Here is a 144,179-nt window from a genome sequence, read left to right on the forward strand (position 1 = left end):
TTTTCGGTTTTCCCAACTTATAAACAGCCAAAAAATCATACAAAAAGATGCACCAAACAGGCCCTAAGAAAGGAGATTGATTTCATCGCTATTCTCTTTTCTAGTTCAAGTTTCAACACAACTATGAAAAGAAGCAGCCATTGCCCATCCGTTGCTGCTTGTTAATAAAATATTAGAATGAGACCAGCTTTAGATTTTCTTGAAAATGAATTTTTAATCCCCCACCCATGCTTATAAACAGCCGAAAAACCATACAAAAAGATGCACCGGCCCTAAGAAAGGAGATTGATTTCGTTGCCATTCTCTTTTCTAGTTCAAGTTTCAACACAACTATGAAAAGAAGTAGCCATTACCCATCCGTTGCTGCTTGATAATAAAATATTAGAATGAGACCAGCTTTATGCGGCACGATCCAAGCACTCCTAATTGGTTGCTGACTGGTTCATTGTTGGCAACGAACGATACCTGAGAAGATGAAGAAGAAGGATTCCCGAGGATTTGTCCAGCGGGAATACTCCGAAGCTTAAGTTAGAATGCTGGGGAGGAAGAAGAGAGAATACAAAAGGCTAAGAGTGTAGATCGCACTGGATCGCTATGCCTCGAGATTAGCTCGTGAGCAAGCAAGTAAGAGTACAAATTCAGATCTAATTCTGAGAGAGAGCGAGAGAGTGTCTCTCTGCTTTAAGGTCTTTTATAGGGGCGTTCTTATCAAATCAGGCGTAACCGCCATTGGGCTCCTATCGCAGGCGTTACCTGTCAGGGCTGCGCAGGTGATCGTTACAACGTACCTCTTGCTCGGATGAGTGACACACCTTAAAGGGGCAGGCACGCCTCCGCCTGCTGAGAGACGTGGGTGCAGACTGTCAAAAGGATAGGGACTGCGTCATCAGTTAAGAGACGTGGTGCAGTCTGATCGATACGGTTTGTCAAGTAGAAGCTTCATGAGGAACGTCCGCGCTGCTCATTCGCGAACTACTTTGTAGCGAGCATAGGAATACTTTGGGGTTACCCTTACTAAGGTTGTTCTCTGGGGTGACTTATTCGCTTAGGGGCTGGAGCGAGCTAGTTTCCCTAGCTCGCGAGCTGAAACAGTTTTGGAGTATCCCCTTTTGGGTAGCTCAGGGGACCCGGAGCTCGTGTTGTAGCGAGCTCCTCCTACAGCAAACTATGATATAGCGAGCTGCTCTATGGGCTCGTTACTTAGTCGTGATCAGGCTATGATGCTGAACTGTTGCCCGTGCTGAGTCAGGTCCACATGTCATCATTTCATAGGTCGGGTCAAATCATCCTCCATCAATTGCCCCCCACTCCTCGAGCTAAGAATGTTGCCTTAGTGCAAGGAGTTCATGAAGTATGATGGACTGATTTGACCGAAATTCAAACTTGATTGACTGCTCACATTAAATGCGTTTGCGGGAATCGGGAGATTTTCTGACCTTTCGTATTCTGAAAACGTGCTGAGGTGGCTCTTAACTCTGGATGTCGTGCAACCGTCATTACCTTAATCATGGGAGACGTGCAGCTAATCATTTTTCAGTTTCAGAAGGCGTGCGGTCAACACACCTGCGAACCATCAGATCTGCCTTAATCTGGGTCGTTGGTTCGGAGGCGCGGAGACTATAAATAGGAGGGCCCTTTGGGTCTCACTTTCTCTCACGCCATCTTGCTGTCTTCGGATTCTGAGGTCGCGCATCTGTCAAGTCTACTCGAGTTCCTCAGTTTACTTCATCCCGTCTTTTCCAGTGAGTCTCGACCACTATCAATCATGTCTAGATACCCGTACCACACTCACCACCGGGGCGGTGACCAGGATGATGCTCCCCCGAGCTCGGGGAGAGCTTGGGAACATGTCTCAGGGGCTCGGGAGACCTCCGGTGACGGAGCCTCCACTTCCCGAGGAAGGGAGCCTGATACTTTCGGCCCTTCCTCTATGACAGCGGGGAGACTTAGGTCTCTAATCAGCTATTTCCACCTTCCTGGGGACCTTGTCTATTGCCTTCCCATCGGTAACTTCCCGTGGGAGCACGGCCCCAACGAGATAGTCATCTACCAGGAGCCACCCCCAGGGCCATTCGGAACATCGGTAACTTCCTGCGTCTCCCCCTACACCCGTTGATAGTGGAGGTGCTAAACCATTTTAACATCACTATCGATCAGCTTCATCCCAACGCCATTCGGAACATGGTTGGGACTATATCCTTGTGCTGTGAATATTGTCTTCCTTTGGACGTTGACATCTTTTCTGTTATTCTCTGTATAAAGAATGCCACCCCCGGGGCTCCACCGGAGAGGCGTCTCTACTACCTCACCTCCCACCGTGGCTACAAGCTCTTACACGAGCTACCGAATAAAATTTCTGCCTGAAAGCGGGATTATTTTTTGGTCCGCAATCCCGAGGGGTGGCCCTTCCCTACTTCTTGGAGGGGCGCCGTCCAGGACTCCAAGGTCGAGCTGGACTCTGAAACTCACAAAATGATGTTGTCTTGGGCATCAGTAGGCTTCCTCTGTTCGGACTACTTGACCGAGGAGAAGCTCGTCCAAGCCGGCCTGAGCCCGAGTAGGTTGCCTCTTTAGGTTGCATAGTACCTTGTCACAACATTGTGTATATACATATACTTTGTTCTTACCGAACTAATGCCTTATGGTTTCTTCTTGGTAGCCATCATATTTGGTGTTGACTCACAAAGTGAAGAGGTCGCGCCCCGACCAGACGCCCCCCTATGGGGGTACCGAGTTCGGGTCTGCTGAGCCAAGCTTCACCTCTTCGCCGCCCAAAGTTCCGCCACCCCCATCCGAATGAGGTGCTGGCAGGGCCAGCCTCGAGGAGGGCGAGCTCCCGCAACAAGGAGTGGTCCCCCCAGGTCCTTCTCAGCCGTTTCCTTACCTGCGGCTCCCAGTGGGGAACTGGGAGGGCGTAAATGACTTCATTGTGGCTCGTCGGAGGAGCCGGAGAGCAATCCACAACGAAGAGGTTGCTAAGTGGGGGGCGATGGAGCCTAGGGATCTTGTCGCGCTTGCCGCCTCTCACTGTATGGTGGTAAGTGGTCCTTCTCTTCTCCTTCGTCTTTCCTTCCCTTTTGTTGTCCTTTGACTCCAGTCTCTTGTTGGAAGGTAAACACCACCATGCACACCATGGCTCTCCAGACGCATGCCCACTCCTATGACGCTCGTAATCAGAAGGTCAACATTCAGAAGCTCCAAGGCGAGCTCGATCGGACTCAAGGTGAGCTCCTTCACACTCGCAAGGGGAGCGAGTCCCAGGAGCTGCTCGTCCGAGACCAGGAGGTGCAGATTGCCAGGATTTCTGAAGAGAGAGCGCGCTACAGGGAGGAGTCATCGAGGGTGGAAGCGGAGAGGGAGCTCCTTCGCCAATAGGTTCGGGACTTGGAGTCCACTCTTCTGGACCGAACTCGGAACTTCGACAACATGGTGGAGGCCGAGCGAGAGAAGGCGGTCTGGGACTTCAAAGACTCCCAGGAATATCATGACCTCCAGGTAGAGTATGGCTCAAGTTCGTACTGCTCTGGGTTCAAGCTCTGCCGGTGGTTGGTCTGGAAGAATTTCTCTGGGCTCAACCTCGACAGCATCACTATGAAGGGCCTGTCTCCCGAGACGGCGGACCAGGCGGAGGAAGGGGAGCCTAACTCTCCGGAGGATGAGGACGAGGAGGCGGATCCCTGAGGCTTCGACGGCGTTTGATCATTTGCTTTGACTTCTGGTGGCTCCCGGGTGCCATAAACCCGGTCTTGAAAGGATCTTTTGCTGGGCGTTTGTGGCTTTTTATTTTCTATCAGACTTTTTTGAGCTTTTTTAGCTCAGTTGTTGTATTGTTATTTGCTTTGTTTTTTTTTGAGACAGTAATGAAATTTCCTTTTTTCTTCCAAGTAAGGTGTGCTCTTTTTATTTTTGCTAAAGCGATCTCATCACTTCGAGCTGTTAGGGCTACATGCCTAAAATGAGACATTTCGGCAGTTATGTTTAAGGCATCTCTATAGTATATCGCGGAGTGGTCACCATGTATGCCCGAACTACACGTTTGTTGCCTATACTTTGGTTTAACCAATGTGCCGAGACGAGCCATGCCCCGTGGGGTTTAAACCCGAGCTGCCTACGCCTATGATATTCCATACTTTGCCTTCGCTACTGAAGTGGCTAAGTCTTTCCTGATTCCGAGGTCTTTGTTAGCTCGGTGTTTTAGCCCTTAGGCCGAGGGGGTGACATAGTCTGCCCTTGAAGTTTGCCCATGCCGCGGAAGCGACTGGGTCTTATTGCGTCGGGATCATGTTATCTCAACCCTTAGGCTTTGGGAGTGACTCGTGGTCTACTCAGTAGTTTGCCCGTGCCATAGAGGCGACTGGGTCTTATCGCGCCGAGATCATGTTAGCTCAGCATTTTGGCCCTTAGGCTCTCGGAGTGACTCGTGGTCTACAAAGTTGTTATAGGTAATATTGTCTTAAGTTGACAATATTCCATGCCCGCGGTACTTGTTTCCCTTCGAGGGTCTCGAGCTCGTATGTTCCTTCCCCGAGAACTCATTTCACTCGGTAAGGTCCTTCCCAATTCAGTCCGAGCTTGCCAATGCCGGGCTCAGGTACCATAACTTTCCGAAGGACCAGGTCGCCAACGCGGAGGTTCCGCTTCTTGGCCCTGGCGTTATAGTACCGGGCTACTCTTTGTTGGTAAGCTGCAGTCCTGATATATGCAAGGTCCCTTACTTTGTCGAGCATGTCGAGGTTGGTACGTAGCTCGTCTTCATTTGCCTTAACGTCGTATGCTTCTAGTCGTAACGAGGGAATCTCGATTTCAACTGGGATGACTGCTTCGGTGCCATAGGTGAGGTTGAAGGGAGTTTCTCCTGTGGCGGTCTTCTCTGTGGTTCGGTAGGCCCATAAAACGCAGGTTAGCTCGTCTGCCCACAATCCTTTAGCTCGATCTAGGCGCGCTTTCAGTCCGCGAAGAATAGCTCTGTTCGTAACCTTTGCTTGACCATTCGCTTGAGGGAGTGCGACCGAAGGGAAGTTTTATCGTATCCCCATGTCTTGGCACCAGTTCTGGAATTTTATGTCCTCGAACTGCTTGCCATTGTCAGAGATTAGCACCCGAGGTAAACCAAAGCGGCACACTATGTTCTTTCTAAAGAAGTTCTGGACGTTTCAGGCTGTAATTGTTACAAGAGGTTCAGCTTCTACCCACTTGGTGAAATAATCTATTGCTACTACTAGAAACTTCCTCTGGCCTGTCGCTAGTGGGAACGACCCAAGTATGTTGATACCCCATTGTGCAAAAGGCTACGGGCTGGTGAAGTATTTGAGGTCGGCAGCAGGCTGATGATGGATGTTGGCGTGCTTCTGGCACTTGTCGCATTTTCTGATGAGTTTGGTTGCGTCTGCTTTCATTGTTGGCTAGTAGTACCCTTGCCGTAGTGCTTTTTGGGCGAGGGCCCTGCCCCCCAAGTGTCCGCCGCACAGGCCTTCATGAGTGTCGCGGAGTACAAGCTCGGCTTCAAAAGGTCACAGGCAGCGCAGGTAGGGGGGTGTGTAGAATCTTCGGTACAACCGTTCGTTTATTATGATGTATTTGGCCGCCTAATGCTCTACCCTTCTGGCGGTGTTGCAATCTGCAGGGAGGGTTCCATGTAGCAAGAAGCTCGCGAGCGGGTCGATTCAGCTCGGCTCTGCTTGCACGACGGGAGCGACCTCCTCTGCCCCCCCGAGAATGCTAGGCTGAGGCAGGTCCTCTATGTACACGGTCCTCATGGTGTTATCACTAGTGCTGGCCAACCGGGACAGGGCGTCGGCCTCAGTGTTCTCCGACCTTGGGATTTGCCTGATGAAGTATGACTGGAAGTTGAGCAGGGCCTCCTATACTTTGGCTAAGTAAGCAATCATAGTCAGTTTGCGAGCTTCGTATTCTCCTGTGACCTTATTGACCATGAGCTGGGAGTCGTTGCAGATAATAATGTGCTTGGCTTTCATTTCTTTGGCTAGAGCTAGCCTGGCTATCAACGCTTCGTACTCTGCTTCATTGTTGGATGCCGCGAACTCGAAGCACAGTGCGTACTCCAAATTTGTGCCACTTGGGCCGTGCAGGACTATTCCAGCCCCTCTGCCCTACTGGTTCGAGGAGCCATCTACGTGAAGGATCCAGGGCTCCTCATCCCAGTTCGCATTTGGTCTAACTAGGAGAGATGCTGCACTGGCTGCAACCTCACGGTGCTCAGACTCGATCGGCCTGGGAGCTTCGGGCTCGCCCAAGCTGGGGGCCTCGTGCTCAACCGGCCCGGGGACTTCGGAGCCGAAAGTGCATTCTGCAACGAAATCTGCTAAGGCTTGGGCTTTGATAGTAGTCTGCGGCTTATATTGAAGATCGTGCTCGCTGAGCTCAACGGACCACTTCGTCAGTCGGCCGGAGACCTCGTGCTTGAGTAAGACTTGCCTCAGAGGTTTGTCGGTGAGGACGATAACAGTGTGAGCTTGAAAGTACGGGTGGAGCTTTCGGGCTGCGGTAACCAGTCCGTAGGCCAATTTTTCTATCTCTGGGTACCTAGTCTCTGCTCCTTGCAGCACTTTACTAACATAGTAGATAGGTTGTTGGACCCGATCTACTTCTTTTATTAGTACTGAGCTGACCACTTCGTCGTTGGCCGAGAGGTACAGCTCTAAAACATCGCCCTCTTCGGGTCGGGTTAAAATCGGAATACTGGAGAGGTACCTTTAGAGCTCGTCAAACGCGAGCTGACAATCTTGGGTCCATTCGAACCCTTTGTTTTTCATTGCCTTAAAGAAAGGCAGGCAACGGTCTTCCGATTTGGACATGAAGTGGCTCAGAGCGGCTTTCCTGTCGTTCAACCTCTGAACCTCCTTCACTTTTCGAGGTGGTCTCATATCTAAGATGACCTTTATCTTGTCTGGGTTGGCCTCGATGCCGCGCCAGTTCACAATATATCCTAAGAATTTACCCGAAGCGACTCCAAAGACACACTTATTCGGGTTCAACTTCATATTGAATTTATGCAGAATTTCAAAAACTAAGTTCAAGTCTTGTATTAAATCACAAGAAAGTTGGGTTTTGACGACCATGTCGTCTACATAACATTCCACTTTTTGGCCAATTAATGGCTCGAACAGTTTATTTACAAGTCTTTGGAAGGTCACCCCGGCATTTTTTAACCCGAAGGGCATGACCTTGTAACAGTATAGGCCGAGCTCAGTTACAAAGGTAGTTTTCTCCTCGTCTGTTGGGTCAATCCTGATCTGATTATAGCCTGAGTAGGCGTCTAGAAAGCTCAACAACTCATGCCCCAAGGTCGCGTCCACTAGGCGGTCAATCCTGGGAAGTGGGAAGCAGTCCTTTGGGCAAACTCGGTTCAGGTCGGTGTAGTCGACGCACATGCGCCATTTACCGTTAGCCTTTTTTACCAGAACGGGGTTGTTCACCCAGCTCGGGTAATGGACTTCCCTGATAAAATCGGCTATAAGGATAGGGATTGCGCCGTCAGTTAAGAGACGTGGTGCAGTCTGATCGGTACGGTTAGAAGCTTCCTGAGGAACGTCCGCACTGCTCATTCGCGAGCTACTTTGTAGCGAGCCTAGGAATACTTCGGGGTTACCCTTACTAAGGTTGTTCTCTGAGGTGACTTATCTGCTTAGGGGCTGGAGCGAGCTGGTTTCCCTAGCTCGCGAGCTGAAACAGGCTTGGAGTTCCCCTTTTGGGTAGCTCGGGGGACCCGAAGCTCGTGTTGTAGCGAGCTCCTCCTACAGCGAACTATGATATAGCGAGCTTCTCTATGGGGTTGTTACTTAGTCGTGATCGGGCTATGATGCTGAGCTGTTACCGGTGCTGAATCAGGTCCACGTGTCATCATTTCATACGTCGGGTCAAATCATCCTCCTTCAGGTTTTCTTGAAAATGAATTCTTAATCCCCCACCCATGTTTTTGGCATTATTGCCCTTTTCTACGGTAAAAATTTTTAAGATAATGGTTTATTCTGGTGGAGGGTGGTCCCGAATTTCTTCTGCTGAAGCAAGCAAGCACTTAGGTCCAAGATAATGGTCTAATAAATAAATCGTTTGATTGGGGAAGGAAATTTCTACACGCATCAATCCAAAGCCCTGGTCTGTGACTTCACTTCAGATGCAGCAGAAGTTTGCTCCGCTTGGCTTCTTAGCAGTATCTCTGAGACTCGTAAAGCAAACACGAAGACTCGTAATTGTTACACAAAGAAAACAGTCATTCATTTTTTTTTTTTTTGCAAGTCTGAATAACATCACAAAAAGAAGATGATTGAGTTCAAGAATTCTTGAACAATTCTTGAACATTAAGGGTCGCCCACTAGTCTCAATCCTCTCGTGTTCGTAGCAGCACGTTGCTGCTGCAACACTAACCAGTCGCCTTCTGGTTCAGGAATTCTTGAACATTGCAAGGGGTCGTCCACCATTCTCAATCATCTCATGTTCGTGGCAGCACTAGAAGTTGCGGCAGCAACACCAACCAGTCGCCTTCTGTCTTTTCTCTGGGCTACTCGCAGTTTAGGGGATTTTGCCTTTGTTGTTTCTTTGCATGCTCTGTTCCACCACACACAGCAGTTACCATCACAATTAAGAAAATCTATAAATAAAACACGGGGTTTAAGTGAGATTAGTTTTGCTTACTTCTGTGGATGAAAAGGATTTGCAAAACTAGGCATTGATCTTGCATGAGGTATCATTGTCCTCCTCAATTGTTTGAGTGCTTTTTCTTCTTCCATCTGCAAGTCACAAACATAAATCAATGCTCAAAGTAGCAATTAAACAAGGGCTTATTATAACATAAAAGATATATTGTTATTATTACCAATTTAGCAGATTCATATTCCTCCCTGTACCTCTTGTACATCATTTCTTTTTCTTTGATCTGCAAATATAAACAAGTATTCCATGCATCAGTGCAAAGTGTGTAGAGATTGATACTGCTGCTAAAAGGAAAATAGGAAGAAGTTTTTGTTCACCTTCTTATCAAATTCTGCTCTATCCACAGCCCTGTGATCAACATGAAGTGCAAATTCTTGCACTTGGGTGAGCGGTTTCCGTGTCTTCTCAGGAACTGGAATTGGGTCACTGCATTCATCCATAAAATTGGTATACAAGTTTCATCAACTTCTGTGTGGAAAAAAGTTTAATTGGAAAATCATATGTCTTCAGTTAATTTGAAAAGTATATCTGGGTGAAATCTTACTCTTTCATGATAGGTTGTGCCTTGAAGATCCTCATCTGAACCTCTTCTTTCTCTTTCCTCTGTCTTTCCTCCATTTCTCTTTGTACTTCCTCTTCATGCCTCACGAGACTTTCCAACTGGAAAGGTTCAGGTTTTGTGCATGGCTTTGGCTCAGGTTTTGATGGTATCTGCATGAGGGAATTATGCTTATCAAGCTTAGTCTCAGAAATGCGAGGGAAGGAAGAAAATAGGGCATAAGAGCATGTTGTTACCACTGGATAGTCTGTAGTGTAAGGGTATGGTGTAGCCTTCGGGATCCTAGCCTTCTCCTCTTGCCATTGCTTTTGTTGAAGTTCCATTGCCAACCTTCTCTCTTTCTCAGCTCCACGCTCCTATCAGAGGAAGCATAAAAAAAACAGATGAAGAAAACATAGTTGTCTATGATACCCAGATAACCCTTGAAGTATCGGGTTACTGATATTTTAAGGAGGTTGGGTTGATAATACCTCTGTATGGAGATGGAATGGATTTGGTGTAGTCAGTTTCAGAACTTGATGGTCCTGGCGAGGTTCCGAACTCAAAGAAAGCTGGAAAGGTAAAATACAAATAAGAGAAAACCACAGGAAACACCACAAAAGCAGTCGAGGTAGAAAGAAGGGATCCCCTTCTGATATTTACCTTGTCAAAGAGGTCAATAACAGTAGCTGGTGGTGGGATACGTTCATCAGTTGCAAAATGGAACTCTTGAGGCTTGGTCACATTGGGTTTTGAACTATGGAAAATTCCCAAGTCTCCTTTGCTCTCAAATATCTAAAAAATGTTATATTTAAGTGTTAATGAAATAAGATTTAATCTGAATAAAGTTTATTTGATGTTTTATGCCCATATAATAACTTTTAGAGGAGAAGAATAATGACCTTTCTGTTCAGTGGCCTAGCTTTAAATTTCGGCATCTTTTCCAGTTCTTCCTGCTCTAATTCCTGAGAACTCTTAACCCTATTCAAAGTATATGTAGATAAAAATCAATCAGTAATCCATAAATTCTTTTTCTGATTAAAAAAACCAAAATATCACAACTTACAAAAATGACTTACTTGGGTGGCCTAGCTCGTAATGATGTTTCAAGACGAGGAGTCCTAGGTTCAGTAAGCTTATGGGGTTTGTCTACATTCTGTCAATAGTACCATTTATCTCCCATTAACAAACTGTAGAGCCACACATTAGAAAAAGGAAAAGAAACAGTAAAAACAACTCATTCTAAACCTGACAAGAGGATTCAGTTGACGATACAACTGTTGATGTTTCAGCGTGTTGGTTTGCCCTTTCCATTGTCTTCAAATGAAATTCCTGAAATTCTGGTAGTTGAGGGGTGCTTCTTGGCAATGCAGGCAGTGTTGGCGCTTCCAGTATCTGCAGACAAGAATATATGCAACCATAAATAAGCAGTCAACTGGGGAGGAAACTAAGAAGAATTTAGTGATAAAATAAAAATTCATCTAAGAATTATGAGCAAGCAGCTGACCTTTTTGTTTAAAGGCCTGGCCTTAAACTTTGGGATATTGGCCATCATTTCTTCCTCAAGTTCTGCAGTACTCTTCACCCTTGTAGCACGAATCCTATTGGTTGTTTCCAGTTCTGGCTCCTTGGGCCTTGTCAAAGTCAGTTTTGGCTTTCTTTGAATAATAGAAGCAGCAGCATCCTGAGGATACCAACCCATCCCCCCCAACTTTAATTTCTCTTTACAGATGATTAACCTCATATATGATTTTAATGGGAAGGAACAGAAAGAAAAATAGATACAACAAAGGGGGAGAAAAAAGAAATCGTAAGGTACTTCATTATTTACATGTGAAAGGGAGAGGCAGCTATTAGGAATTCCCATCTCTCGAGTGCTTGTCTGGAATTTCTTCACCATTTCTGCCGCAGAAACAAAAGGGGTAGCAGCTGCCACTTCCCGAACATAGACCTGGTAATTAAAGAAAGTATTAATTGAATCAGTAAAATAATTGCATTTTACGTTGATTAGCATTCATAGTCTTTATAAGAACTTAATTGATTAACCTTTCTGTCCTCTTTTCGAGTTTTTGTAGTTAAGGGGCACAACTTAGCATCTCCAGTAATTAAACCTGATTTTGATTTGTGGGGAAGATTCAGGGTTTTGACATTCAGTATCTGGAATTTCAAAAAAAAAAAAAATCCACGAATATTACAATTCAGTCATAGTCATTGATAGTAATGGAAGAGTAAGAAATATCGTATCCAAAAAATAAAAACGAGAAAAGTTGCAAGAATAACCTGTCTAGATCTTCCCCCCTCTAGCTTCTGTCTCTTAATTGCCTGATTTTCTTGAGCAAAATCTGGTGCCACAACTGTGCTTTTGGCAGTAGTTACACTATAAATCGGGAACAAAATATTTAGAATTATAACAATTTCAGCTTCAGAAATCAGAAATAACCACCATGAATCAATCTAATACCGACCTTCTAGCATTGGTTGGTTTTCCATTTTTAGCTTGCGATAGCTGGGACTGATTTTTTGGCTTCAGAGCAGATGGGTTTCTAATTGCACTAGCTATCTTCTTTGCTGTCAGATTATTCTTCGAAGTTGTCGCCAGTGGCTTTGCTTTCCTAGATACAGTCTGTGGTTTGGGCGTACAAACTTCTGTACCTGCCGCTAAAACATAGAATATTGAAAAACTGTGAACTGCAATGCGACTTAACATTCTAGGAGAAGGATAAACCATGTAAACATTCTAGGAGAAAAAAAATCTGAATATGATGACCACCTTGGATGACACAGACCACAGAGGAAGTAGTCTCATTGGCACCCTCTCTCTTAGTCTCCACAATTGTAAGGTTATTTCGTGCCAAAACACTGAAACCGGCAGAAAAATGGTACTATAGTTAAGATGTGGGAACTAAACTAACAATTTAGATCCAAGTGTTTCAGGATAAGTAAGGTTAACAATAAAAACAAACCTTCCACTGTCTCGAGTATGAACACCATTCTTGTCATCACAAGTTTGCTCAGCAGCAAGAGTCTGTTAGAGGGGAATTCGTTAGAAGAGTTTCCAAGACTGAAAGGTAGTATCAGGTGGAAAAAAGTTCCCTTTGATGAATCAACATACTTGTTGTTCAATGCGACATGTTTTACTTTCTTCTTCAATCTGATTTCCCTTTGCAGTTTCCACGGGGATGTGCTCAGACTGGGGCCTGGACTAATGAACTAAAAAAATTAGAATTTCGTGTGGACGATAAGAACTAGAAAAAGAAAATGTGTTTTATGCATCCCTGATGAACGTACCTCGAGGCTTTTACCTCTTCGGCCGGCGCCAATGCTGCTTCTTGAGCGAGAACGGATGCAACCGTGGTGTCCGATGATCCAGATGCCTAAAACGTCATTAAGGTAGCGACCGGGTGTTGATTAGGTCATATCTCTTGTTAGCAATTGGTTCAGAAACCAAGTCTAAATGAAGGTTTTAAAAATTACCTTCTGGATATTTTCCGCATCACTGAAATCGCAGAGGGTTTCTATTTGAAAAGACCTACCTGTTTTAATCCTTGGCATGAAAGCTGCATTAATTGATAGAAAAGATTTAATCTTGATCCTATTCTTTGAACATAGAAACAGGAAAAAATAGATCAAGTAAAGTGAAACGACACCTCATATTTGCACAAAACTTTTAAAAATCTTCTAGGAGTTCAAGAACAATTTTCCGAAATCATGAATTTCTAAGACATTTAAGTGCACAATAGATCGCAGAACCCAAAGATTTTAGAAAACAGAGTCTGATTCTGTCTCGCCAGAAACTAAGAAAAACTTTACAAGAAATAATGAGAAGACAACATACGCGAGGGGGCGTAGCTGAGAGCGGTCTCGAACCAGAGCTCTGCTCTTTGCATCTCCTCTTCAGTCTCGCCATTAATGAAGTCGAAGTAACGAGGCGCAGAGAACTCGTACGTCTCGTCGATCATGGCAGCTTCCATTGCCATTGATGGATCGAATACCTTTTGATCGATGAAGCCCTTCGGATGTTCCGCAGTGAGGGAACGAAAAGGAGATGGGAGGAAATAAACGGTCAGACTTGGGAAGTTGGAGAGAGGCAATGTGTTAACGTTACAATGCCAACGGTCGAATATTTGAAAAAGAGAGTAGCAGCCCAAAGAGACCGAGACGGCGTTAACAATAATTCATGGAAGCGACCCTCCGATTCGGAAAGGCGCTTATATTCTAACGGCTATAGCTGACGGTCCGAACGCGCCCTGATTTTCTCACCATTAAAAGAGAATAATGCTCCTTGACACGTGCATAGCCAAAGACTGGAACCCACATCAAATAAACTGTGCCAATTACCAACACGCTCCAACAACATCATCTTTGTCCGCAAACCGCAGATGAATTGGGAGACCGGATCTGCTCCTCACCAGCTGGCGCCTCACACGCACATCCTACCTTGCATTGGGAACATCTCCCGTGAGTATTAGTTATTATTCACGGGAGATGTTCCCAATGCACGGTGGATGTGCATGTGAGGCGCCTATTTGTGAGGAGCAGATCCCGTCACATGAATTGGGATCTGCTCGTCACAGAGCGCTCCTCACACCGACATTCCACCGTGTATGATATAGTGAATCCCATTCTTATAGTGGGTCCTGATTATGTGTGATCTGGCAGTTCCTTGTTGGAGAAGCAACTCGAATCTTAGTTTGTCGGGTTGACCTACAAAAAAAACAGTACTAGAGTGCCCGGACTACTTTATTTGAGGTGGGCACTCCGATGATTGAGTCAATGAATTAGAAATTTTGGAGAGAGCTAAAGAGCAAAAAGAGATAGAGAGATGTGAGAGTTAAATTGCGCATACTTCTTGAAATTGGAAATGAGACCTTTATATAGGTATTGTTTGGGGTGAGCTCCACGCACTGCGTCCGAGATCTTCAAGAAGATGTGGTTGACTAGTCTAAAGTCCTTAGAGGTTGTTTTGCATGCATACTAGGCTTTTGTGCCTTCCTTCGATACATTTGGTATGGGAATTGACTTCCGAAGCACCTAGGAATGGTGGGATGCCCACGGAGGAAGTCAGTGAGCATGTCTCACAGGTTGCCACCTGGACCTCAGGAAGGTCGGCAAGTCCTCGAAGGAGACTGCTCCTCACATCGAGGTTCCTTGACCAGTACTGACTAGGGGTGTAAATGGTATTCGAAAATCCGATTTCGAATTCAATATTTGACATAATCGAATCAAATTCAGATAATTTAAATATCTAATTGGTCGAAATTGGATATCCTATTCATACCAAATAGTTAATCAGATTTGAATTCAAATATGACCTGATTCGATTCGATAAATATCTGAATTCAATCGATTATTTAATTCTTCTATATAATATATAAAATATTTTATATAATTTATATATAATTAAGTTATATAAATAATTTATATATTTATATACTTTATATCAATAAAATATTTATTAATTATCTAAAACAATTAAATAATTGAATTCGGATCGAATCAAATATTTGAATATTTAATCGGATTTGAATTCGGATAATAATTTTCAATATCTGTCGGATATTGAATCGAATTCAGATATTGGATTTTCTAATCGGATTCGAATTCGGATATTGCCGGAACTGATTTGAATTCAATCCGTTACACCCCTAGTATTGACAAGTACCATAGCTCAACAAGTCATCGAGGGAGGTCGCTCCTCATGCCAAGGTCCCTTGGATTGATAACGGCGAGGTACCACAGGTCGACCTTAAACAAAATGCTACTAGTCGCCTTGCTGAGGTGCCCTAGACTAATTCCGGAGTGTATCTCCTTGATTTGGTGAGATACGCATCTATCCACGTGGCGCTGATGTGTCAAGCAATAAAAAGGATGCCATCTATTGCTAGATTAGCGGAAGGCCAAATCACCCTCACCAGATCCCAATCTCATGGTGATATGCATGAAGTATTGGGACAGTTTTTTCTGTGAATAGATCCCAGTCCCAAGACTAAGGCTCACCAACTATGAGATATGTGGTGTCAAATCTTGTTTGGAACATATTCTCTTGAGAGTAGATTGGGGCTCTAAATCTCTAATGTCTAATAGCCATTTTGCCCTAACACTAGTGCAATGTGTTAGTGTTAGGGCTATCAATGGGTTTTGATTCTATGATTTTGGGATTAATAATTCGGTTAATTCCGGTTCTTGTTTGTGTTGAATGAATTCAGACCCAAACCAATTATTTTATTAAATATGTATAAGATTTTCTTGTTTTTTTTTATAATTTTCTTATATTTTATATTTGAAATGATAAATTTGATAGAAAATATGCGATATATATTAGTTTAAATGTTTAATATATTAACATATAAATAATTTGGCATTTTACTATCATTTTTATTAAGGTTCTATGATCATTATTTAAATTTTAAGTTATTATTCAAATAAATAAATATACTTTTCACATAATTAGGTACCCAATAAATCTGACTATTAATTGGGACAGTTTTGGGTCTTTGATTTTGTCCTCATTAATAATCGATTAGTGACTAAAACCACCTGCCCCAGACCTGACCCGTTGGCAGCCTTGTTCTTACACCTAAACCGCCAAACGAGTGAACTGTGCAAACATTTTTATTGGGCTCAGGTTGGAAAGAGTACAAATGCAAATACATATAGAAATTTGGATAGATTGGGGAAAAAACAATGGACTGAAATTTGAAAATAAAAAACTGACCCAAAAATCAAGAACTTTATATGGAAATGCTCTCAAAGTTCCTTGGCTGTGAAGGAAAATCTTTATAATAGAAAACTATCAAATGACAGCCTTTGCCCTATTTGCAACCAACATCCTGAAACTGTAATGCATTACCTCTTTGAATGTGATCACGCAAAAGCTACATGGTTTAGATCTCACCTCAGTTTCATGGGGGGGAGAGTTGGAACAAACTCAACGTTTAATACTTGGTTTCAAATCTAGGTGGAGTTTTGTTTAACCGACAGAGAGAGAAAAGAGGACCTAATGTCTTCTTCCTTTCTGCTTTTATGGAATATTTGGAAATGTAGAAACAGGAAAATTTTTGAGAACATTGATCCATCCCCTAGAGTCACTCTTGCATCTTCTTACAGGATGTGGAGGGAGAGAGTGATGATTTCCCAAACAGGATCGCAAGATTCTTCATTTCAACATCCAAACTCGAATGATGGAAGACCATCTTTTTGGAAAGCACCAGATGCAGGGAAGCTCAAATTGAACGTGGATGGGAATGTTGAGGGTCATGGAAGGTCAGATTTTGGAGCAGTTCTAAGGAATGAAAATGGTGCTGTCATAGCTGCAGTTTTTGGCAAGTCAATAGCAACTTCCCCCATATAGGCAGAAGCAATAGCGATTCTAAATAGCTTGGAGATTTTGAGCATGTACAAAGAATAAGTAATCGAAGTGGAGTCTGATTGTCATTTTTTGGTGCAGGCGCTTCAAACAGGAAACTTGGATTTAGTTTCGGATGCAAACTTTCTCTGTTTAGTTATTAAATCAATGACTGATGATTTTTTGGTGCAGGCGCTTCTCTGTTTGGTTACGTAAATAGGTCTTGTAATGCTGTGGCACACTTGCTAGCAAAAAAGGGTCTACAAGAGTCTGGGTTGTTTATCCTTGATATGCCAGAATGGATTCAAAATCTGGCCAACCAAGACTTAAATAGACCTTAACCTCTGTTTGGTTTGTGTATTTTGAGACTTTATTAATGAATTATTTTGCTATCTGTTTATCAAAAAAAAAAAAAAACATGCAAAAATAATTCAAAATACAAGATTTTGCACTGTACGTATTTGTATTTGTATTCCTTCCAAACTGAGCTTAACCAAAAAGGAAAGAGAAGGATAGCATAGTGGTGTTATGCCGCTATGAAATGATAAAAGGATGGGCTTAGCACATATGATCAAGGTTCAAAGTACCTATAAGATATGCTCATACGCCCCCATATCAGACATGTTGAGAATCCTTTTTTTAATGAATATATAATTGAAATTAAGGCCATGTTTGTGAGTTTTTTAAGTGTTTATTTAGGCCATTAAGCACTTACTGGTATTTGGGAAATAATCCCAAAATAAGTGCTTATTTTAAAAATAAGAGCTTATTTTTTAATTCCAAATTTCCAGCTTTTTTTAAGTGCTTATACACATTCAATTTTTTCTTTCAAAATTATCCTTAATTAAATTTTAAAATACCATTTATAAAGTTATCCCTACTTGAATTTTATAAAAGTACTTTTATGAAAATACTTTTACGAAAACACTTTTACAAAACTATTTTTATGAAAGTACTTTTACAAAAGCACTTTTAAGAAAGTACTTTTACGAAAACACTTTTAGAAAAGCACTTTTAAGAATAAAAAAACTTTTATAGAAATGTTTTTATAAAAGTACTTTCACTAAAGTGTTTTTTAAAAGTAATTTAATAAAAGTGTTTTCCAAGAGAATATTTTAAAATTTTGAAAGAAAATAAAGGATAAAATAGTCACAAATGCTTATTAGAGAAAAAGACTACCAGATGCACTATATAAAATAAATGATTATTTTAAAAAAGACACTTGAAAAAATTAAGTGCCAAATGCAAATAAATGTTTATTTGAATAAACGCTTATTTTTAACTTAAACATTCCCAAACATAGCCTAAAAAGACTAAAAAATATTACACACAGGTGTATCGATATTTTGAACTTACCGTATATTGAACCTTCCATATAATGTGAGCCCTAGGCTTGATCGATCTCAAACCCCGAGCCAGTAATGAGGCTAGACTTTTCAGGTTTAAAAATTTAGTGGTCAAAAAATATTGGGCCCAGGCCCAGCATTCAAATTTTTAGCTTGATGCGAGTCCAGGCTGATCTAGAGATGATCAAATGTGAGTTCGTCCCTTTGGGCTCAGCACTCATAAGGGTACAAACACAAATGTTCAACAATGCAAAATTTTTTATTCTGTATTATTTTATATGTACTCTTTCTTAGGCTAAGGCTCAATTTGAGAAGGGTACAAAAATAAAATGTATAACGCAAAACAAAATCTTGCCCTGAGCTCTGAAGGAGTATAAACACAAATATGTAAAATGTAAAACTTTGTATTTTGTATTATTTTGTATGTATTTATATTTAATATATTTGTATATTGTATTGAAAAGAATACAAATACAATAATATAAAATCTTGTATATTGTATTATAAATTTCATATTTATATTTTAAAAAAGCAAAATGTTTTTTCTCATTTTACATCAAATATTTTAACTACTATTTCTGGGACCATCAATTGTATGATTGCATCCAATTTGGAGCTCAGTTTTTTATTAAATTGGATTTAAATATATATAAAAAAAAAAGAAATCAGATCTATTACTTAGTCGAAAATTGAGGTTAAATATTAAAGAGGAAAATACAAAAATCTCCTTGACAATCATAAAAAACCTCCCAATAGTTTTATTTTAATAAATATCTCCCCACTGAACTTTTGAGAAATTCAACAAAAATCTCTCTTCTATCAATGTCCCGACGGAAACGTTAGATTGATGCACCAGTTTTTTTCAAATATCCATTTTACCTTTTATAAATTATTTTACATACAAAATTACTGAAATAATCTTATTTTAACTCAATAAAAAAACATATTTCAATAATTTTGTATGTAAAATTACTGAAATTATCGTTTTTTATTGAGTTAAAATGTGATTATTTCAGTAATTTTGTATGTAAAATAATTTATAAAAGAGTATAATGGGTATTTAGAAAAAAAACTGCTGCATCAATCTAACATTTTACGTTATAGGGAAGGTTTTTAAGATTGTCGAAAGCTTTAGGAGAAGTTTTTGTATTTTACCCAATATTAAATATCAAAATTATATTACTAGTAAAAAATACCGTTAAGCAAGGTCAAAGAATAGCGTGGATTGGAGAAGTGCAAATGTGGCCAATCCAGAATTTCCCAATTGGTAGTAGTAGACAATACCGATATACCACAGTGAGAAAATATGGCTGATTTTCAGATCCAACCCTAAACCCCTAAATCCCAACTCTAAACCCTAAAATCAAATATTCTTAAACTAAAAGGAAAAAACTTCTTTTAGGCACCAAAAGTGGGCCACAAAGGTTCCTCTCACTATTCTCTATTAATAGGTCAATTTTGAGGAAAAAACCCTTGTCTTGTTATCAGAGATAAAGCCCTCCTTTTATCAAGTTTAATAAAGATTAAATTAAACTTGATGAGACATTGTTTGTGTAAAACACTAATAAAGGACAGGCTACAAAACTGCTATAGATGTAGATTGGATGATTGCATCAGGTGGCCAAACCAGAGTTCATTGCTTTGTGGGCATCTCATATTTTCCACAATGCCGCATCTTGTTCATTCCTCTTTTGTGGGCCATACATCCCATATGATGGAATAAATCAAATATTGCTCTTAGATTCATAATTTACATAATTACATCTGCATTCTCCAATAGACTGCCTGTTCACTCATGAAAAAAAAGGAAACAAGAAAGAAACCTTGACCTTAAGTATCATTGTATCAACTTTGAATTTGATCAAAAGAAAGAAGTAAACAGGGACCGGAATGCTGACACAGTATGTTCATTCAATCAGTTGTATTTTCAATGGGTGTACATCTACAACAACTATTACAAACAATAGAAACAATAATAGAAAGAAGCCTTTACAAATTTATAGGGACAAAGAACAGGAGTAATGTGGTTCCTTATTTCTAAAATACAGACACATCAGCTAAGTACAGTGTTGTGACTTCTGTCGAACAAAATCGAAGAACTTCTAGCCAAAAGGAGGGTCAATGGAACCTCACAACTATGCAGGAAATGTCATCCTTGCTTTTCCTAGAAAGAGCCTCCTCTGTGAGGTGCTTGGCAGCTGATTGAGCATCCTTTATCTGTCTGATAGCGTCCACAGATTCTTGGTTTGACATCACCTGGGGAAGGATTCAGAGATAACCAGAAAACGTGAATATGTTAGGCCAAAAATGGAATGTAGTAATCAAGAAAAAGGACTGTGACAAACTGATAATGACCACCCTCTTGTTCCAACATAACATTCAGCAATAAGAATGAATAGACAGTGATTTTAGACAAGACCCACCTTCCATAACCCATCGCTTGCCAAGATGGCAAACTCTGCTTCATCATCTATCATTTCTGTCACTACATCTGGTTCTGAACTGAGGTGTCCTTTCAAGCTTTTATCCCCAAATGCCCTAGCCACCGCTAACTGCCCATCAACTCGTGGGACGTCCCCTGAATCCATCATGAAATAGAAATTTAGCCCTCACTCACCATAGACTTGAAACTTGAAAGATCTGTATGTATGGGAGACTTCTGGTTCAAAACAGCATGCAGATTTCCCTTGTAATAATTCATAGGTTTGACTACACATCTAATGAAGCAGAATGATTTTTTGAAATGAAATACTAATTAGAAGAAAATGGCATTCAGTAACAAAGATTGGTCCTCGTGGATCATATCTTGCAAAACTTGTAATGCTTTCCAAGTTGAGAAAAATTAGAAATATGATAGCTTTTCTATTCAATATCGTTTTCTGAGAAAACCCAATTAAGAAATATGATTTGTATTTCCCATGTAATGACATCGGACTAATCAACAATTCAACATTATTCTGGTTACCTGGAAGATTTGATACAAAACCCCCTCTGCTCTCTATGCTTTCCCGCTCTTTACTTGGTTCATGATCAACTGAAAGCTGTTTGGCCACACCATTCTTGCAAATAACAGCTCGAGAATCTCCAATATTTGCTACTACCAGTTTCTCACCATTAATCAAGATTGCAGTAACTGCAGTTGAACCTCCTCTCCCCAAATCAACTGATTTCTCCAAAATAATAGAATCAGTAATGGAATATGCTTTCTTGATTGCAGCCTCTGTTTCAGTCCAGAAGCCAGGCTGATTGGACAAAGAGAAGGAACAGGTCAGAATGATATAAAACAAATGATGACAGAATTATCCATACTCAATCCCAACTATTTGGATAGAATTATCTATCAAGAAATAAGAACAGAAAAGGGAATCTACTATGTAACATATGTCACCTCATCTAGAATATTGTTAAAAAGGTGAGAACGCAAGTAGTCTGGAACATCATGCCCCATATGGCCATCAAATATAGCGAATAACCCCAATTCATTGTCATTAACTTTCTTAAACTCTGCAACAACATAGTCTTCCATGGGATGATGGGATTTTCCCTTAACCAAGTGGAAACCATGTGTGATGTGCTTGCCAGACATCTTGCTTTTGCCTTTCCCTGTATCTGTTGCAGATGAACTAAAACCTGCTTTTTCCTACATTAAAAAAAAATCACTTACTAGTAAAATACATTGATCAATTATTGCTACAAAAAGAGTTATATAATCAGCACTCTAATTTATTAGTATTTTCAGCTAAAACTGTCCGTGCAGGCTATCATTATTCTCCTATTGTAGAAGGGAGCGGGGATATAGCTCAAATCTTTCATCCTGCAAAAATTTGTCCATTTTACTTTTAAGCAAATCATAAGTAATAAACATCAAACAACATCGATTTATATAAGTTCCAAGAACCCCAGTTTAAAATGAAATGACCCAACAAATGTCAAAAGAATGATAAACGTAAAACACTCAAACTGGAATTATTTGTTGGTTCAATGTGATCTGTTAGGCCAAAAATAAAACAAAAAAGTTAAAAATAAATGAAATAGAAGCAGGCTTTCCAAGTTGGAATTGGGTACGTAATTCATACAGGCTTATCACATTGCCCCCAATTATAAACCCGAGAGGAGATGGTCATTCAACAGGCTTATCTCATGTCCTGATCTTGGAAGAACCTCTCATATACTTTGATGCCTTAACAATTCAAATCATCAAACGTTAGCTGGGAAGCCACAACCTTCATCAATGGTTAAGCAACAAAAACTTCATTTGTAGTTTGTAAATGTCAACTTGAAATGGATGGTTCGAAGGATGAACGATGAATCATGAAGAAAAAAAAAGACAGCAAATACTGTTTCAATAATTACCGCTCTTTCTAATTTATTTCATCAGCCAGTGCAGAAGAATCCAAAAACACTGAAAGCCAAATTCTAGATCCCAAAAAAAATAAAAAATAAAAAATATAGTGCAAAACCCAGAATAGCAATTGAACCAAAGAGCATAAACATCCATAATCTGGTTCAATTTATAAATTTCAAGGCGCAAAAAAAAATCAGCGAAATAACAATTACCAATAGAAGAGCAAAAGGAAAGGAAAGAAAAGAAAGCCAGAGAAATGGAAGAAGGGTCTAGAGGGTTACCTTCATCTTATGTAGAATTTCTCTTCCGGTCATGGTTCCTTTGATGGAGACTTATCCCTGATAAGCAACGAGAGTTTCAAAGCAAGATCCAGAGTGGAGAATGGAATGAGGGACAAGTGTTTATATACGTGGAGAGATTCTGAAGCGCCTGCTGTCGTAGAGACGACACTCATCATCACCATCGTTGCCGTGAAGGCAGAAGGACGCGAAGACCGCGTCCCGTCGACGACTTTTATCTTTTCTTTCCTTTACTTTTCTTCTTTATCTCTCTCTTTTACTTAATTTATTCTCTCTACTCATAAATACCAAATAAATTAAATATTAAATAAAAAAATAAACGAGAAAAATTACCAGACATTCGGAGTATGCTTCACGAACTTGGACTCACTGCAGACAAGATGGGGCCCATGACGGAGACACTAGAGACAGAAGATGACTGGGTCCCGCTGTCGACATGTCCTGGATTAGTTGGTGATATTGTATTATCTAGTGTTAATTAAAATATTAAATATTATGATGATTAAGGTCGGTAGTAATATTATTTAGCGAAGTAAACCCACCACCTGCTGCGTGACGCGTTTGATTGCTATTTGGCTTCTTGAACAGTTGAACGCGTCGTGCTGAGTAAGTTGATTCAAAGCTCCACCAGCGCACCAATAAAAAAGGTGTGTAAACGTGAGGTGTCTCAGAATGCACCAATAAAAGCATAAATGTTACGGTAAAATACAAAAACTTCCCTTAAAGTTTCTTACAATTATAAAAATCTCTCCTATAATTTTATTTTAGTAAATTTTTTTTTTCTATTTTTGATAAAATTAACAAATACCTCCCTTTAGCAAATGGCCAAGACAAAAAACGTTAAAAAGATGATATTTTTTCAAAATGTCTATTTTGCCCTTTCTCGAATACTATTCATCTTCTTCCAATTCGAACCCAGAAGTAGAGGCAGCGGCGACACCCCTCTAATTAGTTATTACTTGAGTTGAGAGTTGCTTGATTCTCTCTCCTCTTCTCAAACGATAAAAGATAAAAGGTACATCAAGAAAAAGCGGACACTAAATATCGGCAATGATATATCGATTTTGGGGATTGTAACGCCCGAAATTCTCTTTCTCTTGGTTATCTTCCATGGGTAACAGTTGCAGGAAGCTTGGCACCTCTTGCTTCCTTGGCGCCGGTGGAGTTTGTCGTCGTCATGACATAGCTATCGTTATATTCGAGCTTCTCAATGAAGGTCTTGGCCACTCCTGCTATGTTTGCCCCGATCCCTCTCATCTCTCCTCTTCCAAGGTTTACTCGAAGGAGACCACCACCTTTCGATCCATCTTTGGTCCTTTTGTAAGTGCTAACATGTCTACCCCTCTCTCTACAACTTTTGTTGATCTCTATTCCTATAACAGTCTTGATCGAGCTGCTGCTTTTGAAAGCTCTACCTCCTTTGCTTCCATTCCCCTGCAACCTGCTCCTTGCTATCTCATGAATTCTGGTCCATTGTGTGGAAATTTCGGGGGAGTTATGGTCCGATCGAGAGAGGCTTCATGTTTGGACCTCTTGAGTGTGGATTGTTTTCAGGTCCTTTGGATAAAGGGTCTGATCGGTTTCAGAGGAGCTTCTCTCATGGGGGTTATGCGTTTAGACCAAGATCCAAAAAGGGGTCTCTAATTCAGGTTCTACGGTAGGCCATCACAAAGACCATCAGTCGCGGCTAGAACTCTATAGTTGCCCCGGTCAAAGGGGTCGTCTCCGTCAAAGAATCCGATTGAGTTGTTGGGTCGGAGAAGAACGGGGAGAACCTCACCGTCAGCAACACTAATTTGAGCAACGAAGGGAGCTTGAATGACGATTATTCTTTCGAAAGCCATAATCTTCAATGGGCTCAAGGGAAAGCTGGGGAAGATCGAGTCCATGTTGAGAGTTGCTTGCTTCTCTCTTCTCTTCTCAACCCAAGGAAAATATAACAAAGCGAAGAAAAGATTTTTGGAAAAGGTCATTGGCTTCAGATGAGGACCGTGGAATGAATCGCGTAACTAGAAGGTTGAACTAACATATCTATATGTTGGTACAAAATTATTTAGAGGGGTGCCAACGCTGCCTCTACTTTTGGGTTCGAACGAGGAAGAAGATGAATAGTGCTCGAGAAAAGGTAAAATAGGTATTTTGAAAAAGATGATCATCTCTTTAACGTTTTTCGTCTTGGTCATTGATGGAAGGGAGGTACTTGTTAATTTTGTCAAAAATAGAAGGGAGGTTTTTGCTAAAATGAAACTATAGGGGAGGTGTTTATGATTATCAGAAACTTCAGGGGAGGTTTTTGTATTTTACCCTAAATGTTATAGCAATGCCATGGGAATTTTCGGATAACCTGATTCATTCTGAGTCTCTGACCATAATAATAGGCAAAGTTGGAGATTAGCATTATGTAATTTGGACTCATTTTTTGCCTTTGAATGGCCACGAGCCGAGTTCTTGACGAGCTACTCGAGCTCGGCTCGTAAAAACCTCGATTTGGCTCGGTTTCAATCGAGCTTTGAGTTGAGTTTTAGCCTAATTTACAGGCTCGATTAATAAATGAATCGAGCTCAAACCTAATAAAACTCGCTCATGAGGCTCGCGAGTCAAGCTCGAATATATATATATATAATATTATAATTTTTAATTATTATAATTCTTAATTTTTAAAATATTAAATAAAAATATTTTTTATATATAATTTTTTATTTTTATAAAACATTTTTTTCTCAAATCGAGCTCGAGCCAAGCCGAGCTCAAGCTTACGAATTTTTGACTTGAACCAAGCTCAGGCTCAAGGTTCTAGCTCGAATCGAGCTCGAGCCTTGTAGTACTTTGGTGAGCTGAGCTCAAGCCTCGTACTATTCGACTCGGCTTAGCTGGAATCCACACCTATTTGAACTTTAAAATGTGTTAATTCAGTATTTAAACTTTCAATACGTGTTAATTTAAGTCTTTACCGCCAACCAACTGTAAATGGCATATAGAAGGACATAAATGCCCTTTGTATGTCTTCTCAATTTCTTTATCTACTACACTCATATAAACCTCATCACTAATTTTTCAAAATGCTTCTGTTCATTGGGGCACTCTACAAAATGCCCTTACTCCCCACAAATATAACAATTACTATCACCACCACAACCACCAAAATATCCACCAGATCTCTAACCGCTACTATCACCACCACTTTACCTTCTTCGGGAGTGATAAACCCAAAACCCTCCTGCCCATAAACACTTTACAATTCCCTTCACTCTCATTCTCCTTCAAGTCATGTCTCCTTATGTCCTTAATAACAGTTTTGTTGGCGATATTGAGTAAGAGAGAATTCAAACTTCAATTAAAAACTTAAACACATATTATGCAGAAATTATAACACCATTAGAATTCATTGCAATAACTGACTCAATGAGATGAGATGTTAGGCCAAAAAAGTATAATGAGGCCACATGATATGACTGATTAAGAGATTAAGATCCGCTTAAACCAATCCATACATATTGTCTTCTCGACCTGACTATAGCTATGTGTTCGTTCAGCACAGAAATGGCGGGGTCTTATCCAAGCCATATAAATTTGAACTGAAAGATATGGTAAAGAAGAGTGTTTGGATTTTGAAATAGAGAAAAAAAAAGTTTGGAAAGCATACCTTTAGACTTGTGACCTTGGAGTCTCTATTCCAAACACCTTTATTTATGTAAAATGTAGGGAGAATTTCTATTTTGCAATCAAATGAATAGTAACGTTATTGTTCCACCATTTTGTTCAGCATTGTTGCTACCAAAGATGGGGCCGAGGGCAACAATGAAATTTCACTGATGTTCAAGGCCAATGGTCCGACCTGTGAGCAAGAGAAGAGAACATGTCAGAGGCCCTAGGTGTTAGCCCAGGGGTGGAGATTCTGATGGTCAAGTTAGTCAGGTGCTATAGGGGTCGGACTAGGCTTGAGACAAGGGCTCAGAACTTAGTCCTTAAGAGCTCAAAGGAGGTCTCTTGGGATTCTGAATGCCAGAGAGCAAGTGTGAACAAGATGGATTTACCTTGAGATGGGCACCCCCTTTTATAGTTGACCTTGACATGGAGTGATTGGTGGCAGTTAGAGATGTGCGGTCAGAATTCCATCTGGTCGATGCCACATGGCGCAATCCGAGGACTACAAAGTGCACCTACATCACTTGCCCTCACTCTCGAGGCCGTAGTGGCCTAGGTCAGGCGGTGCGCTGAGCGAAGACCTTGGCCTTAGCCGAAGAGAGTACTACATAGCTACGTGGAGGCGTCGGATGGTGCATTGGGTAGAGACCTTGGCCTCTGTCGAAGAGAATACCATGCAGATGTGTGGAGGCATCGACCATAGTTGTCGAGGACTCTTCTTGGCGACTGTGTGGAAACCACTTCCTTGTTTGCTTCTCGCCTCATTGGAGAATCACGATGGGCTGAGAGCACGGCACCATGGATGGCACGGGTGTGAGGCATTCACGTTCGTCGGTCGTGTCCCGTACTGGTGTCGTCGTCATCCAGTGTGGATCCGTATGCGGGATGAGCGTTGGTGTTGACCAGTCGTGACCGTGCATGAGATGGCGCAGAGGGTCGCTCTTGACTCGGAGTCAATGGGCGGACCGACTTTTTCCTTTGGTGTTGTTTCTTCTCCCCGAGGTCGATGCCACATGTAATGCGTCGGTTTGGGCTGTCAGGTTGGCAATTCTGCGGCCATTGGATCAAAGCGGTCTGAGCCGTACATTTTCCTTTAAATAAGGTCACTAGTTGAGAAAGTTTTCACCATTCGCTCGATCCTTGAGTTCTCGCTTGTGATCCTAGAGACCTCAGCCACCAAGTAGTTAATTCTTTAAGCTTCTCTTCTCTTATTCAGGCATTAGGTAAAGGACTCCTGTCTTCAAACCATGTCGTACTCGAACTCTAGACCTGAGTGTTACGAACTCCCTGACTTGAGTGACACCAGTAGTCCCTCTTCCACCTCGTCTAGTAGTGGGAGTGACAATAGTGAATCCGAGAGCTCCCCTCGGGCGTCTGGTGTCTAAGTACTGAGGAAGAGGACCGCCCCTGGAGGAGCCGAGCATGACTAGCGGGGCAGGGATTCTCCCGATGAAAGTACTAGCTCCACGAGGCTGAGGGTCGACACTACGAGGAATGCCCCAATCCATCCTAAAGTGGTGGAGTCGAAGGAAGTTGAAGAACCTACTCTCGAGGAGCTTACCGAGGCCGAAGGCCGAGGCATAATGTTGATGCATTTCCCTTGCTTCGATCTTGATAGTGAGCTCGACAAGGAGCAAGTGAGGGCTCTTTCCGAGATGTACCATATACCCGAGGGCTATAGGGTTGGAGTCCTTAGTGTCGATGACCAGCCGTGGCGGCTAGCCGAGGGGGAGGTGTGTGTGCACGAGCACTACCTCCACTTTGGCCTCTATTTCCCTTTGCCTCCTCTCATCCCTGAAATCCTCAACTACTACAATATCTCCCTCAGTTGACTTGCTCCAAACGTGGTTAGGACCACATTGGTTGTGCTAGTGATGGCTCGCCTCCAAGGTGTGTCTATGACATTGAATGTCTTCCGGGGTTTGTTCGCCTTGAGGAAGCATCCCACTAGGGAAGGTTTCTGGTACTTCTAGGGCTGACGGGGTAGGGTAGTGGACAACCCGTCGTTCGTCCACAACTGGAAGAAGAAGTACTTCTTTGTCTCTTGTCTAGAGGGGTGGTTCTTCCAATCTAACTGGGGGATGCCAGATTCACTAGTCGAGAGGATTAGGCCATACAATAATGAGAAGTCTGCCGTGACGACTCGAATATGGCTGACGGGGGTGATTCACGCCGAGCCCAGTAATGGAGGAATCCTTGGTGTGGGCTTGTCTCAGCCTTGCCCCCTCGGTACGGGCACTCTAGTTGTTGACTAGTTATGTAGCTTTTTCGTCTTATTAGTCCTTCTAACATGGTCTTTATTTGTTGCAAAAATGGATGCTGGCTTGAAAGACAAGCTCATGCAGCTGGCCAGGCGAACGCTAAGAAGGGCCCGGTTGAGGGGCCTTCGAAGAGGCTTGTCGGGAAGGAATCACCTTGGGCGAAGGCACCACCAAGGCCGAGAGGAGGAGGGCGGCCACGCCCAAATGGCCGGCAAAAGCCCCTCAAGGTCAGAGGGCGAAGAGGTTGGCGGTGAGGGACCACCTAACAAAGGGTACTACTGGAGGCTCTCGGTAGTCGGGGCCTCACTCGTTTGACCCCTGTGAAGACATACTGCTGGTCGCATACAAGCTCTTCCGCCCTAATTGGAACGTTAGGGAGGGCGAATCCCTCAGCAACCCCGACGTCGGCTAAGCCTTGGTGATGGGGATGCTTCCGGCGAGGGATCGACAATCTTGGACTCAAGTCTCTATCCATGGTGTTTGGGACACCCTGTTGGATAGGCTGGCCAAGGTAAGACTTGATCTTCCTATACTTGGTGCTTTGCTCCTTTTTACTTTGTTTTTTCAATTGATGAAGATTTTTTCTTTGTGTCTCTGCAAACGTCTTCTTGCGTCGTCAACCTTTGTGACAAAGTGGAGGTCCTACTGTAGTAGCTCCGGTCTTTGCAAGAGGAGAACGACTAGCTGAAGTGTTAGCTGGCCGAGGAGCGGGCCAGCTGAGTGGCCTCTACTGAGGCGGCTCATGGGGAGCATGACTGCCGAAAGTGCACCTACATCAAGCACCATTCTATTCTCTGTGAAAAAGATGATGAACAATAATCTTATTGTTTCACCCTTTTGTTTAGCACCATTCCGTTCTATGTGAAGAAGACGATGAGTAGTAACGTTACTATTTCACTGTTTTGTTCATCATTGTTTCGTTCTTGTGAAAAAGACAATGAACAGTAACATTATTGTTTCACCGTTTTGTCCATTATTGTTTCATTCTAGGTGAAAAAGACGATGAACAGTAATGTTACTGTTTTACGTTTTTTCTCTAGAGAATATGTGAATGGCAATATTTGAAATTCCATTATTGTTCTGTACTATGGTGAGAATCAAGCAAGTTGCACATACCTCTTTGTGTCTAGTCTCAATGTAGAAAACAATGAATAGTATCTTCTTTCAAAGGGTAGTTTTGACTTTTTTAATGGTTTTAAGTCACACATATCATCACGTGATATAAATGACTGACAGGCTGCTAAAGGAGGGATTAATTGGCATACTTTGAAAGTTTAAGCACGGGATTAGCAAGTTTTAAAGTTAAGGGATCAAAGTGACACTGATCCCAAAGTACAATGTACTAACTAGGAATTTTCCCTTATAAAAACTCTATAATGCTTGGGGTTTTGAGTCTTTAACCTTATGCTTATGGTATTTGATACGTGAACCCAATTATATTTAACATGGGTAAATATGTCTTATATTTTTAATAATAAATTTATCTATCTATTTTCAGTCCACATGTCGTCTTACTTCTCTTCAATTTTTGTTCTAAAATCTCCTTTGCTACGGGAAAAAAACTCAAAATTTTGAGGAAGAAAATTATAATTTTGCTTAGCAGAAAGGTAAGATATTGGAATTATAGGTCACTGCAGAAATCGTTAATTATGTAATTAAGAACCAAAGTTCACATGAAAATAATCCATCGACATCAAATTGGAACTTGGAACCCAACTTTCTGGTTCTTAAACTTTATCAATCTCAATTAGGGGTGTCAATTGGATTAGATTTGGTATAATCCGATCCAATCCAATGTAAGTCCATTACAAATGGACCTAATCCAATCCAGTTTAATAAATATTTTGGACCATTTTGGACCGATTCAAAGACTATTCAAACTATTCAAATTCCTGTTAATTTAGATTGGTTCCAACTCAAATCTGGTCCATTGAGACCTGTGTTCTTATCTTCTATCAATGGACCAGATATTGGCTCAATCCAATATAAATTCATTATGGACGGAGCAGGTCCAATCCAATATGTCATATTGGTCCGTTCAGTCCATCTAAGTTCAATATGTCTTATTAGTTCATCCAATTCGTCCAAATTGATTTTCATTTGGACGGAGTCCAACCCAAAACTGGTCCATTGACACCCTAATCTCAATCAACTTGAAAAGAAATGCAAAAACAATAAAGTAAATAGGCCACTTATAATAAGTAAGAAGCACAAAAAAAAAAAACAAGTATATAGAACCAATGCAAATGAAAAAATACACATATTTACAAACATCTCTATTTAGAAACTTTAGAAGAATAAATAGGTGAGATCTTGAGCTATAGCAACGGACGTTACCCTCCTTTTTTCCTCTCTATTGCAATTTGCAGATTTAGAAATTTCTCGATTTAGAAACTTCAGAAGAATAAATAGGTGAGATCTGTAGTGACGGACATTAACCGCCATTTTTCCTCTCAGCTGCAATTCACAGATTAAGGTGGTGTTTGATAATGATTTTAAGGGGTCTTAAATATGAAAATATTATTTTTGACTCCAGAAGTGTTTGGGTATGCGTTTGAAAGTTGATCTGAAATGCAATTTCAGATCTGAAACGTTTAGACCAAGGGCCATCGCTGAACGTGCTCAAACGGGTTTCAAATGTGTCCAAAAGTCTAAAATGCCCTTGATAATATTCGAATAGACAATGCATGTCCCTTTTTAAACCCAAAATTCTTCTCATTTGAGTTCTCAAAGAGAGGCGACGATGGAGAACTCGAAGAAACCCTATATTGCTAGCGATGAAGAATTCATTTCTGTTTAGTTGTTCGATCTCTCTCTCTCTCTCTCTCCTTGTCTTTCCGCCACCGCCACTGCAACTCTCAGCAACGGTGTTCGATTTCCCTCTCTCTCCCTCTCTCCCTCTCTCCCCCTGTCTTCCCGCCATCGTGCAACAGACCTATCTCAATAGTGGCATTCGATTTCCCTCTCCCTCTCCCCTCCTCTCTCTCTCCCTCTCTCCATCTCTTCCATCTATTCTCCACTCTCGACTACTATCGTGGTCTCCACCCCATTCTCTGTCTCTACAACTAATGTAAAATACAACACCAAATTAATTATTAATTATTTTAATTTTTATTAAATATTAAATATTTTAATAGTTTTTAAGATATTAATTTGCTAATTACTAAATATTTTTTAATTACTTCATAGACTTTATTAATATTTTAATTCTTAATAATTTATAAATTTATATGTATATCCAATTTTATTCTTATTTTAATAAATTATTTTTTATCTTGGAGATACTGTCACGTGCAAATGCATGTACATGTTTACTAGTACATATAAAATAATACAAAACATAAGGCTTTGCACTCTACACATTTGCATTTGTACTCCTTCCAAACTGAGCCTAAGGCTGTGTTTGGTTGCAATGCAAATGCAATTATGTACACAAAATATTTGCCCTCTTTTTAGTTCATGAATGCAAACACGATTCAGATTTTAAACCGTTTTTGCACTCATCTTGTTTGTTTGAAATCGATGCTAAGTGTGGGCCCATCATTAAATGCTCCAATGCCTTAACTTTGGTTAAAAAGTTTATTATCAAAAGAATACAAAATTGTATCCAAAACATAAGTATAGTAATGCTCTCTTTTCAAAGTACGGAAATGTCAAAAAATACATTTTTGATCTGATAATCATTACTTTTTTACATGTCAAACAAACGCTCGCAAACACAAACTACAGTACATAAACACCTCAGTTTGGCGTTTATATTGCAAACAAACGGAGCCTAACTGATCAACACTTATACCTACAAATTGAATCTAAAGCTGAAATCAATATTATTTTTGTGTAAATTGGAACCAAACATCTTTGCATATCAACATTATATTTTAATTTCTATTAGTAGAAGAAATATCAATGGTGACCTTTAACCAAAACATCACTCTACGGCAGGTACCATTCGCTTTTTGGGAAATTACTTATCTGAGTAAGTGCAATTATTTGGGTTATTCGAATAAGGTCAAATTTGGGTTGGGACCACACCATTAAGCACTTATTGATGTTTGGAAAATAAACCTGAAATAAGTGCTTATTTTAAAAATAAGTATTTAACCAATAAGCTCAAATTTCCAACTTCTTTTAAGTAATTAAACTATAAGCACTTACTCGGATTTTTCTATACTAAAACTGTCCCCATTTATTTATTTTTTTAAATTTTGCAACTAGCGGCAAAATTGGAATAGCTAGCCACTGTGCTTGGACAATTGTTGGAGAGATTAACTCCAATGATGAAGGCATTAATCGGCCACTAGGTGGTTATCATACGTTACATGACAAGTTATCATTGTTTGATGTCCTCCTACCGCTTCGACTGTCCTTGTAACTAGAAATGTATTTAGCACTACTAAGCAAGGGAGCAACATCATACTCACCTATGCCCACCTTCTCTTCTCTGGTCTTGTAGAGGTCCTACTACAAATGAGGCTGAGCTTGAGCACGATGCGCATTTCATCCTGGTAACAAGCTTCTTTGATTTGCTTGTCCAAAGCATCCACGATGGGTTTGTCCTCTTGCAGGTGTCGCCACGCGCATTGTGCCAGACATGTATCCTCATCTCCGTTGCTTGCTTCCCTTTTAATTGTTAATTCCAACAACACCACCCCATCAGCCACCACCCAAATTTCCAATTTATGTGTTTATCACTCACACAAGTTTTGAAAAACTCATGGTATATTTTAAAAATTTAAAAGAAAATGAAAGACAAAAGAGTCACAAGTGTTTATTGAAGAAAAGACCACCAAATGCCCAATATGAAATAAGTGTATATTTTTTAAAATAAGCATTTGAGAAAGTTGGGTGCTAAATACAAATAAGTGTTTATTCGAATAAGTTCTTGTCTTTGAACACTTATTTTTAACATAAGCATTCCCGGTAAATAAGAAAATAACCATTTTATCTATAAAAAAACCATTAATAAAAGGGATAATTTTATTTCGTCCAATCGTTGGTAACTATTTGCCAAGTGGAAAAGTTACTTACTCGCATAGAAGATGGGTATCACTTACCCGGGTAAGTAGAGAGAACTTTAACTCTTATTAAATTGTGTGTACAATCACCTTTCTAAGGTGGATTTAATGCCACTTTCAGTGAGCATTCATAGATTCTCACAAAAACAAGGGAGGCATGGATTCTACAGTTAAAAGCAGTTGTACCTACAATTTAAAAGGACTGAATGTTTGTGTAGGAAAGTAATACATAGGAAAAATAAATTTTTCATGAACCCCACATAAATCTGAAAAAAGAATATGGGTATCTTGGTCAATGGGAACTAAAATCCTATTGACCAACTTTCCCATCACAATAAAAAAAAAGAATGGGCCATAAATTTAAAAATAAAAAAGAAAATAAGAAATAAGCTGTGTTTAGTTGCAGTGCAGTTTTATTTGCACTAGTACAAATGCATAGGAGTGCAAATGAAAGAATGCAAATTCTGGTTTAATTTCGTTTTGGGTTTTATTTTATTTTGCTTCAAATCTTGCTTTACTTCATTTGTACTCCAATCAAACAAAATAAGATAAAATTTGAAATAAAAATAAATTATAATTTGCACAGAAATCATTCACACTGCTATGGTTTTGCATCAGTACAAATAAATTCGCATTGCAACCAACACAGCCTAAGGGTTACAAATGGAAAGCAGATTTTGCTGCATTTTTTTACTGCAATTCCATTCGATCTGCGCCTCAATCCTAAACCCGACCAAAGGCCCAACCCAATAAGCCCAGACTTAACCCAATCTAAGAAGCACGAATTTCATAAGTGGGTTAAGTTGGATCAGATTGACTCGACAAGTTAATTAATATATTTTTTTTTCTTTTTTTCCTGATAATAACTTAAAAGGAATTATGTAAACATTTGATAATACTTACAAGAACAGTAGGACTGGTACCTGATTAAAATGGGCCCGGCCAGGTTCAGATTGAGACTTTGGGTTGGGCCAATCGGGTTTGTGTTGATCCAATTCCAATTTACACCCTGATATTCACGGGAATTTACATGGCAATAGCCAATAAGGTGAGGGGGGGGGGGTTTGGAAACAAATTAATCCATATTTTAACCAATAAAATACTCGGTTTGGCCGGATCGCTAATTGATTAACTCGGTTTGGTAACTCGTTATCGAGTCCATGTAAAAAGGGTATTTGCGTCATTTTGAAGGGTCAATCGAGGCCTGGAGGGTTACGACATTCGGGACGCCGCACGCATCTATGATCTAACCCCAATCCCAACACCACATTCCCTTCCTGCAAGTATGGACCATAGAATTATAAAATGAGAAATTCTACCGCCACGCGTGTAGCAATTGAAACGGAAATAACGACAAGGAAAATTATATTACCATGAATCCATGATACCCATCTTCCCATACTCGCGTCCGGGCTAGCTTTTCCAACCCTTAAAAGTTAAAACACCTAACAGAGGATTCGCGAACCACCGACCTTTCTATCGACGATCGGCGTTTCAGAAAGTTCTACAGATTACGGTGAGTTTCAATACTCTCACAGTTGCTCTTCTTTTTCTTCCTGCTTATAGACTTCTATCAAGTATTTAAGCTTCTTTGATTTTGATGCGTTTATGGTGTTTGTTCCCTGTTACTAAATTTTTTCCCTAATAAAATCCAGTGCCGTTCAGATCTCTCTCACCTGACAATGATGAGAGGTTTTAGTTCTTTTCTTTTGCGGATTTTTGCATTCAAAAGTCGACGAGTTACTCAATCTTATTGTTTTTGGGGATTGTTGGGATTGGTAGTGCGTAGTTAGATGGAACTTAGTACCTGTAATGGATTGTCATATTGTTCACAAATAAAAATACTTTGAAATTCACGGATTACAAACTCAGGTTGCACATATGGAGTTGGGTATTGATATTGTAAGTGTTTATTATAAGAGGAGATTGTTGTGATTTCTTAGCATGGATTTATGGTTAGTTCCAAGATACAATGTAAGTTCATGATATTACTGGAATCAGAATTGGCTGTATAAATTTGGTCCTCATTCATTGTGCAAAGATATCGAAAGAAATAAATTTTCTAGGTGGATGCGATGGCCATATATTTGGAGACTGAAAGTTGAATTTTTACTTGTCCCCAAGCTCTTTTTCTTCTTTTGTATATGTAATGGTTGTAATGAATAATAATCAAAAAGAGAAACAGAAGATCAAATAAGACTTACCACAGTCAGGAAGGTTCCTCACTGTTTTAGATACTTTCCTCATTCTTTGGCCAAAATGTTGGTGATTTTTAACAGTTTTTGTACTCTAAATGAGGATATTGTGTGAAATGTGAGACAAATGTAACATCAGCTTTTAACTCAATACCTAAAGAAAGTATAACAACGGGAAGAAAAACAAAAAGCAAAAAAAGGAGAATATCAATACCTAAAAATTAAGACTCTTAAAGCATGCAACTTACCTTGGTTAGTAGATCTGAAAAGAAGTAAATTAAGAAATTAAAAGATGAAAATTAAATTACATGTGATAAATTGTTTTGATTGAAATTTAAAAATGACACTACCATGATTAGCAAATTTGCAGGTTTCAGGGAATGGAGGGAGAGAGAAGAATGTAAACTTTAATTTTTATCCCCGAAGTCATATTCTAAAAGCTTCAGAACAGAAAACAACTCAAAGGTCTTAGATCTATGATGACTGAAATATCTACAGATCTGTTATCAAGGTCTCGATTAGTCAACTGATTAGTCAATTGAAGGCTATACTGACTGCATCACTAATTTGCTTGTTTTTACCTCTAGTTATATATAATAATATTAATTATCATATAATATTCATTGAGCATTTGAGATGGCATGGGGTAGGATGGTGATATATTAAATAGAAAAGAACATGAGATAAAAGAATAGTGTAGGAGTTCCAATCAGTGTTGTGCTGTTCTGGAATTGCCAAAACAAGGGAGCTTTGTTTTGAAAAACAAATATCACTCCCTATCTCATATTATTCGACCTTGTTTTGTTTTGAGTGGTTAAAATTGCAGCCTTTCTTTGAAAAACAAATATCACTCCCTATCTAATATTATCCGACCTTCCTTTCTATGTTTACCAAAGAAAAGATGCATATTATGTTTTCTATTTCATTTATTTGTTTGCATATTTGCACTTTGTATCATTGTTTTAAAATGTATATGTGGTTTAGCCTCAATGGAATTGTCTTGAATGCCTAAAAGTATACAGGGCATTTCTCACACCTTGAGATGTCCCTTGTGTGTGTTTGTACATGTTAGGGCTGCAATCAAATAGTTTGGGCTCAAGTTCGGTTAGTCTTGATTCAAGTTCGAATCCCAAGGTAAGCCCAATTAGTTATTTGGGCTCGAACTCGACCAATAAAAGGTTCAGCTCGAAAGCTCGCAAGCCTATCTCAATTAACACATACACATGTATGTATCACACACATATATTATAGAACATAAAAATATATTTTGTAATACATATTATGATAATATATTTTTATATTAATATAAGAATATACTATATATCATAAAAATATAGGGTAAATTACAAAGACCCCCCCTGTACTATGGGGTCTGTGAAAAAGTCACCCCCTGTACTATGACCGTGAGACAAAGACCCCCTTCTATTAGTTTTCCGTTGAAATCCGCCATTTTAATCCCCATACTACCCTTGTAGTAAATATTCGAAGAATTGGGAGAAAAGCACTGTTCATCTTCCCTGACCTCACGATGCACGAACAACACCCTAATTCTTGCTTCTCAAGCCTTTCTTCACTAACCACCCAAAAAACCACAGATCCAGAAGAGCTCTTCAAGCTCTCCTTCCAAGTTGCCCTTACCAAGCCCTCAAAGCTCGCTTCTTTACCCACGAAGCTTATCCCCAAGGTCAACGGCGATCCTCTTCTTGTGGCCACGCTGTGTGATTGCCAAACCCAGTTTGAAGACACCATAGATCAACTCAACATGTCTATCTTGTCCATGCACCCTGGTGACTGGAGACTGCTGCAGGAGACGGTTCTGTGGATCCGGTTGGTCATACATACCTTGTTGTTGAAGAATCAAAACCAACAAATAGAGAGCACCAACTCTTTCAACCGTTCAAATGTTATTGCGGTTCTATGGCTCTTGCTGTGGCCGCCGCTCTGCTCGGCACACGTTGAGGGAAGAAACGAAATTGAAAGGTGGGGTGATATTGATTTCAATTCAAGGGCTGGATGTCGGTAGGCAGTTGGTGGAGTGCTTCGCAGAAAGAGGCAAAAGGCAGTTTTAGCTGAGGACTGATTCTTAATTGGTTTCTCTCTGCAAGTACTCCTTCGTGGAAGTACAATTATTGGACAAACCGGCCTGAACTTGACTTGAGCGTTAACCCGAATGACCTAATCTATCATCACTAGGTCCACCACCACACACATCGTCCAATCTGTTGAAGAGCTATGAATGGCTTGGGTCTCCTTGCAGCGAAGCGACAACCATTGCAAGAACCACAGAACCGTGATAACATTTGAACGATTGAAAGAGTTGGTGCTCTCTATTTGTTGGTTTTGATTCTTCAACAACAAGGTATGTATGACCAATTGGATCCACAGAACCGTCTCCTGCAGCAATCTCCGGTCACCAGGGTGCATCCATGCCGGAAACTCATCAGAGTCGGACCCCACATCCAATAGCTTCCGATGGATTGGAATATCGAGGTTCTCGAGAAGGGTCAGGATCTTGGACACGATGGCTAAGTTATTACTTGTAAACTCGGTTGAGTTCTTCATTGCTACCCTCAACTCTTCAAGCACTGTTGCAACGGTGGTGCAGTTCAACTCTTGTAGCCCGTCTAAGAAGGACTGCTCGTTCGTGATTCCCGTGCTAAGCCATGTCCTGAGGTCACTGATCTTGGAAGCCGATAGCAACTTCTCACAGAGCTCGGTAAGGGCAACTTGGAGGGAGATCTTGAAGAGCTCTTATGGATCTGTGGTTTTCTAGGCGGTCAGTGAAGAAAGGCTTGAGAAGTAGGAATTGGGGTGATGTTCATGTATCCTGAGGTCGGGGAAGATGAATAATGTTTTTCTCCCAGTTGTTCGAATATTTATTACAAGGGTAGTACAAGGGGGGTCTTTGTCGCAAAACAAAGTACAGGGGGGTCTTTTGTAATTTACCCAAAAATATATCATATATTTATAAAATATAAAAATATATTCATTTTTGAGCTTTCAACGAACTCGAGTTCATCGAATATTTAATCAAACTAAGCCTGAAATAGGAAATAGACTTTGATTCGAAGGCGAACCCGAACTCAAAGTCTTGAACCTAATAGTACTTTAGTCGAACCAAGCCAAGACATGCAGAAGTTCAGCTCAGGTTGGCTTGATTACACCCCTAGTGCATGTACATATTTATGTATATATTTTTGGCATTATGTATATATGCATGTATTTATGTGCTTGGGATTGAGGAAGATGTTGCCCATTGAGTTAGAGAAGGATGGGTAAAATGGAGATAGGTAAATATCATTTATATTAAAAGGAAAATACTATAAAACAACTATAAAGCCAGTTATGCCGTATGGGGTAGAGTGCTGGGCAGTCAAGAAACAACATGTTCAGAAAATGAGTGTGGCAGAAATGTGTATGCTGAGATGGATGAGTGGAGAAAACTAGGAAGGGAAGGGTGAAAAATGAAATCACTGGAAGGAACTTCAGAGTAGCTTCAATAGGTGATAAAATGAGAGAAAGTATACTAAGATGGTTCGGTCACTTGTATAGAAGACCATTGACAGCATCCTTAAGAAAATTGATATGTGTCAAGTTGAAGGGGCTAGGACTGGGGGTGGACAAAAAAGACATGGGTCGAAGTAGCACAAAATGATTTAAGTGTTCATAATTTAACAATGGATATAGCATTGAACAGAATGGAATGACAAAACAGGATTCATGTAGCCAACCCCATATAGTTGGGGTAAGGCTTGGGTGATGATGATTTATGCCAAAAAATGTTCAACGCCATTTTAAAGTGTTATTTAATATGTAGAGCTTCTTAATAGTTATTAAATGATATGCAAATAAATTGCTTTTTTATGTGATCATTTATTCATTCTTATGCTTTTCCTACATAAAAATATACTCCTATTATGCATATTTCTATATTTTCCAATATTAGCATGATATTTTTTCTTAAAAACCAGCCATCGCATGAGTCTTAAGCCTCACACTTTGTGGCTTATGCCTAATAAAAATTTTGAACTTTTTTTTTTGTGGTCAACTAATCAGCACCAAGGCATCATTGAGTCACACATTGCATATTGAGGCAAAAAAAAAGTTAATGGTTCACTGCATTGACCATGTACAGATCAAGGGGTATTGGTAAGAAGGTGCCTCCTTCAATGACAACCGATTTTGCTTTGAAATGTGTAAAACTAATGAAAAATGATATAAAGTAGGGCAAAGAAGGCTTTATCAAGAGCAACCAAAGTGCTTTTGTGGAGGGAAGACAGATCACCGATCAGATCCTCATTGCAAATGAGAGCTTGGAGAGCTTTAGAAAGTCAAAGAAGAAGGGAGTGGTCTGCAAATTGGATCTAGAGAAGGCTTTCGACTTGGTTGATTGGTCATTCTTGATGGAGGTGTTGAGGAGTTTTGGTTTTGGTGACAGGTGGTGCAAGTGGATCTGGGGCTGTGTTAGGACTTGCCATTATTCTATCCTGGTGAACGGGATTGTGGTGGACTTTTTTCTGGCGTTGAGAGGTCTAAGACAAGGAGATCCTCTTTCCCCTTTTCTTTTCACCCTTATTGTTGATGTGTTTGGGCGATTGATCCATAGAGCAGACTCGAGGAATCTGATAAGAGGGTGGAGAGCAGGAAGAGAGGAGGTTCCCTTAATCCATTTCTTCTTTCTTAGTCCCTTCAGCTTCCACTTCGGGCTTTGGTTGGAACCTTGGCCTGCGTAGGGCAATTAGGGATACGGACTTGGATAGCCTGGTAGCTCTGCTAGCCTCCCTTGAGGGTGTCTTCCTAAACCCTGCTAAGGAAGACACCAGATTTTGGACCCTTTCTAGCTCTGGTACCTTTTCTTGTGCTTCTTTCTTTGAAACTTTAACTCAGCCTCCTACCCCCCTGGGGTTGTCCTTTCCAGTTAAGGAAATTTGGAGCAGACCTATTCCTCCTCGGGTGGGGTTTTTTTGTTGGGAAATTTTCCTGGAAAGAATCAACACTTTAGACTTACTCCAAAGAAAGAGACCCAACTATTGTTTACTTCCTAATAGATGTGCTCTTTGTAAAGCTGATGGGGAATCTGACTACCACCTCATGATCTCTTGTAAGGTTGCTAAATCTGTTTGTGAGTGGGTTTTCTCCCGTTTTGGGTGTTCTTGGTATCCTCTGGAGACTGTCCAAGGTTTGTTTTCCCCATCTCTTTTCAGTTGGCCTAAGAAGCAAGGGAAGACTATGTGGAGGTGTATTAGGGCAGCGGTTTGCTGGTCTTTGTGGGAAGAAAGAAACTCACGCATATTTTCTGACAAGGAAAAAAACTTTGGAAGACTTGTTAGACCGAATCCTTATAAGAGCGGTCCACTGGCTAAAATCTTTGGAGTCGTTTTCAGATTGTCCTATGGATGACTTGCTAAGAAACTGGAAAGATATTGCTTCCACTGCAAGATGCAAGAGGACTCTTTGTCCATTCTGGTCCCCTCCCCCCTCGGGCTTTATAAAGCTGAATTTTGATGGCAGCAGTGTAAGGAATCCAGGGCCCTCTGGGATTGGAGGAGTCTTCAGGAATGAGGAAGGGATTGTTACTGCTTTATTCTCTGGCCCTATTGGAGAAGGTGGCTCTCTTAGGGCTGAGATCCTTGCAGCGCTTGAAGGAATTCGAAGAGCAAAAGATCTAAATATTAGCCGTTTGATTCTGGAAGGTGACTCGAAGGTGGTGGTTAATTGGTTGAAGACAGAGGACAGTGGTTTGTGGAACTTTAACAATGAGAAAAAATAGTTCTTATGGCTGGGTAGGGACATAGAGATTCAGTACAGCTGGGTGAAGAGAAGTGCCAACTCATTTGCGGATGGGTTGGCCAAGCAAGGAGTGACTAGGGAGGCTGTTTTCTGGGCTAGTTTTTAATTTTCTTTGCTTTTCCTGAGTTTTCTATTTTTTGGGGAGCTAAGTTATTTTATCTCCCTCTGTATTCCTTTCCCTCTATTCTCTTAATTTAATGAAATTGATGTTATTGATCAAAAAAAAAAGGCTTTATCAAGAGAAGGAAAGGAAAGAATATGAGAGGTTCTGAGATGGATTTCATAACATTCTTTCAAAAGAATCATTGTAACTGTTGGTGTTTAATGTTTTTTATGAAATATGAAATAAACCTCAGATGTGGTTCCATGGGTATTTAGTTGATGATCTTCTAAGGAGACAAGGTGATGTATGGAAACAAAAATGGAGAAATAGAATTGTAAGTTCTTTTGATCATTGACAATTATTGTAACAAAATGTAAAATCCGACCTTTCTTTTTTGGTAGAATCTTGCAATTCATATGATTGGAGTCTCAGTTTGGTTCATCTAGATTTCAGATAATTTTGAGTTTCTATGGTTTGCATGAGTGGAATACCTTTTAATGGTGTTATAGAAAACAACTTTGAACTTATGGAAGGAAAAAAATGAGAGAATTTTTAAGCAAGCACGATGCTTTGGAGCTGGTATTTAGCAAAATAAGATGGCCTTAATTAAATAAGTAAACCATTTTGAATTGAAAGGTGTAAACCCTTACAGGTTGCTTTGGATTGTGCTTAAACTATTTTTGGAATTGAAGGTTAAGTGTTAGTTGAATCTGTGTTTTTGCCCTTCTGTCTCCCTTTCCTTATTTTTTTTTTCTTTCTTCCCCTGGTCTTGCCTTTGGAGGCTAGTTGCATGGCAGGCTTTGTTCTTGTGGTGGAAATGGGAGGTAGGTGGTGTTTGTTGCTGTTTCATTTTAGTGGGTCTTTTCTTGTTGTTACTGACTTTTCCTTGTGACCATCTTGTGTACCTTTTATTTGTTTTCCTTCTTTCTATATGTACTGTTAAATCCTATCCATAAAATTGAAGATTCTTATTTAAACTTTTGACAAGGTTGAGTTTTGTATATCATTGAATGAAAGTGATTGGAATATCATTAGGTATGATTCTTTTCAGAAATTATCCTCAAGAAATTTATTTATTAGTTTTGAGGGGAGGGGTGTGGAGGTTGTGATGGTATCTCCTTAGGTGTATTAAACAAGATTGTCCTCCTGAGGCTGAAACTGTTGGATTGATTTTTCCATCCTTTGTTCCCATGTTTCATGGTAAATGTATTCTCTCGTTCATCATTTTCTGCATTTCCCCTTTTAATTTGCTATGCCTCATATTTCATAATTTGATATTTTCACTCATTTTAGGAATTGGTTTATTACAATGTGTCAACCTTCTTTGTCTTCATTTTTAAAGCACAATTTGTTTCTCTGCTAATTATGTAATAATGTATTGGGATTTGGTAAATGGTTTAACTTTTCTGGATTTGATACATGTTGAAAATTTCCTTCACTGGGTCATTTAAAAATGCTTGCAGTTTGACCATGGCGGCCAAGTATATTGTCGGTGCTACTGTGGGATCTTTTGCAGTAGCATATGTATTTGATACTTTGATTGCAGAAAATAAGATATTTGGAGGTATTTTTTTTTAATCTTTGGTGAAATTTGTTTCACAAGTATTGGTTTTAGCAATTTGTAAGTACTAAGCTTCTGAATTCAGGAACTACCCCAAACACTGTTGCAAGTAAGGACTGGTGGGAAGAAACTGATAAGAAATTCCAGGCATGGCCACGTACTGCAGGACCTCCAGTGGTGATGAACCCCATCAGCCGCCAAAACTTTATTGTCAAGTCTCGTTCTGATTCTTGAAGAAGGTGCTTTTTGCCCATGAATTATGAACTTGTTTTACATATCATCTGTGTCACAGTTCTGCTTGAACCTCAAAGGATTATTGTTAGCATGGATTTAAACCTATGATCCTAGTATGAATTCATTCTCCTTATATCCCTTCTTTATGTTGACATGGAATTGATGGATAATAATAGGAAATGTTTTCCGAGTATGAATGTCTATCACGGAAGCAACATCTCAAGGTTATGGATGTCCTGTCACTTGTTTGCTCCAGAAATTGTCTGTATGCTGAAACTTTTAAAAATTCATTATCTGTGCTACATGTTTGTATTGTACATTAATTTGCTTGTATCCCAAAACCATAAGCAGGAGTTACAAGTAGCTGATAATTTGAGGTGCCTTGATGATATGTAAATGGAATAATGTGAACCATAGAGCATCTTAGGAGTTGGGTCTACAGGCCACGGGATGCAGTGTGGTCTGTGGCCCCATATTTTTTTTTTATCAGTAAAAAGAAGTTGAATTTATGTAAAGAAATTACAGGGGTTATAGTTTATGAGTACCCCACTACGTTGCATCCACTAGTAAATTTATTTTTCACTTTTACAGTTGAGCCCAGAAACATTGATCCCTGTTCACCCCTTGTTTGGCTAGCTGGTCTACAAGTCCATTTGCTGCTCTATGGGTCCACTGAATTGAAAGTTGCATGTCCCTGGATAGACTTTTAATCTTCTTGATGCCATTTCTGAATATCCAGGGCGTACTGTCATGTTGTTTTAGCCAACTGATGATAACTTTTGAATCCCCTTCCACAACCAACCATTGCCTTCAGTTCAGTTGTAATGGAATTTCCAATTCCAATGGGACCCGAGTACAGCCCCAGAACATTTCCTCCTTCATTTCTTATGACCCCTCCGATTCCAGATCTTCCTGGGTTTCCGCAACTGCTGCCATCAAAGTTCAATTTGACAAAGCCTGGTTCAGGGGGCACCCACTCCTTCATGATCTTCTTTTTTGCCGAGTAAGAGCAAGCAACTAGCCTCCAATTCCTAATCATATCATCCACTGTAAAATTTGAAAATAAGTTCAGTGTTTTCACCCATGAGATCACCTTCATCATAATACTTTCAATCATTTCTGCCTTGCAACTTTCCTTGTCTCCAAATAGGTAGAAGAACCAAATATAACAATCTTTCCATGTGTCATATGTGTAATTTGTCAGGACCTCCGACAGAGCCATTCCTACCGAAGAAACTACAACATTGATGATCAGTTGAACTTGAACCATTTCTTTCCCACAGTTTAATCCTGAGAATGAATAACATTTTTGGACTCTGCATTTAGATTTCTGTAGAACGAATTTCAAATGGCTAATCAATGTGTTGTTTCTGTCTGGTCATGGGGCTTAAATGCTTAATGGCTTGTTTCGACTCAAGTCTTCTCTCCGTACACATTTGAAGCATGCCCTAGGGATTGGCAGGTGGCAGCCACTCTTCTTTTGACTGGGTCGTCTACACAATTAGTGTTCCCTAAATGTGACATTAATTCCGATGGCGTCTCTCGTATAGAATAAAATTGGGTAAATTACAAAGACCCCCGTACTATGGGGTCTGTGACAAAGACCCCTTTGTACTTTGTTTTGCGATAAAACCCCTACGACCGTGAGACAAAGACCTCTTTCCGTTAATTTTTCGTTGAAGTCTATTGTTACAATATTTTTTAATTCCCATATTACGTTATAATAATTATTCAGAGAAAGCATTCATCTTAGAGTGTGTTCATTTGCTGCCTCAGCCCCCTGATCATACATGTCGTTTCCCCCGCCCAATGTGAAGGAATTTGATTATCAAATCGTCTAACCGGGACAGGAACATCTTCCACAACTGAAAGCATTGGAGGGAACCGTGGAAACGTTCTTCCAATGAGAAAACCAGTTCTGTAATTTATTTTTTCATGTGTTGGCTCCATTTCCGCTTCGGAGCACCACCAATGCCAAACACGCCGCTAGGTTATCTATCACTCGCGAAACAACGCTGCTATTACTATGATTGATCTACTGAGGTTGTAACAATTCTTGTTGGCAGTCGTTGTGGGTGATCTGATCCTGTTCTGATTTGCTTGTGCGCTTGTCGTCGGTCTCTTCGTTCTTTCTCACTGCTTTTGAGGTCAGTCAATCAACTCAGATTGGTTGATATTTGTTCTGATTCAAAGAGTTCAAAGAAATAGGTGGAACTAGTGGGCTAGTTTCCATTTGATGATCTATGACTATTTTCTATTTCGATCTTAAGAAGTTTGAGTATAGAAGTAGTTCTTGGAGGTGGTTGGCATGGCGCCAAGCATCAGAAAGGCGATTGGAGCCGTTAAGGACCAAACCAACATTGGATTGGCGAAGGTTGCCAGTAATACCGCTCCGGACTTGGAGGTGGCAATCGTGAAGGCGACAAGTCACGATGATGATCTTGCCGACGAGAAGAATATCAGAGAGAACTTGACTCTGACTTCGTATTCGAGAGGGTACGTCAATGCCTGGATCGCTAGTTGCTACCGTGTCGAGGCTGCTAGGTAAAACACGGGATTGGATTGTGGCGCTCAAGGCATTGATTCTCGTCCACCGGCTGTTAAACGAGGGAGATCCGGTGTTTCAACAAGAGATCCTTTACGTGACTCACAGAGGAACTCGTCTTCTGAACATGTTTGATTTTTGCGATGAGGCGCATTCGAATTCATGGGATCACTCTGCCTTTGTTTGGACCTATGCACTGTTGGAGAAGATGGGGTCACTGTAACTTTGGAGGAGAAGATCTGAGGCGCGTCTGAAGACACTGTTTTTAGAACATTATTTGCCCCCACTCAGTTTTACTAAGTTTGCTGTTGGGTTATAGGCAAATTCGTTCCTAGGATACAACAGAGCCTTGGGCAAGAATCTGCAACTAACAAAGTTGAAGAGTCTCCAAAAAAACCTTATGTGAGACTGTAGCAGACCAGACTGAGAGAGAGAGTGAATTTCAAAATTGTGTATTTTGGAGTTTGATTCATGCTCCTTAAATAATTTGTGAAAAGGTATGAAGAAAAGGTAGGTGTTGGTTTAGAGAAGGTACTTTGAACAGTCACAATTTCAAACATTGTGACTGTTTAAAATGTAGTTAACAGTTGGTGACTGTTAACTTTGAATTGTGCCTCTTGATCACACCGATTGAATCGTGACCGTTGATCTCATCAACACGCGGGTGCGCGCGAAGTGCGAGCAAAGTGCACCTCTAAAGCGCCTCATTGCGCCATACACACACGCGCATGTGCGCGCATTGCGCGGTATCGAATCCCCATACTTTTCTCTACTAATTCTAAGGAGTGTAAATCAGCTTCTATTGAAATACTGAAAACAAAACTTAAAATTTTCTAATATGGGACAAGTTCAAAACTGGGTTTTGTAAGAGAAAAACTGATCTTTTCAATCAAGTGTGCAGGTGCAATTTCTCATGTAATTAATCAATCAAACCCATTGGATTTAATCTCTGATGAGATTAAAATCCAACAATTCCCCACATTGATTGATCAATTACATAGTTCTCTCTCAATCCAAACTATTATGACACAATTATGCATACAAAATGTGTTTATCAACTTAAACATCTTGTTAGTATAGTTATCTCAGAGCCTTGTCAAAGTTATTGGTGGTAAGACCTTAAACCAATTACTCTCAAGACAGACCGAAGACACCTATACACACAAAAATGTCCAATCTTTGCAAGAGTTTTAAGTTTGGCTCAGCACTGTTATGGCCATGTGCTTCTTTCCTAGTTTCATGAACAATCCCGAGAGTAAACCCAAACCCTCATGAAAAGCGACACCACTTCTATGTTCACATAGGTGAAGTTCCACTATGTGTTCCGTTATTTGACACATTTCAGAACTTCATTAAGAGTTTATCTCAACCTCTCATCATAACGGACAACACTGCTTATGTTGTGATGGGAAATTTTTCAATGTCAATGCTAACAGTCACATTGCTGTAACTTGTTGTTACCCATTAAACCCAATACTGATGGTTTTCAGTTCAGGTTGAGTTACCATTACAGGTGACTAAGCAAAAGGTTTTAATCCCATCTCTTTGGTTGTCATTCTTACCAATTCTCTGGCCAAGCCCTTGGTAAGAGGATCAACCAACTTTTTACTTGACTTCACATAGGTTATAATGATAACTCCATCTTGAATCAGTTGCCTAACAAATTCATGTCTCAGACTTATATGTCTAGACTTACCATTGTATGTACCACTGTAGGCCCTTGACAGAGTTGCATCACTATCATAGTAAATGGAAATTGGAGGCATAGGACTAGGCCAAAGTTTTATATCCAATAATAAATTCCTCCATTTAGCCTCTTTTCCAGCAGCCGCTAAGGCTATGAATTCGGATTCCATGGTCGAGTGAGATATACAAGTTTGTCTCTTGGATGCCCAAGAGATTGCACCCCCACCAAGGACAAAAATCCATCTAGATGTGGACTTGTTATCTCCATTACCGGTAATCCAACTTGCATCAGTGTACCTTCTAGTACAGCTGGATAATCACAGTAAAACAAGCCAAGTTCCAAGGTTCTCTTGAGATACCCAAGAACTCTCCCAATTGCCTTCCAATGCTCTACACCGGGGTTACTTGTAAACCGACTAAGTTTACTTACTACAAATGCAATATCAGGTCTGGTACAAAGCATAACATACATCAAGCTTCCTACTGCACTAGCATACTCAAGTTGTGCAATTGCTCTACCAGTATTTTCTACTAGCTTTATACTAGAATCATATGATGTGCTATATTCTTTAAACCCTAAATGCTTAAATTTCTCAAATACTTTCTCAATATAATGTGATTGACTTAATGCATAGCCCCTACTATGTTTTTTAACTTTTATTCCCAAGATGGTATCTACTTCTCCTAAATCTTTCATTTTGAATACAAAGGATAAGTAGTTTTTAGTTTCATTTATACCAACCATATTTGTACCCACAATAAGCATACCATCAACATAAAGACATACAATTACTCTATAATTTTCAGTGAATTTTGAGTAGATGCATCTATCAACACTATTATGTTTAAAACCAAAAGCTATGATGCAAGAATCAAATTTCTCATGCCACTGTTTAGGTGCTTGTTTTAATCCATATAGTGATTTAACCAGTTTATAGACTTTCTTCTCATTTCCAAGAACAAATCCTTCTGGTTGTTCCATGTAAATCTCTTCATTTAAATCATTTAAGAAAGCAGTTTTAACATCCATTTGGTGAACATATAAGTGATAAATGGATGCTAATGCTATGAGTGTTCTAATGGAAGTTATTCTAGCCACTGGTGCATAGGTGTCAAAGTAATCAATCCATTCACTAAATCCTTTTGCTACCAATCTAGCTTTAAAAGTTTGTACAGTTCCATCAGTGTTGTATTTTCTTCTAAACACCCATTTACATTTTATTGGTTTTGATCCTAGAGGCAGATCTATTAGTACCCATGTGTTATTTGACATTATTGAATCTATTTCATCATTTATAGCTTCCTTCCAAAATGCATCATATCTAGAGGTCATTGCCTCACTATAGGTTTTTGGATCATTTTCAATGTTTAGGACAATAGGTATTTTATTTAAAATCTTCTCTCTATCAGCCTTAACCAAAAATACAATTGACTGAGTAGAGATAAAGTCTGAACCTAAGTGTTTCTCTGTTCTTTGTCATTAACTTCTTCTAAGTCATATTGTAAGTGTTACAGTTGTATCATTTCTTCTTTCAGTCTCATTATTATCAACAGGTATTGAGATCTGAGTTTTTTTGTCATTTTCTGTGGATTCATTTTCTGTAGGTTCAGAACACAGTTTATTTTCATAGAATTCAACATCTCTAGTTTCAATTATTATGTTGGACTTTAAGTCTAGAAGCCTATAAGCCTTGCTATGTTTTACATATCCAACAAACATACTTTTCTTATCTCTGAATCCTAATTTGGTTCTTTTATGATTTGGAACTTTATAATATGCTAAGCACCCCCACGCTTTTAGATATGCTAAATTAGGCTTTCTTCCTGTCCATAATTCATATGAGCATTTGTTATTAACTCTAGAAACAATTCTGTTATGTAAATGGCAAGTTGTTAGGAGTGTTTCCCCTCACAGATTAAAGGGTGCATTAGCTTTTAACAACATGCAGTTTATCATTTCTATAAGTGTTCTATTTTTTCTTTCAGCCAGACCATTCTATTGAGGGTATAGGGAGCAGAACACTAATGTATTATTCCAAATTCTTCACAAAAAGAATTAAACTATTTTTTAAAGTATTCAACACCCCTATCACTTCTAAGAATTTTAATTTTCTTTTCTAATTGATTTTCAACTTCAGTCTTATATAGTTTAAACATGTCAAAGGCTTCATCCTTAGTTCTCATAAGGTAGATATAGGTGTACCTACAAAAGACATCTATAAATGTTATGAAGTATCTCTTACCTCCTCTAGTTAATACACCATTAAGTTCACAAATGTTAGAATGGATTAGTTCTAGAAGTTGAGAATTTCTTTTAACACTAGAAAAATGTTTCTTAGCTATTTTAGATTTTACACATATTTCACATTTTTTAGTTGATTCATTATTGTAAGCAATTATACCAAGTTTGCTCATGTTTTTTATGGATTTAAAATTCAAGTGTGCTAATCTATCATGCCATAAAGAGAAATAATCAACAATATAAGCAGAAATTTTTCCTTCATTAATACTTAATTTGAACATACTATTACAACCATATATCTTTCCAACAAACATCCCATTCTTGGATAGGATTAGTTTGTCGGATTCAAAGACAACTTTGAATCCCCTCTTACAAATAAGATTTACTGAGACCAAGTTCTTTCTAATGTCAGGAACATGGAGAACATTCAAGAGAGTCAGTGTCTTTCCGGAGGTGAAGTTCAACTCTACGCTACCTCTTCCAGCAACTTTGACACATGTTTGGTTTCCCATCTGTACCTCTTGGCCATCAGTCACTTCTTCATATGTCTTGAACAAGGACTTGTCCTTGCAAACATGGACTGTGGCGCCTGAATCAAACCACCATCCAGAAGATGATTCTGCCATGTTGACTTTAGTAATCATGGCCACGAGATTGTCTTCTACCATATTTGCAGACTTGGTTCCGCCTTTCCGATGTCGGCAGACTCAGGCATAATGCCCCTTCTTTCCACAAACATAGCAGGATCATTTCTTACTATTGCTCTTCTTGAAATTCCCATCCTTCTTCTTTACTTGTAATGCATGGTTAGTCTTCTTCGATCCGTTTTTCACAAAATTGACCTTAGAGTTTAGCATACCGGCCAGGGTCTTATCCCTACTGTCTCTAAACCGAGACTCTTCTTCAATACGAAGGTGTTGCTGAATTTGCTCCAAGGTAAGTTTTTCAGCCTTGTGTAGAAGCTTCTTCCTGTAATCCTTCCAAGAGGGTGGAAGTTTGGCAATGATTGCTCCCACTTTGAAAGATTCAGGAAGGATGATGTTAAGGGATCGAATTTTGTTGACTATCACCTGTAGTTCATGAACTTGCTCCAGTATGGGTTTATGGTCGTTCATGGTGAAGTCAAAGTATTCTTCAATAAGATACTTATTCGTACCTGCTTCTTGCACATTGTATTTGAATTCCAGGGCCTTCCAGTATGTGTCATCGGCACAGAAGTGAGTCATCTTTTCGTTTTGTTCTTTCCTTCTTCAGTTTCTCTGAGTCTTTGTTAGTGGGTTCAGGAAGTGATTACAGATTCGGGTCCAGCAGATAGTATAATTTTAGTGTGGTCAGAAAGAAGATCATCTTGTCTTGCCATCGGCTGAAATTTGCTCCATCGAACTGGTCTAGTCGAACAAGATCTTGGTTCATCATCTTGATCGAAGTCATGCTTGCTTCTACCTCCATTGCAGAATAATGTTCTAAAATTGTTGGAGAAGATGGGGTCACTGTAACTTTGGAGGAGAAACTCTAAGGCGCGTCTGAAGACACTGTCTTTAGAACGTTATTTGCCCCCACTCAGTTTTACTGAGTTTGCTGTTGGGTTATAGGCAAATTCGTTCCCAGGATACAACAGAGCCTTGGGCGAGAATATACAAGCAACAAAGTTGAAGAGTCTCCAAAGAAACCTTCTGTGAGATTGTAGCAGACCGGACTGAGAGAGAGAGAGAGTGAATTTTAAAATTGTGTGTTTTGGAGTCTGATTCATGCTCCTTAAATAATTTGTGTAGAGTATGAAGAAAAGGTTGGTGTTGGTTTAGAGAAGGCACTTTGAACAGTCACAATTTCAAACATTGTGACTGTTTAAAAAGTAGTTAACAATTGGTGACTGTTAACTTTGAATTGTGACTCTTTATCACACCCGATCGAATTGTGCCTCTAAAGCGCCTCATTGCACCACACACATGCGTGCGCGCGCGTTGTGCGGTATCGAATCCCCATACTTTACTAATTCTAAGGAGTGTAAATCAGCTCCTATTGAAATACTGAAAACAAAACTTATAATTTTTCAATGTAGGACAAGTTCAAAACTAGGTTTTGTAAGAGAAAAACTAATTTTTTCAATCAAGTGTGCAGGTGCAATTTCTCATGTAATTGATCAATCAAATCCATTGGATTTAATCTCTCATGAGATTAAAATCCAACATGCACTCTATCTTGATCAGCGACTTGAGTGTATGATGCATGAGAGGAAACAACGAGGTGGTGGCAGTGGCCACGGCAGGGATGATAGGTTTGGGGACAGAGACGAGCGGTGGAGGCCGCCACCGCGGTCTTATGAGTACGAGTATGGAGAATTCAAAGATGAACCTGGTTATGGAAACTATGGTAGACTGCCATGGTAGTCTAGGCCTTATGGGGATTTAAATGAATCACAAGGACGGGAGGAAAGGAAGCCAGTGACTCCGCTTAGGGACATGAAGCCCGAAAGAGTTTTGGGCAGGATGCATCAGCTGCAACGGCTTCTCGATCGGTTCTTGGCCTGTCGACCCACCGACACAGCCAAGAGCCCAAACCATAGCAACAACAGGTAACAACGGACTTGGTGGATTTAAGGGATGATGATGCTTCTGCTGAAGATCGGTCAAACAGGTTGGCGCTGGCTCTGTTTTCTGGAGAGCCTAATGGAAATGCCAATAACTCTTGGGAGGCATTCCCGTCTGATGGAGGTCATCTAGACAGCCTGAAGTAACCTTAGTGTGGCAGACTTCTGTTGCCGAAGCTGGAAAGGCAGATTGGGAGTTGGCTCTGGTGGAAACAGCAAGCAACCTATCAAAGCAGAAAGCCACATTGGGCAGGGGGGTTTTGACCCATTGCTCCTGAACGGCATGTATACTGTGAGGCAACAAATGAGCTCTCTCTCTCCCAAAAAAACCCCTCTACTGTTCGTGTATTGTGAGGTTGGAGAAGATGATGAGTGTTTTTCTCTGAATAGTTATTATAGGGGTAGTATGGGGATTAAAAAATATTGTAATTGTAGACTTCAACGGAAGGCTAACGGAAGGGGGTCTTTGTTTCATAGTTATAGTACAGGGGTTTTTGTCACAGATCTCATAGTACAGGGGGGGTCTTTGTAATTTATCCATTTTTTTTTTCAATTTCATTATTTCATGTTTGTTTTATTAATTTATTTTAAAATTTTCATTATTCTTTTCATCTTTTTAAATATGCCTCTCATAGCTTAGCCCACAAGCACAACCCAGTCTGGTCCAAGCTCGCCTGGTCTTATCCCATGGGCCTTGCTGGGCATGACTTGTTAGTAATTCCAGTGGAGACAGGCACAACCCTCTAAAGCACGGGAGGCCTGTAAAGTTGTGCTGTGACGGCCGTGATTTACACCTCTAGTGTCACGTGATTATCTGCAATTCATTATGCTCGAGCCCTTAACCCTTTGAGACAATATGAGCTTTGGAAGCAAGTGCTAACGGCACCTGAGCATAATTAGCGGTAACTTGTTAAAATCAATTGAAAGTTTTATCAAGGAGCGGGAGTACAACCTGAGCGAGGATTGCACAATGAAACCACCTCATTTACTCATTACCAAAAATGTTTTTTTTTTTTTTTTTGTTTTCAAACACTGTCCTTAGAGTCCCTGCAATCGTGCATTGAGAATATCTCCCCATGAATAAAATTATATAAGCATATAAATGTTTCTTACAGAGTGGAGTTGGAAAGAAAATAGATTGCTTTTCATTCATGAAATGTGTAATTTATATGGTTACATGTGATTGAATTCTAGAAAGTTCACATTTAAGTTAGTCCTCTAACTAGCTAGCTGGCCAACAAACTCCAACACCCCCCTCAAGTTGGAGCAAGAAGAGATTGGATGCCCAACTTTAATATGAGTCGTATGAATTAGTCTGAACCCAAAGCTTTGGTTAGAAGATCCGCAGGTTGATTCTCACTAGCAATATGATGTGTCTGAATTGTTTTGTTTGAGATATGTTGCCTGATGAAATGTCAATTTATCTCAATATGCTTGGTGCGCTCATGATATACTGGATTGTTGGCAATGTGTAGAGCTGCTTGATTATCGCAAAATAGATGCATGTGTTGAGAGATAGACACACTAAGATCACGAAGGATTTGTTTGAGCCAAAGTAGTTCAGATGTAGCAACTGCCATAGCACGATACTTGGCTTCTGCAAAGGAACAAGAGATAGTAGCTTGTTTCTTTGTCTTCCAAGAGAGCAATGAGCCACCAAGCATGGTAATGTAGCCAGTAGTTAAGCGACGAGTGAGGGGGCAAGTAGCCCAATCAGAGTCACAATATGCCTTGAGATTGAGTTGACTTGATGACAACAAGAAAATTCCTTGATCTAGTGAAGACCATAGATAACGCATGATGTGCATGGCAGCATTCATGTGTTCTTCATGTGGGTCATGTAGAAATTAAGTGTATGTACTGAAAAACTAAGTTCCGGTCTTGTAACTGTGAGATAGACCAAATGACCCACTAACCATTTGTACTGGGATGGATCTGATAGCAGTGGACTGTCTTTGTTATGAAATAGGCATTATTGTTCCATAGGAATGGAGTTAGGCCTAGAATGGATCATGACAGTATCTTGCAAAAGATCAAGCACATATTTATATTGGCTCAGGAAGATGCCGGATGCTGAGCAGTTCACTTCAATCCCCAGAAAATATGTGAGGGGGCCAAGATCTCTTATACGAAAACAAGTGTGAAGGTAGATGAGTAGTTCCTCAATGTGTTTGCAGTTGTCACTAGTGACTATTATATCATCGACATACACCAACATTGCTGTGAAATATCTATCACGATAGGAAGTGAACAAAGAATAGCCAACTATGAACCGTGCTCCTTGAGTGCAATTGTGAATTTTTCAAACCACATACGGGAGGCCTGTTTAAGGCCATATAAGGACTTGTGTAATCGACACACTTTATTGAAAGAGCCTATTTCAAATCCTTGTGGTATGTGCATATAAGCTTCTTCTTGAAGGTCTCCATTCAAGAAAGCATTGTTAACGTCCAATTGTCGGAGCGACTTGCCTTTGATTGATGCAATTGCTAAAAAACATCATACAATCACCATTTTGGCCCCAGGAGCATATGTATCAGTGCAATTGAGACCCTCAATTTGATTGTAGCCTTTAGCTACTAGGTGGGCTTTATATCACTCAATGGTTCCGTCATCCCAATATTTGACTTTGTAAATCCACTTAGAGCCAATGGCCTGTTTTCTTGGTGGAAGATCTATAATGGACCAAGTGTTATTTCGCTCCAATGCCTCAATTTCTTCGGTCATAGCTTGTAGTCAGCAAGGGTCATGTGCTACTTTCGCAAAATTCTTTGGTTCACTAGGTGTACTATTGTCAAAAGTTGTTGTTTGAACTCTAAATGATATGAGTGAATGGGGAAGATCACAAATATAGTTAATGAGATGAATGGGAAGTTTGCGGATGCGGGTAGGTCTTGTAGTAGGATCGTGAGTTGAGGTGTTGTGGATCGGGGGTTGAGGTTCACAAGTGGTGGGTTCATGGTCATCATCTAGTTGAGGTAACGGTATTACGGGTTCTAATTGGGGCTGATGGGCTTGGAATTGGAATGGGAAATGGGACTCATAAAATACAACGTCCTAGGAGGTGAAAATTGATTTTGACTCCAAGTCATATACTCTGTAACCTTTTTGCACATATGGATAATCCACAAATATGCATTTGTGTGCTCATGACATGAATTTGTCTCAAGAGGGTGAGGTGTCTTGGGCAAAGCATAAGTTGCCAAATATTTTGAGATGCGAATAGGATGGAGGTTTCTACAATAATACCTTAATATTATCTGTTAAAACTAATGTAAGCATGTAGTTGATAAGATAAGCTACAATTAACACATACTCACCCCAAAATTTAATGGGAAGAGCAACTTGAAATTGAAGGGCACGAGCAACCTCCAACAAATGTCTATATTTGTGCTCAGCAATTCCGTTTTGTTGCGAAGTGTCAACACATGATCTTTCATCAACAATTCCATGACTCAAATAGAACTGTTGCATTGGCCCATAGAGAAACACTAAGCCATTGTCAGAATGAATGCATTTAACAAAATAGTTGAACAGTTCTTGGTCATTTCACAAAATGTAGTAAGACAATTGTATGTCTCTGATTTATAATGGATAAAAAAAAACCCAAGTACATCTATTATAATCGTTCACGATTGTGAGAAAAAAATGAGCTCCTATATGAAAGTGTGTGCGATAACCACCCCAAATGTCGTAATGCTGAAGCTCAAAAGAAGTAGTAACTCAATGATGACTAACTAGGAAAGGCAAGCGAGTGAGCTTAGTTTTGTGACAAACTTCACAACAATGATCATGTTTTGAAGGAGTACTACCAAAGATAGATGAAATGCATTGGGGAGAGGCACACTGGTGCCATAACATGTAATCAGATGAAGGGAGAGGAACAACAGAGGCATGGATGATGGATGTGGGAGATGTGTTGAGGATGTATACACCATGGTCCATTCTACCCAGCCCAATCTGTTTCTTCGATACAAGGTCCTCTAAGATACAATGCCCAGGAAAGAAGGAAATAGAACATTATAACTATGAAGTAAGTTTATTGATTGATAACAGGTTGCACTGGAAATCTAGAATATAAAGAACATGATCTACAATGATATCTAGTGTGATTTTCACAGAGCCATGATGTGTAACAGAGATTAAGCATCCATTGGGTAATCGAACAATCTTATGATCATGTAATTCTGTGAGTAAAGTAAATGAGTCAAGAAGAGGGGTCATATGATCTAATGCCCCATTGTCAAGAATCCAGGATGTATGTGAATTAGTAATAAGAGAAGCAACAACAATACCATCAAGATTGGTTTTGTTGACGGATGGCATGTTACCATTTAGGAGGGACATTAATTGTTTGTATTGATCAAACGTGAGTCCAAGAATTGAAGAGTTCTCAGATGCCAGAACAACTTGATCATTAGTGTTTGGGGTCGAAATAGCATGTGCAACAACTAAGACTTATTTCTTGGATCGACGTCCTTTGTCCCAATTAGCTGGGTATCCAACCAATTCGAAGCAATAGTCCTTGGTGTGGCCATTCTTCTTGTAGTGTCGCAATGATATCTTGCATGTGAATTTTGATCAGAGGTGGCCTTGGTCTTTATGAACATTGTAGCGACACCAAGATTTTGGAATCCCTATGCTGAAATGAGTGACTGATTGTGTTCCTCTTGAACGATCAAGGCATACACTCAATTAATGCCAAGCAGAGGCTCAATGCTCAATATGTTGGATTTGATCGTGTTGAAGTTGTCATTCAGTCCCATGAGGAACTGATGTAGTTTCTCACGTTCTAGTTCAGCCCTGAATTTCTTGACCACACCACAACTACAAATAGGGACAGAAGACAAAATAGAGAGCTCGTCCCAGAGCCCTTTCAATTTTGTAAGATAGGCCGAAACAATTAGTGAGCCTTGATTCAAAATGGTGATGTCACACTTCAGCTGGTGTATTCTTGGGACGTTTCCTTGAGAGAAACAATCCTCAGGATCCTTCCAAATTTCATATGCAATATGAGTGTAAGCCACGCTTTTGTGGAGATCTGAAGCCAAAGAATTAAATAGCCATGAGATTACCATCGAGTTACACTTTACCCATGATTACAGGTCGCCAGAAGCCAGATCTGGACGAGGAAGTGATATGTCGACAAAGGCAAATTTATTTTTTGCCTGAAGAGCATTTCACATAGCATGCCTCCAAGTCGAATAGTTTTCACCAATTAATAGTGTTGAAACAAGAATGGCACTTGGATTGTCAGAAGGATGGGGGAAATATAGTGACATTGGATCATTTTCTTGCATTGAGATTGCCGCCATTGACGAGATTTAAGAGATCTTGAAAGAAATTCAGGTTTTTAGAGTTTATGCCTCTGATACCATGACGGAGTGGAGCGGGAAAGAAAATAATTGCTTTTCATTCATGAAATGTATAATATATATAGTTACATGTGTTTGAATTCTAGAAAGTTTGCATTTAAGTTAGTCTCTAACTAATTGTCCTAGTTGGTTAATGAACTCCAACAATTTCAATGCACGACTGAAAAGGCTATAAGGAAGGTGTGAGAATGGTTTTGTGAGGACAAAATCCGAATTCCTTTTTGAGCCACCTGCTTTGTTTACTCATCTACTACTAGTATGAGGAAAATATAGACCATATTATTCACAATACACCCTCATGACCAAAGTAAATTTTCAAATTTTCCATATAAAGTAGATACAACCACTTGAGAATTCGATTGGTAAGAGAAGAAATCCACTATAAAACAATAGAGATTAAATATTCACAACCTCTTTCACCAAACCCTTACTCTCGTTACACCCAAGCTTCCTCTCTCTCTCTCTCTCTATTTATTTATATGAGAAATCACAAAATTAGGTCAGCTCCTACTAAACCAGGAATGGCATAATTCATAAATCCTTACTGCAAGGCCAGAGTAGTGAGATTCTAGGATAACTTGCAATTCCCACCCTATGAGACCAAGGCCCCATTCAATTTTCAGGAAACTACTAGCGGGGACCAATGCGATGTATGGGATTTGTTAAGTGAAAGCTAAATAATAGAAACACATAAGAGTATATAATTATTTTATATTTTTAACTTTTTAAATAATTAATACTTATTTATATTTTATATATTACTCTTAATAATTTTTTACAATACAAAAATAACAATAATTAATTTCAATCAGGGTTGTTCATCAAACTAATGAAACTAACCAATCCGACCAACTCGACCCGAGTTAGTCAGTTTTCTAGAATTTCCAGTCGAATTTGCTTCAACAATTTTCCAACCTAACCAGGTTGGATTTGTTTCACTTTGGCCATTTGTAAATCGACCAAAAATCAAACGACATGACCATATATATATATATATATATATATATATATATATATATATATATATTAAAATTTTATATTTTAATATGGAAAGTAGGAAAATTCCCATATTTATTAGTCTAAAATATTATATATCATAAATTTAAAATTTAAATTTATTTTTTAATAATGCCATTATATTTTTTAATTTAAATTTAATTCTTTTAGTTTAAATCTTTCAAACTGACCAACCAAACTAAAAATTGACTTAAAATGATACAACCTGAGTTGGCCAATTTTCACTAATAGTCAGTTGGTTTCAGGTGACCAACTCCCCAACTTGACCAAGTCAATTTGGTTGGTCAAACAACCTATAACCGAGTCGAACTAACCCATGAACACTCTTAAGTTCATTTGAATTAATAGTCTAATCTCTAATAAATAATAATAGTTTAATATCCAATAATTATTGAAAATTTATAGAAAAAATACACAATTATTGAGAATATATTGATAATGAAAATTCAATAAATAACTAATAAAAATGTAATAAATACAATAATTACAAAAATATAATAAATACTAATAAATATATTAAATTAGTCAAGAAATAGTGTAATCTCAAATAATAGTTTAATCTCTAATAAATATTAATCAATAAATTATAACAAAAATACAATAAGTACATTAAGTACAATAAATTAAATTTAAAAAGTTAAATAACAGTAGTTTAATTTCCAATAGTTATTGAAAAATTTCTATTAAATAACAAAACAAAAATAAACTTATACTTAATTATTGATAATATATTTATCAAAAAACATAATAAATAATTACAAAAAATATTAGTTATAGTGTAGATAAGTATAGATTAAGATTCTCAAATTATTATCAATAAATATTAATTTTTTGAAAGTTCTTTTCTAGAATTATTAATTGATATAAGTGAAATTAGTTATTTACAATATTATTTAGTTATTTAAATAATATCCTTATTTAAAATTTAAAATATTAATTATTTATTGTATTTAATAATCCACAAGATTATAATTTATACTATTATTACATAATTTTGTTATTAATTTTGTAAAATATTAAATTATTATTAATTTGAATATTATGTTATAATTATTGTTCTACTTTTAAGAAATTTTTTTGAATTTATTATATGATTTTGTTATTTTAACTATTTAAAATCTTATTGTGTTAAATATTTCATTATTTAAAATACTTATTTATTTAAATATTCAAATAAAATATAAAGTTTTTAAAAATTTTCGTTATTTTAAAGTTATTACATAACATTAATTACTTTGTTATATAATTATTTAGCTATTTTAGAATTTTGTTATTTAAGATATTTAATTATTAAAATATTTTAATAATATTTTAATTTTTAATGTTAATTTTTTATTATTTTAATAACATTTAAATTGAATAATCTGGAAAATCTTTATTTATAATGTTAGTACATAATTTCATTATGAATTTTGTAAAAATATAAAATTATTAATAATATGAATATTATTAAATCTATTATAATTATTTTTGTGTTTCTAATAAATATTTTAAAATTATTATATAATTTCGTTGGAATATTTAAATATTTTAACATTTTTTAATTCAAACTTTCTTTAGATAAATATAGATAAAAAGTGGGGGAGAGGATAAATAAGAAGGAAATAAATAGAAATTAGAAATAATTTAGAAAAAAATGGAGAAAGTAATTTAATAAAAAATTTAGGAGAGGATATTATTTAGGTTATTAAGAAACGTGTAGGATAAAGAGAGATTTTAGATAAATCTGCGTTCTATGTACCGGTGGATTCATTGGACGCGTACGTGAACTCGCCAATCTGAATCCACCACGTCGTCCAGGCCCAAAACTCTTAAAGCTAACGCGTCTTTCACCGTTAGCATGCACTAGCCGGTTGAACCGGTCACAAAAGGACAAAATATAATTCAAAAACACCCAGCCCGCATTCCTACTTCACTATCTTTCCCATTTTGTCTGGTTTTCGTTGCTTTTCCTCCACTGAACGGTTGAAATCGTTGCTTGAATTGCTGGAGTTTGGTTTTATTAGGTGTATTTCTTGATTGACTAATGTAAATCTGTCATCTCCCTTTTTGATTTTTATATGGTCTTGATTGACTTTTAGTTCTCTTGTCAAATCTCCAGAATTGCATGAGATAGTAGAAGTCTGAACTCCCAAGCGGATCAGTGCTCCTTGGGCGCGCAGTTAGTTCTATTCTTAATGTTATGGACTGTTAGGTTCAATTTGAAAATCTATCTCAGTTCAAGCCCAGGAGATTGCTTTTTGTCATGGGGTTTGCAGCTATTATTATATCTTGTTGTTTCAGTCATTGATGATTCTATATCTAAATGCTCTTTTGTCTTTATCTCCTAATAACAAGGTTATACAACTTGGAAAAACCATCTTTCCAAGTGGAAATTCTCCTCCTAAAACCATGAAGTCTGGTAATTTTCCACTTGTAAATTCGATTGAATCGTCTGTAATTTTTGGGGTGGTCAAAGATTCCTCTTAAGAGATAAGAGTTAAAGATGAAATGAACAGACCCCAAGTATAATGAAAAAATAAATAGACATACTGGAGACTAGGATGATAATTTTGTATCAGGGAAGAACAGGGATCTAGATAATGCATTTGAACTAGATGAGATAAAGCAACGAAAAGTAAACAAAATGGGAAGGAGAATGGCGGGTTGGGTGTTTTTGAATTATATTTTGTTCTTTTGTGACTGGTTCAACCGGTTAGCGCATGCTAATGGCGAAAGACGCGTTAACTTTAAGAGTTTTGGGCCTGGACGATATGGTCAATTAAGATTGGTGGGTTCACGCAATGAATCCATCAGTTCACAGAACACAAACTCATTTTAGATAATTTTTATGGGGAAGGAGAGCATTTCATTGGTTGTTTCAAAAATGACATGCAATAAAAAAATTAAAAATTGACAAAAAGGAGAAAATTTCTAGACAACTGTGTTTTAATATATATATATTATTTATTTATTTATTTACGGTAAGTGTTTCCTCTTACGAAAAAAAAAAGAAAAAAGGTTAGTATTTTCTGGTCTTCTTTAATTTGACAAAAAGTGTTTCCTAATTAGGTTAAACAATGTAGGGATGTAAATGGATAAAATCGGATTCAAATAAGGGTATATCCGAACCCGACCCGACATTGTTCATGTCAAATCCGATCTGATCAGATTTGATAGGAGTCGATCTAAATTCGAATCATATCAGATCTTCGGATCAGATTTGATCCGACTTGTTTTCTTTAAAAATTAATAAATTATTAAAAGAAAAAATAAAATATACTAATTTAAATAAAGAGAAAACAAAAAATACAGTATTTTTAATTATTTTCATCATATATATACATGTTTTTATAAATAAATAAATAAATAATATAACAAATTTATAAAAATACAATATAAATAATATATTTATAAATAAATAAATAACACACACACACATATATATATATATATGTATTATATATATGTATATATATATGTATATATATATATATGTATGTAGTGCAGCTGTTCTGATATGCCATGTGTCATAATGTCAGTGGAGGGCCAAATCTACCATCATCAATTGCCCCCCACTCCCGAGCTGAGATCAACTCAACGAAGGGAGTTGATTTGTGCTTCGTCGGAGGTCCTTTGGTCTGTTACCAACATATTTTGAGGTCGGCTTAGGGGTCCTTGATGTTGAAAGCAGTTTGGCTTCCCCTTGTCATATGTGCGTCAATGTTAGAAATTAAGTAGCGGGTTGGTATCACGGCTGCTCTGTGTTAGTCCTCTAAGGTGCTGGTCATCTACTCCTATGACAAGCCACAAGGAGCTCAACCTACGGGGGCAACTTTACTAACTGCAGGTTGCCAACTCGCATGGGAACTTTGAAAGGCTCAACCCGCAAGGGTGACTGCAGTCCGTTGGCCGCCAACTCCCGCGGGAACCACTGAGGACTCGACCTGCAGGGGCGACCTCACGAACAGGGCTGACAAGGCTCATCCGGGCTGATTATGTGTCACTAGGTCGGCGGAGGTAGGTCGCCATCTTGGAGGCAAAGGCAAATCGCTAGGTCGGTGGAAGTAGGTTTCCAGGTCGGCAGAAGCAGGTCACCAGTTCAGAGGTAGGTCTCTAGGTCGCCAGTTCGGAGGCAGGTCTCTAGGTCGCCAGGTCGTCGGAATTTTGATAGTCTAGTTTTGCTCTCAGCACCTCAACCTACAAGCACCTTGTCACCTTGGCAGGACTAGCCTGCAAGGGCGACTCCACAACCAGCTGGCCATCAACTCCCACGTAAAGCATGGAGGGCTCGATCTACGGTGCGACCTCACAATTTGTTGGCTATCAACTCCCATGGGAACCACGGAGGGCTCGACCTAGGGGGTGGCCTCACATTCTGTTGGCCGCCAACTCTCGCAGAGAGCACGTAGAGCTCGACATATGGGGGTGGCCTCATAGTTAGGGAGATTCTGTTCAAGCAAGACTGTGAGAACTCGTTTGGGCTAATCATTTTGTTTTTGCCCACCTAGGTTCTTTCGATCAAGCGCTATTGTTGTTGCTTGAAGATGTTATTACTTGAGGCTCAGAGAATCGAGTGAGAACATAGCCTTTTGTAGCGTTTCCCACAGACGGCGCCAATTGATGATGCACATTTTGGCAGCTCTCGGTTGGTTAGTGACTCAGATGCCCGGCTGAATAATCCTTACCTGGAAGGTGGCTTGGACACCTAGCTGAATGGTTCCTACCTGGAAGGTGGCTTGGTCGCCTAGCTGAATGGTGACAAGCTGGAGAAGTGGCTCTGATGCCTAGCTAAATGGTGACGAGCTGGAGAGGTGGCTTTGATGCCTAACTGAGTGGTGATGAGTTGGAGAGGTGGCTTTGATGCCTAATTGAGTGGTGACGAGTTGGAGATGTGGCTCCGATGCCTAGATAAATGGTGACAAGCTGGAGAGGTGGTTCTGATGCCTAGCTGAATGGTGATAAGCTGGAGAGGTGGCTTTGATGCCTAACTGAGTGGTGATGAGCTGGAGAGGTGGCTTTGATGCCTAGCTGAATGGTGATGTGCTAGAGAGGTGGCTCTGATGCCTAATTGAGTGGTGACGAGCTGGATAGGTGGCTCTGATGCCTAGCTAAACGGTGACGAGCTAGAGAGGTGGCTCTGATGCCTAGCTGAATGTTGATGAGCTGGAGAGGTGGCTCTGATGCCTAGCTGGAGAGGTGTCTCTTATGCCTAGCTGAATGGTGACGAGCTAGAGAGGTGGCTCTGATGCCTAGCTGAATCGTGTCGAGCTGGAGAGGTGGCTCTAATGTGGCCTGCAAGGAAATAGTGTCAGAGTACCTGGGTTGCTTTACCCAAGGTGGGCACTCTGATGCTTAAGTTAGCGAATCAGAGATTTTAAGATAGCTAAATGTGAGAGAGTTGGAGAGCTGCGGGAACTAAAAATTGTGCATCTACCTAGGTCTCAAGGGCTGATGCCCTTATATAGTTGGGCTACCGTGGGTCTCGCGAAACGCTCCCGGAATCCTCGACCCATGACGTAGAGGTCCGTTCCGCTTTGGAAGGAGGATAACGTGCCAATTAATAAGGCTTATCGTTTCCCTCCGATTCGGGTAGGATGGGGATAAGGCCTACGATTACGCGGCGTGATCCCGAAAGGTTCGGAGACAACTAGCAAGCTTATAGAAAGGTAGGTTGCCAAGTTGGCGACAGAGGCAGATCGCCAAGTTGCTAGGTCGGCGACAGAGGTAAGTTGCCAGGTCGCCAGGTCGACGACAGAGGTAGGTCGCCAGGTCGACGATAGAAGTAGATCGCTAGGTCGACGGCAGAGGCAGGTCTCTAGGCCGGCGACAAAAGTAGGTCGCCAGGTCGACAATAGAAGTAGGTCACCAGGTCGACGGCAGAGGCAGGTCACCAGCTGGGACCCCATTTTGGCCAAGGCAAGTTGTCGCCTAGGTGATGCTGGGATGTAGTCCAACTGTTCTGATATGCCATGTGTCATGATGTCAATGGAGGGCCAAATCTTCCCTCATCAATTACATTATAGTAAAAATAAATAAAAACACATTAAAATATTTATTTTATTAATAGATTAAATTAAAGCTTTTTGTACGTACGATCAAATTTAAAATCAATGCATTACATTATCTTAAAAATTATTATTTATAAATTATAAATGCAATAAAAAAACTTATCTCTCTCACCACACACATTATCTTAAATTTTAAATTTTTGCCTCTAGGTTTCTGGTAGCTTGTTCAACCAGCCGGGTTGAACGTTTTAGACTCTGCCACATCACCATATACATGTATTAGGTATATATATTTATATACATATGTATATATGTGTATAAATATATATTTTATCAAAAAATAGTGTATAAATATATTTTAGATATGTTACATGTATTTTTATATTTAATTTATATTTTTTAACTTAGTTTTTAATTTTTTTTATTTAAAAAAAATATTAAAAAATGCAATTTGAGGTCAAAAAAGGTTTTTTTTTTTCAAAAATAACGGGGCAAGGCACCTATGGCCCATTGAGACACATAGATCTCAAAAAGTTACCCAAAATAAAAAAAAAATACCCCAATCGGACATCGGAGTGCAAAGTTATGGCCTCCGAAAGTTTGTATACATTGAGTGTGCAATGGTTGAACTGAATGGGTCGAACCAAGGTTCAAAATATCAATACATGGTGATATGCCGGTAGAGCATATTGGTCTATATTGGTACTGTTTTTATGTTTTCTTTTTATTTTTTGAAACTGGTTCAAAGGGACCAATTTAAGGCTGGTCTACCCCTGAACCAGTTGTCGACCCGAAACACCTCCTAGAAGGGCATATCGGGAAAGCTCTGATACGATACATATCGACTGATACATGACAAAATTTTGATCCTTAGATCGAACGGTTCTTGATCAAATCAATGATTTTTTGACCATCTAACTAAACAAAACCCAAAATCTTGATCGAATGACTGTTCAAACGGTTCCAACGGATTGAAAAGACTATATATATATATATATAAAGTTGGTTAACCGCGTATCTTGAGATAGCAGAGCAGGACAATGTAAGTGCAGCTTCCCCAAGTCCCCAAGAATCAATCCGAGGATGCAATGCAAATGCAATCCGATAGTTACGTGCAACCATGCATCTTGGGAATTGGGAGGCGGGCTGCAATTGCTTGTTTCATCGGTTTGGCTTTATTACATGGTGTCTTCCAAATGAGTGAAGCTGCCGCTGATTTGCATGCGTTAATCTCTCCATCCCCATTCCCCAGCAGAGTCAGACCCAGACAATGGCTGCACCTTCCTAGCTAGCAACCAAGATTGTTCATGCATGGTATAAATAGCAAACACTACTCTACTCGGACTACATGGAAGCTTTAGCCATTTGTCCAGCAGCTGGATTAAGCTAATTAATTCAATTCTTACATGACTCACTGCACCTGTGACCTCTCTTGTATGTGTAATTTTCCAATTAATGATGCGTTTGTTGTTCTGCGTCGACGTAAGCTAGCTGCACAACATTATTGTCTTTACATATGGTAAAGTTTTGCAGACAGGAAGATGGTGCCTTGTAATTTTAATGGTTCAGAATAGTACAACCTCGGTTTGCTTGAGTTCAACAATTTCAACTACATTCAGAATTTAACAGCAGTACTGACATGAAAGGAGCTAGCTTCCAGCCTGACTGGATATCTAAGTATAACCTCCTTAATTGGTGATCAGACAAATTAACAGAATGTAGACAGTCATTATGCTATACAATCTTGACACTTCATTACAGCCGGTCATGTTGACAAGTTATGCTACACTATGTGATACAAATTAATATATATATATATATAGATATATGATTCACATGAGATGGGTTTTACCAAGCTTGAAGGAGACTGAAGATGCATGGTGTGGCCTCCGGTCCCAAGAGCATAATGAGACCATGGATTCAAGGTCCTACTGAAGGCCTTGATGGGTGACAAGAAAATTTTATAAATCCCCAAGTATGTCTACTGTCGCCATAAATATTGGGAACTATCAAAGGTGATCAATTGATTGTAATTAGATTAATTCCTTGTAAAAAGCTTCTGTCTCAGAAAACACAGAAATCTAGGTTCATTCCATCATTGCAAGCCCTTGTGAGAGACCAAAAGAAAACCATATATTAAGACTGTAGTTATACTTTGGTGCAATTCTCATTTAAATAACACGTACATGGAACAAAATATTTTTATAAGATTTCTTTATTGGAAAAATAAAAAAAGAAGGGTCTCTCTTAAAAACAAAGAAAAGCCATGGAAGATGTGTGGGGATTCAATGATTTCTTATACCCCAACCAAAAGGAAATTAATTAAAGGAGGGTTTGAGTGTTTGGGTGATGACCCACTGAATCATGAGCATCCAGACCCTTCAATTGGTGCTGGTGGGTCACTCCATGGATGTCTGAGCTGATCGGGAGTGTTTTGGTTGTGACCCCACTGAATCATGATCCAGATCCTTCAATTGGTGGGTCAGGCTGCATGCATGGATGTCTAAGCTGATCGGCCGGGAGTTGGGTTGATTGAAAATGAGAGACCCCTTGGGTTCATTGCATAGTACAACAATAGTTAGAATATTTACCAGAGCACTATTTATTGAATGATGTCGATCGAATTGGCAAAGTTTGGAAGACATGATTCATACCACCTAGATTTCTGAATGGTCCCAAAACAGTCCAGATCATCCCATGTTTAACCCTTGAGCGTTTAAGCTCCCTAAGCTTGTATATATAGATATCAGGGACCCAGTTTTCTCCATCTGCAAGCAAGTTAATTGGCACAGAATTCCATGGAAGGACTCTGGCACGAACATACTATGGGCGTTGCCGCCGAGACAGATTTCTGTGATACCTTCTCATCCTTCGGCATGGGCACACAAGATCAAGATCAAGACGAAGACCGGTACTCGGAGTTCGAGTTTGGCCATGTCATTCCTGAGTACCCGACTACTGATACTACCGACGATCATGATGAATCTGATTTCGAGTTCGGTTGCATCACACCAGACTCTCCGGCTAATGATCCGGACAAGAACTACCCAGCTGACGTTTTGTTCTACAATGGTCGGCTTCTACCACATGCGTTTCCATTTCAACCGGTAAAAGTTGCCGGGAGTGGGTGTTCTCGACTGAGCCGTTGCACCAGCAGCAGCGTTAGTAGCAGGGACTCGTTCATGTCGTCTCGTAGCAACAGCAGCAATAGTAGAAGCAGCTGCTGCAGTAGTGCTCGAACGAGCTACAGCGAAAACTCAGAGAGGAGACCATCCATTTCGGACAAGAGAGTTGCAGCTCGACCACCAATTACTGGAATGAGAAACCAGGCGAATAGGCCCATGCCGCCTCATCAAAGATGGCAGTTTATAGCGCCAGCACCAATTTTGACACCATCCAAGGAGGTTTCCCGCAGAAAGAAGACTGGAATTTTGGTGCAAGAAGACCTGAAATCCAAGAAAAAAGTCAAGGATAAGAAGAAATCTGCACGCTCATCGTCTGGCTGGCAGTTTCTCCGATCATTTTTGTTAGCTTGCAGAGAATGCCACTCTCTCCAGCCGACCTTGAAAGAGAATCAGTAAATAGATATATATATATATAGATCTCGAGTAACGGCTATTTATGGTTCTGGGGTTCTCATTATCTGCGTGAAATCGCTTGATTACTGGGTTTGTAATAATTTCTTCTTCATTCCATAATTCTCTGATCTGCAACTTGTTCACTTGTAAAAAAGAAAAAAAAAAGCATTACAAAGTCAATTGTTTTACCTTTGCAACCGATCGAGTTTCTTTTCCCTTAATTCTTTAATTAATGGTTACTACAACGCTACCACCAATTGATCGAGCTGTTAAGGTTTGTTTCCAGTGTTGCAATATCACTAGCTTAATTAATTCAGCTTTTTCTTTAATATTCCGCAATGGAGAAAGATATAAGATGCCGCTGGGTCATCAGGGTCTCTCCTTCTTGAGCTGTAGTAAGTCCTTAACGAGGTTCAACAAATCTTATTTATTCCACGAGGAAAACTATCACCCGCCTTAGAAAACCGGGGACTCTCGCGCGTCCGATCGAGTTTTGCAGCATGAAAAACCACGCTTATATTGTTATATATCCAAATCCAGCTTCTTGATCTTCTCAAAATTTCAATTCATCAACACTTATAAGTTTTAACCACTCCACTAGTGGTGTCAATTATCCATCTCTCATAACCTTTGATCTTCTCTAAGGTGCTTTATTACTATTCTAGGGCCTTATATAGAAGGTTTCTGTTAACGCTTAAATATGGAAATAAGCGGGGGGATAATAAAAGAATAGAAGGCGCTTCGTCAAAGCAGAACAGGGAATCCTGGTTTAAGTACTGTTTATTCATGGAAAGCTCTCGAGGCAGGCTCCAAAGCTCATTCGAAGTCAGCTCTTAATTGCTTATTTTTCCCCATCAAAACATTAGTTTTGATGAGAATATTGGAAGGCCACACTGTTTAATTCATGGACTGCATGGTGTGTCCAAATTATGGTCTAAACCAAGAATTACTCAATTACAAATGTAGGGTAGATATTCAAGAATTTGTCCCATTCTCCGTCGTAAATTAATTTTTACATTGACAAAGTTGTTGAAAATAGTCGGCATCATAAATAATTGATCAGACTGTTTATAACATTTTATTCTCTTGATGACCAGGCAACCTCATTACTGAATTTCCTGTGGAACAAAATGACGAATTGACTTTGGATGAAGGAGAAAAATGGATGTCTCGGGTAGAAATAGAATTAATCATTTCAGGTTCTTAAAGCATGGAGTTGGGATCTCTCTCTCTCTCTCTCTCTCCAGTGTGGTGTCTCTTTCCAAATGGGAATAATACGGTATTCAACATTTTATATCTCTTACACCATGCAGTACTGAGATTTTTAAGCGTGATTTTCCCTACAACTCCCAATATGCGTGCTGCATGGTCCAAAACACTTGAATGTTTGTGTTTCCCTTCTTTGCTTTCTTAATTCTTGTTATTGATTGTACACGTTGTGGTTATTGTAATCGTTTATATATAGTTTCTCTGAAAGGGTCTCTCTACATTTCTTTAAATCAAACGGAAAACATGAGCAGATGATTGGTCCAAAGATTTTATTGAACTTCCATGAGAAATGAGTCAAGCAAACTAGGATTAGTGTCTTAAATCTTGAAATAAAAGCTGGCGGGAGTGATGATCATTACAAGTTTAAAGGATAAAGTTTATTTATAGATGAATAGCAGATGAAGGTAAAGTCCCATGCAATGACAGAAAATAGTAAATGGGGCATTGAGACATTCAAGTAGGAAAAAAGGACCAAATTTGCCTGCAGATAGAGTAGTACATCATCTCACCCTTATCCTCCTCCCATACAGATCATTATCCAATTATTCCAAAAAGGTTTCCATGATATCAGAATAGATGCCAGCTTCAGAACCTCTATAGTCCATAGGGTGGTGTGGATGATGATCTAGAGAAGAGGAAGATGATGATGAAGTCATTCTTGCGGGTAATGTAAAACTCCTCTTGAACTTGTTTTCCATCTTCCGGACATTGTTTGAATGGCTCTCCAAGCTCAAGTAATCAGTAGGGTTTGCATTACCAGGATTCTCACTTCCATTTCCGTGCTGGTTCTGTGAGTTAGAAGCTTCAGACATGACCTTATTAGATTCATCGGTTCTAACACAGAGGTTCATTGCAGACATAGAATTCTTCCCTGCAAGAACAAGGGGATGGTGTTGTTGGTTTGGCTTGTTCCCCAAGTTTTCGGGCCCGAACAGAATCTTAGCATCATCAACCCGACCAGTAAGAGCATTGAAGAAGGAGAGCCCATTTGGCCATTTTAAGTCAGAGTCATGATCTGCAATCATGTTATTGACTTGGGTCTCTGATGAATGGGGTAGGAGAAAGAGATGCGTTTCATCTTTGGTCTGTGGCAGCCCAAGGCGAGAAGCATTATGGAAATTTGGGGAACCCATGACAGAAGTTGCAGTAGGGAGTGGCCTTTGGCTCCAATTGAAAATGGGAGCAGGGGGACGGCTTGGCCCTGCCACTTGCTTTGAAGGAGCAGAGGTTGAGGAAGAAGTGTTCCTTGTTGAAGAGAAGAGCTGGGAGAGGTAGAAGCCAGATTGGTAGCCAAGAGATTCAAAGGTATGTCTCATTCTCAGCACAAAATGCAAGTCTTCAGGTATCTGAGGAGGATAGATGTTATTAACCCCCGTGTTATTCAAACAATGAAGGTGTAAATGGTTCACAAAATCCAAATGATCATTGCGAAAAATAAAAAAGAAAGAAAACAGCACAGATTAAGCTTTAATCATAGCTGAGCTAAAAAGCAGAAAGAAAAAAAGGTAAAGGTAAAGGTAAAAGGAAAAGAAAATAGTAACTCACAATCTTGCAGGATCCCAATTGTAGAAGGCCATGGCCAGCTTGAATCACAGCAATGGTCTATCCAAGACAGATTACAAAAGACAAATCTAAGCTATTAAAAGGAAAGAAATTGCAAATTACACAAAACGACATTGGCATACATGATTTTGTCCACACCTGAATTCCTGAGTTAAACTGATCAGTCCATTCAGGAGGAAGCTGCAATTATATCAAGTAGAGGACATTAAACAATCGTTATGATGGTTACATTTAGGAAAGAATGAAGCCCATCTGAGGCAGAGGAGTGTGCAAGCTTCTATGCCTTGACATTCTAAAAATTTTTAACCTTGCAGTAAAGTGGGGGTTGGGGAAAGAGAAGGTAGGAGGCTACATACAGCATCAAAAGAGCTTTGCCAGTAGTTGGAGATGTTTGGCTCACATTCAGAAGGTTCTTTGAAAACCCATTTGTGACACTTATCAGAAGCAACCTTACCCATCAACCTGTTCAAATCGATGAACCAGGCATAACCACATTGATGAGATAATTAGATAACTATATTTTTTCCACACCGAAATGGAGAAACAAAAGAAACTGAACTGAAGAAAGAAAAAATAAATAAATAAAAGAAACACCTACCCAGTACCCACCCTTCTCCATAATTATACAACTGAATGGACATTTTGCTGAAGGCCTTTCTGACTGGATCCTCCCCATCTATATCTTCCAGACACTCGGCAACTCTTCCTCGGCAAAACCCATCTTCCCACATTAACATCCTACAAAAATGAAAACCCAGCTCAGAAAAAGAGAAGTGGAAGTAAAACCCAGATCGTGTAATCTTCAGGGCCCATCTTTATCTAAATTATCCATCTCTGTCCTTTAGTCCCCTGTTTTCTACCCTCTGTTTCTGCAAGTACAAGAGTAAACAGAAATCATACTCACAAGCTACCGTTGTCGTCGCCAACCTTGCATCCATTACCACCTCTACTTCTCCTGCAATCAGGATAGAAACTCATTTACGGAAAAAAAAGAGCAGAAAAAGTACTGAGAGATTTAGTTAAATTCCACAGAAGAGCAGCAGAGTGTGTCTAACATACGGGCGTGGTCGAATGGTCCAGAAGACGGCGTAAGTCCAGTCTGAACAGAGACAGACACTCCTGAGGGCCTCGTGCAGGGCCATCATCCCAACCGCTTCTTTGCTCCTGTCTGATGCTCCTGAGCCCACCATCTCTTCCCTCACTACTCCTTTTTTCCCTCGTTCACTTCACAACAACTCCTCTTTTTCTCTTTCTATCTCTCTTAATCTTCGAATAATTATAACGTATGTGAATTCCTCTAACCAAGCCCTTTTATCTTCTTCAGCAACTCTAATGTCCTTACCAACTGCAGAGAAGATCCTTTCTTCATCTCTCTCTCTCTCTCTCTCTCTCTACCACTTCCCCTTTTGCTTCTCCAACTCCCAAGTAATCAGGTTTGGTAAACTCAGAAAGGTAAAAAAATATGAGAGAGAGATTATGAACCGTGCATGGTGCGGGTGGAGAGCTGATGATAGTTGTTGTAGTTGGCTATATATTAACCATTAAAAAACAATCTCTGAGACAGCTTTTATACGTTCTTTCTAGCAAAGCTAAGTGACAGTGAGGAGGCAAAGAAAAGGAGACTAGTTCCAATGACCGAATTACCTTCTTGCCCTTGGACTTACAGGATGAGAAGTGTATCAAGCCCTAGCATCCAAATTCCACAACCCATCATACCAACTGGACCAGGCCGGGTTCAAGAACCAAAGCTCTGTGGCCTGTGACTGAGTTGGTATATTGCCCCCAGTGTACTGGAGACATGGTACTGGATTAGAATTTATTCCTCTGCAACGTAGCTGGTTCATTAGTTTGTGCAAGAAAATCTAATTCAATTGTTCAAATCATATTTATTGTTTCGGTTAGTTAGAGGTTGTAAAAATATAATTGGTTAGAATTAGATTGGGCTTGGGTCACTCTTGATCAATAATCTGGACTAAAAATGTCTAAACAAAGTCTACCCATGTTCTTTTTAGTGGAGAATTTTGTTTAGGTCTGGTGGGTCAGCTGAGCTGAAGTCTGAACCCCTAGAAAAAGCAGATGGGTCTTGACTCTTGAAGGTGTATGCCCATCTTTAAATGCAGGTAATGAAGTATAGAATTATAGATAGATGAGAACCCAACTTCGTCTACATTCAAAATTGGCTTAGGGCATAGATTATAGGTTGGTCTTTTAGCCTCTTAGCTTTGGGCATTTCATTTCATGGAGGGCAATCAAGGCAAACCAAAGTGGCATGGAATCTTTACTGATCAAAAGATGATGGGGCTTGTGAGGATTTGGATTTGGGTTAGTGCTTAAACAAATGTAAAATAGTACATGGGGTGTCAGTTGAAAGGACCCCCTTGGGGGGCCACAATGGTAATTTTGGGGCCTTAACAAACTAAATTAAGCTGTGATAAGGGCAAAGGCAAGCAGGTGGTACAGTTTAGGGGTTGGGATGTCACGTGCGCCACGTGACATGGCAGAGGGGGCGGTGCATCGTTAAGCATAAAGAAAGAAAAGAAAGTGGGGGTGGGAGGGAAGGAGTGAAGGATTACAGAACAGACTACAGAGTGAAGATAGAGTCGTAGAGGTTTGTTTGATTGATAAATTTGATAATAAAATAAAAAAAAAAGTGTTGAATTAATAAAATAAATAATAATAATAATAATAATAATAATAATAATAATAATAATAAAGAGGGGAGGGTGGAGAAAGAGGAAGTGCGCACGAATTGCGGTGCGCTGCGCCCCCTCCAGACGACATACTTCTCCTAATCAAAAATAGGAAAATAATAAATCATCTCATTCTCATCAATCTCTCATCCTTCCTCCGCTTTGACCGCCCGTGGCTTCAGCCCCCGCCTCACTGACCATATCTCTTTGTAGGACCACTATCTTTCTCTCTCCTCCAACTCCACCTTACCTTTTCCTAAAAACCTTCTCTATCTCTCTCTCATAAGGGTACCTATTTCCCCATTCTTGTGGGACTTGTGGACTCAAATCCTTTGTGGTAGGATCAATAAAATATTTGAAAGAAATCTTTCATTCCAATCCACTGAGGGGTATTATTTATTATTTTTTGGGTACAACCTCACAATTTTTTCTTTTTTTTTTTGTAAATAAATATTTTTGCAAGTGTTTAATCTTAGGGTATTAATTGAACACAATAAAGATATTGTTTATAACCTCTTTGCTTATGTTTCCCTCCAATCAATCCTCTATGAAGGAATCTATGTGAAATATTCTAAAGTCTCTCCTATTATAATTTAAAAAACCAAACCAAGGATAGATTAACAAGGATATATTAAAAAAGAGTACTAAAACCCATGAAAAACTTCTTTTAGTTATTTATTTATTTATGAGTGAAAAATCATGCAAACTGTGGTTAGACATTCTGCCCAATTAATGCATGCCGTTGGTGGACTGGCATTGCAAGCTGGTTTGGATCCAACTAGCTTATGTATTTGTACTTCACTAGTTGTAGAGCTTTAAACTATTTTACTGATCACACAATTGAAGATTAAGTTCAAAGTTTATTGTGAGAGACAAAGAGAAAAGATGATTAGTTATACTAATTAAGAAAAGTAATTAGCTGGTGATTAAAGAAATAAAGAGATAGATCAAATTAATAAATGAGAAAGGAAAAAGGTATAATTTAGGAGGCATTACTGGGTGAAAGCAAATCTTAGGCTGATGATGAGGATTTGGAGCTTGAAAATGGCTACCTTGTCCATGTCAATTGCAGAGGTTGCGTTCATGTCAATTCACCCCTCCCAAGACCTCGGTAGCCGAGATGAGCAATGTATTATGGCCTTTATGGCCATAAGAATTGTAAAAGTAAAACATTTTGGCTCCTTTTTACTTGCCACCTTTCCCATATCAAAAGGATGGGAACCCCATTATTATTTCCATGGATCCCACTATTTTGCTCTTTTGTTTGTCTGTTTTCTTGTTCATCGTCATTGCACCCAGCTCAACCAAGCTGTATCTTAATTACAGGGGTTTTGACTTTTGAGCACATCACGCTCACTTTTTAAGAAAATACTTGGCTCTTACAACTATGGTGGACATGCATCCTACTCCTTTTTTTTGTATTTAGGGTTTAAGACTTAGGATTTATAAATTAAAAATCTAAAGTTTAGATTTAGGATTTAGAATTAAGGTTTAAGGGTTTAGCATTTAAGATTTAGGATTAGGGTTAAGATTTTAAGGGTTTAGAGTTTAGATTTTTAAGGTTTAAGATTTAAAATCAAGGTTTTGGTTTAGGTTTTAAGGTTTATTGCATGTCGTCCGATGTGGTAGGAGCCAAGTATAACCCCCTCTTTAATGGAATCTTTCAATCCATCACTTATTAGAGCTATTTTGTATAAGTTTGGATAGATTCAGCTACTTTTTATAATTCTATTGTTAGTTTTGTCATCTATCCTTTTTAATTTCCTCATCTTACGGGATTTATACTCTAATTTTTCCAACACTTGTTCCAATGTGTACGATTTTGCTTTGCTAAAACAAATAAAATCAACGTTTCTGATGCATAATATAAAGAACCTTAAAATACTAAACAGAATGGAATGGCCAAATGGGAATCATGCAGTGCACCCCTCAGGCTTAGATAATGATGATGATGGTGGTGGTGGTGATGGTGGTTTATTGCTTTCAAGTATCTCTTGGTAGTTAATCTTGAGTAGTATAATATGACTTCTGATCCTTTCAGTGTTAGATTTGTGCAGTATTTATATTTTGTCTTAATTCTTACTTATCTTAAAACATTTTAAGGGAAAAACATATTTGCATAGATAGGTTCGACTTAAATGGCATGGCTTTGAAATAAGCTTAAGAACAAAAGAGCAGGTTGAAGTTGAACTGTCTTCGAATTGGGTACCTATTTCGAATCAGTAAAGGGTCAAATACAGCTGGTTCAACCCAATCTGAATGTTCAATCTTTTTTTTCTTTGACAACAATCTTACTTATCAGTAAGAAAATTAAAGGGCATTGAATAGTGGTGATGGTGGTGGTAGTCCGTACTAGTAACCAACGCATTGCCCATCGCATTTTCAATAGCCCAGTTTGATTCATTTTCAAAATAACCATCTTTCTCTACAAGTGGGAACCACTATTCACTACTCTAACATTCAGAAGAGATAAATTCTCCTTGCTGGTGCTGATAAGCGGAATATGCCGCCGGAAAAAAACTGAAATCGACGGGAAAACACCAAAGACCATCATATGAAGATATTCACCATTTTATTGGAAAAATATCATTGGAACAGAGTGCATTTTCCACCATTAGAAGTGATTTTAATCCTATCATTGTCGGAGAAGACGAACAAGGTTTTTTTTTTTTATTGCTATTTTGTTTCTATCCATTTTCTATGTAACTTACTACAAGAGTTGTTTTATCGACTTATTACAAGGTTATTTTGTCCTTCATGAGAATGATGTCGTTCGGGGTGTGAACTATCTTGCCAATGCTGTTGGGGATGCAACTGCCGCGATTATTGCAACTGCCGAAGTGGCTGTCATTAAGGAAGATGGCATCGAGGTCCTTATCAAAGAGACCGAAAGGGATGGATCCCTCGAAGCCATTGAAGTGAAGATCCAAGTATTTGAGCGAAGAGAGTGACAGGACAACGTTAGGGAACCGACCGACGAAGCGGTTGTTGCTGAGATCGAGCTCGTATACAACTTGAGACACCGAAGGTATCTGGGACGATGCCGCAGAAATGGTTGGAGTTGAGGTGGAAAAGAGCCAAATCCATTAAGAGGCCAAGCTCGGGAGGGAGATACCCATTAATGTTAGCGTGGTTGAGATCAATGCCGGAGACTTATGGTTTATGGTGTAAATTGCTAAGGCAATAGGAAGTTAAAGATGAAAAAGCCTTTTCTCCCCTCTTTTATTTGCTTAAAGACAAAGGATAAAATGATCCAAAAATTATCAATAAGGGTAATTTTCGTATTTTCTAATTATTTAATTCACATATGATGTCACACTGATTGATGGTCCCTTAACAACAAATACAGTGTTGCATTCCAAAAATTCGTTTAAGGAATTGTTTAAGGATCAAATTGTTATTCGAACCAAAATATAAGTTATTAATTGAAAATTTTCCCTAATAATAAATTTCATTTTTTTTTATCTTAGTTTATCCTCTTTCCACTCTAATAATCTTCACCTACATTTGTTTTTACTGTCCCTTATATATACATTTTTCCTTGGTAGGTTTCTTAACATGGTTTATCCCTCCAAGTGCAAGGCGTAAGGGGGCCTTCATAGTCTTTTGTTGTTCGTTTGGAGATTTATACATTAAATCATATGAAAATAAGAGAGAAAGGATAAAATGCAAAATCTATTAGAGGAGAGATGAGAAGAATTTAAGGATAATACTATCATTAATATTAAGGATGAAATTTACTCATGAGGAGTAATTTGGCATTACCTAGTAAGTAAAGGTCACGTAGACGCGATTTGCCCGTAGAATGATAATTCAGCAAGGGGAGCCTACTCAGCAGTTTACAGAGTTCGGATGTTCCACCACCTTAGCATAAAGTCACCTTGACATAATGCCATTTCAGCATAACACCACCTCGACATAAAGTCACATCGGCATAAGGTCAACTCAGCATAGAATCACATCAGCGCATAATCAAGTTCGGGGCCGAAGAACCGAAATGACACGTAATCAATTCAAGAAGCTTTCCAATAGACTCCAAATATCACGGGATCACGCCGCGTAACGGCAGGCATTATCCTCTCCCCACCCGTATCGGGCAACGACGATAAACTTCATTGACTGATACGTTACTCCCTGACTAAAGCGGAAACGGATCTCATCCACTCAGGTCGCAGATCCCGGAACCGTTTCGGGAGATCCATGATAGCTCAGCTATATAAGGGCATTAATCCATCCAGGGTCCGGGTACGCGCGATTACTTCCATTCAAACTCTCTAGCACTCAAACTTTAGCTCGCAACCACAACAAGAATACTGACTTAAGCATTGGAGCGACCTCCCCGGGTCATCCACCCAGGTCACTCTAATCCCTATTTTGCAGTTTGATCCAGCTCGCCACGCAAGTATGCCCAAACAATCCTCCAGTTAGGAGTTCCCAGATCGCGCATCATCAATTGGCGCCGTCTGTGGAAACCACTCGAAAAGTCATCCCAATTCTATTTATAGTCTCAGACTTAGTTTCAACCTCAATGGCATCATCTAGCCACAACGGAAAGAGTAGCATGAACATTACTAGGGGGCAAGAGCAGCAGATAGTCGCTCCCCAAGGATCCTCGGGGACTATCGGCCAGTTCACCATTCCTCTGACCGCCTCCAGGGTCCCATCACTGTATGTGCCACACACTACCCAACAGGTGAGTGTCCCGCTCCCCCAGGTGAACGCCATGTTCTTGGAGCCTTCCATGATTCCCCCTAGGGTCGAGCACTCCCAATTCAACGACCTCGTCCAGAGCGTTCGAACGATACATATCCAAATGCAGCAAATCCAGTAGTTTCAACAGTACTATTTTTACCAACAATATCAGTAGAAGTTCCCACCATTGCAACTAAGCCAGCTGACAAACCATCATCAAGGGCAAATCCAGAACTAGAACGTCCGCCAGTCTCCCCCCCCCCCTCCATGAGGAGAGAACTTCGTAGGTACCGGTCCCTCCCTCGAGACAGACCCCGTCGTGGAGTACAATAGGTGACCGACATACTCCCCCTGCTTCCCGAAGAGAGAGCTCAATGGATAGGCCCGAACCCAACCATCCAGAGAGGTGCAGTCAGCAAGTTTCTCATGGAGATCAACTCGAGGCCCGAGGCACGGGCTCGAGAAGAGACCCCTCGGATCCACGCAACAGCCAACACCGAGCGCGCGACGAAGAGGAAGCAACAAGGAAAATCTCTGAACCACCTCGCCCTACTATTCGGAGTAAGATCGAAGCACTTGACAACATAGAGGCTGGCAGTACAAATGCTGCTCCACCAAAGAAGCAGTAGCGGCGATGTCGCAAGACTCACCGTTCATCAGCAAGAAATGATCCACCAGCGAAGCCCAGCCATCCAACAGATCAAGGTCGAGAAAGAGAGGAGGTGAACTCGGTGGCCACAGAAACAACGCCTACTCTTTTGAGCCGGCCTTCCCCCTATCACCCGAGCTCCTAGCGGCCTTGATGCCAAAAGATTTCAAGGTGCTGCCTCTAGACAAGTATGATGGGTCCTTTAATCCTAACGATCACGTAGACGCATTCCAGTCCCAGATGCATCTCACCAGGGCCGACGAGGCTTGTATGTGCATGGCTTTCTCCACCACATTCAGAGGAGTACTTCGAACCTGGTACAAAAATCCCGCATCGGGTTCCATCAGAAGCTGGGTGCAGTTCACGGATATGTTTACGACCCACTTCATCACTAGTAAGAAGTGCCCGAAGTCACAGGATAGCCTTCTGAACGTGGTGCAGAGGGAAGGAGAGTCAATTTGGAGCTACATCAAACGCTTCAACGAGACATGCATGCAGATACCGGACCTTGACCCAGCAGTACGTCTCACAGTAGCAGTGCGCAAAGGAATCACCCACAAAGAGTTCAAGTGGCACGCCGTGGCCAACAAGCCAAAGAACATCACCGAGTTCCTCAAGTTGCTCGATTAGTTTACCAGCATAGAAGAAGAGATAAACCAGAAAACCGACAACCAGCTAGGAGAAAAGACGAAGAAGGAACAAGCAGTAAGAGAAGGAAAAAAAGCAATTCCCCAAAGCGAAGAAGCAAGTCCCCGAGCTCAAGGAGTAAGTCCCCCTCGCAAAGTTATAGATCGGGTCAGCGTTCCAGGACCCCGCCAGTGGAGAGGACGAACTATACACCCGTGAACGCGAAGCAAGGAGAGATCCTAATGGCCATCAAAGACTCCGTGGAGACCCAACGACCAGGAACCCGAACGTCTATTGTCACTTTCCTTGGGACCATGGTCACAACACAAAATACTATAGAAACCTCCGCAATGAGATCGAAGATCTAATTCGCCATTGGTACTCGAAGAAGTACATTTTGCGTGAAGAAAAAGAATAGGAGAGCCAATAGGGAGATCAAAAAAAAGACGCCCCAGAGAGCAGTAAACAAAACGAGCAGCCACCTCGCTCGCTACTAGAAGAAAGACCGATCCGCAGGGTGATTAATATAATCACTGGAGGATCTATTGTAGCGGGGTGCACACTAGTAGCCGGGAAAATGTCAGTCCGAGAACTGAAGCATGAAGCAAAAACCCACCCAAGTGACCTCGGATCGAAGAACCAATCTACTTTACCGACGATGATGCCCGTGGGATTCAGTATACTCATGACGACGCCCTGGTCGTGAAGATGATCATCAATAACTTTGAAGTAAAGCAGATCTTGGTGGACTCAGGCAGTTCAATCGATATCCTCTTCAAGGGAACCTTTGACAAGTTGCAACTACAGCAGAGCGATCTAATACCAGTAGATGCCCCACTAGTAGGGTTCAGCGGAGAGGACGTTAGGCCTATAGGTCGCATTACAATACCAGTGGAGGCGGGCACGTGGCCAAATATTGTCCGGTCGAGCACACATTTTTGGTGGTCATGACTCCATCCCCCTACAGCGCAATAATAGGTCAGCCTATCACGCATGTTCTATGCGCAATAGTGTCAACTTACTATCTTGTGATTAAGTTCCCAACGGATTACGGAGTACGGATAGTACGAGGCGACCAGATCGAGTCCCGGAGGTGTTATGTGGCTGCCATCAAAGGCAAAATTGGTAGAAGACATCGAACTGTAGCGACCAACAGACAATAATGAGAAGTGAGCTACCCCAATAGAAGAGACGGTCCACATACCGGTGTCTGAGACCGAACCGACCAGGACTCTCCAGATCGGTGCACTAGTAAGCGAACCGCTCCGAACACAACTATTAGGCCAGTCACACAAAGAAAGCGCAACCTCACCCCAGAGCGGTGGAGGGTAGTCAATGAAGAGGTCGGGAAGCTCCTCACCGTAGACTTCATCAGGGAGGTCCACTACCCGAGCTGGATCGCAAACCAAGTGCTCGTGAAGAAAGCCAATGGCAAGTGGCGCATGTGCGTCGACTACACCGACCTGAACAAAGTCTGCCCAAAGGATTTCTTCCCCCTGCATAGAATTGACTGCCTATTAGACATGACCTCATGGCACGAGTTGTTGAGTTTCATGGATGCCTATTCCTGTTACAATCAAATTAGGATGGACACAACTGACCAAGACAAAACTGCTTTTGAAACCAAACTTGGGCTATACTATTATAAAGTTATGTCGTTTGGTTTGAAAAACGCTGGAGCAACTTTCCAGTGACTTGTAAACAAAATTTTTGAACCTTTGATTGGCAATAAAGTGGAGTATTACGTAAACGACATGGTCGTGAAGACCCAGTTTTCTAGATCTTTAATTTACGATTTAAATGTTGTTTTTCAAATTTTAAGGAAATATAATATGAAGTTAAATCCAAATAAATGTGTCTTCGGCGTTACGTCGAGCAAGTTCCCCGGTTATATAGTAAACCAACGTGGCATCAAAGCAAACCCGGACAAAATCAAGGCTATGCAACCACCCCAGAAAGTCAAAGAGGTGCAACGACTAACTGGCCAGGTAACTGCATTAAACTGGTTTATCTCTAAATTGGCAGGTCGGTGCCTCCCCTTTTCTAAGGCAATTAAAAAGAATGAGACTTTCGAATGGACTGAAGAGTGCCAACTCGCGTTTGACGAGTTGAAAAGGTACCTAAGTATAGCCCTAGTTTTAACCCGACCTGAGGAAGGAGATGTGTTGAAGTTGTACCTCTCTGTGAGTGACAAGGTAGTCAGCTCGGTATTAATAAGAGAGGTAGACCAGGTTCAATGACCCGTCTACTATGTAAATAAAGTGTTGTAGGATGCAGAAACTAGATACCCCGACATCGATAAGCTGGCGTACGTGTTAGTGGTAGTAGCTAAGAAATTACGCCCATACTTCCAAACCAATACCATCGTCGTCCTTACGGATAGACCTCTGAGACAGATCCTACTTAAGCCTGAGGTGTCCGGGAGATTGACGAAATGGTCCATCGAGCTTAGCGAATACGACATCCGGTTTGAGCCACGGCCAGCAATCAAATCCCAAGTCTTGGCGGACTTTGTATCAAAATGCACGTTCAGCACACCGGTCCCTGAACTAACTGAGCCCGCTCGCACGTGGGAGGTGTCAACTAGTGCGCCGGTCCCGGTCAGAGCAGTACCAACCTGAGACAAGGAGCCCTAGATGCTCCACGTTGATGACTCACCCAACTAGCGAGGAAGCAATGCGGGACTGATACTGTATAGCCCAAGCGAGGTGAAGTTAGAGTACACTCTCCGATTCGGATTCAAGGCGTCGAACAACGAGGGAGAGTATGAGGCGCTAATTGTCGGGCTCAATTTAGCAAAAGAAATGGGAACGAAGCACCTCATTGTCTGTAGTGACTCTCAACCGGTGGTTAACCAAGTCAACGATGACTATGAAGATCGTGACTCGACTATGGCAGCCTACAAAGTCAGTGAGATTCTACCAGGCTTCAATTCTTGCTTCATCAGGCCAATCCCGAGGTTTGAGAACGCTGAGGCCGACGCTTTATCACGACTAGCAAGCACGAGCGACAACACTATGCAAACTGTGTACATAGAGGACCTTCCTCGACCCAGCATTCTCGGGGGGGCAGAAGAGGTCGCTCCTGTGTTGCAAGCGGAACTGAGCTGGATTGACCCGCTCATTGATTATCTGCTCCATGGGACCCTACTTGCAAAGCACAAGGCAACTCGGAGTGTAGAGCGCCAATCAGCCCGATATGTCCTCATAGACTGACGAATGTACAGGAGATCCTTCATGCTCCCCTACCTATGTTGCCTACGACCCTCAGAATCAGATCTCGTACTTCACAATATCCATGAAGGTTTATGCGGAGGACACTTGGGGGGTAGATCCCTCGCCCAAAAGGCATTAAGGTAGAGCTACTACTGGCCCACAATGAAGGAAGACGCACTCGAGCTTGTCAAGAAATGCGATATAGTATGGCGCATGTATACACCCACATTGATGGCCTGACTTGGCTTGACATGCATGTATGTGAAGCATGTGAATCGTATATAGTGCCCACCTCGACAGGATGAGGCTCCACGGTCTGTGCCGAGGTGCCCACCTCAGCCCCAGTGGACTCGCCGCTCCCATCTTGAAGACTATTTAAGCTAAGGCTAGACATGTGAACGGAAAGGACAACGAAATTAAAAAGCAAAGGGAGACAGGCTCACCAAAAGAAGACCGAAGAAAGCAAGACAACCTCGGACCCAGAAATAGTTGACACCAAAATAGGATACTTGAACGCGACCATAAGGACTTTGGATTCACAGATTTGTGGCGAAGAAAATGGACCCTTTGGCCACTATTTATAACCAGTATATCCGGGAATCAACACTCAAGATCAACACGATCCAACAACTCCTAGGAAAACCAGTATATCTGGGAATCACTTCCTAGTTGATCCGAACTGTCAAACATGTCCGACCAACAATACGCCCTCCACATCACCTAGACTTCGTGCCAAATCCACCTAAGCTCGTCATGAACTCCTCGCACCGGGTCAGGACCCCTGGCACAAGGAGTGAGGGGTAATTTGGCACGACCTAGTAAGTAAAGGTCACGTGGACGCAATCTACCTGTAAAATGACAGCTTAGCAAGGGGAGCCTAGTCAGCAGTTTATAGAGTTCGGATGTTCCACCACCTCGGCATAAGGTCACCTCGGCATAATGCCACTTCGGCATAACACCACCTCAGCATAAGGTCACCTCGGCATAAGGTCAACTCGGCATAGAGTCACCTCGGTGCCTAATCAAGTTCGGGGCCCAGGAACCGAAGTGACACGTAATTGATTACAAAAGCTTCCCAGCAGACTCCAAATATCACGGGATCACGCTACGTAACGACAGGCCTTATCCTCTCCCCGCCTGGATCGGGCGGCAACGATAAACTTCATTGACTGATACGTTACTCCCCGACTAAAGCAGAAACGGATCTCATCCACTCAAGCCGCAAATCCCGGAACCGTTTCGGGAGATCCATGATAGCTCAGCTATATAAGGGCATCAATCCCTTTAGGGTCCGGGTACTCGTAATTACTTACATTCAAACTCTCTAGCACTCAAACTTTAGCTCACAACCACAACAAGAATACTGAATTAAGAATCGAAGAGACCTCCCCGGGTCATCCACCCCAGTCACTCTGATCTCAGTTTTGTAGTTTGATCCAGCTCACCACGCGAGTACGCCTAGAAAATCCTCCAGCTAGGAGCTCCCAGATCGTGCATCATCAATTGGTGCCGCCTATGGGAACCAATCAAAAGGCCATCCCAATTCTATTTACAGTCTCGGACTCACTTTCAACCTCAATGGCATCATTCAGCCACAACGAAAAGAGTAGCATGAACATTACTAGGGGGCAAGAGCAGCAGATAGTCGCTCCCCAAGGATCCTCGGTGACCATTGGTCAGTTCACCATTCCTCTGACCGCCTCTAGGGCCCCATCACTGTCTATGCCACACACTACCCAACAGGTGAGTGTCCCGCTCCCCCAGGTGAACGCCATGTTCTTGGAGCCTTCCGTGATTCCCCCTGGGGTCGGGCACTCCCAGTTCAATGACGTCGTCTAGAGCATTCAAACAATGAAGATCCAAATGTAGCAGATCCAACAGTTTCAGCAGTCTATTTTAACTAACAATATCAATAGAAGTTCCTACCACTGCAACCAAGCCAGTCGATAAAGCATCATCAAGGGCAAATCCAGAACCAGAACGTCTGCCAGTCTCCCCCCAACGGGGAGAGAACTTCGCAGGTACCGGTCCCTCCCTCGAGACGGACCCCGTCACGGGGTACAGTAGGCAACCGACGTACTCCTCCTGCTTCCCGAAGAGAGAGCCCAGGGGATAGGCCCGAACCCAACCAGCCCGAGAGGCACAGTCAGCAAGTTTCACATGGAGATCGTCAGCTCGGGGCCCGAGGCACGAGCTCGAGAAGAGACCCCTCGAATCCACGCAACAGCCAACACTGAGCACGCGATGAAGAGGAAGCGGCGAGGAAAATCTCTGAACCACCTCGCCCAACTATTTGGAGTAAGATCGATGCACCTGACAACACAAAGGCTAGCAGTACAAATGCCGCTCCACCAAAGAAGCAGCAAAGGCGACGTCGCAAGACCCGCCATTCATCAGCAAGGAATGATCCACCAGCGAAGCCTAACCATCCAACAGATCAAGGTCGAGAAAGAGAGGAGGTGAGCTCGGGGGCCACAGGAATAACGCCAGCTCTTTTGAGTCGGCCTTCCCACCTATCACCCAAGCTCCTAGTGGCCCCGATGCCGAAAGATTTCAAGGTGCCACATCTAGACAAGTATGACGGGTCCTTTTACCCTAACGATCATGTAGACGCATTCCACTTCCAGATGCATCTCACCGGGGCCGGCGAAGCTTGTATGTGCGTGGCTTTCTCCACCACATTCAGAGGAGTAGTTTGAACCTGGTACAAAAATCTCGCATCGGGTTCCATCAGAAGCTTGGTGCAGGTTGCGAATATGTTTATGGCCCACTTCATCACTAGTAAGAAGTGCCCGAAGTCACAGGAGAGCCTTCTAAACGTGGTGCAGAGGGAAGTAGAGTCAATTCAAAGCTACATCAAGCGCTTCAACGAGACATGCCTGCAGATACCGGACCTTGACCCAACAGTACGTTTCACCGTAGTGCGCAAAGGAATCACCCACAAAGAGTTCAAGTGGCACGCCGTGGCTAACAAGACAAAGAACATCACCGAGTTCCTCAAGTTAGCCGATCAGTTTATCAGCACAAAAGAAGAGATAAACCAAAAAACCGACAACCAGCCAGGAGAAAAGTGGAAGAGAGAGGAAGAAGGAACGAGCAGCAAGAAAAGGAAAAAAAAGCAAGTCCCCCAAGTGAAGAATCAAGTCCCCGAGCTCGACGAGTAAATCCCCCTCGCGAAGTTATAGGTCGGGTGGGCGTTCCAGGACCCCGCTAGTGGAGAGAACAAACTATACACCCCTGAACACGAAGCGAGGAGAGATCCTAATGGCCATCAAAGACTCCTCTAACGTTAGATGGCCACCCAGGCTCCGTTGAGACCCAACAACCTCAGGCACGAGTTGCTGAGCTTCATGGACGCTTACTCCAGCTACAATAAAATTAGGATGGACACAGTTGACCAAGACAAAATTGCTTTTGTATCCGAACTTGGGCTATACTATTATAAAGTTATGCCGTTTGGTTTGAAAAACGCTGGAGCAGCTTTCCAGCGACTTGTAAACAAAATTTTTGAACCTTTGATTGGCAATAAAGTGGAGTGTTACGTTGACAACATGGTCATGAAAACCCGATTTTGTAGATCTTAAACTTACGATTTAGATGTTGTTTTTCAAATTTTAAGGAAATATAATATGAAGTTAAATCCAAATAAATGTGTCTTCGGCATTACGTCGAGCAAGTTCCTCGGTTATATAGTAAACCAACATGGCATCGAAGCAAACCCGGACAAAATCAAAGCTATGCGACCACCCTATAAAGTCAAGGAGGTGCAACGACTAACTGGCCAGGTAGCTGCCTTAAACTGGTTTATGTCTAAATCAGTAGGTCGGTGCCTCCCCTTTTTTAAGGCATTTAAAAAGAATGAGACTTTCGAATGAACCCGACTTGAGGAAGGAGATGTGTTGAAGTTGTACCTCTCCGTGAGTGATGAGGTATTCAGCTCGGTACCAATCAGAGAGGTAGACAGGGTTCAATGACCCATCTACTATGTAAATAAAGTGTTGTAGGATGCAAAAACCAGATACCCCGACATCGAGAAGCTGGCATACGCGTTATTGTAGCAGCTCTAAAATTACGCCCATACTTCCAATCCCATACCATCGTCATCCTTACAGATAGACCTCTGAGGCACATCCTACTTAAGCCCAAGGTGTCCGGGAGATTGACGAAATGGTCCATCGAGCTTAGCGAATACGACATCCAGTTCGAGCCACGGCCAGCAATCATAGCCCAAGTCTTGGTAGACTTCGTAGCAAAATGCACGTTCAGTACACCAGCCCTTGAACTAACTGAGCCCGCTCGCACGTGGGAGGCGTCAACCAGTGCAGCGCCGGTCCCGGTCAGAGCAGTACCGACCTGGGACGAGGAGCCCTAGATTCTCCACGTTGACGACTCATCCAACCAGTGAGGAAGCAGTGCGGGACTGATACTGTACAGCCCAAGCGAGGTGAAGTTAGAGTATGCTCTCCGATTCGGATTCAAGGCGTCGAACAACGAGGCAGAGAATGAGGCGCTAATTGTCGGGCTCAACTTAGCAAAGGAAATGGGAACGAAGCACCTAATTGTCTGCAGCGATTCTCAACTAGTGGTTAACCAAGTCAATATTGACTATGAAGCTCGTGACTCGACTATGGCAGCCTACAAAGTCAGAGAGATTCTACCAAGCTTCAATTCTTGCTTCATCAAGCAAATCCCGAGGTCCAAGAACGCTGAGGCCGACGCTTTATCACGACTAGCAAGCACGAGCGACAACACTATGTGGACTATGTACATAGAGGACCTTCCTCAACCCAGCATTCTCGAGGGGGCAGAAGATGTCTCTCCTGTGTTGCAAGCGGAACCGAGCTGGATTGACCCGCTCATTGATTATCTACTCCACGGGACCCTACCTGTAGAGCGCAATGCAACTCGGAGGGTAGAGCGTCAATCTGCCCGATACGTCCTCATAGATGAATGGCTTTACAGGAGATCCTTCACGTTCCCCTACCTACGCAGTCTACGACCCTCAGAAGTTGATCTCGTACTTCGCGATATCCATGAAGGTTTATGCGGAGGACACTTGGGGGGTAGAGCCCTCGCCCAAAAGGCATTAAGACAGAGCTACTACTGGCCCACAATGAAGGAAGACGCACTCGAGTTTGTCAAGAAATGCGATATAGTATGGCACATGTATACACCCACATTAATGGCTTGACATGCATGTATGTGAAGCATGTGAATAGTATATATTGCCCACCTTGACAGGATGAGGCTCCGCGGTCTGTGCCGAGGTGCCCACCTCAAACCTAGCAGACTCGCCGCCCCCATCTAGAAGACTATCTAAGCTAAGTTTAGACATGCTAACAGAAAGGACAATGAAATCAAAAAGCAAAGGGAGACGGACTTACCAAAAGAAGGCCGAAGAAAGTGAGGCGACCTCGGACCTAGAAATAGCTGACACCGAATAGGGATACTTGAATGCGACCTTAAGGACTTTGGATTTGCAGATTTGTGGTGAAGAAAATGGGCCCTTTGGCCCCTATTTATAACCAGTATATCCGGGAATCAACGATCAAGATTGACACGATCTAACAGCTCCTAGGAAAACCGGTTGCACGCCTCCCGAGGTTGAAATCAGTTTAGCGTGCGTTTTGATGTCTGCGAAGACTATAATCGGCTTGACGTCCGCGCGTACCTAATATGCGATCTGGGTCACTTCCTAGTTGAGCCGAATTGTCGAACAGGTCTGACCAATGATTCGCCCTCCACATCACCTGGACTTCGTGCCAAATCCACCTAGGCTCGTCATGAACTCCCCGCGCCGGGTCAAGACCCTTGGTACAAGGAGTGGGGGACAATTGATGAGGGGTAATTTGGCATGACCTAGTAAGTAAAGGTCACGTGGACCCAATATGCCCATAGAATGACAACTCAGCAAGGGGAGCCTAGTCAGTAGTTTACAGAGTTCGGATGTTCCACCACCTCGGCATAAGGTCACCTCGGCATAATGCCACTTCAGCATAACACCACCTCAGCATAAAGTCACCTCGGCATAGAGTCACCTCGACGCCTAATCAAGTTCAGGGCCCAGGAACCGAAGTGACACGTAATCAATTCCGGAAGCTTCCTAGCAGTCTCTGAATATCACGGGATCACGTCGTGTAACGGTAGGCCTTATCCTCTCCCCGCCCGGATCGGGCGGCGACGATAAACTTCATTGACTGATATGTTACTCCCCGACTAAAGCAGAAACGGATCTCATCCACTCAAGCCGCAGATCCCGGAACCGTTTCGGGAGATCCATGATAGCTCAGCTATATAAGGGCATCAATCCCTCCAAGGTCTAGGTACGCGCGATTACTTACATTCAAACTCTCTAGCACTCAAACTTTAGCTCGCAACCACAACAAGAATACTGACTTAAGCATCGGAGTGACATCCCCGGGTCATCCACCCCAGTCATTCTGATCCCTATTTTGCAGTTTGATCCAGCTCACCACGTAAGTACGCCAGGCAATCCTCGAGCTAGGAGTTCCTAGATCGCACATCATCATTTACCATCATTGCAAAATTGTAAGAAATTTTGTGAAGAAAATCAATTATTATATTAATAAAATAGGTGGCCTTTAATTTGTAATTTCTGCACATTAAACAAAAATAGGTTTTAATTAAATTTCTTACCAGAAAAGCCCATAACAAAAAACTAGTTTCTCTATATTAAAAAGAGTTCGTTGCTTACAAGTGGAGATGAGGCTGCACACAATGGACCCTTTTTCTTCAATTCAAAAATTAGTCTCTATTATTGGTAAGCAATCCAAAAGTTAGTTAATTATAACCCAACTAACATCCTTATATGTAATTGTACCCACAACTCCACCTTGTTTCTTCTATATAATTAACTACTAAATTACTTATTAATTAGTAACAATTGGATAAAATTTGCAAATGGATCAATTAGCTAATTAGTTCTTGCTTGTTCATCACATTACTCTATTCTTATATGTTAAAGGGGATGCTAGCTTAAGGTTCTGGCCATGCCGTGATTGCTCTGCAACAAATAGTCCCCACTCCCCACTGGATGACAATGGAAAATACTTTCTGAATTATTTTCTTTAATAAAAATAGATAAATGGCCTAAGGGATTTGGTACTAGTTTAGCTATTGCCTTAACAGAGATGGGTTTGCTAAATTTGTTGATAGAAAACTTACAAAATTGCTAAGCATCCAGCACTGTCCCCACCCCAGATCAGTTTACTACTTTGAATAATACAATTTGTTGTAAAACTACCAAAGTGCTCTTAAATTTGTTTTAATATCCTTTCTCATTTTGCATTTTTCTTATGTATCAAATCCTCTAACAGGCATGACTAGCTCTTGCTTCTTCATAGTTTTCTATTGTTGTTTTGCCGTGAAGGAATGCCTACATATGACGTGTTATCTGCATATCTTCTCAGTGTTGAAGTTTAAATGTGTTGTTGGAATTAAATCGATTGCCAACTTTATTTATTGATAATATGAATCAAGACAAACCTGTTTGGTGGGCATCATTGGTTTGTGAAATCTTAGGCAATACTATAAAAACGGGAAGCAGAACCTGCTCTAGACTGGGGCTGGGCCAGCCTGAGTGGTGACTGTTGAGGACCATTTTTTAGGCCTTCCACTCTGCAAATTCAGATTGTCCAAAATGTGCCTTGGAAAGTCAGAAAGCAACAATCATGATAGCCTATTTAGCTAGAGACCTGCCCAAGGGGTGGCTTTTTGGGAATGGCCTGAGATTGTCTTTAGTATATTTCATTTGGCCGGGAGAAGGGAAAGGACAAGGAGGTGTGAGGTGAGAGGGAGGGGGGGTGTCATTTTGGTGGTTCAGCTGAACCCTGCCGAGCTGATTTGAGCGTCAAGGGAAACCCAAGCTTGTTTTTTTGTTTTGGAGAAGGAAATCATACAGATTGGTTGGATACCCCCTTGGCATTAGAACTATTTTTCTTGGTTTCTAATCATTTGGGATTAGCTAGTAAGAATAAACAATTTCTCATATTCATTTCTTAGGAATCAATGATTTCGAACCACTTGGTTTTTTTTTTTAAAGCATTTAGTAAGAACAATGCTGAGCAGTGTTTTCAACCCCTTTTTATTTGATTCGATTTGGTTTTGCTAATATCTGGGATTTGCTCAAAATCCATTGGCTTGATCAACAACTGTCCGACCCAGTTGTGAACTGTTGACCCATTTTATCCGGATGGTCGAACCTGGTGACCTGCAACCTCTCGAGGCAAAAATGGATCAGCAGGTAGGTTTTTAAAACATTGATGATGGAGTGGCATTTTATGTGTTCCCTCAGGGTTTCAAATAAATTAACACATTTGGAATTTCTATATTACTAGCAAGAACACGTCCATGCCATATCAGAAATTGGAGAATCCCCAAATTGTTTCCTCTCATCACCAACCCTTTCTATCTCTCTCTATAATCTAATCAGATTCACATCGAAATTTATGAATGATCTGTCTCCGACCCTTCGACAGCCACAATGAAGCAATGATGTAAGTGATAGTTTGTTGGATTTGGGTTCCTTTCTCCCTCCCTGACCTACACTCACAATGAAAATTAAATCTCGATGGTCCATGGATCGGTTCTTGGTGGCTTGAAGCCGAATCAAAGAAACCCAAAATCTGTTTCTGTGGAATCAATCTTCAATAGTCGCGTACTGAAGCTAATTAAGCGATAATCCATCTGGGGGCCAAACAAGTTGGCAATGGATTGCATGGGAGGGAGGACTACATCATCAGCTTCACCCCCACGCCTGGTAGGGACATTCCCTCCACCAGACCTTTTATTTCTGTCCAACCTATCGCATTCTTGTACATTCTTCAGTTTCTGCAAGTGATGATCCGTGAATATATATATAGTGGGACCGACCAATCACTTGATAGGAAGTTTCACCCTAACGAATCTATCAGTCTATCACATTCCAAGAAATTTTCAATATCAAATGCTAACTCAACAACAGTAGTGACCGTAGCTTCTCAGGAAAATTGACTCTAAAATGTCATTTTCAGGAAGGAACTGGATGAAGCTTGGCTACAGAAACTGGGTGTTGATTCTGCACTCTGGGTCTGTCCTACCAATCCGCGCCTGGATATGAAAACACAAATTCAATGACTTTTGAACGAGCTCTAGAGTCTTGGATATGGAGTCTGGAGCTCAATTACTGTCAACAGAGAAATTAAATGATGTCATTATCCAGCAGGATAGAGGTTCGGTCCCTTGTTCAGCTGAGATATTATGATTTATAGAGACAAATTGGCCATTGTCGATAACAGAATGTCAATCAGCTAAGCCAGCTGAGACGAGACCATGACTCAAGCATGAATTTATTATACTCGAGCTTGCCCTTCTTCTCCCAAAAAAAAAAAAAAAAAGGAACATTTGAATATTTTATAAATTAAGTTCCAACTTGATGCAGACAAGAGAGGAAAAACAAGACGATCGATGATGAAGAAAGCTAAGACAAATTCAACGGGGAAGCTTCTTGTTAGTTTCTTCACCAATTTATGTGAATTTGGTTTCTTTAAAACGATGAACAGTACTATTCTATTTATTAAATATATTTGCGTGTTTAACAAGACTATATTGTCTCGATTTGCTTGAATTATCTCCATGGAGACTAAAAAGCTTTGAAATATAGGTTACAAGATTGTGAGGTTTGGTTGTTATTCTCTAACACGCTCTCACACAAAAACACATCAGGCTTGAAGTGTGGACAAGCACAGTTACATCCATATCTTGTAATTTAATTAACTATAAATGGGGTGGAAAATACTCCGTCAAACAAACTCTAATACTATCTCAAGAAACTATTCAACTTAAAAGCTTAAACTGTTAGGTGAGATCCATGATTAGGTTTTTATTCTCTAACGCTGTTTCTTGATATAATGCACTTGGTGCCAAGAGTTAGAATGCTGTAGGAAAAAAAAAAAAAAAGAGAATTTAAGAAGCAGAATTGACTGATTTAGCCATGCTTCATGGGGAATAAGTCATTTTTCTTATGTCTTCTTATCCATCTATATTAAGAGACAGAAAGAAGGATAATTCCTTTGCGTGTCTTCTTGTGCAATCCCATGTGAGGAGATGTCATCTTCTGTATGCAGAATTGCATTTCCTTTGCAACACTAATTGATGGACTGATAACACAAGAAAAGATACAACGTAGATTGGTTTACCTTTATTCATAGAGATGTCTCTTTTTTTGAACGAGGCAAATCCAACAATTGGCAAATAGAGAAACAAAAACAGAGCAACTCAAGAGATTTAACATGGTTCGGCCTTATACAAGACCTCAATAAAATTTTCTTTTCAGGTTTTTCTCCACAAATGTGTCATGAAATATGCCACAAACAAAAATTCAAAATACAAACTCAGTAGCTTCTAAAATCTATTGAAACTTGAAACCAATTCTCAGTCGGCCAAAAGTGAGATTCTTTTATAACCCCAAACCACCCCCCTCCGGCCCTCCCCCCATCTAGATGGTGTTAGACTTTTCTAGTTTGTTATCCATCCACTTTCAAACAAACTATGCTCTATACCGTGCTACTTTTCGAGCTTTCCCCAAGTGATTCTGGCTACTGGAAGCTTCATCTTCTTTCTCAATCATTCAATATAAAACAAGGGCTCTGTTGGAAACGTGGCAGGGAAACATGTGGAGCCCTACTGAATAATAGATTTCTTGAGCAAAGCTGCACCCTATACATAAACCAGCCCCTCACACAAAAGGAGCTTTGGGATTTACTAATTACTACAATGAAAGGTCTTACATTAAGTTTCTCACATGTGATTTAAACATCATGTACTACATAAAAATACAATATAGGGGTCAATATAGAAGATGTAGATATTTATTACAATATAATGTTGATACCTGCCTTGACTTCACATCCAGGCAAGGATGTAAATGGATCGAATTTGAATTGAATCAAGCAATACTGAATTTGAATCCGATTAGAAAATTTGATATCCAAATTCGATTTGATATTGACAGATATTGAAAATTAATATTCAAATTTCACCAATTAATTATTTTAAAATATTTAAATATATAAATAGTTTATTTATATAAATATATAAATTATTTATGTAATTTAATTATTATATATATATATAAATTATATAAAACATTTAAATATTTTATATATTATATAAAATTAAATAATTGGTCGAATCGGATATTAGTCAAATAGAATCAGATCATATCCGCATTTGAATCGATTATATTGAATCTCGAATTCAAAATTGGATTTTCGAATTCCATTAACACCCCTACATCCAAGTCATAAAAATTAGATCAAAATATTTCCATAGTACAGCATCACATAATATACAATGTTCATGCTTTTAAGGGGTAATCTAAATATTTTAGTTTTTAAATCTAATAACCATGTTAAAACATTTAAAAGAGTATAATGAGAAAAATTCAAAATCTAAATGTCTTTTCATCTTTTATTATTCTTCTATTTTTAATTGCGCAGATGTATGGTACATGCCCTTTCACTAATTTTTGTAAAACTAAAAGTTTAGAAGTTAAAAGAGACTCAAGGAAAACCAAAAGTTAAAAAAGATTATGAGTCCCAACTACTTAAAAGTGTATAGCTAAGATGATATACACAAAGCTATAAACTATAATGATTATAATGAGATTAAGTTTATAAATAATAATATGAAAACTTTGGTAAATGATTAAAGAAGCTAAGGGAATTGATTAAGATATCAAAAGGTCCTCTTTGGATATATTCTAAGGAAGTTGAGTATGAAAGCTACTTTAAAATATAAATTGATAAGTTTATAGATTAGAAAAGAGATTCCCCCTTGATAATTATTAATTTAGAGAAAGCATATGATAGGGATACTAGAAAAGTCAATTGGTGGATTTAGAAGTAGGAAAAAGGAGCTTTCAAGATACATATTGGTATCATTTGTATGAAAAAATAACCAACGTCCAAGAGAATTAGAAGTTAGATCTCCTAGTAACAAGGGATTTACACCAAAGGTCATCCCTAGCTTCATATCTTTTTTTGCATTAGTCTTGGATGAACAAACTAGACATAAAAAAGAAAAGAAAAAAAAGGTCTCATCACGATGTGGATTGTATGTTCATGATACGGTATTAATTGATAAAACCAAAGCTTAATCTGAATGAAAGGCTAGAACAATATAAATATGTAAACTGATTTGACCAGCATGGTTTTTATGGAATAGAGTTTCAAACAATTAAGAAAGATATTGAAAAAAAAAAGTGTTGCTAAGATGAAAATGCATGGATGAATGACAAAAAAAAAAAAAAAATAGAGTATCAAGACTACCTCCATTTGAGGACCAAGGAATGTTAACTAAAATAGTAAAATGGTTTAGTTATGTACACGTAGGGATTAAAATATCAATATGATACATTTGATACAGGGTATATCATATTGGTATCAATATGTCCAGATACATTTGGATACACTAATACACAAATTTTTAAAAAGGTTTAAACCATCCCAGCCCTCTTCCCCAACCCCTTTGATCATTATAAAAAAAATAAATAAATAAAAATAAAAAAAAACTAAATATTGACCATACCGATATGCACCGATACTCATATTTGGATAAAAACGTATAAAATTTTTAATCCTTATGCACAAATAGATCAATGAGTGAAGCAAATGAAAAGGAATAAATTGGGTTTTTAAAATAAATAAAAAGGTTGCGAAAAGACAGAAAAAAACAAAGTAGATATGAACCTAAATGGTGATAATGAGGGTGTTATTTTGATTTTTCAAAACAAAAAGAACTGCCACATCAGCAAAATCATATTATGCCTGCTGATGTGGCAGTTATTTTGTTTTGAAAAAACAGGACGATACACACATTTGATAACACCCCAAAAAATTGACAAGAAACACAGCTCTTGACAGAGATTGATTAATCTATAGATGGACAGGAATAGGATTTATACAGCCGACCCCAAAACAGTTGGAATTGAGACTTGAGTTATGTGGGATCTAATATTTAGAAAAGAAAATGAGCAAAACACTAGGACCCACAATGCTCATGTGGTGCTTGGAGGTGGGCCCATTTACAACAATCATCATGCTAAGTTGCTAACAAAGTAACAAGGATATGATAGCTCTTTGTGTTTATAAGATGAAAAGATGTACAGTTTTGTTAACAGTTTCAGGTATTGTTTCTCTTCTCTACTTCTAGAGAGATAGTTTAGTACCAGTTCCTTCAAACTTCAAAACATCCACATGCCACCTACTAAAAGTACTGATGAAATGCCTCCAAAAGAAGGGCAGAGACTTGGTTTTATCACGTGGAAGGGTTGTTGGGCTGAAATCTGTCCAACGTGAAAGACCAAGAGGGCAACACGTGAAATCCTCCCCTTTTGCTGACAACTAAAATACACAGATTATATTGAACCAATGCTAATGTATTATGTATATCCTTCTCTTCGTGCTGTTCATTCAATAAGGCATCATCAATATCAATATCAGCATCGCACGACTATTTTGCATATTAAAATAACATAGTACGAAGCTTTATAAATTATTGTTTAAAAAAAAATGCAACTAGAGAGAGAGATTCTTGCTTATTTGTTGCAGAAGTTCAGAATATCATGAATAAAAAAAGGGGGCATAAAAAACTGGTATTATAGAAATACGAGAGTCAAGAAATTTCCCAGATTCTCATATATGTCAAGCAAGACCTGATTAGGGTTTTCTTATTATGTGTGCTTCTAGACATATCTTATATCTTATATCTTGAGAGTCAAGAAAAGAAAGAAAGGAAGGAGTGTGTAAGGTAATTGAACAGAGTAAAGGTGCTGTGGGCGTATTAGGGACTGGGCTTCATAAGAGAGAAGGTAAGTCACTACTGCTTTATAGTGTATTTCTATATCATAGACTATAAGTTGGACTATGTAAATCTCTGTATTTCTTGAGTTTCTCTGTTTTACATTTCTCCTATGATTTCTCTATTTGCCAATTGTTCTCTGTTCTTGGGTAGTTGGGTGTATTCATTATTCTGCAACACATACATGCCATATAATGATGCATGGCAATAACAATCTCTTTGAGGAATCTCCCTAGCAAGAAGCAATGCAAGGCTGCCAGAAAACTTAACCTCCATTAAGACCAAAGTGGGATCATTACCTCCTGGACACCTGTAAAGCCCACGTACAAACAGTAGAGCTGCAAAATAAGTCGAATCAAAATTTGATCCAGTAAAAGCAGGATTTGGATACCTCCCTTGATCTTACCAAATCAGATCTTATCGGAAAAAGCAATTCGTGTAATTAATGGATTGAATTCAAATGTACCCGATCCAATCCGTCATGATCCGATCTGATCCAATCCATTAATTATGGAATATTATATGCTATACTCTATATATATTATATATACTATTTATATTATATCATCAAGTTTTTTTATTACAATTCAAATCGGATTGGACTGGACTGATAAGATCTGAATTTGAATTTGAATTTGAATCATAATCTTGAAAAGTCAGTGGATCCTCATCAGATTCGGATTGGTTGGATTTCTCATCAAATTGGATCGGATAATACCCTATACTGAATCCAATCCGATCCTTTTGCAGCCCTAACAAGCAGTTTCTTCTCTATGGTTGTTCATTTATCCGACTGAGCCAGGCTTTGCAGCAGTAGGCCTTTGACCAAATACCACCAGATGGTTGCTCTGTTGCTGTTTCTAGGGTCTAGGAGATTTAAAAAATAAATAAAAATCTACAATTCCAGAAGAGGTATTAATCCAGTAAATGTGGCAATCATCAATGCAGAATACGAGAGGTTATTTTTTGCGGATGATCATGGATTACAGAAACTAACAGAAGCTAATTCTCTTGATTTTGTGATCAATAGGTAGCTTGTTGGCATATGCAGCATTTAGTTTGATAATTTTGACCCCAAAAATAATTATATGGCCTCTGTCTTTTGTATGAAAATATTCTGTGGTTCAAACTATCAAGCACATGTTGTGCATGTTTAGCAGCGAAACACAAACGTCATATATACAAGAGGAAGTTAAACAAACAGCTTATGATCTTGCAACAGAGACATAACAAACTCTAATGGAGTCCAAGAAGTAAGAATATTATGAACATAATTAAAAATTAAAAACAAACATTACATGAAAAATATTGCACATTCTAGACTAGAACACATTTTCACAAATCTACTTAGCTTACCGGTAACAATCAGAAAGTTTAGTAATTTATATACAAAATGAACAAGTTTACCTTTTTACATTTTAACATGTATCTGTAGACCAGCATACACTGTATCCGTCACATCAAGCTCCCCCTCCCTGGCTGGCTGAGGCATTAGCCATGCTGTTTGAAGATCTTGGGACCCATTGGCAACATTAAGAGTCCGTTTGGTTTGCATCTGGAATCGGAATTGAAATAAGAATTGAAATCCTTTGGAATCAGAATTGGAATAGTCTATTCTCATAGCCTGTTTGATTCAGACAGGAATGGGATTTAATTCCCAAGGGAGAGGCAGGGAATGGCCATACCCTCAAATGGGGAATTGCCACTCCAGCAGGAATGGGAATGGGATTGCGATTCTACTCAACCAAACACTTGGAATTGGAATAGCCCATTCCAATTCCAATTCCAGACCCCTATTCCCACAAACCAAACAGGGCCTAAGTTGTTCTGCCTGTGCAAGTATGCATTAACTTCTATTGGTAAATATCTGTATGTCAACGTCCCCTGAGCATTATATGATAACAGCATAATATGAGCAAATGGCCCGATTTGAGCAGGATTCTTACTCCACAAAACCTGCAATTGTGTGGGATACCAAAGTCCTCGTATGGGGTTAGTCTAATAGAAAGTACATCCATAAACAATACATATGTATTCTATCAGAAGGTTCCCTCACCTTGATACATGGTAAAATTCATCAGTAATGTCAAGTTTATATAGTTGGGACAGTGAATTGAGAATGAACATATTGATGATGCATCACAAATAAGTTATACATAAGGGAGGATTGAGTTTGATGGTCTCACTGGTTTCCAAGTGCCTTTCCTCGCTTGAAACCTTCTACTGAACAAAAATATCAGTTGGTAATAAGATGGATGCAAACAAATAGCTTAGGCACTTGGTCCCTTAGACAAATTGTAAGGGAAATTATAAACCTAAAAAGGGAGCTTAGAGTACAATTCAAATGGACTAGAAGGTCAGCAAATGGCTTGGCTGATGCCTTGGCAACGCAAGGAATTAACAAGGAAACTTTGTTTTGGGCATGTTTAAGACTTGTGATTTGGGGAGTCACCTTCTTTTTGAAGGTGATAGTTGAACCAAGAAGATCAATGAAAACCAAGCATTTAACAAATTATGCAAGTTCACTTTACCAAACCCACAAATGATACAGATAATACAAGTTAAAACTTTCTGTATAGACCACAATAATTGTATTAGATGAATCGTGTAAATTCTTCCAATATGAGCAACCCTTCTTTTGGTTGTCTTTATAAAAGTCTAGTCAACTTGGATCAGGTTTTAGGTCTCAGATGGTTTTAACACTTGCATTGACGGTCACCAATCAAAAGTAATTCCAGAATACAGCATTTCATAAGCATGGATGTTGTGCTACAGAAGAACACTGCCTCAACAAGCCTTCAAGGTCTTCAGGGTATCTCCACTGCCTCAACAATTAATAATTAAAATATCACTATGTCTTCAAGGTCTCCCCAGTCCCCACTGCCTCAACAAATACATTTTATCTCATGCATATATAAAGGTTGCATTTTTTTTCTACATCACAATTCTACCTTGCATCAACAACAAACATGAAATCCGACAATTTTACCTGAAGTATAACATGGAATTTCACAAGCAAATCCATAACATACCAAATAAATCTCAGATTTAGCTATAGATTTTGAAAACCAAGACAGCCTCAAAAACATACTAACTTCAAGTTACAAGGCCACAATCATTAGGCCACAGAAAATTCAAGATTTGCCAGCCATAGCAACACAATCTTGCAAATGAAACAAGAGAATGTCAAATGCAGAGCACATGTTCAGTTGTATTCAAGGTTAAAGTACCTCCAAACCAATAGTCTAAACATCATCTATAAAATCCAGAAGCTTGCCTCAACAAGTTTTGCAATATTAGGACATGAAAATGATACATATTGGTTAATAGATTCCATGGTATTTGGAAATTGATGTGGCTGTAATGTGCCAAGGATCTTATCAACTGTCTCTTTTTTTTTTTACAATAGTTTTCTGTGCATCCTTGCTCGATTGGCCTTCATGCTAAAATTTTGCCAATTCTTTCACAAAATCCATAAGACCAGTATGGAAAAGCTTAAGTGCTTTTGACTCATTGTTTATCCTAGTTTCATCTGCTTTCCATTTGGGGTTATGATAAAGATCCGCTTCATCGTTCTCTCTATCCCTTTCTGTTCTTGACTCTTTATGCCTACTTCCCTCTGGCTGATGCCTGGAAATTACCATCATGAGCCAGTTTATTACAATTTTCAACATCCACAGAAAGACTAGAGGCCAGGGGCTTCTCTTTTTTGGGCATGGTACTTCCATTTTACTTAGCAGCCACAGAAGCTCTTGTGGTTTCTGTTGCAATCATATGTAAACCTATTCCATGACTGTATATATTCTTTTTCAATACACTCTGATAAGACTGCTGGTTAAGAGAAAACATAGTTTATCAGCATTATATACTGGAATGCCGGCCCTAGTTAAACCAGGATCACCATTTGTGACTTGATCGGTTGTATTCTGGACCACCTTGACCAAAACAAGTTGCTCTTGGCTTCCAGGGGATGATACACTTGGAGTAAAATGAAATGATGGTCAGAAAGGAGCAGATGACTCCTGATCATTTGCACTGAATTGTGATCAATACCCTGAAGAGATAACTGATAAGTATATCTTTGGGAACACCATGGAGAGGTATTTCTGGTAGAGCTTTGAGCAAGGAAGCATATCTAGAAGCATGATATCCTCCATCGCCATCCAAAATCATTTGGCCACCAAGAGGCTCAAAACCACAAGAGAGAAAACATTTCTTTTGATGAATCATAAGAAGAAGAAACATGAGATGACGAAGCTCCTAACCAAGAAGGGTAATTGTGTGAAAGAGTGATGTCTGTAGGAAAAGATGAAGAATTATCATAATTTGAATTCAAATAACTGAAAACTGATGAAGTATGATCATGCAGCATAAACTGTCTTCGCTGTTTTAGACTAGCTGCTTTATATTTCTCCCATAAGTAAATGAATAACTACTGCTTCTGTAAATACTTCCACTTGAAAAATGTCTGTACTCACAAACTAAACTACTCCAGGTCAAGGGAACCCCCCTCATAAATTCTTCAGTAACTGATGGCTTGTTATCTTTGAGGTCTTTAATGTGGTTTCTGGTTATATTCTTCTAGGAAAGAAGCAGCTTGTGGAATCTCAAATGATCAAGGGACCAACTAATACCAGAACCAGAAGTACCAAATTAGGCCACCTTCGCCATCTTCATTTCAGATGGCCCACTCCAAAATTCAATACTATGACTCTAAGTCAAGAGATGACTATTGTCAACCCTCCAAGATAATGCTTGACTTACCATCTTAAACCAATCCTCTTTAGGTCAAACTAAACCCAAACGGCCAAACCTTGGGAGAGCCTAAGTGGATTTCCTACCTGATGGTGCGCGAGCTGGATACTCCTAGCTGGAAGATGATCCGAACACCAATTGCGTGGCAAGCTGGACCAAGCTGCAAGATAATAGAGTAGAGAACCTGGGGTGGCTAACCTGGCGAGGTCGCTCCGATGCTTAAGTCAGTACTATATTATGGATGTGAGCTGAATACTTGAATGCTTGAGTGCTAGTGAGTAAATAATCGCGCGTACCTTTGCCTTGGGGTTTGATGTCCTTATATAGTGGAGTAGTCGTGGATCTTACGAAAAAGCTCTGGGATCTCCGGGCTGCGTAGATAAGATCTGTTCCGTTTTTGAAGGAGAGTAATGTGTCAGTTGATAAGGTTTATCGTTTTCCTCCGATTCGGGCGGAGTGAGGATGAGTCCTGTCGTGATCTCGAGAAATTCGGGGTCCGTTGGGGAGGCTTCTGGAGTCGATTATGTGGCGCTTCGGCTCTTTAGCTCCAAACTGATACTTCGGTTCTTTAGCCCCGAACTGGATTGGGTGTCGAGGTGCCTTTATGCCAAGATGATTTTGGGCTGAGGTGACTGAATACCCGAGCTCTAATTGTTGCGGACTGGGTTCCTTTGGCTGAGTTGTCACCCCTCGAGTAGATCGCGTCCATGTGACCTCTTCTTACTAGGTCATGCCAAATCACCCTTCATCACTAACTTTCATAGTAAGTCTGTATTTCCCTCAACCTGGAATAACAATGAGATTGTAATTTGGGGGTCAAGGAGGCACTCCCTAAATGTTGCACATGACAGTGAACAGTCCATACACTTAATGGACTTGAGAAACAGGCCAAACACATATTGGACATCTAACACCCTTGCCTTTAACATATGCATGTATCAAGGGGCTAGCTACCATCATTAACTGACAAAGCCAGCTGTTATTGGAGTATAACAACACATTCTCACACTCGATGTTAGTGTATTTTGGGAAAGTGATATAAAGTAACTTTTGACCTCTTATAATCACATCCTATGGGTTAACAGTGTAGTAGTTTTAACTTAATCAATGTGGTAGCCCTTACCATAGCCAAACTATTCTAACAGTGGGCTAATAGAAATAACATCAAGAAAGATAGTCAACCCCATCAACTTCAGTTGCTCAATAGCCTACAAGTACCCCCACTACCAATCAAAGGGAAACATTATAATCTTGGCTTAAGCCTATACTCTACCTACAGTTATCACTGAGTCTTAGAAGCTTTGAAACTTTGAGAAGTAAGAGTGTTGTCAAGGCGTTGACAGTCGGATCTCCAAAAGTCCAAGGAATGGCAATGGAGTGAATCAGTAGGGGAAGAAAGGGAGTGTGGCTGGAACCTGACACAGGCTGCTCTTTGTACTCCCCTTGAGAGGGATCAAAACAGACATAGTTCAGACAATTTTCCAGTGGTGGAGAAGAGAAGCGGTGAAAGAGGGAGAAAGGGAGAGAGAGAGAGAGAGAGAGAGAGGTCTCCCTAATTCAGGATTAAGTGTTGTTTATATAATTTCCCTTTTCCTAAATGAGAGATTTTCTGGAATTTTCTTGGTTTGATTATTGGACTGGACTGATTCATTTTTGGTTCATGGTGGACTAAACCGGGTCTACGCCAAAGCGAATTTCCACCCTCTTACACCTTAAATGCACAGCACACACTGACCAAGCAATAATCAACCATCTCTTCTGTATGCACTAGTCCTAATCAATAAATTTTACTCCTGTATATTTACTTCGATTACTAGTACCTAATAATAGTTTTGGTGGTTCAGGCTAACCTCCTAAATGCTCTAGAGGAAACAAACCACCCTATGTGGGCCCACCACCATTTCAATCCATCCTACATGGGATTATATCCACTAGGGAGATCAGCTGTAGAGATAAATTAGTGCCAAAAAGGTATTCATCACTTTCTTTGAGGCCTTGAAGCTATCGCAGAAGCCACGGAGTGCAACTCAAACAATCAAAACGATAAAGACCTACCTGCTAATCCACGAAGTCCCACACCTACATCAATCTAAACAACCCCCTCTCTCCTTTTTTGCAAATTGCAACTAGCACTAACTAGGCCAATACTGACTTGGTAATAGCCCTAGCCCTACTGGCCATGATTGTGTAAAAGGTTTAATAGCAATTCATGTCCATGATCCAAGAAGTACACAGTCAAGTCCTCAATTTAGCTAAAGAGCTCCCCACACCACCTCCACCCTTTTCTTTTCACTAGTATTTGTGTAGTGCTTTGCATGTAACAAATTTTGTGATGATGATAGTATATAATATATTTTCAAATTTTTTTGCAATTTTTTATATTTCTACATCTATAAAAATTAATCTTATTTATCACATTTATGATGGTTTATTAATATAACGATATGTCCAAATAAAATTCTTGCAAAGGTAATGAGAATTAATAAAATTTTTATTATTCTTTTTTTTATAAATGAGTAAGATTTTACTCAAGAAAGATCAATATGATAATACAATACAGACTGCCCAAGGAGAGGCACGAGCTGGTACCTCTCCTACACAACAACAATGTATTACATTAGACTAGAAAACAAAAGTTTACAAAGCAGCCCAAAATAAATGTTCCCTTGAGGCCCCTTGCTTAGCTAACCCATCCGCTATGGTATTAGCTGTTCTACTCACCCACTAAGAAGTAAAAGTCATGTTCCTTGAAAACCAACTAACTTTCCTCAGAAGGTCCCTGTAGCACCAAATAACTGAATCTGGATTTGTTAGCCAACCCACAACAACTTTGGAATCTCCTTCAATAAGCAGATTCTGAACTCCTAACTGGTTTGCAATCTGAATACCTTGTACCACCGGTAAAAGCTCAGCTCTAATAGAATCTCCTATACCCATGGAGCCTGAGAATAAGGCTAAAATATTGCTGTCTTTATCTCTCAGCACCCCTCCTATCCCTGAAGGACCTGGGTTGCCTTGGCTGCTACCATCAAAATTCAACTTTGTCCAGCCTTCGGAAGGAGGCACCCACACAGTTGGTACCCTGTTCTTCCTGGTACTGCTACTAGCCACATTTATCCAGTTCCTCCAAATGTCATCAAAAGAGAATGTGTGAAAGGAGTTCAAAGATCTCAGCCAGTGGGTTGCCCTGGTCAAAATACAAACATTTACAGTCTGAATATTTCTCTCCTTCTCTTGGAATAGCCTCGCATTTCTTTCTTCCCAAATTGTCCACAAAGCAACAGCTTTAACGCACCTCCACATTGTTTTACCAGATTTTGTGGGCCACACAAAGGAGGGGTCAAGGAGTTGATGTACGGCTGTAGTCAAATTCCAACTGCACCCAAACAAGGCAAAGATCCAATGCCAAATAGCAGCAGAAAAAGAACAGGTTAAAAGTAAGTGAGAGCAATCCTCACCATTAGCCCTGCAAAATACACACCAGTTAGGAGACAAACACATGGAGGGCCTTCTCTTCTGCAAGCAGTCCAAAGTGTTGATCTTCCTATAGAACACCTCCCAACAGAAAATAATAATTTTAGGAGGTACAGGTCTAGACCAGAGCTTCTTAGCTGGAAAACCCAAAAGTCCTGGAAAGAGCAAAGGGACTTAAAGAAAAAGGCAAACGTGAAGTAACCTTTTGGATGAGGGGACCATAATCTCATATCAGATCTGAGGGGGTCCAAGAAAACACTTTCAAGTAGTGACAAAAGGTCTGAAACACAAGAGAGTTCATGATCCCTCAAGCCCCTACGAAACCCAAAGTCTCAATTCAGAGAGGGTGGAGAAACAGGTGTTGGAAGAAAGTGAGAGATAGCATTTTCCTTAAGAGCAGAATTGCCCACCCAGATGTCTTCCCAAAACAAAACAGAAGTACTAGAGTTGACATCATACCTGACAAAATTGAGGAATTGAGGGAGGATACTCTGAGTTGCCATCATGGCTCGACACGATACACCAGCATCCCATCCATTTCCCAAACTTCCATGTATACTATCTATCACCTCATGCCACAGCCTCTCCTCTATTCTATAGGCCACCTCCACAACCATTTTCCTAAGAGAGCTTTATTCTTTAAAACCAAATTCCCTAGACCCAACCCACCCCCCTCTTTCCTCTTACAAACTATTCCCCAATTTATTAGATGATCCTTTTTTCCTCCCCTAGCTCCCAAAGAAAATTTCTCATTAATCTCTCCAACTTCTTGGCCTCCCAAACAGGAATACTGAAAACCGAGAAGTAATAAATCGGCAGATTTGCTAGGGAAGCTCTCAGTAACGTTACTCTACCCCCTAAAGAAATATAGTTCCTCTTCCACGAAACTAATCTCTTCTCAAATTTTTCCAGAATCGGGGCCCAAACAATGCTCTCCTTAGGGTTGGCTCCTCTCTCAAAGTGCTTTATCAGAGATTTGAGGTTCCTTATTGTTCTCCTATCACCCCCTTCACAAAAGATTATTAGGTCATCAGTAAACTATAGGTGGGTCACCTTGATACCATTCCCTCCTATCTTCCAACCTCTCACTACTTCTTCCTTGTCTGCCTTAGAGATCAAACTGCTGAAAACGTCTGCAACTAGGGTGAAGAGGAAAGGGGAGAGGGGGTCACCTTGCCTCAGGCCTCTAAAAGCTGGGAAAAAATCCTTGACTACCCATTAACCAAGACTGAAAAATGGAAAGAACTTATGCAGCCCTTTATTCAATTACACCATCTAACTCCAAACCCACAAAACCCTAGGACCTCTAATAAAGAACTCTAATCCACAAAGTCATTGAGCTTTTCTAAATCCAACATGCAAACAAAACCTTGACTTTCGGACTTTCTCACTTTCTCACTTTCTCACTTTCTCATGTCCTCCACACACTCATTTGCTATTAGGATCTGATCCGTTATTTATCTCCCCTGAACGAATGCTCCTTGAGCTTGACTAACGATAGAGGGCAGCACTACTTTAATCCTCAAATATAACACTTTAGCCAGGATTTTGTAAATGCTAGTCACCAAGCCAATCGGCTTAAAATCCTTAGGTTTTTTTTTGCTTCTTTCTTCTTAGAGATTAGGAATATGAAGGTAGCATTAACTCCAAGGCTTGCTTTATTATTGTCCTCAAATTCCTTAAACACATCACAAAGGTCTTCTTTTACCACATTCCAACAATCATGATAAAAAGCCATAGTGAAACCATCTAGCCCAGGAGCTTTGGATATGTCCATTGAAAACACTGCATGCCTAATTACCTCTTCTTCAAAACTTCTCTTTAACCAAATTGCTTGCTCTTCAGACAACCTGAGCCAATCTAATCCTTCCAGCCTTACTTTATTATTCAACAGCTTCCCAACAATTGATTTGAAATGATCCACAAACACTTTGGCTATCTCATCTTGGTTTGTGATTTCCTCTCCATTCACTTCTAATTTGGCCACACAATTTTTTCTTCTCCTCTCATTAGCCATGGCATGGAAGAATTTTGTGTTGTCATCCCCTTCTTTGATCCATTTGTGTCTTGACTTTTTCCTCTAGGAAATCTCCTCTCTAAGAAGAACTTCCAATTCCTTCTTTAACCTTCTTCTTAAAATCCTTTCCTGCTCAATCATGATCCTTTGAGATTCTTTGGAGTCTAGACCATCAATCCTACACAACAAATTATTCTTTTGTTCCTCTATCCTTCCAAAATGCTCTTGATTCCACTCTTTAATCTTGGCTCTCAATCTCTTCAACTTTTGGTGGAACCTTACACCTTTCCGCTTTACCCCTCTCAATTCTTCATTCCACCACTCCCCAACCAAGCGTCCAAAGTCTGGATGAGTTAGCCACATATTCTCAAATCTAAAGGGTCGTGGTCCAAAGCCTAGAGTTTCTTGGCCTAATTGAATAGGGTAGTGATCAAAAGTCACTCTAGGAAGAATTCTAGCCACCAGATTCCTCCAATGATCCTCTCATTCTTCATTAAAAAGGAACCTATCAAGTTTGGAGCAAAAAGGGTTTTCTTGGAAATTAGACCAAGTAAAATTGGCTTGTAGAAGGGGTAATTCCTTTAGACCACAACCACATGTGTTAATTAAGTCATTGAAATTTCTCATGCTTGTTGTAACTGTTCTTTGGGGGTTATTTCATTCATTACAAAACCTGATTACATTGAAATCCCCCCGTAGGCACCACAAGCCATTCCACAAACCTTGTGTTTCATACAGTTCCTCCCACATTGCATTCCTTTCTCTATAAGTATTTGGCCCGTAGACATTAGTTAACACCAAAGTGAGTCCGTCCACCACATTTCTGAATTTTAAAGACAAAAAGAATCTCCCTATAAGTTCTTCCACTAGTTCTACAACATCCTCCCTCCAAAAAGTAACTATCCCTTCTAAGGCTCCCCAAGAGGGAGCTGAAGTCCAACAAACTCCTCTTGATTTCCACACACTTCTGACCTATCTCCTATCCAATTCTGCCAACTTAGTTTCCTGTAACATGACTATATCAGGTTTCTCTCTTCTTAGCAAGTCTTTAATTGCCCTTCTTTTTCTTGCACTCCCTAACCCTCTCACATTCCAACTAATGATTTTCATTGTGAGACTCCTTTCAAATGCCCCTTTCTAACACGGTTCCACCTTATGAAGAGCCCTTCCTTCTTTCTCCTCTTCCACTGAACTTGATATCGTCCTCTATATTTGAGATTAGTCCCTCCACCTCTGATCTCTTTTTCTTTTTCTGTCTTCTTAGCCGATCCACTGACTTCACCCACCTCCCTCCCCCCAACCTAGAACTTTTATGACGGTCCTTGTTCTGAGGAGTTGCTTCTTGTTCCCCACCATCTAATCCCTCCTCCTTTTCTTTATACTCCCCTCCAGTAATGCACAGATCTGCTCCCATATTCTTTCTAATTCTTCCTCTTGCTTTTTCTTAACCTCCATCTTTATCTCACTTCACTCACCTTCACCATTGCTATGATCTTTACTTTCCTCCCCACCTAAGGTTTCCTCTCAGGATGCTAGAGTATCTCTTTCAAGCACAGGAAGCACATCAATAACCAAAACCGAATGGACAAAAATACCTGCATTATTGGAGACCAAGTGAACTTCTTCCAAGGGAGAGGAACCGGCATAGGGAGGCAAGTCTAATCCTGTTTCCTATGTTCGGATCTGCATAAGAGATTTTATAGAGGAAGTCAACAACTTGTGGCAGAAACTGAGTTAGTCTTCCACTGCTGTCCAGCTTCAGGCAATTCATTACAGACCATTCTGGTAGAGTCTTTCCCTTCCAAACCAAAAACCTATTCTTCCTGGTCTAGGGGGCTAATCTCCCATGCGAGTAGAGGCAAAACCTGAGTCCCAGTCATAGTTTCCTTTTGCCATTCCATCGTATTCATCGGACCTCCCTCAAAACTTTGAGAACCTTCTCCCTCATCCTCCTGAAACAAAACTTCCATTCCGAAGTTATCTTCCTCAGTGATGTCCTTCGATTTTCTTAGATCGATGCTACCCAGGCTCACTGAATCATCTGAATCAGAACCGTTGTAATCTTCATCCTCAGAGAGAAAGTCCTTCCTAATCTCCTCTAAATCACTTCGTCTAATGCATCTTGAGTTGTGCTTTTCCAGCGATAATTTATTTAGCCCTGCCGTCGCAATCCATTGCAACGAGCCTCCAGAAAAAGCAGAGGTCAAACTTCCAAGTCCTAGGTCTGTTGGGCTCGAAGAGGAAGAAGATAGATGGTAATTACCATCTATCGAAGGCATACCCTTAGTCACATGGCTTTTTAAAGTTTGTTCTTTTAACTTGGGCCCCTGAAATGGAATAACTGTGTCCGCCTGAGAACCTTATATGGGCGAAAAGAATTCAGCCCATTCAGAACTTCCACCCCTGATCTTTTATAGAAGCCTCCTTTAGATGGCCCAACACCCACCACTCCCGATTTAGACGGCCCATATTTTGGGTTCTAGGGCCCACCAAAACCATTCTTGTCTTTTTCCCCTTGGCCCAACTGTTTAAACTCCCCATCTTCCTTTAGCTTCAATTCAACAGGTTTTTCCACCCCCTTTCTGGTCTTCTCACAGAAAGAAGAACGGGTGTATTTGAAAATTTGGAATCGGTGCCACTTGTAACTGCTTGGGCATAAGATTTGTCAAAGGCCTAGCAAATACCTTGTTGAATACATTTAAGACTTTCCTCCATCTGCAATGCTTTTGGACCTCTCAAATTTTGTTTGCCCTTTTTTGTATTACTCTCTTGTCCTTGAAGATCCTCCAATCCTTCGCTGCCACGCAGGAATTCATCTTCAACCTTTGCATCTTCCTCCTTCCGAGCTTCCCTCTACAGTTCAGCACTTCAGCTTCCATGGAAGAAGCCAACCAAACCTCCATGAACACTCCTTCTATGTTCACATTCACTTTTCTGGGTATATCCTCGGGCTTGACTCCATTCAACAATAATGCTGCAGACCTGAGGTCTCCCCAGAATACACCAGCCAGTTTTGCTCCACACAACACTGCTATCACTTCTACAACTTCATCCTTCCAAAGATGGAATGGTAAACCCACAATACGCACTACCACCCCATTTAGAATCCAGTAATCATTCCAGTTTGAAGAAGGAGACCATCTGAAAATATTAATCGAGCCAAAATCATCCTGCAAACATACAGAACCAACTCCTACTTTATTTTCCAGTGGATCCAGCAAGGCTTTGCACGTATCAAAGCGTGTTAGAATATATTCGGTTCTCAACTTCAAATGTTTTGTCAATAAAACAGCAATTTCCTTCCACCCTCTAGTTGGTTTATCAACTTGCTTGTCCAATCTCCTTTTTCAGACGTTACTAACAGAGCTGCGTTATTTCAAGTTTGCACCAAGGTAGAAGCAAATTGCCAAGGGGATTCGAGATTGACTACTGTTCTTGAAATCTCCCCTTTTCCTTCTTCTTTTCTGTACCTTTTCTCTGTTCTACTTTCACTCTTGATGAAAACTCCCTCAGAACCTTTGCTATCTCAATCCACCCCTGGCTCTTTCTTCCTTTAGGAAAACAGACCAGTTGCTTCCTGTTCTTGTCAAAGAACTCTGAAAGAGATATGAAGGAACCTTTATGATTTTTTCTGCATTCCACCACATACCTTCTTCCCACCTTTGTGATGAACTCTTTCCAGCTTCTCTCCTTCCCTTTTGCACTTGCTTTTGCTACAAAACCTATGAGCCATTCTACCACGTCCAAACCTACCAGCAGCACTAAAGCCTTCTTAGCTTCCTAGATTTTCAAGCTAATCTGCCCTCTGATTTTTAGTTCCTCCAACAGAAAACTTTTCGCCTCCACCTTTATAAATCTTCTCCATCAATTGGCCTCCACAAAGTTCTCCATCTACCTGTTGTTTCTTCTCTACATGCATCTTGAAACAACCTTATTATTCTTATTTATTATGGTTCATTAATAAAATTAATAATTTTTATCAATTACCTTCGGCAGAATTTTACTTCAGCTCCTTCAACCGCGGAAAACCTTACAATAAACTGCTATAAAAAATATATCACTTACTCTTGCAGATATCTTGCCATCTGATGATGTGGATTTAAGGTAATAAAAAGTTAACATGGTGGGAATAAAGAAGAGAAAACCATCTCCTACCTTAACCAATGAAAATAGGTTAAAAATATTTTTTTAAAAAAACAAGAAAATAGTTTAAAGAATAAATTGATCGTCCATTTGCAAGTTGGAAATCTATTCATGGTGTGGCCCAACATTGGCTATTGAGAACATAAGATGTACTTTAAGATTTTTTTATTTTAAATAAATGAAAGGGTAAATTGCTAAAATCTACTGTAAATTTTTTATCATTGTTGACACCCCCCCCCCCCAAAGTTTGGTAAATGTAATCACCTCCCATGAACTTTTTGACACAATTGCAAGAAGTAAACCCTCTTTTAGAATCTTCTAACAAAAAGCACAAAAATGTCCAAAATACCTATGTAGTTACTTTTGACCAAAATGTTTATTTTCCAAATTTTATCTTCATATCAATCACTACCCCAATCCCTTCTAATCTCTTTTTTGGAAATGATGTATTTTCCAAATTTTCCCTTCATATCAATTGCTCAAAGGTAAAACTGCAACTTTAAACTATATTTTTTTTGTTGTTCATAACATTTATATTGTTTTTTATGTATAAACCAGCCTCAATAATAATTACATGGGTATTTTGGATATTTTCATGCCTCTTGTTAGAGGATTTTACAAATGGGGTCTACTTGCAACTGTGTCAAGAAGTTTAGAGAAGGTGATTGTAATTACCAAACTTCATGGGAGGTTTGGGCAATGGTCAAAAACTTCAAGGGAGGTTTCAGTAATTACCATGATGTGTTTTCCAATTATTGAACAAAAAGATGGACTTTTGTGTATTTTCCATAACAAGCATTAAATGGGAATGTTAAATAGCATTTTTGCCATTGACTTGTTTTACAATTATGAAATATGAACAAAAACAATGGAGTTTTGTGTCTTTTTAGTAATAAGCATTAAATGAGAAAGAAGAGTCATTTCCTGATAAACACTAAATGAGAAAACAAAGTTACATATTTACCATTGCTCCTTGTCTGATTCAAACCTTAGAGATGGGGTATTTTAGTCTAGTGAAAATTCCAAAAGCCAACCACATGTGTTTGTACTTTTATAGATTTGCAAAAAAAAAAAAAAGGATTATAGTAAGGGGAACTTCAACAGTTCAACTTAGCCATCTATTCTCCCACCAATGGGTTATATCACTATGGCCGAGGTGCAAAAATCTTTTAGCCAACTCCAATCCAATACATCCTTGACTAGTGGGCACTTGAAAGCAATACTACCTTATCCAGAAAATATATGTTGAAAGCCATATCTATATAAGCTCAAGGCTCCAATGTTCACCAAGTTCATTAAAGATGAAGATAGCCCTAGGGAGCACAACAGACAATTCTTAGATGCCCTTGAACAATATCGATACTCAAGACCTATAGTCCTGTACCTTAGGGAGTTCAAGAAGTCATTGTAAAGGTCTTATACCTAGTACTGCAACTTAAGCCAAGGAATGGTAAAAACCTAAGACAATATCATAACAATGTTTTACAACTGGTTTTATGATGTAAAAGAAGATTTTGGCACTTCCAACCTAAGCAGGATGAAGCAAGAACCTTAAGAGGATGCAAATGTTTACATCAAGAGACTCTACAACTACTTGACTAGACCTCCAACACAATAAGGACAACAAGCACAAATTGGTGCAGCTCTATTTGAATGGCATTTCCAAAGAGTATGAGGTCCACCTCGAGAACCTGAATCCTAAATACTTCACCAACCTACATTCCATAGCCATGAGTATTGCTTTGTCACCCTCAAAGATGCAAGAAAAGGCCAAGAAGCTAGGCAAAGAGCAACACATCCTAGTAGCAAAAGGCAATTACCAAGAAAGCACCTTGAAAAACTACACCCTTCCCACAAAGCAAAGTTCCCTAATAGCAAGTTGTCCCTTGTTTCCTATTTCAAGGATACCATTCCCTTAATCCAAGATTTTTTTAACCAAATGCCTCTATCAACATTCAGGACCTTCAAATTTCCTGATTTTATATGTGGGAAACAACCCATTCAAGGTCATAAGATTAAGGGCTATGAAGGAAGAAATTGACAAGTATGAGAAAAGGCAACAAGATTACGCTCATGGAATTTGTGAGTGTTAAGATCCTTTAAGTTTTAAATCTTATGAGAATATTTATGGAGTATCGAATCACCAAAGTTGATGTAACTAGTTGTCTTTCATGGCATCATCCCCATGAGTCTATTATTTGAAAGGTTGAGTTATGGTATGAGCTACCACTCTGGTCAGGTAAAATCTATTACACCATCAATTCTATAAAACATAATCATGAGATATCAAAAAGCTACTTTATGTCACTTTCCTAAATATACACTAAGTCACCAATATCAAGTACAGAAATGTGTTTTTAGGCTCAAATGACAATTGGCTACATTAGCCAATAAAAGTAGCCAGCTCCCTAATATCAGTATGAATCAGGGGCATGGATAAATACTCCCAAGTAGCTTCCCTGAAAGCCTTGTTTTCTTTTTGTTGTAAAGCCCTGTCTTTTTGTACATCCTCTCGTAGTCTCGTGTACATCTTGTTCTAATTAAAAGAAAAGTTACCATTTCTCAAAGAAAAAAAAAAAATCCCAGCATGCATTTAGTTTGTCTGTCTTTAGGATAACGACACTACCTGTGCTCTTGTTGCTATGAAAGATAAGTCAAGGGGCTACTTTAGTTTCCATACACTCATTTATTTATGAGAGGAAGTGATTACATTACAGCAACAATTTTGACATTCAAGTTCTTCCATCGACTACTATATCTTCTATATATCATCAGTCAAAGGTGATATCCACCAACTTCCAAAGAGAATCTGCATCTGTATCAACAAATAAAACGCACCAATACGGTTCCAATGATCATCCACCTCATGAAACGCATGCTCTCACATGCCTCAGTTTTCTCTCCTTCCAGAACAATCTCATCCTCACAAACTACCAGCAAATTCTAAAGAAAACCTGTGTCAGTCTAGTTTGGATCTAATGTTTTTTCCTTAATGCTCTGCAGTCTGTATTGAACAAATTCAAATAATCTACCAATTTTAATAATTCTAAAAGTGTTTGTCTTTTTCTGCTTTATTGTTCTTACCAGGTAAAGTTTTTATAAATAACATACAAGCAAAAGTTTTCCTTTTTTTTGATAAAGCACGCATAAATCTTATAAAAAATGCAATAAAACGGAAACCAACAGCAGCATCCATGGGGGAATCATGGAAAGGAAGAAAAGAAACAGTTTCAGAACATTCAGTAGAATAAAATAATCCATAATTAACAACACATTAAACAATAATGGACTAACCCTTCCTTACCGCATAAGCTGCGTTAGGCAAACCTTTGGAGTCAGCTACTTTTTCTACTTAATCAATCACCATTAGGGTCTTCTGCTTTTTGAAGACATTAAAATCATAGTTAGTTTGGCGAACCTTTGGAGGTTTTTAGCGACAACAAAACTCTTATCCAATTATCGAACGTCCCCGCATACATCTGATTTGCTTTTGAAGACTTTAAAAAATCAGATGGAATTTTGTCTCAAGGACTCATAATGAAGTGGGACAATGTCTGGCGTGTTGGACATAAAAAAAGTAAGGGTAAAATATAAATACCCTCCTTGTACTCCCTCGTGAATTGGGAATATTTCCTCTGGATGAGATATTGTTCGTATTACAATGTTATATGGGTAGATGTGGGCAGAGATTTTGACGGCAGGAGATCCTGACTCCTTGTAGTATGGGGTCTATGACAACCCTTGTACTTTGTTTTGCGACAAACCCCCCTATATTATGATGAAGACTCCTTGCTTTCTTTTAAAATCCATCATTGTAATATTTTTTAATCCCCACACTACCCTTATAATAACTATCAAGACAATTGAGAAAAAATATTATTCATCCTCCCCGACCTCACCAATAATCCCACCTCAGATTCCTTCACATTTCTCTCTCTCTCCCTCATATTCCTTCACAAGCTCATAGTGGGCTTCGACATAAAATGGAAACCGAGTTTTAATCGTCATGTCCCTAATCCAGTCGCCATTCTACAACTATGCGTGGGACGTAAATGCCTTATCTTCCAACTTGCTCATGCAAACTACATTCCAAATGACAGAGGAAACCATAAACTCTACATATCCAAATCTTTAAAAGCAACGATGGCTCCAATGGACAGATTGGCAGAACCCACGGCAAAAAGCTATCAAGATTTACATTCTAATCCCCTAGATGGCAAAAACAAGAAACCCCTAATAGTTTCCTCATCTCCTCTGCCTGAGCTCTATTTGCCATATAATGCAGCTCATGAGGTGACGGGGGAATCCGACTCTTGCCGATGCCATTGGTTGGTTTACCCACAAGAGTTTTCTTCGCAGAAACTTGTTGACTCCGCTTCGGCTTTTGTGCCTCTACCGTTGTAGGTGTCGTTGAAGATTTCTTCTCCTTTGAGGAAGATAAGAGGAGAGATGTTGATGAAGACTTCTTCTCTTTAGCAGGAGAGAAGGAAACCGAAGACTAGAACTTATCTTTACTATTCCCTCTTCTTCTCTTTTACTTCAATAGAGGAAGTCCTTCAAAAAGACCCATCTCTTCGAGCTCCTTCTGGAAGAGGACGACCTGGATGAAGAAGTAGAAATAGAAGGCGTGGTTCCCGTCGATGGAGTTTTGGCCTGTTTATTCTCAGAATCCTCCAGGTCTAGAGGATGAAGCTCGCCAGCATGTCGTACTTCCTGATATTCTTCCTCTTCGTGCCATTGGAACGGTGTATTTCTCAAAGGAGACAGAGATCTAGCCCTCTTGTGCAGAGATCCACTGCGTAACCTTAGATCTCTCCCTCTCGTCAACGACTCCTCGCATTTCTCGAACTCAGTTTCTCTCGACTCCTTACCTTACTCATCCTCGTCTTCAACTTCAAGATCCAGTAGCGGAGCTAAGATCTGAGGTCTCTACAAGTGAGAAGACAGCTTCATCGGTCGGATCTGGCCTTTCAAGAACAGCTCATCCGCAGAAAATCATGGATGCAACGGTGGTAGAAGTGTTAGAAGGAAACCTCGCAGAGAATTCGAACTCAAAAGATCCAGAGACAGAAAGGTTTTTTGAGGCTGAGATGAAAGCAGAAACAAAAGAAGCAGGAGTAGAGGACAGAACAAAATGCATTGGACTTGCAGGCGCGTTCTAGAAGTAGCCATTGGGACCGCGTCTAAGACTGCAACAGAGAGAAAGAGAGAGGGAGAGAGAGAGAAATGTGAAGGAATCTAAGGTGGGATTACTTGTGAGGTGGGGAAGATGAATAATGTTTTTCTCCCAATTTTCTGAATAGTTATTGTAAAGGGTAGTATGGGAATTAAAAAATATTGCAACAGCAAATTTTAACGGAAATCTAATGGAAGGGGATCTTTGTCTCACAGTCATAGTGTAGGGGGGTCTTTGTCGCAAAACAAAGTACAGGGGGTCTTTGTCACAGACCCCATAGTACACGGGGTCTTTGTAATTTATCCAAAAAGTAATGATATCAAATAAAAAATGTTTGACATTTTTATATTATGAAAAGAGAGCATTATTGTACCTATTTTTTTATACAATTTTGTATTCTTTTGATGATCAACTTTTTCCAAAGTTAAGGCATTGGAGCATAAGGTAGTTGGAGCATTTAATGATGGGACCCACACTTAGCATTGATTTTAAACAAACAATATGATTGTAAAACGGCATGTTTGCATTCATGAACCAAAAAGAGGATAAATATGCAGTGTACATGTTTGCGTTTGCATTGCAACCAAATGCAACCTTAAGGAAAGTGTGGGGGACATCTCTTTTCACACGCGCACATCGAGCCAAGCCGAAGCGTGGGCGTGGGCGCGTGATCGTTTTGTTTCTGACCAGTTTGACTTTTGAATTTCAAAGTTTTTTTTAAACATTTTCTTCTCATTCGTGTCTCTTCTTCTTTGTGTCTCTTCAAACAGGTGCACTATTCTAAAGAGACAACTCTTTGAAAAGACACTTCTACGTCCATTCGGGTGACTGAGAACACTTTATAAAAGGAGTGGTCGACCCAGAAAGACACAACAGTGCACACAACACAATTTGCTCTTTCTGTCGAGTGTCAATTTCTAAGCACCATTCTTGGTGGTTCACAGAGATCTGGTAAGCGAGTGCACGTCTACCAATGGCCTGTGGGTTATTTTATCTTGGCGACCAATTTATAATCAGTCGGCTGCACCATAGGGGGCAAATGCGGTGACCAAGTGGCATGACTCAGCCCTCCTTCTCTTTGCAATTTCTCAAATCTATAGTTCTGCAAGTTCTCGATTTGAAAAATGATTACCAATAAGTTTCATTCCGCCTTCTTTACTATTTTCCAACAATTTTAAAACCGCATCTATGGAACCTATCTCTGCTAACCCCATCATGAGGAACCGGATATTGTCAACAATTCTTGATTTCTCTAAGATTGAACCTTTCAATGGAACCAATTACAAGTGTTGGAGACAACGCCTTCTGTTTGCCTTAAAGCAGTTAAGGGTAGCCTTTGTTTTGACTGAACCAAACCCACTAAACATGGAGGAACTAGCCCGTTTTGTTGTTGCAGAGCACTGAATTGCGACTGACCATCTCTACAAAAACCATATCCTTAATTGCTTGTTTAATGAACTGTACAATGCCTATTCTTCCTTTAACTTTGCCTATGAAATTTGGATTGCATTGGACAACAAGTAATGCTCTGGAAAATGATGGGAATAAAAAACATGTGATTACTAATTTCCTGCATTTCACCATGAAAGAAGACATGGATGTATCTGCCCAAATAGATGAGATTCAAGTGCTTGTGGGGGAACTAGCAAAGGAAGGCATGATACTGCCAAATGAATTTATTGTCGGTTCTCTCATTGAAAAATTATCACATACATGGAATGATTTCAAAACAAGTATGAATCATAAGAGAAATGACACTATTTTGGACCAAGTAGTGGTCCGGATTAAAATAGAAAAAAAAAAGAATAGAACGAAAGATAAGGATGAGAAAAATCAAATTTCCAAAACCAATTTGGTATAGAATCTGAATGTAAAAAATGATTAGAAATTCAAGAAACAACAAAAGAAAGGAAAGTGCTTTGTATGTGGCAAACCCAGGTATTACAAGAAATACTGCCAATACTGAAAGAAGAAAGACTCTGGGAAACCAAAGGTCAATTTGACCGGTGATGTTATTGCAACCATGATAACTGAGGCAAACTTGGTTAACAAACTAAAGGAGTGGGTACTGGACACTAGCACATATATGGGGACCGCAGCTCCTTCTATGAGTACACAACTCAGTTTGAAGGAGAGCAAGTCTTCATGGGAAACTCACAAACTTCGAAGGTCGTCGGCAAAGGAAATGTGCTCCTAAAACTAACTTAAAAAAAAATCATAATACTGAATGATGTGTTGTATGTGCCAGAGATCATATGAAATTTGGTATCGGGAGCACTCCTCAACAAAATATGACTAAAGCTCACATTTGAAGCAAATAAGGTTGTGTTGACTAAAAATAATGCATTTATTGGAAAATGATACAATGTTGGTAGACTATTTGTATTAAACATTTATGATATTATTGTGAATAAGAATGCTTCTTTTTCTGCTTATATCATTGAATTATTTGATATTTGGCATGCTAGATTAGGACATCGTAGCGCTCCTTATTTAAAACGGTTATGTAAATTATGAGTTTTTAATGTTCCTATTGATTTTACAAATGAAAAATGCCAAGTGTGTATAGAAGCAAAATTCACTAAAAAACCTCATAAAAGTGTACAAAGAAAAGTTGAATTACTACAACTTATACACAGTGATCTGGTAAGCAAGTGCACACCTACCAATGGCCTATAGGTTGTTTTATCTTGGTGATTGATTTGCAATCACCCAGCTGCACCATAGGGGCAAATGTAGTTTTAAAGAGAGTGATCAAGTGGCACGACTCAACCCTCCTTCTCTCTAAAATTTCTCAAGTCTATAGTTCTGTAACACTACAATTCTACAAGTTCTTGGTTTGGAAAGTGATTACCGATAAGTTCCATTCTGCCTTCTTTACTATTTTCCAACACCCAAACCTGTCTCTATGATGCCAATAACATCGTTTGTTACAGACCAAACGGAATGGCAGCCGTCTAGATCAGAGATGGTATCTTGTAGCCTACATTCTTCAATGCCTTCAAGAGTTCGAGATTCAATCCGCTCTCTTCCCAATTCCACATAGGATGATGTAACTTTGACCCCTTATACGAAATATTGAAATCTTCCATAAAAATTCTCCAATCCCTCTCGGTTATCTCATCGAGCTTCTTCTCCAACTAGTGCCAATTGACCCTTGTATTAAAAGTATCATATAGATCTGCGGCCTCTTCTTTTAGACGCTACGCAGCGGCCTCCTCCGGTTTCTCCTCCAAACCCTCCTTTCTTCACATTTCCTCTCACATTTCTTTTTCATTCTTCACAACAAGATTTTTCTACTCACAACGGTCTATGCCGGCTCAAAACCCTCTGCCAAACAATAGTTGGGCCTCGTGAAGGTTTTGGTAAAGAGTATTCATGTCATGGGAGGTGCCTCAATGTTCTCTCAGTCAAATGAAAATCAAAACATCTCGCTTGGCTTAATAACCTGCTTCTTAGGTTTTTTGGTGCCCAGATATTGTTCTTTAATAGTTTCGAGTTCTTTCTCTCATTCTCTTTCAACTTGCTTTTCTAGTCGTGCTCGTTCATGGGATCTGTTATCTTCTTTGCATTCACGCTCGCGGTTGCGATGCTTCGACCCGTTCACAATCACAGTCCCAATCGTGGGAGCGGTGGTGGCAGTTGTCGCGGCTAGGAGAGTGGTTGGAAGATTTCCTAATGTTGTTGTTGTTGCTGCTGCTATTGGAGTAGTTGTTCGGTCCGATTTTGCTCGGTTATTTCTTCATCACGGTGTTGAAGGGCGAATTGTTTGTGTTAACCTCTGGTGAGGAAGACAGGTAGCCAGTCATCTCTCTCCAGTAGTCTCCCTTCAAGACTACTATTAAATTTAGGGCAACTATTAAATTGACATTTTTTGAAAGTTTGGGTACTGAACATTTTAAAGTTTAGGGACCAAAGTGACACTATGCCCAAAGTACAAGGTACTAATCTAGAAGTTGAGAGTTGATACTTGAGCTTGAGTTGAGAGAATGAGAAGATGGGAGTTGGGAGAGCCAAGTTTGAGTGATGTCTTGAAGTTGAGACTTGAGAACTTGAAATTTCAAATTTTTTGTTCTTGGGAGTCAAATTGTATTAGAGATTGTGCTTGAGTTGAGGGGCGGACCAAGTTAGAATAGAAGTTATCAAGAAAATAGAAAGTCAAACTGTATTAGAGAAAGAAGACTTAAATTTGTATATTTCAAGAAACCTTTTAATCTAAGTAAAAAAGGGCACCTAATTCTAATTGCAATTGGTTGCCTATTTGGTGTAAAAGACCATAGAAACTAGGATCCTTTGATTCTTTTCTTTAAACTTTTCCAAAAAAATTCCTTGTCTAGTTGTCTTACAATACTTGCCATTAATGTCATTCATAAGTAGAAGACTAGTAATTAAGTTAGGTTGTAACTAGGATAGAGACAACTTAGTTAAGTAGGAACTAAGTAGGTTGTAACTATTAAATATGAACTAACTACTAAGTCGGTTCGGTTTCGGTCGATTTCGGTTTTCACACATAAAAACCGAAACCAACTGAACCATCGATTTATGATTTTTTACAACCCGAAACCGACCGGTGCTGAAGAAAACCCGACCAACTCGGATTGGGTCGGTCCGGATTGGTCAGTTTGGTTGGGTTGGGTCTTCTTATGAACAGCCCTACTATGCAGTCATTGATCAGGTGGTGTTCAGTGGTGTAGTCAACCCACGAGATAATTGGTTTCGAACCACACCACACCACTTTAATGCATTCAATTATGGGGTGATGTTGTTGGAACCCACGCTCAAAAATATCAGCCACACCAATAACTCGTGGTGTGAATCATGCCACAGGACTACAGTCCCCTCTCTCTATTAATTATTTCACATTTATAGGAGTTTGCAACCCTAGTTTAATATTTCTAGATTGATTTTTTAATAATTATTTATCACTAATATTAGCTTTCTTACATATGCGTTTTATACTTTTATATTACTTCTAATTTTTTTAATTATTATCAATTTTTTTCAATTTATCCAGTAATTTTTTATTAATTTAGATTAGTCGTGGTTAAATTGACCACATGTTAAATTAATTTATATTATTAATTTGCTTTTTTCTTAAAAAAGAAAAAAATGTTATCGACGTAGATTATCTCACATTGTGTATCTAAGATACATGGAATAAGAAAAAAGGTATGACTTAAAACCACACTCTGCAAAACTCCTATGTAGGCATGGTGTGGTTCAAGTAACCCATTTTTGTCCATAATACAAAACACTTATTCTGCTATGGCATGGTGTGTTCTCAACCACACTACAAAACATTCCCTAACTCTATTGTTGTTGTTTAATTCAATATTTAACAGTTTGTCGTTGTTTGTTTATTCTTTTGTTGGTCTCATTTTTTTGGTGGGCAATTATTGGTCTCATTTAGGTATGTCATTTTTTTTCCATGAAACTAGGGTCTGTCCTGCCCTAAATAGGGTGGGTTTTCTCCAATCTTAAACAAAATTAAGGTAGGAAATGGCTTTACATATAATTCCCTGAACCCAACAGTAAATTAATAAAATACTCCTATATTTAATAATAATTTTTGAAATATCCTTAAGTTTCTCTCAAATTCCTAAAACCCTAGGATCCCATAATTCCATATCTAAAATACCCCAAATTATCATAATCTAGTTTGTAAAATACAACCAAATTCCCATAATATATCCTATTTCTAGAATACCCCCAAATTAGATGTATATTTAGATGGTTGCCATGGGGTGGGGAAATTTGGGGATTCCTCACCCTTGAACGGGGAATGAGTGCCTCACCCTAGATATGATTACTAGTTTCGCTATTATAATTTAAGCATTATTGCAATGGTGTCATTTGATAACACTTTTCAATCGTGAGGTCTAAAAATTTTGCTTTTCAAAAACTAGCATTTTGGGTTTAGATATGATTAAAGGTCTAAAACACAAATTCATATCTAAAAATGATAAGACATGGTTTTAGGTCTTACCAAAATTAGTTGCATTTTAGACATGATAAAATGATATTAATGCCCTCATTACTATCATATATTTAATAATAATAATAATAATAATAATAATAATAATTTTATAATATTAAAAAATATTATTTAATAATAATAAATATTAGTATCAAATATTTATTATTAATCAATAAGTAATATTTATTTAACAATAATAAAAATATTATTATTACAAAATAATGAATGGTATATCTTAATTTAAATAAATAATAATGTTTAGTATAATATTTATATAGTAATAGGAATATTTAATAATATGCTTATTAATAATAATTAAAATATTTTTATTATTAGTTAATAATAGTAAATTAATAGTTATTATTAGTTAAATAATAAGTAGTTATTTATTTTAGTAAATCATAATGTTTATTTATTAATAGACCTATTCATGGGCCGGGCTTTGTCTATGTATCAACAGAATACATTCAGGCCCGAGCCTGGGCCCAACCCTCACATAAAGCCCAAAGCTTAGGCCTAAGCCCGAGCCTGGTCAAAATTTTGAATTTTTTTCTTTTTTATTCAATAAAAGTGTTTTATTAAAACCCTCAAAACTCAAAAATAATAAAAGATCTCACTATTACTTGAAAAAAGAGAAGAGGAACAAAGAAAAAATATTGTATATATATTTTATTAAATAAAATATATTTTTATTATTTAATATATATTATAAAGTCGGGCTCAGGCTTTGTTGAGAAAGCCCAAGCCCAAGCCCGCAGGCCTAAAATTATGTCCACGCCCTAACTGGTCGTGCCGTCAAGCTACCCAGCCTAAAATTATGTCTACTCCTAAGGGTAAAATAGTAAACTTCATAGTTTCAAATGTCAGAGAATTGCTTAAACTCAAATGGTTTTATCCTTTCAAAGCTTTTAAAAGCAGAAAATTACTTCTACTTCTTTTCAGATTTCAAAATCAACTAATAGATTTTTAACTTTTCAAACATCAGGCTTCAAATTTATCAGATGCCACCAAAATTTTAGCCTTTTGGGTTAAGAAAAAGTGTATTGTAATAACTCAAAACAAGCTACAAAAAACTTGATTGGGTGCCATCTGCTTAAAACTATAAAACATGAATTGTCAATCACACAACAATGGATCATGGTGGATTCAACCATACCAAGCCTCTACAAGAGACCCCAGTAGGAAGCATGGTTTTCAAAATCGGACCGGACGGTCAGTCAGACTGGAAAAACTGGGAACTGGTCAGGTGATTGATTCCGTTTTACCCAAAAACCGTTGATTTGGTCAACAAACCGCTGACCCGGGCAGTCGAACCGTCAAGCCATTCAATGATTTGGTCATTTTTTTATTCTTTTGTCAGAACGGGTTGTCTATTCAGTTCAAATGGTCGGACCATTTGACCCGAGAACTGGACCCTGACCGATTTGTTGTTCGATTAAAAACCTTGGTAGGAAGACCCTCTTTCTTAAATGAATTAGACAATTAAGCATTGGAAACTAATCATGTTTGCCTCAAAACTTTTTAAATACTAAATCATCATCAATTCCATAAAAAACCCTAAAAACACTTTTTTTTTAGTTACAGAAGGATGAACCAATAGGGAGGAAGCCATGAATCTAGATCTGCTCCTCACACCAACCTCACAGAATGTCCTAACCGCACATCAGGAACATTTCCCACACTCATATATTATTATTTATGGGAGATGCTTCCAATACATGGTGAGATGTAATATGAGGCCGGTATGAGGAGCACTCTCTGTGAAGAGAAAATCCCAATTTGCATTTCAAGTTGAAAACTGTGTTTTTTTTCCCTCTCAGTATTATATATTATAGATTACAAGGATTAGCGAGCGGGGACTGTTGGCAATAAGTTTAGATCTCCTGAAATTAAAACCTGTATGAATACTTAAGGCTTTGTTCGTTTACAAATTGGTCACTTACCTCACATACCTGGGTAATTTCACTTATCCATGTTTTTTTGATTCCCAAGTAATATAATGACTTCTTTTACCTATAAAAAACCAATATTAAAATGGACAAACTCGTCCCATTATATTTTATAAACTTTTCTCATAGGTAGAAAATCTATTTATGACTTGAGAGATTGATAAGTTTTACCGAGGTAAATGAACTAACTTATCGTGGGGCTCAATACTTATTGGAAAAAGAACACTATCTAGTCAATAGAAAAGTGATACTCAATTACCAACTCCTCTCCCCCTATTTATTGGTAATGGGGCCTGAAAACACAATATCCAACCATACATTGAAAAATCTTTCCATAGTTAAATGTCAAGTTAATGAGGAGATATTTTCAATGTGTGGCTTTTCATAGTGTTTAGGATCAATAAGGTGTTCCTGAAGTCCACTAAGAGGGAAAGTTTTCACTGGTGCCTCCATATTGGGAGGAAAATAAGTGACCATCTCAACTACTGGATCATTGATATGCAGACATGGTTGGTGAAGATGATTTGTAACTGAAAGAGTGAAATATAAGCTCTATTTGCTTGTACTGCTGTGCACAGAATGAAGGAAAATGAATATTTTTCAGAAATTATTTTTTACTATATACGTTTGCATGTAAAATGATTGTCACAAATGAACATTCTCCAAAAAGAGAGTAGTAATTGTGCATAAATTATGTTCCTCCTAAATATTCGAGATGTTTGTTTGGTCCCCTCAATTCATGTAATTGCAATAATTGGACATTTCTCAATCTTTGAAATTTAGGTGATGTTTGGCATCTGATTCTTCCTTAGGCTTGGGTTGGAAGAAGCACAAATGCAAATATGTAGGTAGAGTGCAAAACCTTATACTTTGTATATATTTGTATTGTACATATTTGCATTTGTACTCTTTCCAAATTGAGCCTTAATGCTGAATTTTGAAAAATCAGTAAATTTTGTTATTTGGTATTATTTATGCCATGTAAGCCAATTTTTGAGAAATTGGCATTGAATCAATTTGGTACTGATTCTCAAGAGCAAATTACTTTTGTAATAGAATTATTATTCAATGTCATGACATCCTCAAAAAATCAAAATCAGTCAGAAATCAAAAAAATCACTACAAAAAAGCGACTCCTGAAAAATGCTCATTTCAAAAATCAAATTTTAGACGATTTCTTGAAAATCACCAAAATCGGCCAATTAGACAAAAAATTCAACATCAATTCCTCTAATGCTGATGTAACTCCAACATAAACATAACAGTGATTTTCAAGAAATCATTATCAATGCCAAACATTACCTTAATTTCTAAATTAAGTGAAACGCCTTGGAAATGAAAATGAAGAAAATATCTCTTTCCAGGCAAGCCATTTCTTTTCTTTAATCAGTTTTACACGCAACCAAATGTTATTGGCCTGCAATATGTGGTTTTATTTGCTTGAATTGTGATTCATAATTTCTCTCTCTCTTGCTTCAACCAATTAGCATTTCGATTTCTTCTCTTCTTTTTTACAGTCAAAATGGACGAAAATGGGTGAAAAGGTTGAAGCATACAAAGAATTAAAGGAAAATTGAACCAACAAATTGTTTCCTGATTTTCACCTTCAGTAAGTACACAATACAGAGAAAAATAAATGTTCCTAATTATCCAAACAATGCCTTATAAATAACCTCTCTATAGTCTAAACTCTATACTAAGGTCATGTTTTGATATTGTCCTCTTTTCTCAAATAGCCAACTGGCTAAGGCTATGTAACCTATGTTATGGATGGTCTCAAAGGGCTGCTGATTCTCTCCATAGAAAGAAGCTTATCAAAAACCCGTATCACCCCCATTTCTTCAGCTGGCTGGGGCAAGAAAACAAAGTAGACACTAGACAAGAATCAAAAGATCCGGAAATTAAAATCAACCTACTCTATACCCATTTGTTGGATTTGGATTATCTCAAGGGTCCATATTTCAAAGTGGATTTAATTGCATACGTACAGAAAATCTCGAGGTAAGTTCGGATCTGCAATTCCCGTATGATCCTACCCGAATGTGCAAATGAAGTAAATACGGATTCAACATGCTAAATCTAGATCCATATCGAAAATGGGGAGATAAATACGTGTGTGAGTTTAATCCTGCACTGCTGGACACATCTCTCTGACCCATTTTTTTGCGTTCACATGGGAACCCCAAGTCAATTAATCAAATTCCATTAAAAACTGATTTCCAAATGCCAATTCCATTCCAAGCAGAGTGATCCGATGACCAAAGACTCCAAAGTCCAAACAGTACTGCAATAAAAATCTAATGTCCAAATGACAATTCCAGGTCTTTAATTGGGAGTTTAGATTTGCGCCCCACAATGTTGCACAGCATATCTCCGTACATCTCTCGATGATAGTATCAGAAACGATAATGTTATTATGGGGGAGATGTTCTCAATACACAATGAGAATGTGCTATGGAACATTGTGGGGCATTTCCTTGTGAGGCGCAGATTCGAACTCTCTAATTGGTTGCATCAGAGACCTGGGATCAAATCCCGTAGACAGTAGGGTTGAGGTAAAGGGGATGGGGGATGGGTATGGCCGTCAATGCATTGGGTCCGACCCGATGGACCAGAACCGGTTGGATCGGCTTTGGGTCCTGATTACTATCGGGTCTGTTGGGTCAGACCTGATTGTTCTGGGAACCAATCGGTTCAGTTCCGGGTCGACTAATTATAGACTTTATCATGTCTGGGTCCGAGTCCGAGTACTCAACCTTTTTATGTTGGCTCGATTTCTGTTTCACCTGGTTCCGACTCAGACCCAACCCATAGGATGGATTTGCGCTGTATTGCCCTTTCAAGCAAAAAAAGAAGAAGAAATAAATAAATAAACCTAATGCCATAAAAATGGTCTGCAAAGTCCAATTCCACGAGCACAGTAATCAATAAACTGAAGAGTAGGGGTTTAATCGAGATTCAATGAATCAAAGCCGAGTTTTGGGTGACTTGAACTCCAGCTTGACTCAAAAAATTCAGAGCTCGAAACTCAATTTGAGCTCGACCGAGTTTTTGAGTTTCATATTAGAATTCGACTCGAGTCGATATCCATGAAATACCCGTTCTCGAGTAGGCTCAAGTCGATTATAAATAAATTGTATATTAAAAATTATAAACAAATTAATATTTAAAATATTATAAATAAAATATATCATTATATATTAAAATTATAAATAAATCCATACTATAAAATATTATAAAAAAATTATAAAATTTGGTTATAAATTTATTTGTTTATATTATAAATAAATTGCTATCAAAAAATTAATATTTATTTATATTATAAATAAAATATTTAAAAATAATATATTAGAAACTTAATTAGGCTTGCAAGCTATTCGAGCCTAATATTACAAAGCTCAAACTCAATAACTCGGCTTGACCAATTAACTACTCGATTCAAGTCAAGTTCGACTCTAATCAATAATTTCTGGGCTGAATTCGAGTATTTAGAGAACTGAAACCAAGTAATTCTTGAGTTGGCTCAGTTAGCTTACACCTAGGGAAGACTTTTTTTTTTTTTAAATGACACCCTCCTCAATATTAAAGTTAGAGGTGTAAACGGATCGAATTCAAACCGGATCATGCAATATCCGTATTTAAATTCGATTAAAAAAATCGATATTCGAATTTAATTTTGATTAAATATTCGAATATTTGATTCAATTCAAGATTTTAAATTCAACCAGTTAATTGCTTTAGGTAATTAATAAATGTATAGAATAAATTTTTGTTTATATAAAATATATAAATCATTTATATAATATAAATATTATATATAAATTATATAAAATGTTTAAATATTATATATAAGAATTAAATAATCGATTCGAATATTTATCGAGTCAAGTCAGGTCATATTTGAATTTGATTTGATTATTTAAAACGGTATAAATAAATAAGATATCCAAATTCGATCGATTGTCGTATTCAAATTATCTTAATTCAATACAACTATATTGGATCTTAAATTCGAAATCAACTTTCTGAATTGTTAGGGTTCGATCATCATCATTCATCAATGAAGTGGAGGAATTTGAAAAGTAGAATTGGGACCATTTCCTTCATTAGGTATTGGTTTTGTCATTGCTCTAATTGTTGATACACCCAAACTACCCATCAACACCTTTACCAAAAAAAAGGGAAATTGTCCAAAACCCACTATCACTTTTTATGAATTCACTTAAATTCACCACAACTTTTCAAACGTCAAGGGAACCCCATGTTAGTGAGTTTTATTTTCAAAAACTCACATTCTGTTAGTGCACTGTTAATGTTTCTTAACATAAATGGCCATGTCAGCATAAATAACATTTTTCATGACCAAATTACCCTTGAATGGTGAGTTAGGGGAAAATGGTCATTTAGGTTAGGTTAGACCGAAACTCTCTCTCTCTCTCTCTCTCTCTCTGCCTCTCTCACTTAGATCTGGCCACCGCACCACCTTCTCTCACTCAGATCTTGAAGGTAGTTACTGCATCACCCTCTTTCTTGCTTATATCTTGCCACCACCATAGTACCTTCTCTCTCATTCTTGAAGGTAGTTGCACCACCCTCTCTCTTGCTCAGATCTTGACGCCACACCATCCTCTTCAGATATTGTCACTGCACCACCTTCTCTCTTGCTTAGATCTTGCTGCCGCACCACCATCTCTCTCGCTTAGATCTTGAAGGTAGTCGCCACGCCACCCTCTCTCTTGCTTAGATCTTGCTACCGTCATAGCACCCTCTCTCTCTCTCTCTCTCTCTCTTGTTCAAATCTTGAAGATAGCCACTGTACCACCCTCTCTCTCTCGTTCGAAGGTCGTTGCTGCACACATCTATTGTTTGAAGATCTACTGGTTTGAAGATTTGAAAGAAGACAATCATAAATTTCAAAGATTTTTTATGTTTTGAAACATTTGCAATGTATTCTTTTGAATATGGAATGTAAATCCCATCGAGGGTTCTACAAATTTATGCAAAAAAATATTTTTGTAATTGTTTATCTGATTGTTTGAAATATTTTTTGAAATTTTATTGCAACAATCTTTGGATTTAATGTCTAATTTTTGTTTATTTTTTGAAAAATTTTATCTAGTTTATTTGTAATTTTTTATTTTTTCTAAAATATATAATTAAAAAATCTTTTTTTGTTGCTTTTTTAGTTGATATTTTTAAACTTTTATCATTTTATGTATTTTTGTGTAGATTTTTATTATCTTTTTGAAAATTTTGTCACTTTCTTGTGTGCTTTTTTTTTTAATTTTTAACTTTTTTCTATAATGTATAATTTTTTAATTTTTATCATTTTATGTATATTTGCAATTTCTGTTTTTATCCAATCTTTATATTTTTCGAGTTTCTTTTGTCTTTTTCAGTTTTCAACTTTCTTTTTTTTGCATTTCTAGTGTTTTGTTATAATTTCCATTTTTTCTAATATATGTTTTTGTACATTTTTCTATTTTCTACAATCTATAAAATTTTCTATATTTTTTGTTATTTATTTGCAATTTCTGTGTTTTTCTACAATTTTTATTTTCTGATTTTGTTTTCAATTTTTATAGTTTTTTTGTAATTTCTGTTTTTTTATGTATTTTATGTTTGAAAATATTTTTTGAACATTTTCTTTTTTTCATGGTTTTGTAATTAAAATATTAAAATATATAAGTATATATTTTATATTTTTGTATGAAAGGTAAAATGGTAATGTATTAACTCTCATTAGTATATTTAACATCAAGTTAATAACATGATAAATTTTAGACGTTTAAAAAATTATAATAAATTTAAGAAAATTCATAAAAAGTGATGATGGGTTTTGGACAATTTAAGAAAACAAAAACTAGCTATCAACACTAACGATGAATGAGAAGAAGACTTAACGTTACGGACACCCGCCGGACTGTTGAAGTAGTTGTGGCAATCAAAGACCTTTGTTATAGAAAGGTACTTACTCACTCCAATGCTCCCACTCATAATATTCTAGATTTGTGGGTGAGTTTTAATTGATCAGAATTCTTTCATAGATTTCCCTGCTTTAAATATACAAGTGGCAAAGCACCTTTGGTGCACCTGGTTTATTAACACTGGACAGGAAAGTGGGGTCCGCTTTCCGTATGTTTTTTTTATCTGCCGATCTGCGTGCGTGGAAGCGGGAATAGGATACTCATATCCCTTACCCTTTATTAGATTTTCATTTTTCAAGGTATATTTACTTTTTATATTTTTTCAAGGAATCGTCATTATTAAAAAATAGTGATTGATTAGGGTACCGGTACCCCCCTGATTTTTGACAATACAATAATGGTACACCTAAGTAGAGCAGCTATCCATATAGGACCGTGCCGGTCTAACCAGATTTCCATGAATGGACTCTTGGGCCGAGGCCCGGCTCCTTGTATTGGCGCTTGGCGGGCGCCGGGCGGATTAGCTTAGCTGATTCGGTGAAGTTGGCAGTTGGGTTGGGTCACTCTCACTCTTACCAGGGGCATGGAGTGTGAATACAACGGGACCCACGTGTTCACATCCCATTGGAAACCCTACGCATTAAATTTTCTTTTTAACCTCTTGCCTTGTTTTTGTAAATCTTATATATATCTTAGTAGGACCAAACGGAAACGGTAGGTCCCACAGGTAGGGTAGAAGTACGTAGAACCGTAGAAGTTACTGAGCCCGAACCACACTGCAGAAGTGCAGATAAATAAATAAACTAAATTCAGATTATTGTCTTATAAACAAATTAAAAGCGTCCCTTTCAAGTTTGGGGTCTATATTTTGGCAAAATACTTTGGGGGTAGCGAGCGAGGATGGACGAATTGTATAAAGGTGACACATAGGGAGCTTTGCATGCTGAACCAAGTGCGAAGCGGCCACGCATATCTGCCCATACCTCCAGTCCATCCTCGTCATCCTTTGCATGCTTCTCAACGTCCTCTCCCACTCCCACCTCCTCCATCATCTCTCTCTTTCTCTCTCCTCTTTATATCTCACCTTATTCCATTTCCCTTTTCTTTCTCCATCACAACAATATTCTTCCTCTTTCTTTTAACCTTCGATGGCCGATCTCGTCTAGACTCTAGAGAGGAGAGATACTTCATACTTTCTTAATTTTCATATTACTCTAAGTTAACAAGGATGTCGAGTCTGTGTGCAGAAAACCACCAGTCGTTCCTTTCCGGGAAGAAAGGTCTCGGAGATATCGACGCGCAATCCGGGAAGCTCCTCAGTCGGCGGGTCAAGCTAACCGTCTCGTCTGACACTAGTCCTGATCTCTTCGGAGATGCTATGGAAAAGCCCAGTTTTGAAGAAACTCATCATCTCGTGCACAAATTCTTGCCTTACAATGGTGGGGACGATGATGATTCCGATCCCTACTCAAATGATGAGTTCCGTATGTACGAATTCAAGGTGCGTCGGTGCATGCGCAGTCGTAGCCATGACTGGACTGATTGCCCCTTTGCTCACCCCGGCGAGAAGGCACGACGCAGGGACCCCCGCCGTTTTCATTACTCCGGTAATGTCTGCACGGATTTCCGTCGCGGTGGGTGCCGCCGCGGCGATGCTTGTGAGTTCGCTCATGGGGTCTTTGAGTGCTGGCTTCACCCGGCCAGGTACAGGACTCAAGCCTGTAAAGATGGTAAGAACTGTAAAAGAAAGGTTTGCTTCTTCGCTCATACATCTCGTCAGCTGCGTGTGTTGCCTCTTCGTTCCGTCGAAACTCAGACGTCCCCCTCTCCCACTGTTACCTCACCTCTGGGCCACGACAAATACCCAATTTCCGTCTTTTCTGATGCCAATTCTAACCACTGTTGCGTTTTCTGTCACTCCGCTGCTTCATCCCCGACTTCTACTTTGAAGGATTTCTCTCATTTATCTCCTCCATTGTCACCGACACTTTCTCCTCCACTCTCCCCTGACGGCAGCCTCGGAAACGAGGGATCGATGCGCGGTTTCTCTCCGCTCTCTCGATATAATGAACATATTGATCCAATTGCTTTGAACCAATTTCTTCTTGGGCCTTTAAATTACAAGGGTGCTCTTTCAGAGCTTGTGAGTTCCATGGAAGCCATGGATCTCAGTTCGACTTCTCCAACCTGTGTAAACAATAGATACCTTTCATCCTCAGCCAACTTCGAGGAGCAGCAACAGTTCGTTCTCTCACCTTCAAACCCACAATCATCTTTTGGGTCAGGAAATTACTTTAACGAAGATTGTCTGAGCAACGGTTTCACAGACGAAAAAACCAACAACAATGGTCGCTGTTATCCCGATCTGGACTGGGTGAACGAGCTGGTGATGTAGATGACGACAGATGATCATCAAGTCATGGTGTACAAAGGGTCGTAAATATATACAGCATATATATATATATATATGCCATTGGTGATCAACTGATCATTGTTTCTGGTATCAATTTTCTTTTGGGGTCAATATGTATCAAGCTCTCGAACTTAACATCTTCGAGTGTCTGTTTGTAATTTTGTTCGTTTGCTTCTCTGGTCGTTTGTCTTTCGCTTTGTTGTTTGGTGGAATAAGCATATCAGCCCCACTGAAGATGTAACCTAGCTACATGTTTAGACTATTGTGCTCTTATGGTGCTTAATATTTGTTTAATGATGCCTCTCAACAAACTTGATACTTGCACTACATGCAATGCATCTTATACGAGTCATGACTTGACACGTGGCAAACATGCAAAGTGGGTGAGAGTCCAATTTGGAATGACAACTCAGACGTAGGACATGCGGGTATAATTACTATTTTGGTCTACTACTCACTTCAGAGTCGTTCCAATTTGCAAATTGGAATTTACAGTTGTGGTCCAGGGTTCCAGTTTCAGAAATGACCTAGCCATGCACATTGTATGATCAGAAGGGCTATTACTGAATGTTGGTCCCGGCTAAGCTATTGGGAGGGATGAATTAGAAGTTAACAGGCCTAAACTTGTTCGTTTTCCAACATTAAAATGATCAGTACTCGATATGTAAAGGACTATTGCTCAATGTTGTATTAGTTTAGGTCCAGCGACTAGGAACTAAAGCTCATGTTCTTGACCCTGCAGGGATTTGAATTCAAGGGTTGGTTGCAGTATTGCAGCTAGGTGACTGATGGGTGATGAGGTAGCTAGGTTGGTAGGTGGATTCTAAGCCAGAGAGTTGATAACTTGGTGGGCCAGTCTCGGTCTCGTAATACAATTATTGGGATGGGTGTGTAGAAAAACTGAAAAAGGAGGGATGGGAGGAGCAGAGGTGGTGTTGGACTGTTGGGGGTGGAGGAAGCAAGGACGATATTGGTGGTGTGTTGGGCACGTAGGGATTATTAAAGGAGATGATGTGGGCTTGTGGATAAGGATGGTGGACTTATTCTCAAGGGGTGTCCCTCTTTTCTCGGGCATTGACTTCAGTGATAAAAACCAAATTAACTTGAAAGCTAACTTTTACAGAATGATCCATCCAGATTTGGGATTCTGGAGACTAAAAAACATTAAACACCGTTTGACCCTTTGAGGGTAGGAGTCCATTACAGATGGAACAGGTCATGTCTGAATTGGTTCAATTCAACATCCTGGTAGTATAGTAGGAGTGTAGTGTAGTATAATCACACATTACACGAGTGAGCGAGATGCCATTGGCAATTTTGACACGAGGAGAGAAAGAGAGAGAGCGGACAATGGCTTGTTTGGAAAGAAAACAAGTTGAATTTTGTGATGTGGCAAACTGCACTTTGAATTCATGTCCCTGAACAGTACAACAGTGATGGGACATGTTTTAATTCGTATTTTGTCCTTAATTTTTGAGGAATGAGGATACCGACGAGTATGTGACGCACTTCTTTGGTGTAGTGTAACTCTTTCTTATAAATAATTTATTTTTAATTTGATCGGATTTGATCAAGCTCGATGAGGGCCCTGTTTGGGATCATGTAGTTGGGGGTGGAGCCCATCATAGAAAGAAGACAAAAAGAAGATAAGGGCGAATAATAAAATGATCCTTAATCAGCTTTGAACCGACAATAGATGAACATAACATCTTTATTTTTACTGCCATTGGAGAAATGAATTTATATGGTCTTAATCCCCTCTCCCCAAAATTAATGCTTATGGAGGAGGGTGATTTGACATGACTTAGCATAATCAACAACTCAGCATGAAAGTCTAGCTGCGACTGAGTAACGAGCTCGTTAAGATCCTCGCAAAACAGTTCGCTACTCACTACAGCGCAAGCTCAAGAACCCCAATATGTTGAAAGGGAATACTCCAAATCAAGTCTATCCCAGCTCGTGAGCTCGGATAACTAGCTCGCTCCAATACTTAGGCAAGGGGACTGCCCCAAAGGCAACTTCAGGCAGAATCACCTCGGAACACCTCCAAGAGCTCGCTACAAGGCAGTTCGCTACTAAGCGACGCAGTGTTTTCAGGAAACTTCTTATCTGACGAGACCATACCCGTTAGACTGCACCACATTTCTTGACTAACGGCGTAGTCCCTGCCAGCCCAGCAAACTGCACCCACGTCTCTTGACAAGTGGTGGCGTGCCTGTCCTTTCCGAGTCGTGTCTCTCATCCGATTGGGTAGTACTCTGCAACGGTTACTTGTGCAGCCCTGGAAAATAATGGCTGCGACAGAAGGCCAGTGGCGGTTACGCCCAATTTGACAAGGACATGTGTATTTAAAGGCCCCAGTGATGAAGGGGCAAGGGATCTGAATTGATCTTGGATTAATCTTGAACTTTAACTGATCTAGTGCGACTTGCACTCTTAGCTCTCTCTGCATTCCTTACAACTCTCTCAAGTGTTCTAACTTAAGCATCAGAGTATTCCCACCAGGCAAGTCCCCCGGGAATCCTTCATCTTCCTCTTCTCAGGTACCGTCCGTCGCCAGTTAGGAGTGCCCGAATTGCGCAACATCATTTGGCGCCGTCTGTGGGAATCGCTTCAAAAAAGCCTTCCTCTAATTTCTGCAACTTTCTCTAAGAACTCAACATTCATGGCTTCCTTTAGCAATGCCGGGCGTGGTGCCGACCAGAACGTTTCTGGGGAACAACCTCAGCTCCCCACTGTCTACAATGGACAGTTCACTGTCCCCCTCTCTGTGGACGGAATTCCCAGCTCGAACGTGCCTCACACGGTGACACCTGTGAACGCTCCACTCCCTTCCACGGTTGGAGCAACCTTCACTGAACCTTCCATTGTTCCCCTAGTGACCAACCAAAACCAGTTGGAAGACCTGGTGCAGTGCATGTGAGCTATGCAAGTTCAAATGCAACAGTTTCAGCAGTTTCAACTCTATCAGCAGCAAGTGTTGCATCAAGTTTCTCAGTACCAGTACTAATAGCAGTTCCCATCACTGCCTCAAGCCTAGCAGCCGCTTCCTCCTCAGCACCCGGCCACAAAGCAAGCCAAGGCCTCCCGTCCGAGCGAACGTCCTCGTCGGGGAGAGGCCTCTCAAACCCAGAATCCTTCCAAGAGCCAAGCCTCGTTTCACGGAAGGAAGGAGAGACCAGTCACCCCCGCCTCGCAACCTGCAGGCAAGTTGGGGGCCTCCCAACTGGTCAAGCCCGCACCACCCCAGTACTCTCACTTTGAGTTCTCGCTTGCAGAAAACCAGTTTGAGGTCCTAGCCGCAGACTACAGGCAGGGCCCTTCGATTCACAGCTATCATCAGCAGTCCGAGCCCATTGAGCTCGGTAATACTGAAGCAAGCAGCACCAACGTCGAGCCGACGTCGCAACAACAGAGGCGCCGACGAGCTCGCCGAACTGCTACCCGCGTCCTTTCAGTTCCTTCCCCTCTGTCGCCAGAACTTCTTGTTGTTCCTATGACAAAGGACTTCAAGCTCCCTCCTCTGGATAAGTATGACGGATCTTTTGATCTGAATGACCGTGTGGATGCCTTTCAGTCCCAGATGCACTTGGCAAGGGCCAGTGAATCCTGTATGTGTGTGGCTTTCTCCACCACCTTCAAAGGAGTGGCCTGCACTTGGTACTGGAACCTCGCGCCCGAATCGATAAGAAGTTGGGCACAGTTCGTGCAAGTCTTCACTTCCCATTTCGTCACCAGCAAGAGGTGCCCAAGAACTCAGGAGAGCCTCCTTGGCATAGTTCGGAAGGAAGGGGAGTCCATTCGGAGTTACATCAAGCGGTTCAATGACGCTTGTTTACAAATACCCGATCTAGACCCCGCAGTTCATCTCACCGCGGCCAAGTGAGGCACTACCCACAAAGAATTCAAGTGGCAGGTGGTTGTTAATCAGCCAAAGACTGTGACCGAATTTCTCAAACTCGCGGATCAATTTATAGGGACAGAGGAGGAGATCAACCAGAAGGGCCTGAGTGCGCCCGAGAAGAGAAAAAGGGAAGGTGAGCCCTTGATTCAAGGGGATGGTAAGAAGATGAAAGACCAAGCTCAAGGGGCAAGGCTGAGTCAGCCTTTCCGAGCCCCAACAGTAGAGAGGACGGACTACACGCCCCTGAACGCGAAGAGGGCCGAGATCCTCATGGCGATCAAGGACGCCTCGTATGTGAAGTGGCCACCTCGGCTAAAGGTAGATCCTAATGTAAGAAATAAAAATTTGTATTGTACTTTCCATAAAGACCACGGTCATAGTACCAAAAATTGTAAAAACCTCCGCGACGAGATAGAAAAGCTCATCCATCGTGGATACTTGAGAAATTTTGTACAAAATAATAATAATAATAAAGCAGGTCGGCAGGGGGAACATAGTAGAGATGCTCCCGAATCCAACAGGCAAGCAGAACAACCGCAGAGGCAGCCCCCTGAAGAGAGACCAGTTCGGGGGACCATCCACGTGATTGTCGAAGGTTCGGTTGTGGCGGGTTGTACCTCAACTGCAGCTCGGACATCAGCTCGCGAGGCCGCCAGGGAAGAACAAAATCCCTCGAAGCGGCCAAGGACGGAAGACCCAATCTTCTTCATAGAGGACGACGCGCACGGGGTCCACTACCCCCATGATGACACACTCATCATAAAGATAAAGATTAATGACTTTGAAGTTAGGCGTGTCTTTGTCGAGTCGGGTAGCTCGGCGGACATCCTTTTCAAAGCGGCATTCAACTAGCTCCAACTCCAAGAAAGCGACCTGAGGCCCGCGAATACTCCCTTGGTAGGCTTCAGCGTAGAGAAAGTCAGGCCCCTAGGAAGGATTACAGTACGTGTGGAAGCTGGCACCTGGCCTAGCATAGTGAGGCTCAACCACAACTTCTTAGTGGTCGCAACCCCCTCCCCGTACAATGCCATAGTAGGTCAGCCAATCACCCATGCCCTACGAGCTATGGTCTCCACTTACTATTTGGCAATGAAGTTCCCCACGGACTTCGGAATCGGGATAGCGCGAGGTGACCAGCTTGAGTCTCGCAAATGCTACGTTGCCGCCCTCAAAGGGAAAGCCAAGGTGGCCGACGACCTCGAGCTAGAGCGACCTACGGAGCAGTAAGAGGAGCGAGTTGCACCTAGAGAAGAGATTGTCTCCATCCCGGCATCGACAGAGGACCTAGCCCAGACACTTCAGATCGATGCTTCCACTCGGGAGCCTCTGCGATCTCAACTGGTACGCTTCCTACTTGAAAATTTAGATGTTTTCGCGTGTTTTGCGGCAGAGATGCCCAACATAGACCCTAGCATCATAACTCATAAGCATAATATTGATCCTATAGTAAGGCCCGTTAGACAGAAGAAACGCAACTTAGCCCCAGAGCGGTGAAGGGCAGTCGACGAGGAGGTCGGGAAGATCCTTGCAGCTAATTTTATCAGGGAAGTCCATTACCTGAGCTGGGTGGCCAATTCCGTTCTGGTAAAAAAGGCTAACGGTAAATGGCGCATGTGCGTCGACTACACCGACCGGAACCGAGCTTGCCCAAAGGACTGCTTCCCACTCCCCAGGATCGACCGTCTGGTGGACGCGACCTCAGGGCATGAGTTGCTGAGTTTTCTATATGCCTATTCGGGTTACAACCAGATCAAGATGGACCCAACTGATGAAGAAAAGACTGCCTTCATAACCAAGCTTGGCCTGTACTGTTACAAGGTCTTGCCCTTTGGGCTAAAGAATGTCGGGGCAACCTTTCAGAGACTTGTAAATAAATTGTTTGAGCTACTGATTGGCGGAAAAATAGAATGTTATGTAGACGACATGGTCGTCAAAACCCAATTTTCGTATGATTTAATACAAGACCTGCATTCAGTTTTTGAAATTTTGCGTAGATTTAACATGAAATTGAACCCGAATAAGTGTGTCTTTGGTGTCACCTTGGGTAAATTTCTAGGGCACATCGTTAACCAACGTGGAATTGAGGCCAACCCGGACAAAATAAAGGTCATCCTAGACATTAAACCACCCCGAAAACTTAAGGAGGTTCAGAGGCTGAATGGCCAAATAGCTGCTCTGAGCCGCCTCATGTCCAAGTCGGCAGACCGCTGCCTACCTTTCTTTAAAGCAATTAAAAGCAAAGGTTTTGAATGGACCAAAGAGTGCCAGGTCGCATTCGATGAGCTCAAAAAGTACCTCGCTAGTATACTGATTTTAACCCGACCCAAGGAGGGTGATGTTTTAGAGCTGTACCTCTCGGCAAGTGAAGAGGTGGTCAACTCGGTACTGATAAAAGAAGTAGATCGGGTCCAACGACCTATCTACTATGTTAGTAAAGTGTTGTAGGGAGTAGAGACGAGATATGCAGAGATAGAAAAGTTGGCCTATGCACTAGTTATTGCAGCCCAGAAGCTTCGTTCGTACTTCCAAGCTCACACTGTCATCGTCCTCACCAACAAACCTCCGAGGCAAGTTCTGCTCAAGCCCGAGGTTTTCGGTAAACTGACAAAGTTGGTCATTGAACTCAGCGAGTACGACCTCCAATACAAGTTACGAACTGCTATCAAGGCCCAAGCCTTAGCAGATTTCATTGCGGAATGCACTTTTAGCTCCGAAGTCCCCAGGCCGGTTGAGCTCGAGCACCGTGAGGTAGCAACCAGTGCAACATCTCTCCTAATTAGACCAAGCGCGAACTGGGACGAGGAGCCCTGGATCCTTCACGTAGATGGCTCCTCAAACCAGCAGGGCAGCGGAGCCAGAATCGTTCTGTACGGCCCAAGCGGCACAAAACTAGAGTACGCACTACGCTTTGAGTTCGCGGCATCCAACAATGAAGCGGAGTACGAGGCGTTAATAGCTGGGCTGACTCTAGCCAAAGAAGTAAAAGCCAAGCATATCGTGCTCCGCGACACTAATGAGGGCTTGTGCGGCGAACACTTGGGGGGCAGGGCCCTCGCCCAAAAAGCATACGACAGGGGTACTACTGTCCAACAATGAAAGCAGATGTGATCGAGCTCGTTAGAAAGTGTGACAAGTGTCAGAAGCAAGCCAATATCCACCATCAACCTACCGCCGACCTGAAGTATCTCACCAGTCCGTGGCCTTTCGCACGGTGGGGGATCGATATACTCAGACCGTTTCTACCAACAACAGGCTAGAGGAGGTTCTTAGTGGTACTAGTTGATTATTTCACTAAGTGGGTAGAAGTTGAACCTCTCGTAACAATCACAACTCGGAACATGCAGAACTTTTTTTAGAAAAGTATAGTGTGCCGTTTCGGGTTACCTCAGGTACTGATCTCCGACAATGATAAGCAGTTCGAGGACATTAAATTCCATAACTGGTGCCAAGACATGTGAATTTGACAGAACTTTACGTCAGTAGCACACCCTCAATCAAATGGTCAAGCAGAAATCACGAACAGAGCTATCCTCCGCAGACTGAAGGCATACCTAGACCGAGTTAAAAGACTATGGGCAGATGAATTACCCAGTGTTCTATTGGTTCAATTCAACATCTCTTATTAATCCTTCCGGTCCGGTCCATCCAATATTGATTTGGGCGGGGTCCAACCAAAACCAGTCCATTACACTAGTGAGCGAGATGCCAATGGCAATTTTGACATGAGGAGAGAGAGAGAAAGAGCGGACACCGGCTTGTTTGGAAAAAAACAAGTTGAATTTTGTGTTGTTGCATCCCTTACAACAGTGATGGGACATGTTTTAATTCGTATTTTGTCCTTAATTTTTGGGGAATGAGGATACGAACCAGTATGTGACGCACTTCTTTAGCCGACGGGCTCCTTGTTTAGTACATAAAGCCTGAATGTCGATATATGCAGGCTTTCTTCTCAAGTAAATATCACTTCTTGTAGTTGTAGCTGTGTAGTGTAACTCTTCCTTATAAATAATTTATTTTTAATTTCATCGGATTTGATCAAGATCAATGAGGGTAGTTGGGGGTGGAGCCCATCATAGAAAGAAGACAAGAAGAACATAAGGGCGAATAACAAAATGATCCTTAATCAGCTTTGAACCGACGACAGATGAACATAACATCTTCATTTTTACTCCATTGGATAAATGAATTTATATGGTCTTAATCCCCTCTCCCCAAAATTAATGATGATGGAGGGTGATTTGACCTGACCTCCTAAGAAGGCGATACGTGGACGTGATTCAGCATAAGCAATAGCTCAGCATGACAGTCTGACAGCGACTGAGTAACGAGCTCGTTAAGATTTTTGCAAGACAGGTCGCTACATTACAGCTCGCTACAGCGCGAGCTCAAGAACCCCGGTATATTGAACAGGAATACTCCAAATCAAGTCTATCTCAGTTCGCGAGCTCGGATAACTAGCTCGCTCCAAAACTTAGGCAAGAGGACTACCTCAAAAGCAACCATAGGCGGAATCACCTCGAAGTACCTCCAAGAGCTCGCTACAAGGCAGCTTGCTATAGGATAGCGCACTACAAGGCAGCTCGCTAAGGCTATAGGATAGCTCCCAATGTCGAGCTCTACCTTCGGCTCGCTAAGGCTATCGGGGGATGCAACTTGGTTCGTAGAACCTGCATCAGACCCGCGGAAATGACTATCTGAGCCATCCAAGCTAGACATTGGGAGAGACTAGACCCAGGAAAGTACTCACCCGGACGAAAGCTGTAGACCATAAGAGCTCGGACGAACGGAAGACCTTGAGCGCGAACTAAAAAAACTTGGACGCGAACTGGATGCGAGCTAAAACTCAGATGCAAGCTCGAGAGAAATACAAAAGCGACAACAAACCGGGGTCCCCCCCCCCCCCCCGCTATTTATGCTCACAGTGACCAAAAGGCAACGGCTCAGATCAAAGCCAATCCGACGGCCTACGGCTGCCCTGACCGCATGTCGCCCGAGACCGTGACGTGATTGGCGCACGTCTTTCTAAAATTGACAGCGACGGCGCGCATCTTTTCGAAACTGACGGAACGTCAGCGCACGTCTCAGAAAAATGGCAGCGGCACGTCTTTTTCAAATTTGAAAAAACGTCCGCTTTCGCCCACCAGTGGCGCGCCCCTTTTTTAGAAATTTCGAAGCAACGCGCGCGCACCGCCACATCTATCAGCATTTAGACAGGCCAACACGCTTCCCGCATAAATGGACACTCGAAGAAACCCAAGAAACCCAGACAACGCACCTCGCGCCAGCAGAACCAAGATTCAAAGTGCAGGACAAATCTACCTAACACCTTGCGAACTCCCCGCGCCAGGGCAAGACCTTAGCACGAGGAGTGGGGGGCAATTGATGAAGGAAGATTTGGCCCGACCTTGCAAATCATGGCACGTGGCAAAAAAGGCAAGCAGCTTGGCACTCAAGACAGCATACAGAGGGTACAAACACCAAAGGGAAGGGACCAGCAGGCCCGAACACCTTACTTAGAGCTCGAACTCCCTAGCAAGAGGCCCGAGCTCCCTACTTAGAGATCGAACTCCCTAGCAAGAGGCCCGAGCTCCCTACTTAGAGCTCGAACTCCCTAGCAAGAGGCCCGAGCTCCCTACTTAGTGCCCGAGCTCCCTACTTAGAGCTCGAACTCCCTAACAAGAGGCCCGAGCTCCCTACTAAGAGCTCGAACTCCCTAGCAAGAGGCCCGAGCTCCCTACTTAGAGTTCGAACTCCCTAGCAAGAGGCCCGAACTCCCTACTTAGTGATCGGACTCCCTGTGAGGAGCCCAAACTCTCCCTTTTGACCCTGAGTCACACAAAGCAGAGACCCGAACTAGCCCGCCTTATGACAGTTCGGGGCCCCCCCTTATCCGAACTCGAGACTTTGCCTCACGCACCACTCCAGACACTTCTCTTCCAAAGCATTGAACTGGACGAACCACACCGTACCTGACACCGAAGGAGTCCGTATCCAGGGGCGGCGCACCTGACTGACTTGGGATCTGACACTTGACAGTCGCATTTCCAATGGCCACCTGCCACCGTCACCTGTCACCACTGCCTCCAGTTACAGAGATGGCTTCGACAAAAGGCGCAGTGACGGTTCTGCCCCAGCAAAGGCGATGATGCCCGAACTGGCAGAAGCACGGAAATACTCATTCCCGACCTGACAGGAGTCTAGGAGTGAGTGCACGAAGTGGTTATAAAAGGCTCTCCACCCCCAAAGAGGAGGTATGCAAACTTTGCGCTATCTGGTTTATCTTGCCTTTGAAGGATTCTAACTTAAGCTTCGGAGCCTTTACACCGGGACCTCCCCGGAGCTTCCTCATCTCCTCCGTTTCAGGTTCTCTGTTACTCGGTTCAGAGGCAAGATCGCTGACAGCTAAGACCGGCCGGATTGCGCATCATCAATTGGCGCCGTCTGTGGAAATCGCTCCAAAAAGCCTCCCTCCAAACTCTCATACCCCCTTTTCTTCTTCAAAAAACCCAGCACTCATGGCCTCCTCCAGCAACGCCGGACACGGCACAGAGACAAACACCACCGGGGAACAGCCTCAAGTTCTCGTGGTGTGCGTTGGACAGTTCACCATCTCCGTTTCGGTGGATGGAATCCCCAGTTTGAATGCGCCACAAGCAATGGCACCCGTAAACCTTCCTGCCACAAGCATCCCCTTTCCTCCCCCTATTGAGACAACCTTTACTGAACCGACTGTCGTCCCCCTGGCAACCAGCCAGGGTTGAGACAACCTTTGCAGTGCATGCGGGCAATGCAAGCCCAAATGCAACAGTTTTAGCAACACCAGCTTCACCAGCACCAAATGCTGCACAACATCTCCCAGTATCACTATCAACAGCACTTCCCCCAACTACCACTGAACCAACCACTACTTCCACCTCGCCACCCTGCTCCGAGGCCGGCCAAGGCCTCCCCGCAAGATGGACGCCTCCACCAAGGCAAGGCCTCCAGGCCCCAGAACCCCCGTAATAGCCAGGCCTCGTTCCTAGGCCGAAGAGAGAAAAAAATCATCCCCGCCTCGCAGCTCGCAGGCGGGTCGGGCACCTCGCCCACGAGATCGGCACCTCGGCGCTTCAAGCCCGAGTTCCCACTCACGGAAAACCGATTCGGCGCACTGGCAGCAGCAGACTACCAGCATTCCGGGCCCATCGAGCTCGACAACACGTAGGCCAGCAGCGCAAGTACAAGGCCTACTCAACAGCGAAGGCGCCGGCGAAGTCGCCGAACCGCCACCCGTGTCCTGCCAGAGCTCGGAGGCAAAGAAGAGACGAGCTCGGACGAGGTAGGAGTTACCCTAATTTCTTAGTTCCCTCCCCCCTCGCCTCAGAACTCCTGGCGGTCCCCTTGCCCAGAGATTTCAAGCTCCCACCTCTGGACAAGTATGACGGGTCCTTCGACCCCAACGACCATGTTGACGCTTTCCAGTCCCAAATGCACCTCGCCAGGGCCAGCGAATCATGCATGTGCGTGGCCTTC

The 144,179-nt window shown here is 40.3% G+C and overlaps 8 protein-coding genes and 1 long non-coding RNA gene across 12 annotated transcripts; 5 read left to right on the forward strand and 4 right to left on the reverse strand.

Annotated features, from left to right (window-relative positions):
- Positions 1-8,213: 8,213 nt before the first annotated feature.
- Positions 8,214-13,274, reverse strand: LOC104599436 (protein TPX2-like). 2 transcript variants are annotated; one of them, XM_010261975.3, is made up of 22 exons: positions 13,044-13,274; positions 12,683-12,765; positions 12,497-12,582; positions 12,321-12,405; positions 12,172-12,233; positions 11,979-12,067; positions 11,674-11,860; positions 11,489-11,585; positions 11,255-11,365; positions 11,040-11,159; positions 10,716-10,892; positions 10,457-10,603; positions 10,288-10,364; positions 10,111-10,189; positions 9,872-10,003; positions 9,700-9,780; positions 9,466-9,585; positions 9,215-9,381; positions 8,988-9,096; positions 8,834-8,893; positions 8,653-8,747; positions 8,214-8,565 (listed from the first exon to the last, which is right to left on the reverse strand). In XM_010261975.3, the coding sequence occupies exons 1-22, from the start codon at positions 13,183-13,185 to the stop codon at positions 8,445-8,447; spliced, it is 2,427 nt and encodes an 808-aa protein (XP_010260277.1). In that variant the 5' UTR covers positions 13,186-13,274; the 3' UTR covers positions 8,214-8,444. The 2 variants fall into 2 exon arrangements, with proteins under 2 accessions (XP_010260277.1, XP_010260276.1); XM_010261974.3 differs by having other exon boundaries at positions 11,674-11,866.
- A 6,531-nt stretch (positions 13,275-19,805) lies between these two features.
- Positions 19,806-22,778, reverse strand: LOC104599438 (putative protein phosphatase 2C 39). 2 transcript variants are annotated; one of them, XM_010261976.3, is made up of 5 exons: positions 22,526-22,778; positions 21,288-21,539; positions 20,865-21,141; positions 20,323-20,477; positions 19,806-20,155 (listed from the first exon to the last, which is right to left on the reverse strand). In XM_010261976.3, exons 1-5 carry the CDS (start codon positions 22,556-22,558, stop codon positions 20,018-20,020), a joined length of 855 nt encoding a protein of 284 aa, XP_010260278.1. In that variant the 5' UTR covers positions 22,559-22,778; the 3' UTR covers positions 19,806-20,017. The 2 variants fall into 2 exon arrangements, with proteins under 2 accessions (XP_010260278.1, XP_088743040.1); XM_088886914.1 differs by having other exon boundaries at positions 22,457-22,534.
- A 12,045-nt stretch (positions 22,779-34,823) lies between these two features.
- Positions 34,824-43,540, forward strand: LOC104599440 (uncharacterized). Of its 2 annotated transcripts, XM_088886915.1 has the most exons (4): positions 34,893-34,980; positions 36,732-36,793; positions 43,016-43,116; positions 43,199-43,540. In XM_088886915.1, the coding sequence occupies exons 3-4, from the start codon at positions 43,023-43,025 to the stop codon at positions 43,345-43,347; spliced, it is 243 nt and encodes an 80-aa protein (XP_088743041.1). In that variant the 5' UTR covers positions 34,893-34,980; positions 36,732-36,793; positions 43,016-43,022; the 3' UTR covers positions 43,348-43,540. The 2 variants fall into 2 exon arrangements, with proteins under 2 accessions (XP_010260280.1, XP_088743041.1); XM_010261978.2 differs by lacking the exon at positions 36,732-36,793 and having other exon boundaries at positions 34,824-34,980.
- A 6,352-nt stretch (positions 43,541-49,892) lies between these two features.
- On the forward strand, positions 49,893-61,367 carry LOC148803498 (uncharacterized). Its single transcript, XR_016075146.1, has 2 exons — positions 49,893-50,273; positions 60,901-61,367. It is a non-coding gene; the product is annotated as an uncharacterized LOC148803498 (long non-coding RNA).
- A 6,247-nt stretch (positions 61,368-67,614) lies between these two features.
- On the forward strand, positions 67,615-68,370 carry LOC104599604 (uncharacterized). Its single transcript, XM_088896343.1, has one exon. The coding sequence runs from the start codon at positions 67,615-67,617 to the stop codon at positions 68,368-68,370; it is 756 nt and encodes a 251-aa protein (XP_088752469.1).
- A 1,628-nt stretch (positions 68,371-69,998) lies between these two features.
- LOC104599441 (Serine/threonine-protein kinase WNK (With No Lysine)-like protein) lies at positions 69,999-72,761 on the reverse strand. Its single transcript, XM_010261980.3, has 7 exons — positions 72,259-72,761; positions 72,104-72,154; positions 71,809-71,937; positions 71,556-71,661; positions 71,338-71,379; positions 71,182-71,238; positions 69,999-70,982 (listed from the first exon to the last, which is right to left on the reverse strand). Exons 1-7 carry the CDS (start codon positions 72,387-72,389, stop codon positions 70,179-70,181), a joined length of 1,320 nt encoding a protein of 439 aa, XP_010260282.1. The 5' UTR covers positions 72,390-72,761; the 3' UTR covers positions 69,999-70,178.
- Positions 72,762-87,612: 14,851 nt separating this feature from the next.
- Positions 87,613-88,263, forward strand: LOC148803499 (uncharacterized). The gene has a single exon (XM_088896346.1). It carries the CDS (start codon positions 87,613-87,615, stop codon positions 88,261-88,263), a length of 651 nt encoding a protein of 216 aa, XP_088752472.1.
- A 14,206-nt stretch (positions 88,264-102,469) lies between these two features.
- Positions 102,470-108,775, reverse strand: LOC148803500 (uncharacterized). Its single transcript, XM_088886918.1, has 2 exons — positions 105,621-108,775; positions 102,470-105,153 (listed from the first exon to the last, which is right to left on the reverse strand). Exons 1-2 carry the CDS (start codon positions 105,776-105,778, stop codon positions 104,412-104,414), a joined length of 900 nt encoding a protein of 299 aa, XP_088743044.1. The 5' UTR covers positions 105,779-108,775; the 3' UTR covers positions 102,470-104,411.
- A 22,505-nt stretch (positions 108,776-131,280) lies between these two features.
- On the forward strand, positions 131,281-133,057 carry LOC104599442 (zinc finger CCCH domain-containing protein 2-like). The gene has a single exon (XM_010261981.3). It carries the CDS (start codon positions 131,579-131,581, stop codon positions 132,743-132,745), a length of 1,167 nt encoding a protein of 388 aa, XP_010260283.1. The 5' UTR covers positions 131,281-131,578; the 3' UTR covers positions 132,746-133,057.
- Positions 133,058-144,179: the final 11,122 nt, after the last annotated feature.

This window comes from Nelumbo nucifera, chromosome 1 (assembly GCF_055504915.1).
Source record: "Nelumbo nucifera cultivar China Antique chromosome 1, China Antique-T2T, whole genome shotgun sequence".
NCBI classification, from domain to species: domain Eukaryota; kingdom Viridiplantae; phylum Streptophyta; class Magnoliopsida; order Proteales; family Nelumbonaceae; genus Nelumbo; species Nelumbo nucifera.

What these genes read in the sequence shown, in the direction of transcription:
- LOC104599436 (XM_010261974.3), bottom strand. Translation starts at nt 13,185, where the DNA reads ATGGCAATGGAAGCTGCCATGATCGACGAGACGTACGAGTTCTCTGCG. An exon ending in TTATTGACCTCTTTGACAAG is followed by an intron (nt 9,781 to 9,871) that starts GTAAATATCAGA and finishes TTACCTTTCCAG; the next exon opens with CTTTCTTTGAGTTCGGAACC. An exon ending in AATATGAATCTGCTAAATTG is followed by an intron (nt 8,748 to 8,833) that starts GTAATAATAACA and finishes TGTGACTTGCAG; the next exon opens with ATGGAAGAAGAAAAAGCACT.
- LOC104599438 (XM_010261976.3), bottom strand. Translation starts at nt 22,558, where the DNA reads ATGACCGGAAGAGAAATTCTACATAAGATGAAG. An exon ending in TTAACAATATTCTAGATGAG is followed by an intron (nt 21,142 to 21,287) that starts GTGACATATGTT and finishes TTGTCCAATCAG; the next exon opens with CCTGGCTTCTGGACTGAAAC. An exon ending in TTTTGTATCAAATCTTCCAG is followed by an intron (nt 20,478 to 20,864) that starts GTAACCAGAATA and finishes TGATGGATTCAG; the next exon opens with GGGACGTCCCACGAGTTGAT.
- LOC104599440 (XM_010261978.2), top strand. Translation starts at nt 43,023, where the DNA reads ATGGCGGCCAAGTATATTGTCGGTGCTACTGTGGGATCTTTTGCAGTA. An exon ending in AGAAAATAAGATATTTGGAG is followed by an intron (nt 43,117 to 43,198) that starts GTATTTTTTTTT and finishes TTCTGAATTCAG; the next exon opens with GAACTACCCCAAACACTGTT.
- LOC104599604 (XM_088896343.1), top strand. Translation starts at nt 67,615, where the DNA reads ATGGGCGTTGCCGCCGAGACAGATTTCTGTGATACCTTCTCATCCTTC.
- LOC104599441 (XM_010261980.3), bottom strand. Translation starts at nt 72,389, where the DNA reads ATGGTGGGCTCAGGAGCATCAGACAGGAGCAAAGAAGCGGTTGGGATG. An exon ending in TGGACCATTCGACCACGCCC is followed by an intron (nt 72,155 to 72,258) that starts GTATGTTAGACA and finishes TCCTGATTGCAG; the next exon opens with GAGAAGTAGAGGTGGTAATG. An exon ending in TTGTATAATTATGGAGAAGG is followed by an intron (nt 71,662 to 71,808) that starts GTGGGTACTGGG and finishes CGATTTGAACAG; the next exon opens with GTTGATGGGTAAGGTTGCTT.
- LOC148803499 (XM_088896346.1), top strand. Translation starts at nt 87,613, where the DNA reads ATGGGAACGAAGCACCTAATTGTCTGCAGCGATTCTCAACTAGTGGTT.
- LOC148803500 (XM_088886918.1), bottom strand. Translation starts at nt 105,778, where the DNA reads ATGGTTGTGGAGGTGGCCTATAGAATAGAGGAGAGGCTGTGGCATGAG. An exon ending in CAATTCCTCAATTTTGTCAG is followed by an intron (nt 105,154 to 105,620) that starts GTATGATGTCAA and finishes TGTATTTTGCAG; the next exon opens with GGCTAATGGTGAGGATTGCT.
- LOC104599442 (XM_010261981.3), top strand. Translation starts at nt 131,579, where the DNA reads ATGTCGAGTCTGTGTGCAGAAAACCACCAGTCGTTCCTTTCCGGGAAG.